Source organism: Neomonachus schauinslandi, chromosome 4 (assembly GCF_002201575.2).
Source record: "Neomonachus schauinslandi chromosome 4, ASM220157v2, whole genome shotgun sequence".
NCBI classification, from domain to species: Eukaryota; Metazoa; Chordata; class Mammalia; order Carnivora; family Phocidae; genus Neomonachus; species Neomonachus schauinslandi.
Window position 1 is genome coordinate 98,985,712 of NC_058406.1, and position 144,179 is coordinate 99,129,890.

At 45.3% G+C, this 144,179-nt stretch overlaps 1 protein-coding gene across 1 annotated transcript; it reads right to left on the minus strand.

The window, feature by feature from the left end:
- Nucleotides 1-8,160: 8,160 nt before the first annotated feature.
- Nucleotides 8,161-109,280, minus strand: TBX15 (T-box transcription factor 15). The gene is made up of 8 exons (XM_021690089.2): nucleotides 109,021-109,280; nucleotides 53,471-53,684; nucleotides 49,675-49,776; nucleotides 47,778-47,949; nucleotides 46,542-46,709; nucleotides 36,204-36,268; nucleotides 22,214-22,311; nucleotides 8,161-10,646 (listed from the first exon to the last, which is right to left on the minus strand). The coding sequence occupies exons 1-8, from the start codon at nucleotides 109,223-109,225 to the stop codon at nucleotides 9,862-9,864; spliced, it is 1,809 nt and encodes a 602-aa protein (XP_021545764.2). The 5' UTR covers nucleotides 109,226-109,280; the 3' UTR covers nucleotides 8,161-9,861.
- Between the last annotated feature and the right edge of the window lie 34,899 nt (nucleotides 109,281-144,179).

A 144,179-nucleotide genomic window follows, 5' to 3' on the forward strand; every position in this document is an offset into this window, starting at 1 on the left:
ATCAAACTGAGCTTCCACATATCCAGTGGTGCCTACTCCCTTGGACTCCAAATCTTAGACCATGTGTTGTCATTTTCTACCATTCCAGAGCCATTTCCTCTGATATGAAATTCCCCAGAATCCCACATGTATACTGTATCATGCAGCACTGGGCACCTGCATTTCCTTAGAACATTACTATAGGCCACCCTGATTACAATCATCAGTCCTCCACTTATCCTATGTGCTAAGCAGTCTTCCTTTTAACCACCCATTGTCATCTCCAAGAAGTCTTCCTCAAACTCTGGATTGACCCAACTGCTTCTCTTCTGTGCCCCCGTAGCATCCATGTTTATCTCTATCATAGCATTTCCTCACTACAACAATTGTTTCTGTTTATGGTCTGTCTCCACGCTGGGCTGTGAGCTCCTAAATTGTATGGACTAGCTCTTATTTATATATACATTACAAACACCTAGCACTCTGTCCTGCACAAAATAGTTGTTCATGTTGATGAACCATTGTCGAAGGTTTGATTGAATGAGTTTGGGTGAAGGTTATTTCCAGGCCTATGAATTAATTCTACTTCAGAAACTCTTTTTGTTGTATTACTTTGTCATGATACATTAAGTATGGCTTGTGTTGACATTCAAATAGAAGGACACACATCCAACTGAAGTTGTCACTACAGAAAAACTAGTTTAACACTCAAAGGGTAATTTGATTTATCAGGTCTTGTGGAGGGCCATGTTGAGGGAGATGGCTGAATTTCCCCATGCTTTCACCTTATAAGAGACAAGGAATTTAGCAGCCACTCTGGATTGTCCTTTAGTTTGGTCTATAGTTCAATAATCTCTGACAGTATCTTCCTTAAATCTTCCCAAAAGGCTCTGCTGATCTTCATAGACATTGTCAAACCAAAATGTCTGATGTGACTTATGGACCCTTAACCCTCTGTATCAACTTCCCAGCCACACTGCCACCACAAAAGCATGCTGCTGTCTTAGATACAGACTGGGAGCCCCAGAGAGAATCTTTGCCAATCTCAACAACTTCGGTTTGCTTGAGGATATCTCTGTTCAGCTACATAATAAAGGATGTCACTAAGTGTTTAAGTCTCAAGGAGTCTTACATCCTGATGCTTTGAGTAGAAGAATGAGTCTTTCCAATTCTGAATCCTCTGGCTTTCGCCCTGATTATTTTACTACAGCTTCAATCTCCTCTAATTCTGAATGGTTAAAGAAGCCTTTCCCTGGTCACGTTTCAGGAGAATGAGCCCAAGTTAGGGCAGGGTGTGGAGAGCTTAATAAGATGTATGTAAGTCCATATGGCAAAGAAACAAAACCAACATGTAAGAAAAAGACTTTATTGATGAAACATTAAATCCTCTGCACACCAGCATACTCTGATTATGGATATGGAACCTGTGACCATTTGCCTAGGTGTTTCTGGGAATCATTTCTGGATAATGGGATTGCTAAACTAGTTCTCCTCTGCAAAGAAAGCTGACTGGGGAAGGAACATGAGATGCTTGTTGGCTTGTGGTACTGGGTGCTTCCCTTTGTGAGCGTCCTTTCTGAGAAGCATCACCAGTAGCCTTCTGAGGCCAAAATCTGGTGCTGCCACAGGGTTAAACAAAGAATAGTTCCAGAAGCCTAGTTTGGAAACCATGTGGGAAGATTTTACTGGGTCTCTGGGAATACCACAGAACGTTACACGACAAGGCATTCCATGCTCCTACTTTGGGGTATGAAGACCTGCAAAACTACAAGCTGAGTAGAATGTGATCCTGACACTCTAGAGAGATGGCTTATATATCCATGTTCACTTTGTGTTGGTCTCAGACTATTGATAGTAATGCTAGGAATGATTGGGGCACTCACCTGAGCCCCTACCCCTCTTGGCCACCCCCCACAGACGTCTCCCTGATTGACTGGAGCCAATTTTGTGGCTGGACCAGCCCTTGTGATTCTTACTATGATTGCAAGGCACACCTCAGAAACAACCATCAGGGAACTTTGAAAAAACAAGGTTTTTTCACAGGTCCTGGAGAGTACATGCCATCCCCAGAGCCACACAATGAGGTCACGAGAGACATGGAGCTGACCTGGGGCTCTGCCTAGCTGGGGCTGCAGGTGGGGTGCCTCGGGTTTCTCGGGTTCACTCTTTATTGGTGAATTTAAAACATAAGAGCAGTAATTAGTGCACTGGAAAAGGAGAGCAGGGTCACTCAAGTGGGCTTTTCTAAAACAGGGGACTTCATGGGCAGGGTGGTCTTTATTTAGTTGTGTAATGGGCAATATGTTTGGAGATGGATGTCTTTGAAAAACAGCAATCAAAAGCTTACTGTTGGGCACTTATATTACAATTAAAAAAAACTAATCGTTAGGCACTTAACACTACAGTGTCATGTTTGGGATCTTTCTGGATGAAACCCAATTAAGAACTGATTCCTTCTATACTATAAGCTTTCTTGGTTCAAGGACAATGACTTATCAATAGCATTCTCAGCATTTTGCCCAAGGAAATATATATAAAAACAAGAAGCCAGCTCTAATTAACTAACTTATATTAATGAATAGTGCAAACTCTGAATGGGACTGCCTGAGTGTGACCTTGTGCAAGATTGTTGGCCTTTGTAATTTTTCTCTTACCTACGATATGGCCATAATAATAATATTGCTGGCATGTAACAAGCACTTGATAAACATTTCTTGTTTTGTAGTTAAATCCTCGAGATGTTTTAGGAGAATGGGAAGGAACTCCTACTGAAAGATACATCTTACTGAGGAACTGACCTCTAGTGGGGTAAATTCAACTGCTCCAGATAGTTTTGCCAAACATTCGAAAAGCTGGGACTGGAAGTTAGCCTTCCCTTTACCAGCTGGGTTTACAGGAAAGACAGATCTTAGAAAGTAAGTGTAGACTGGTTGCGGGGCTTGCAGGGACTCCCTGATGCCTACCCAATCTGTCTCCTTCTCTTCCTGGGCACTCACCTAGACTGTATATTTCCCAGCTTCTCCTGCAGGTAGGTGTGGCCATAGGAGTTCAAACTACAAAATCAGGAGGAAGTCATGTAACCAGTTCCAGGCCTGATTTATCTCCCAAGTTCAAGTTTCCACCTTTCTCCATCTGCTACCTGAACGGAGAGGTACCAAACGTTATGTGTTGAAGATAGCAGAACCTAAAAGGAGCCTGGTTCCTGGGATCACTGCTTGGAGGACAGCCACCTAACCAGGAAGCCTAGGTCGGATTGCAAGATGAGTGAGAAATTAACAGTAACATGTTACTATTTGAAGGTTTCTCTCTTACATTATCCAGAGACAACTTAGGAGGGGCTTTCCCTGCCCATGGGTGGAGGAAGGATGTGCAGTGTGGCAGGAAGGGGAAACTCCACAAATCCTCCTCGTGGAGTCCAGAAACTTCTAGAATGAGAACTGCTGGAGGGTTGACCTGGCCGTCCTCGGCAGTCCCCTTTGTCCGCTTCAGCTTCCCTGGGTGAAAATGCCAAAAAGGATTCAAAACCTCTTTGGTTTTCTGTGCCTCTGCAGGGCCCACAGTAAAGTCTCATAAAAGCTGAAAGTGTGAGTAGGAAGCATCTGAAGTGGGAAATGCCGTTAGGCTGGCCCATAAAAGATGAGTGCTATGAGCAGTAAAATGAGCTAAGAAGGAAAACATGATGAATGTTTTCTCGGCCTTAAACAGCAAGATCCCCTTTCACAGTCCCACGTGGCACTGCATGCCTGAGCTGGAGAAGCAAGGGGCTCTGTGCAGAGCCTGACTCAGGGACTGTGGCAGTGAGCCCGTGCCTAGGGGCCCCGGTGGGTTTGGGGGGATGGAGTCAACTCTTCCATCACCTCCCAGCCCCCACTGGCCCTTGCCTGGATGAAGGCTCCCACTGAGACACTGGAGGAAATCCTGAATTGCCCAAGTTACAGAGCTAGGACATCTCACGTGTGAAAATGAAATCCGGAGTCATGGTACCAGGAGCAGGAGGGAGAACATTTGACTTAAGGGATTTGAGATTTGACTTAAGAAAGTGAACATACTCCCCCCACTGCCCACTGCCATAACTCATTGCCCCATATAGAAAATATTTGTCTTTACTGTGCTGCTTCCCACACTCACACCCAGATACCGCTCTCTTCATTTTACGTGGTTTCCAGTTCTTCAAACAATTCAAATTCGACCTCCTCCATGAACACTTCTCTCTTTATTATAGTCCTTTTGAATCTCATTTTTAGAAAAACATAATCGTGGAAAGACCTGGGCTGGAGCCCTGTCTTTGTTACTTATAAGCTCTGTGATTTTGTGCACATTGCTCATCTCTGTGAGTTTCTATTTCCCCATCTATAAAATAGGGATTAAAATACAAATTCTGTAGGGTAGTTGCAAGGATTAAAGGATGAACTTGCATAATGTGTAACATATAATAAAAACTCAATAAAAATGTTTCCTTCTAACATTTTACAGAATATATGCTCATTACCACAAATGTAATACTTTTTACTGTTCACTGTTTCATATGCACATATCTTGACTTCTCAACCAAGCTGAAATCTTTTTTTTAAAGATTTTATTTATTTATTTATTTGACAGACAGGGAGAGCACAAGCAGGGAGAGTGGCAGGCAGAGGGAGAGGGAGAAGCAGATTCCCCGCTGAGCAGGGAGCCCAATGCAGGACTCTATCCCAGGACTCTGGGATCATGGCCCAAGCTGAAGGCAGACACTTAACCGAGTCACCCAGGCGCCCTTAAGCTGACATCTTCTTGACGGTAGGAAATTTTCTACATCTCCATATTACATAGAACAGTTCTGAGAAAATTATAGAATACCAAGACATATTTAGTACTTTTAAAATTAATTGTTGTTCATAATTTCTCTGATTACTATTAATTAATTGTTTGATCCTTAGTGTTAACCTTTTAACAAAGTCAGATAGAAGGGATGGATGACTCTCATCCTCGACCAAGGAAGTCATGAAAACAGGACTTTATTGGGGCCACAGAGAAGACAGATTCAGATTTGAGGAGTCTCTAAATGGCCCCAGTCCCAGAAGGCCAGCAGCCAGGTTTCAGCAAATAAGGATTAATGCTACAAAGCCCTTGGAAGAACAAAAATACCTGGCCCCAGCTGATGCAAGACCAACAGAGCACATCCTCCGGTGAGGATATGGCTGCCCTCGGTGTAAGTTGGAGTAAGCAAATTCTGAGATGATGTCCGCATGTGTCCTTGCTCAAGTGTCATCTCCTTAGAGCAGCCCTCTTAGAAAACCCTATTGAAATGAGTTCTCATTCTCATTCTCCAATCACTCTCTATCATTCTATTACTCACAATTCCCTTGAGATGATTCTTGCAATCTGAAGTTACATTATTCATTTGTTTGCTAGGGTATCCTGTAGCAGTCTCTCACCAGACCATGAACTCCTCAGAGACAGGAACGTGTCTAATTGTTCATCTCTATGTCCTCATGCCAAGGGCAGTGCTTGACCCAGAGTAGGCATGAGATACACGTTTATTGATATTGAACGAGATGAATGAATGAAGCCGGTCACAGGTATGGCCCTCTCTGGAAATCAGATCTCTGACCGACAACCATAAACACCATCGCTTTGTGAAAATTTATCTTTGTGGCTGGGTTTCCTTAGGAGGACAACTCTCCTTCAGTTTATTGCATGCAAATTAGTACAGCAGAGCTTCTCTGAAATCCTCCAAGTACTGAGCAATGAATCAAACATTTGGCATCAGCCAAGAAGCTCTGCCCTTCCATCTCTACCCTCTGTACACTCACTAATGATAAACTATTTCATAGAAAAGGATATTAGTCTATAGGCTACAAGAAGGTTCCGAACTCTTGTTTTATTAAATGACTACGCATGAATTGAGATGCTATCATTTTCCTCCAAAACTTATTTATTGATTGACTTTTAAGTTGTTATTTCATTCTTAACCCACCATTCCTTCTATAAAAATTCTGAGCATCATTCAAACTAAATCAAGTTCTACCCCCCAGTGAAAACAGTTCCAACCTCACCTTCTTACACTGAGCATCTCCTCTGAATTTTCAGTCTTTTATGTCATTTGCCCCACAGGCGCATGACTGCCTGAAAAGTAAACCTTTCAAGAGAGAAACTATCACACGCATTTTTTTTTAACCCTCCATTATGTATTAGGGGATCCTGGCAAGCTAGTATGTAAATTAAATTTACATGAATCTGACACGGAACACCATATGAAGGATAATCTTTCATTTGGGCCCATGAATTTGGAGTGAATGATAATTCAGCCATGCAACCATTTTGCGCTATCCTTGGAAAATGGGCTTGGTCGACAAATTCAGCAGTAAGAATGACTATGTATTAAGATTCTGTACTAGGCCACAAACTTTCCAAGGATGCAAAGAGGAATAAAACAGACTTTCCTCCAAGAACATGAGTAAGGGCAGAATAGCTTTCTTATAGCTCTTTGTATGTAGTCAGTGTGCCAATTATGAAGAATTTTCACGATTCCATTAAAGAGAATTAGGTAGAGCGTATTCTTGAAAATTTTTTATCCAGTTTGTTAAAATAAATATTTTTATTCCTTTCTCATTTATAGATAAAGACACGTGCCATAATTGAGATGTAATTGACTTGGACTGCTCTAATTAATCCAAATAACAGAAATTTTCTATACTTACCACTCATGAATGATTATTGAAATTCTTATCCTGTTAAGTGAAAATATGGAAATTTCTATGTGAAGTTTGCTCCCTGGCATATGATGATTATCTGTTACCTAAAACCTCAAACACTATCAGGCCAGTGCATAATATTTGGTATGCGGCTGAATCAGAAAGAAATAACTATAAGCTTTATATGTAGTTGTTTTCAGTCTGCCATTATGAAGCCAAAGGTTGACTGCAAGATTTCCACATAAATAGTGCCTTTTTAAGTCTTGAGACATGTCACACCTACAGTCCATGGAGATTCTCATCAGCTGTCGTCCCAGCTATTTCAGCAACCATGTGATAGCTGATGGAATTAGCAGCATTTCAGTCTTTGAAGTTATCTATAAAATCAATGCAATGATTAAAGTCTTTGCTCCTCCAAACCAAGCTCCATTTCCGGTGAATGAGTGTGGTAGTGGACAACCTGACCCCCCAAATCAAGCCCACGTGAAGTGGATCAGCGGGCTCCCAGTGTCACTGCCTACCGAGAAACAGTCCAGGATAGAGGTCGAGCGGGAGATTTCAAGTTCTGGCTCTGCTGCGGGAGATTTCAAGTTCTGGCTCTGCTCCTTCCCAGCCACTCTGAAGTACAGGCAGGTCACAGCCTTTAGAATCCTCGTCTCCCATTTGCAAACCAATACTTCCTACCCTGTCCATCACTCAGTGGTTACTGTGAGGCTCAAATGAGCAAATATGGGAGGAAACAAGAGAGAATATGAGAAAGTGCTTCTAAGTGGAACAGCCTGAGGCACTTTATTCGTCTAAGTCGTCATTTGGTACACGGCAATTCAAAATCACTCCTCTGGGGCTGTGGAGGCACATTTAAAGGGGAGGGTATAAATGTCTGATCAAACAGCCTCAGAAGTGTGCTCACCTCAGTCCCTTAGGATATAACTTCTTCCTGATTGTCCGAGTGCCTCACGGGACTGTGGGGACTGTGGGGGCTCCGGCAACGGGAGCCGATGTAACTGCACAGACCCGGAGCTCAAATGGCCAGCTCAATCCCTTGCTACCTGAGGGCCTGCATCACGTACTTACTTCTTTTTAAAGCTTGTTTCCAGATCTCCGAAACGATCAATATAACACCCATCTCACAGAATCGTGGGGGGCTGAGATGAGATACGCATATAAAGAATGGTATAAGGTGCTGGGCACGGGGCCGGGATGGGGATCGCTGTTGGACTCGCTGGATTCTGCAGCTAGCATGAAAGCGAACATCCCACTAGAGTCAGACCTGATTTCAAGTCCTCGTTCCCTCTCTGACCAGCTCTTCGATCCCAGAGAATCCACTCAACCTCTCTGGAGCTCAATTAATTACTAATCAAAATGAGGATGGAGAAATCTCCTTCACGAGGTCTACATAAAGATCATGCCAAGCAGCATAGACCAGAGCGCTGTGCTCATTGTAGAGCACAATGCAAATGCATACACTGCTATTTACTTTTTCCGTACAAACACGCTGTAATACAATTGCAAAGATTTTATTTAGCGGCTTTCTGTGCTTGGCACTTAGAAACAGAGTTCCGTGCATAAGGGCAAATTTTTTATACACCTTTACTTCATACATATTTTACATACCCTTTTTATTGCCCCCTTTTTTAATATTCATAATATTGGATTCCCCACTAGGCACATAAATACATTATCTACAACACCTCAAAACCAAAAATCTTAATAATATCTGTATTATTTTACTTGGTATTATTTGCATTTCCACACCACTTAAAAAGTTTAGCTTGCACCAAACTTCACTTGTTTTCTTAACATTAAAGGATTTGAAGGGGAAAGGAGAGATGAAGGAAAAAACCCAAAACTTCAAAATGCAATAAACTATTTGATAAAAATGGAGATCTAAGGGCAGGTGGAAGGATGGAGAAGGCCCATCTGCAATTCCCTGGGACGTGCCCGGATTTCTCATGCCACAGGGGCTAAGGGGTAGGTGATCCAGGTCAGGTGTCTGGGTCTGGCATGTGGAAGGCCAAGCCTCTATTTGTCGCCTCTGCTCTTGGTATCATCTGTCGGGATTGTAACACCCTTCCTTCTTCACACTCCTTCCGGTCCCCCTCCCCTGCCAGGCTGCATGCTCTGGAATCGGCACTGCGTACACAGGGCACCCCTCTTCTGGAGCACGGTGGTCAGAGCTGCGGGATCGAAGTGCATTCCTTGCCCGGGTCCCTGTCACCAGTGCCCTGACTCTGCACAGTGTCCCAGAGAGGTTTCCTCCTCGGTGATGCCACGATTCTTTCTAGAACCAGTAGGGGGGTGGGGGTGGAGAACCAAAACAAACCAATTTCCTCGGTGCATTACAACTCTCACCATTGCTCACACTTCCTTTCTCAGTCTCGCTCTCCGCCTCTCTCTTGCTCATTACTGCTTTCTTCCTTTCTCCTTCGGCTGCTCTTACTCCCTTTTCACAGGCACCCCCGGGAACATCAGCGATAGCACACCGAGTGAGGAGAGCCAAAGTTCAAAAGCAATCGTTCTCAGGAAGCCAAGTCCGGTTGTAGTGCTGATGTTTGTCTACCTTCATGGACTGGAAGGGGCTCCAGGATACACGGTTCATTCCAGAAACAGGGTAGGCTGCAGGGGAGAAATGTTGACCGCCACTGCTGGCCCAGTCCATCTAGTGTTGTACATAGACCCATTCTTGGTGAAAGCCCCCACCGGGGCCCCCCTCCACAGAGTTCACCCACTTCCAAGTCAGTGTGCATGTATGTCGGTGTGTGTAAGAGTTTGTGTGTGAATACATATGTGTGTATGCATGCATGCACGTATGTATGTATGTAGGTATGCATGTGTAAGTAGGTCTGTATTCGTGTGGGGGGTAACTTTTCATGGCTGCTACATGCTAGCATCTCCCTTAACATTATTATAAAATGATTATTCAGTTTCTTCAAAGGCCACTCTGGAGTAGACAATGCTTTATAAAACTAAGGTTTGGGAAGGCAGGAGAATGGCCACTGAGTCGGAGATGATTCTACCACAAGTATCCTTCAGTGGCTTAAATGTCTTTTGTTGTTCTTGGGTATGTGCTTTCCTCCTCCAGAAAAAAAAAAAATACACAGTTCCCATTTTTCAAAGGCTTGGGCTCCCAAAAAGGAGGATCTGCCCATGGAGGCGCTGGGGCCCTGTGGGTGTAGGGCAGTAGGCTCCGTGGTGTTTGGACCGGCCATTAAACCATGTGCACGGACATCTGGGAGGAGGAGCCTGGGACCGCCCCATACTGCCGACCGTCACAGGTGTTAGTCGCCTGCTGGTTATTGGGCGAAGGGCTAATCATGTGCATGCTGTGCTCCATCCCCGTGGGCAGGTACTGCCTCTCTCCAAAGGCCCCATTGGAAGGAGAAGAACAGAGTAAAGTGCTTTGAGAGGCGCTCAGTTTTTCTGGGCTTGCAGCTAGCCGAGGAGAAGTGGGGAAATTGTATCCATAGAGATTGTAAGGGTTGTGGAGAGAGAAGGCGTTGTAGGAGCTCTGCTGCATATGGCTGCCCCCAAACATATGTGGTGACGAGGAGCTGGAGGCTGCATTGCCTGCCTGCATGACATACTGGAACTGGGAAGCGGGGAAGGACCCCAGCTGGCCACCGTAGGCTTCCATCTTGCTGTTGCTAGGCAACGAGGGAGGAGTCGGTATTCCTGAGATCAGGGATGGAGTCCTCTGAGGCATGAAGGTTTCCGAGGGCTGAGTGGCTGAAGCAGTGCCACTCTGGAGCCTGTTGTAGCCACTGTCACTCAGCCCTGGGTAGCTCTGCAAGGCCGCCATGTTGCTTCGGGCACAGGGTGGATAATCGGAGAGGTTTAGATTGCACAGCTGGCTCTCTCGACAGCCCACATTGAAAGTGTTGGGCGCCAGATGAAATGTTGGAGGAGAACAGGATGGAGATAAAAGGTGAGAAGAAGCTGAAGGGGATGGTGTCCCAGTGCTGGAGGTGGTCGGGGAAGTGCCTGTGCTGCCCCCTGAAAAATAAAAGGTGAATACCATTGAGCCAGAGACCTTTTAAGAGAAGTCTGTGCAGGCCAGATGCAAGCCAGGCAGGAGGTGCCCTCAAATGTCCAAGATGGGCTGAGTTTTACAGAACCATCGCCTTCTCTTAACTCAGCAGACTCATGTTAAGTGATTCTACCTGTGCACGCACACACACACACACACACACTCCAAAAGAGAAGACAAAGAGGTGACACAAAAGAACACTAAACTCTTGTTTCTGTGTGTGTCTTCGAAGTCTTGTTTAAAAAGAAAAAATAAGCCCTCCAGTATTCACTTTGCCATTTCTCACCATCAAATTCACTTTCCAGTAAGACCTCTGATAATCAGATTTAAAATCCACCAGCTCAACTTCCCCCCATTGTCTGTGGAAATGCATCAGCTACGTGCTGTCACCTGGGACTATGGCTGACCTTGCCATATTTAGTCCTCCAGCTAAAAACACAGCATACCAAATCTCAGGCCCTCACCTGCAGAGGAAATGGGGTACTGGGGCAAGGTGCCAAATCAAGGTTAAGGCCTGGGAAGGCTGAGCAGGGGGGCCCAGGTAGTAGGGGGTCAGGTATGGGACTGAAGTTCTGTCATATGAAAGATACTATGAGCACAACCAGACGAGCTAGGTTAGCATAAAGCAAAGCTAACCTGTAACTAAATCATTATAATTCAGAGGCTCTGCTAATCTCCCTCTAGAAAAGCCTATTCTCTGTCTCAGCGATTGGAACAAAGACTGTAAATGTAGTCTGCAGATTTGGGATACTTGTGAGGGCAAGAGTCCAGACAGGTCACAAAGGCAGGAGATCTCGGTTCTCACAGCTCTGCCACACAAACCCCCCATGTGGTCCTGGGCACATCACTTATCTTTTCTGGGTTTGTTTCTTTATCCAGAAGATGAGAAATTGAATTGGATCAGTAGCTGTCAAGCTAGGAGAAGCTACAAGCTTTTAAGTTCCAGGATCCCAGCTCAGACCAACTAAATGAGAATCAAAGGATTCTAATGTGCAGCCAGGGTTGAAAACCAGTGATACCACCCAAATTCCTTATTTCAAAGCACCCAGCAGTTTAAGAAGAATCACTTCTTAAACTTTAGGGTACATGAGGATCACCTGGAGAGCTTGTTAAAACAGATTGCTGACTCTACCCCCAGAATTTCTGATTCTACACATCTGGGGCAGGGCCCGAGAGTTTGCATTTCTGAGACTGATGCTGCTTGATGGTCTGGAGACCACACTTGGGGTGAGAGGACCTCCAGGTCCCTTTCATCTCCTCAAGTTCCTGAAACTGTATTTGACAGAGTTGCTCCTCGGACGTGCGGATATTAGAACTGGATTGGGGGCTGATGCACCAACAGATGAAGGGCCAGTTCAACTCAACCTACTTCACATGTGTTCTCAGATAGTTTCAGAAGACAAAAATGACCCTTCCAAGCCTCTCCTTTCCCAGGGCTATGAAGGAGCTGGGCAGGACCCACTTTTTGCCTCGCCCACTGGCAGTTAAAGGCAGTGGTGAGTGCTTGGGCTGCCGGGCCTTTCATTTGAATTCCAGAATGGGAGGCTGCTCTGTCTTCCACAGGGACTCTCCCATGATGGAATTCCTCCTTTGGGGCAAGGTTGGGAGCTTCCCAGCGTTGTTGATGAGAGCCCTGATTCCCCCAAGGAGCATGGTACCCTTAGGTCATCCACAACTCTTGTAAGGATTCTTAGAACCTGAGCTGCCATAAAAGGATAAGGACATTTTAAGTGGAAAGGAGCAGGAATAAGGTTTTTATCAGTGAGAGAAATGTGAAGAAAACTGGCAGGCTTCCAGAGATATTGGGATACAGAAAAACCACCCACAGGGTGCCAGGGAGGAGGGTCCAAATGTGCAAATTGAGAGGCAGATAACTCAAAGAGAAACCCAAAGTTCATTTTTTGCCTCAGCCTACATCCACAAATATGGTAGTGGTACTGACTGTGGAATTTCAAATTTAGCTCGTTAATAGTTTCTTCCGAGTTGAGGTTTTATAAAACCCAGCTAATATCATCTCTTGCTTGGTCAAAAGAATTTCCCCAATGAACTTCCAAAATAGAACAATAAACAGTTGCTGATTTTAGAGTCATTTCAGGAAATTCTCCTTCCTGTTTCTTCTTCATGCCTTAAATTCCTTTAAGAGAGGTAAAAAGATTTCTATCCCACAAGTTGAGATAAGGCCAATATCATATATACCACCGAGAGAAGTAAGCCAGCAGCTGACCGTGGTAGGAAGAGCACCTAGACTAATTCTAGGTCCACTGGCCTCCATCCAGCTCATGATCACAGGTAATGTGGGCTACCTCTTCATTCTCCTCCTCTGTGAAAGAGGGTCTCAAATGACAGGCTTCTGTTTCTGTCCTTCTCAGAATTCTATTGGCGTCTGAGGATTAAATTTATGCTAAAGTGTGAATGGCCAATAGCAAGGACTTTTCAAGGAGCCATTTTAATATAAAGAAGGAGTCTGGAAGGGCACGGCTGAGAAGGATGAGGAAGAATATCTCCCACTACTTGTTTCTGGACTCCCGAGTGGCCTAGACTGCAGAGCCTTCCAGGAAATTCAGAGATTCATGCTCTGCAACTGGCACTCTACACATTTCCCTCCTCTTGCACCCTCAACGCTATGAGCTTCGGGGAAATAAGTGCTATGGCATAAATGGAGAAACCCGACTCCAGCTGTAAAGAGATCTGTGTTTTATGGGAGATGTATCTGATCTCCTCTCTTTGAAAGTCCGCCCTTGCTCCTCCCCCCCCAGATCTGGTGTTTATGTGGTCCCCAAAGAGACCCCCCCGTTCAGCACACTGCACTGTCCTGTTCTAGGGAGGCTCCCTCAGCCCTGGCCCCAGCCTTGCAGCAGGAAGTGCATGATGGAGCAGATGACTTTTTACAACTCTAAATGGTTTTCTCAGATGGCCCAAGATGGAACGAATGGTACTGATTTAAGGCCGCAATTGGTTTCACTACAAAAAAATAAGAAGGGAACTATTAACAAGTTACAGGGATTTCTGTTGAGCAGATGAGAGAGGTCCCATGTTAAAAAGTGTGTAGTCAGCTTGCTTTGGCTTTTAAATGACACTCACTGGAAATGAGACTTGGTGGCCTGCTGCGTTTCAGGGGGTGGGAGCCCCCACATGAACTAGCGTTTGAAGAAATGCTCTTATGCACTTTAAGCACTTGAGTCAAATAATAGCTATTTTTCAAGGTCCACATAGAAAGAGAAGACTATGGTACGCATTTTGCAAAGAAGCAAACCAAGATACTGAGAAGTCGTTACTCTCTTATGATCTCTCAGCTTGGCGGCTGTTAAACAAGAATGGGAGTACCAGCCAAGTGCTAAATAAGCCTAAGGAGGCAGGCTGCCCTCCCTGTGCTTTTCAACACTGGGCTGCCTTGAGGCCTCGCATCACAGAAGAGCTAGGGCAGAGTGGGAGGCCTGGCCACAGTGCTACAGAGGGGTCTGAGCTGCCTCTCAAAGGAAAAGCCTACCTCCCTTTTTTGCATAACATTCTCACCTCATCCCTTCTGTATTGCCAAGTTCTGAATGCTCTCAGGGTCTTGATTTAAACCTTAGATAGATGAGCACGGACTGTAGAGTTTGGATTCCCCGGCTCTCTTACTGAGTATAGGATCTTGCAAGTGAGCCTCTCTATGTAAGTAGAATTTTGAGTGTCTACCTTTGTAGGGATATTTTGAGAAACAGATGAAATAACATATAATACAAAGTGCACATAGGCATTAAATATTTGTCAATGTTAAATACATTGTAAATATTGTTTCCTCTTCTCTTCCCTTCTATAAGTGGAGAAGGAGGGAAGGAAGGAGAAAGGAATCCTAGGGCATTAGGGTTCTGATGGAGAGGCTCTCAGGTGTTGGCTTCTGTCCATGGAGCTGAGCATCTTGGCTTCCCCGCACACTGGTGAGCATATGTCACAGCTAGATGCCTGGATGTAACAGGCTGGAGGAGCCTCCATGGCTGTGAATGATAGAGCGCTGGGCCCTTGACCACTTATGGGCCCATTAAGCCCATCTTCCCAAAAGCTAAGCCAACTCTGTTTCCTCTCTGGACTATCTTTCCCTCTCCTCTCACCCTTGCCCAGAATGGAAATTCAATGCCCCATGTCTCTATCTCTTCTCAGACCAAGCAAGTGGAATTGAACACAAATAGGCAGGTTGGTGTCTTTCCCACTGTCCTCAGAGGTCTTAATCCACTTCTGAGAGGTGAGTTAAAATGTAATGCCCTAAGTGGCTGAAAACTCTCTGGTATTCCAGGACCAAGTCCCTGTCCACCCCACCTCCCTGTATCCTGTTTTACCCATGGACCCAAGTGAGGAGGTACTCATTGAAATTCATATTCAACATTAGCCTGTTCCAATATTCAAGGCTCACGGCCAAACTAACCAAAAAGAATACATGTTTAGCAGTGCTTCCATATGAGGACAATAACCTAGAATATACTTGTATACCATGAAGACAAGTTAAATGTGACCATGAAAATCCTGAATACCAAACCTGCAGACTTCCGCATCTTTAAATTGATCACTTCCAGACTGTAATATGAAGGCTTTCACATACAGTTTCCTTTTGGGTTTATTTTGTTGTGCTCTATTCCCCTCCCCCTCAAAATTGAAAAACAGTAAAAACAATACCCCATTTGGGCTAGTAAAGAATAAATTTCCATGTAATTACTTGGTTCCATCAGCCAGACTCTTCTCTCATATAACTTGGTGGCATGTGTCCCTGAAGAATATGGAATCACTGTGTCCCTGAGCAGCCTTCTTTGAGGCTTTCAAACAGATAAGAGGTAAAAATGTCAGCACCCTATGGACTCAACCCAGGGAACAAACCCAGAGGCCATAACATCAATGGTCATGATCACAGCCCTGTCCATCCCCACTAAGGAATTACCCTTAGTTGAAATGAGTACCCTTATCAAAATGCAGATGTGTAACATTGCAGTGCTAATGAGAATTGTGTGGTTTCAATCTTAGAAAGACTCCTAATGCATCCTTCTCCATAAAGTTTAAAGATATACATGGATCCTTTTAAAATAGATTTTAAGACTGTTGAATCTCAGATCTGTACCTCTGAAACAAATAATGCAATATATGTTAAGAAAAAAAAAGAAGAAGAAGAAGAAGAAGGTAGCGGGAGGGGAAGAATGAAGCGGGGGAAATCGGAGGGGTAGACGAACCATGAGAGACGATGCACTCTGAAAAACAAACTGAGGGTTCTAGAGGGGAGGGGGGTGGGAGGATGGGTTAGCCTGGTGGTGGGTATTGAGGAGGGCACATTCTGCATGGAGCACTGGGTGTTATGCACAAACAATGAATCATGGAACACTACATCTAAAACTAATGATGTAATGTATGGGGATTAACATAAGAATTTAAAAAATCAAATCAAATCAAATCAAATAAAAATAAAATAGCTTTTAATATATTCACCCAATTCTCATTTTTCACATTGGTCCTCTGGGACCAACAGAGGTTCTGAGCCTCTGTGCTTCCTGGATGGCCCTGTTTCACACCTGCCACACTGCCCCAGGTGGGCTAGCCCCATCTTTTCCCCTTTCATTAACTGGGTTGTTTTCTCTGCTACTTGCTTTACTGCCTGCCCTGCTGTCCTGTACACATCGGTTGTGATTGCCATTTAGGGCTGATCTGCCTCTCTCCTGACCACAGTACCCAACTTCCCACTGAGAAACCCCCTCCCCACTCTCAGGCCTTCGCCCCTACCACCAGGGAAGGCAGGTGACTAAGGGCTGAATGGTCCAAGCATCATATTTCCCGGGCCCTACCACAGTAATTGGTAACACAGAGTCAATGAGACTCAGGGAGATTTTGCTAGAAAACTTAAGAGGGGCACGTGACCCTTCCCATCAGATTTAAACTTAAGAAGATGGAGGTCTAGGGCTGTTGACAGCTATGTTACCACCATGGGGGCTGGGGGTGGGGCCTGAGAATGAAGTCAAGTGGGAGCCTGGAGCAGGGTTGTGGCAAGGGAGACTAGAGGTGTGGATGGATTCCAGAACTTGGTTGGCTATGGTGGGTAGGGAGGGAAGGAAACACCTAGGATGGTGAGTGGATAGTGGTGTCCTTCCCCCAGGAAAGGGCGCCAAGTCTGTGAGGTAAATCATGGACTCAACTTTGGACACACTGAGCATAAGGGACTTTGGGACAACATAGAATATGTCACCAATAACTGTTTGTTTTAGTGGACTGAATTGAGATGCCTTCCAGTCCCTGTCATGAGCTGCTCACGGGCATCATTCCAGATCTCAGTGATAAATGAGATCTGCTTAAGTGGCTATCTCTGAATTGTTTGAGTGATCAATAGTGAACAGTAGTTCAAAGACATGCTGTCCATTGAACTGTCCTCTTTCTCTATCTTTTACTGGTATGAATTTCTCAGCATCTAATCCCTTTCAAGGGCCAACTCTGTAAATTATAATTTGTAATTATTACAAATCAAACCTATAAAAGGCCCAACACTGACAGAGATGTCCATCATCCTTTTAACTGCCTGACAAACATTAAAAAGCCCCAGTGGTGTTGAAATCCCTCTAGTTTTGGCTGCTACCAGTTGAGGAGAAGGGAGGGTTTCTGTAAATGACAGGTCTCCTTACTTCTGTAGATGGAGATTTCCTGCCAGCTCTGGTGTCGCTGGTCCAGGATGGTTCCTTAGAGTACAACCATTGTCAGACCCTGTGGAGACGGATGGTGCTCACAGAAGCTCCCTCAGTTTGGGCCAAACAAGTAGCTCTACAGTATATACCATCAGAACAACAGAACTGCACTTGGCCATAACTGGCCTGGGCTCTTACTTCTTTTTTCTTCTCCATCTGTGTTGCCTCAGTCAACATCCCCCAAGCAGCACTTACGTGGTTAGTTCGTTTTGTCCCCGCCACTAGCAGTGTTCAGGCAGAAGCCACTCCGGAAACATAATCCCTATCTCCAGACTCTCCAAACGTATAAACTCCCTTGCCGATTCTCAATGAAGAGGTCTGAAGGTAAGACCAGACACTTGACTTGATAAAAATAAGATACTGACCTATTTAGAGTTAATGCTCAAGTTGTTGACAAGAAAATATCAAGTGTAAGAGTAAACTTAAAAAAAAATGTTGTGGCGAATTAAAGCTCTAGTAAGTAGGAATGAAGAAAGCAAATGTGGTCTGGGTGGAAAGGCAAGTGCCCCGTCAAGATGGAGATCCATTTGGGAATCCTCAACTCACTTCTGCCACTGCTTAGCTGCAGACATGTGAGTAGACCGCTCTGTACCTTGGTTTATTCTTGTGTAAAGGCAGAGGATGATGAATCCCATGCAATCTTCTCCATTGGAGAAAACAACCATACAGACTACCCATTCAATATAATTTCTAAAATAGAAAGATCTGGGGTTTGGCAAAACAGTGGCTAATTCAACTAAGAATTTCCTTGAAATTTTATCAACCAATGGGTCTTCATGAAAGAGAAATAAAAATGACAGCAAGGGCGGGATGAAAAAAGCAGCATCCTAACCTCACTCAGACATAAGAGTGGATCCAGCCTCCAGCAGGAGGACAAAACTGGCCCAGGGCTGCAGATGTGACATGCCAGATATTCATGTGTTTGAAGCAGTGAGGTTATATGGATCCTGGGTGAGTCAATCATGTGGAGCTTAAGTTTAGTGCCAATGGTCCCAATACTCTCTTCACCAAAAGGGAATTACTACAAAACTCAGTCAGCCACTGAAGTTTCCACTAGAAGTTCAACACTCTCTACTTCTTCTAAGACACAAAACAGAGATGGCTCTGTCTCTCTTCTTCATTTTATGAGTGATAGTGTCCAGAGTTACTGGAACTCTCAGTTCTTAAGGGAAGGGGGAGTGGATGTTGTTTCTTTTACATCCTTTGTTAACGTCAAGAAACCAAGCCACGTATTTTTTAATAATGAGAATCTGGATCAAGTTCAGTATATAGTTCAAAAATGTATTCCAATTAAACAATTTAATAGAATTTTGGCTTTTCCTCTAGCCCCAATCCCACTACCATATGTATCCAGTAATTCCAAGTTCATCCCCCCCCACACACTAAAATGGAGTCACTAAACAAGTGTGACATTTTGCTTCAAAAGTTCAGTTTCTCCAATCAACAAAACTAAAAGCCAGCCTATGGAATGGGAGAAGATACTTGGCAAATGACATATCTGATAAAGGGTTAGTATCCAAAATCCATAAAGAACTTACCAAACTCAACACCCCAAAAAACAAATAATGCAGTTAAGAAATGGGCAGAAGTCATGAATAGACAGTTTTCCAAAGAAGACATCCAGATGGTCAACAGACACATGAAAAGATGCTGAACATCACTCATCATCAGGGAAATAACAAATCAAAACCATGATGAGATACCACCTCATACCTGTCAGAATGGTTAAAATCAACAACACAAGAAACAACAAGTGTTGGTGAGGATGCAGAGAAAGCAGAACCCTCCTGCACTGTTGGTGGGAATGCAAACTGGTGCAGCCACTCTGGGGAACAGTTTGGAGGTTCCCTAAAATGTTACAAATAGAACTATCCTAAGACCCAGCAAATGCACTACTAGGCATTTACCCAGAGGATACAAAAATATAGATTTGAAGATGTACATGCACCCCAAAGTTTATAGCAGCATTATCAACAATAACCAAACTATGGAGAGTCCAAATGTCCATCGACTGATGACTGGATAAAGAAGATACTGTATACACACACACACACACACACACACACACACAGGAATATTACTCAGCCATCAAAAAGAATGAAATCTTGCCATTTGCAACGATGTGGATGGAGCTAGAAAGTATTATACTAAGTGAAATAAGTCAGTCAGAAAAAAAGACAAATACCATATGATCTCACTCATATGTGGAATTTAAGAAAGAAAACAGATGAACATATGGAAAGCAGAAAAAGAAAAAAAAAAAAAAAGGAGAGAGGGAAACAAACCATTAGAGACTCTTACCAATAGAGAATAAACTGAGGGTCGATGGAGGGAGATGGGTGGGGTGAAGGGCTAGGTAGGTGATGGGTATTAAGGAGGGCATTTGTTGTGATGAGCACAGGGTGTTGTATATAAGTGGTGAATCACTGAATTCTACCCCCAGAAACCAATATTGCACGGTATGCTCACTAACTAAAATTTAAATTAAAAAGAATTAAAAATAGGGGTGCCTTGGTGGCTCAGTCAGTCAGTTAAGCATCTGCCTTCAGCTCAGGTCATGATCCCAGAAAGCCCCTCGTTGAGCTCCTCTCTCAACAGGGAGTCTGCTTCTCCCTCTCCCCCTCTCTCTGCCCCTCCCCTGCTCGTGCTCTCTTTCTCTCTCTCTAAATAAATAAATAAAATCTTTTAAAAAATTAAAAACAAAAATAAAAAAAGAAATAATTTTAAAAATACAAGAAAAGAAATAAAAAATTTAAAAAAGAAAGCTCAGTTTCTCTTAAACCACTGTTTTCTAAGAGTCAACACTGGCTCAACCACCCCATATGCTGGTGAAATGCAGACTGTCAACCCCAATCATCATTCCACATCCATATCCACACACATACCAGGTGGTTGTGCTCCAGGCCCGTGTGTCAGTGACCCTGCCTACCTCCTTTCATTGGGTACTTCCTGGCTGCCAGGCCCAGGGACAGTTCTCGAGAGCACAGCAGTGAACACAATGTCACACCAGTGAACACAGTGAACACACCAGCCTCCATGATACAAAACGCCTGCTTAGCTAGAGCTTGGACAGTCAGTGAGTAAAGCAAGGGCAGAGAAGCAAGAAGCCACCTCAGAAATAAACAGGATCAAGTGTCTTTGCATGAAAATGACCCATTTTCATTTATGAAGCATGTTTATATACATGACTGCACGAAAAGTTACCCTTCTTTGGTAGGTGAGGAAACAGACTCACTAGAAGCCAAGGTTGTAGAGAGAGTTAGTGGCCATCAAAGATGAAGGCCCAGATCTCCCAACTGTCATAACACCTCTGCCTCTTAAGGGCCATGAGGGCCTCAGAGCAAAAGCAGCACCCTGAATATGTACTGAGCCTGCTTCTCTCACAGAATTATGAAGAGAAAGTTGGCTTCATACAGAGGGCTTCCATTTCTCGGCCATTTATTGAGAAAAAACAGAAGGAAATTCTGCATCACTTGTCTCACCAGATCCCTATGAAGATGAATGGTCTAATCATGCTTTAAATAGTTAATCATCAGAAAGGCAGTATCTCTTGTCCCTGAGGCATCTTCCTCTCAGGTATCCATGTACAGGGACATGAGTGAATGGAGATGGTGGTGGTCATGATGGTGATGACAATGATCATCACCGCCACCACGATTGCTAGCATGTAGTGCATGCCTACTCTGTTTTTAAATGCATTGTCTCATTTAATCCTCACAAGAATTCTACTATATTCTTCCATTCTGCAGATGAGAAAACTAAGTGTCAGAAAGGATGGGAGACTTGGCCAAGGTCACAAAGCTAGGAAGGAGCAGTGATAAGAGCCTAAACCAAGTGGTCTGCCCCCAGCCCCTATCCTTTTAATCGCCTTCTTCATCTTAAAACCTGAGAGACTTCAATAATTTAGATTACAAAACCTAATTTAGTGTGCAAACTGCTGGAAGCTCCTCTGGGAGGGGAACATAATATAATGTATTATCAAGTCCTAGAAGGGTTTCCCATATGGCAGAGCCACAATTTCAAAACTTAGGGTTCCATTAATGGCAGCTGTGTGACAGAACAGAGTAAGCTCTGTCTGTAATTTTGACCAGTGTCACTTTGGGGCGGGAGGAGGTTGGAGAGAGAGACTCATAAAGTGTCTGACACTCTAGGAAGCTTCCCGAGGCAAAGGGGTCCTGCCCTGGGAAGAGCCACTGACAGAGGAAAAGAGTTGAGGTTGGCCCACAAGCCATCTGTGCTAAGGCCACAGGCTTCCCACCCTGAGCTGCCAGAGAAGGGAGAAACTGGAAGTAAAGCACAAAGCAGTGCAAGGAAAATGTTCACCCGGCCCATCAACTTGAGATAGGTGTTGTGTCTGTCCAGGTGTTCAGCCAAAAAGGAGGGAGCCCAAGTTGCAAAATTCAGATGGGCTTGCAGCGGTCCCCTCCTCACTGTCAGATCTAAGCAATTCATTCCCATTGTTTGGACTGAGTTTTTTCTCCTCTACAAAACCAGAATAAGAAAACTGATAAGGCTGCCATAAGGAATAAATGAAATTATCATGAAGTAGTTCTTCGAATACCAAGGGCTATGTGAATGCTTAGGCATAGAAATAATAATTTCACCCCCATCATAATCATGAACATAACCTTGCTTTTTGGAAGGGGGAGAGGATGCTGCATCTGGAGCCAGCTTGTTTGCACAAGTGGTTATGCTTTGGTTATTTACAGAGCTACCAAGTACTCTTCGTTCGAGAAGAACTGGTGTAACCCATGGCTTGGCTTGGGGCCAGAGGTGCTGTATTCAGTTCCGCTCCCACTCTCTCCCCGGCACTATCACTAAGAAGAAGCCATGGCCCAGGATATTACCTTGCTGCTTTTGCATGGTGGTGAAATCCTCAAAGGTGAGTGTGCGCACAGGGGGTCTCCAGAACGCATAAGTCTCCATGATGGCTTCCAGCCCGGTTCTGCGGAGAGAAAAGCCAACAAAGGAAATTATAAATCATGCCAAGAAACGCACTGACTTTTTAAAGATCCTGCGGTGGTTTGTCTGACAAGTGGTATATACGTAGGATTGAGAGACATCACCCCCCTCACCGCCCGGGAAATTAGTCTAGAAGAGCACAAGGAACAGATGACACTGAAATGCATAAGGAAGAAGAAATGAACCCAATTCAGATTATGTGCAAGCAAGTGATAACTATGATGGAATTTTACTCTGAGCTTTCTTCAAAGGAGGTCTGGTCTGCATGAAAAGTCAGAAAAAAAACTATGCATTTTTAAAGGTCAAGGTCACTAATATCATGACCAGAGTTGAGCCGAGAGTGGCACTGACTATTTCTCGAGCACAGGACAATATCATCATCATTACCACAGTACATGGACACAGCCTGCCCCAGAGTCAACTCCACCAGTGGGGATGTGGAGTCCAGGGAACTGTCAAATCGCTTAAATCAACAGAGACAAGCAGGGCAATATAAACAAAAGGAGAAGTAAGCAAGCAAATACACTTGAGTTTCTGCCACAACAAAAAATGCCCACCTGAAGGCAAAGAAAGGGTTTTGTCCCAGAAATTATACCTCACACAAAAAGGCCAATACATTTCTCTAAATACTGATCTGTATTTTATAATCTAATAACCAAGCTGGTGTTTGAGGGTCACATACATGAGACCATTGGACCTCAGGAAACTTTCATCCAGTATTTTACAAATACATTAAGGCTTCTGTTTCATTGATACTGGAGGTTCCATTAATTAAAATATGCACACACTGCCTACCTTACCCTTCAATAAATTCTATCATATATATGAGGTACTGATGGACATCAATTCAACATAACTATCCAGGTTCTCTCGGTCATATTCTTGCTGATATTCCATGTCCTCAAAACAGAGTATTGTTTGGGGCTTCATTTAAAGCTTTGAACTTTTAACTTTGTTAAAGCTTCTGATTATTGACTTTTCTTTAAAACTAACTGCTTCACTTCTATCTAAGTGGAAGGAGCAGAAGTACAGGGACTATGGACAAGGAGGGTAGAGACGAGTAGGTGGCATTGTCCTTTCATTGCAAAGTCACTAGAAGGTAACATGGCGTCCCTTCCTGCAAAAGACAAGCATTCCCTCTTGAGATGAAACTTATGCTGCCTGTCTTCCTCCCTAGGCAATATATTTCCAGAGTTCTCTTCACTCCTGCAGACCAAGAATAAAGTGAGAAGCTGTATTTTAAGTGAGAACAAATATCTTTTCCTTACAAATGACTAGAAGATACCTTGAGGTTCTTCTCAGATGAGCAGCTGCTCTTTGTGTTGGAAAATTTCCTCTCTGAACAGGCTTTACTTGCACAGTTAACTTTCTAAAGTCTTCCCTGGAATCTTGGAGGCTTTAAATACACCAATGTTGGCAAATCAAACTCTGTATTTTTAGAAGAGGTTGAGAAGAGAGGGTGTTGCATGGTGTTTATTAGCTGTTAATCTGTTAAAAGTAGGAATAGAAGACATGTCCACATAGTCACCTACATTAATGCTGAATACAGTACATGGAACTATTTGTGGAGAGAAAGAGTCCAGGCAATTAGGGAGTTCAGAATAATAAGAGGATAGGCAGATAAAGCCATGCCGAGCTTTGATGCATATAAGAAAGAGACAGGTCAGGCATGGATCTCACTGCCTTGTTCTGGAATGTTGGCCACCCATCAGAACATCTTAGGATTCCCTGTAATGGCACGGGAGGCTCACTGCAGATGGCAAGACCTTTGTGGTTTCACCTTCTATTCCATTCTTCCCAGGAACATTGTACCAACGAGGGACAAAATATTAGCTCAAGGACAAAGAACAGTCCCTTCTCATTTCACAATAAAGTGACAGATGACTGTGAAGTAACAGTTACACACTGATATACTGCCCATGTCATATTTATACAGGAAATAGAAAAACTTTGATTTCATTTTCCTAACAGGCAAAAAGACTGTGGCAAAGGTATTCATAATTTTATTTAAGCCGCCAACGCTATATAGGACAGTGACCATTTACCCATCTGTCCAAATCTAAAATCCAACTGGAAGACTGAGTTGTAGAATCATAGATTTAAAAATTGGGACAGTTCTTGGGTATCACCTACTTCCTCTTCCTGGGATGCCATCTTGGATGGTTATCCAGCCCCTGCTGGGGTATTTCCCAAGGAAAACACTCAGTTTTCTAATAGATGTTAGGAAGTTCTTTCTGACCTTGGGCTGAAATCTCTGATGAAACTTGTACTCTCTGGTTCCATCACCAGTGAATAAATGCTGACAGTGACAGACACTTTCCACATCCTCATCAGGAAGACTTTCCTTAGCTGTTAAGAACGTCCTGTACAAGACACCACGTATGACACAGCTACTGTCCATCCAGTCCAGGGGTCTGTCAGAAGGTTCATTTTGGTGGTGGAGTTGTGGGGGAGGGGCCATGACTACTGAAAAATAATGACTGAGACCACACATCCCTCACCACGCTTTGCTGTGGATCCACCTCTCATAGATTTATCCCAGCTACTTCCCGAATCTATTTATATATTCAAAGCATATCTCTTTTTAGAAAAATTAATCCTATTTGTTTACGCTATGCCACATCTTATTTGTCCTCAAACTCCATTAAGCTTCATCGGACAGATCTAATTGTTAGAAAGTACTAGTGCTAGATATCAGGATTTGGTGGTGTGCCGTGACTCTCTTTGCCACTGGTGTGTCTACTTTGGATCCCATGTTTCTCTGTGTCCCGGTGCTTAAGGTCTGTTGCCTGTTGCATAGTCAGATCTCAATTTGTATGCACTGAATGAATAAATAAAGGAGTAAATTTTTGCCCTATGTTTTATTACTGCACCATTATTTCATGAATTTTAGCCAGCCTAAAACTGAGAAAAGCAACTTGATGTAAAATCAAGACTGCAGACAAAAGGAATCCTTTAGTACTGGAGAATTGGGAATTGTTTCTATAGCTGCTTGTGCCTTTCTTGACTCAGGTCTCAGAGGGGTTTCAGTTTTCCTTTGGTTTCTTCTGTTCTGGTCACGGAATTTCTGACCTGCAACAGTCTGAGTTCCCCTCTCAGGGGCCAGTCATTTCTACCCTCACCTTCTCTTACAAGAGTCTCTGCCAACTACCCATTAACACCTTCAGCCACTTGGATGTCTATTCAAAGTTTATTGTGAGCAATACATTGCTTATCTATCATCATGCTACTCTAGCTTTGTAAAATTTTATCGTAAGGTTCTTAAAAATGAATTCACTGTCTAACAGATTTAAAAAAAGCAGTCTTAGGTAACCTCGTGTCATTAACGTGTTCCACATGGTGGGCCTCTCCAGGTCTGCTGCACACCAGAGACCCGATATCTGAGGTTTCCAATCAGAGATGATCATATTGGCAAGTGTCTCCTCTCTTGCTTACTTTTCTCTGTTTGCTCCAGTGACAACAGAGGCCATATCCAAACCCTCTTTGTTCAGTCCTTTGGCTAGAATCACCTCTCTGATTTCCAAGCCTCTTCTCTTTAGACTTTTCAGTCTGCTCACTGGCCAAACCAACAGAACGTGTTGAAGAGGAGGGAGACAAGGAAGGAGAGGAAGCGAGCCAAAGATCTCTTTTGCCAATTGATGATACGTCAAGATCAACTGATTTGGAAAAATAGCCAGACTGTAAAGAATTTTTCTTCCAAATTTCTCATTAAAAAAAAAAAGTGGGACTAACCCCTTTGAAGTTCAGCAAATATTTTATAATGATAACAATTATGACTACCTTCATGAACCTATTAGATAGCACACTGCTGCATACTTTCTGTGTTTTATTTGTGTTGAGATAGAGAATTGCTTTTTATGTTTCTCCCATTTATTTTCTCTGTAGTTCTGACTTTTAACTCTTCCCCAAGCTATTGGCCGGTGATTCTGGTAACAAAAGGAACATACACTAGGGATTGGTGAGGCCATTGGTCATCTGTCAACAGAAGACAGTCAAGGGCTACAGAGATGGGGTTTTGAAATCATAAAGAAGTTTTCCAGCCAGTAAATGTGCTAGGTCCAGGAGATATAGTGACAAAAAAGGACACAGGGTCTTTACCCTAATTTAGGAGTGTCCTGTTCAACAAGAGGACAGCAATGTAAATGACTAATTCCTGAACAGTGTGATGAATGTTACACCAAAGATACATAGAAGAGGTCACGGAGCACTGAGCAAGAAGTACTTAATACACCTGGAAAGCTCCAGGAACACTCCATAAAAGGCCAGTTATTTCCGCTGAATATTAAAGGGTACTCAGCAGTTTTCCATATGGACAAGAGGCAGAAAGAACTTTCCCAGGAGAGTTCACAGTATATACAAAGACATGGAGGTATGGAAGAGAAGGCACGTTCTGGGAACTGAAAATAGTTCAGGGCGGCTGGAGCTCCAGGTGCAAGATGAGACAGTGGGGCGGATACCAGAGATATTTATTCCATGTTAGGGGCCTGGATTTTATCCCATGGGCGGTCCTGTACCTCTGATCTTCTTTCCTTTCTCTTCCTGTTCCAGCATTTGAAAAGACACAGAACCAGAATATACTGTTCTTTCAGATCTAATTACTATATCTCAACTTCCTAATCCTTTTTCTTAGTCTGTCCTTCATTCACCGAGGTGAGGTCAACCCTTCCACACATCCTTCTCCTTCCCTGGATCTGGAATTGTGTCCTATATATTGGTTATCCAGATATATTCTACAAGACCTCCCAACAGAGGTCTGCAAATGGGAAAAAAAAAAAAGCCATCATTCAAAACTTGGCTATAGATGGTACAGTAAGTATATCTGCATGATGAATTGACTGTCACTGATGTGCCTTACACTGGTTTGGAAGAACAGGTGTCCAACGGACAGATGCTTGGAGCTGAGTCAAAATTGTTCCTCACCCAGTGACTCCCAACTTGGGGACCCTGTCCCCACATGGAGTCTGAACAGGTAGCAATGGCAGTCCCCAAGGAGTTTTCATTGCCTCGAGAAAAATCGCTGACAACACAACGCAGGCTAACTAAGAGATTAGGTTTCTTTGCATTTGACTGGAATGATCTGACTTTAATCAGGAAATACCAAATCGCACAAGGGGCAGATTAGCACAGTGGTGAAGAAGAGCAAGAGCTCCGGAGCCGGACCGCCTGGGCTCATAGTGCAATCCTGCTGTCCCTCAACGTAATCTCAGCCAGGCTGTATCACCTTCTCATGCCTAAGTCTCCCTACCTATAAAACGGAGATAACACTACTCCCTCCTAGTTGTTACAGTAAATGCAGACTGATTAAAGATAAAATATATCAAAGAGAAAAAAAACAATGAAAGCTTGAGGACCACTGGTCTACCTCAAGCAAAAGAAACGCCACCACCGTTTGCCCAGGCTGTGACCTGTAACAGGAGAAAACATTCTTACTTCCCTGGAATCCAAACCTATGTCAGCCCTCCAGCTCCACACTGAATGTGGAGGGACCCGCATGTTACTTAATTCCATTTCTCATTCTCTCCTCAAAGAACCAAACATGTGTCCCTCAAGTCTCTGTAGGCCTCATTATCTTGCAGATATTCCAGGCTCCAATATGTTAGCCATTAAAAAGACGTCACTCTGTTAGATGACACCATCCCTGGGCAAGAGCCATTGATAATAAAACAACTGCCAACTTTTCCCTGGCAAACCCCACACAGCCAAGAGGACAATGGTGGAAAACGTTCAGGACCGAGGAGGGAGAAGAAATAACAAGGCAGAGAAAAATGTCAAGTATCAGTTGGAAGACCATAAGCCAGGGGATGTGATACACAGCCATGGCCTGGAAAAAGAGGGGTAATCTGGCAGGGATGCTGCCACCAGAGTCTAGTACGGGGCCAGCTACCTCGAACTGTAGATGCAGCGGTTCCTGAGAGGGAGCCCGGCGCTGATGACTTACTTTCGCTCTGCTCAACGGCCCCCCCGTGCCAGGGATAACATAGGAGTATGCAAAATCTACAGGGGCTAGTAGGATTGCCAGGAACAAGCAGGATGAGATTGGCTGGAAAAACACAGTCAGTGGCTCAAGGGAGAACAAATAAAAATATGAAAATTGAAAGTGAGGGAGACACTTGGAAGTCATGCTGGTTGAAAGAAGGCAAGGGGTTCGCTCACTGGCTCTCGGCTTGCTACATGAGACTGCAGGAGCAACGGGGACCTGGACAAGGGCGAGGGCAGGGCTGTCGGCTGACTGGTAAGCTGTGCCACACAGAGGGAGAGTGACATCACCCTCTGGATGCTGCCATTGGCTGGACTGGCAAATTCTGAAGGCTAGTATCTCACTCTACTCAGTTGTACCACCCATAAAATGGGAAACACTCTAACAATACCAATCAGCTTGGAGACAAAAAGGGACAACCTGGACTGCAGATACTGTGTGAAATGATTATTACTATTATTATTGTACACTTAGGATTTGAACTCCTAGAAACAAATATACAAGGTTGAACTGTATGAAATTGCTGATATTTTACCTCTTGGACCCACAAATCTAGTAATTTCCTATGTTCAGCTTAGGAGGTAGGTAAGGAGGTGGACAAGATTTGAGACACTTGGTTATAACAGAGAACCCTTCTAACAGACTTTAACTGAGACCCATCCTGCATATTTCTTCCCCAACTTACAAAGAAAAGTGGTTTCTTTCAGATCTAAGCACAGATAACCTGGCCCTGGGGCTGGGGGCTAGCTGACTCTTCTCTTTCTTCCTTCTCCCTTCCATTAACTGGAGGCACTCTGATTCCACACGGAGTTTTGAGAGAAGGAGCTGGGCCTTGACAGGGTTTCCAGTCTGTGTCCAAGGAGGTGGGTCTTCACTCTAGGAACGTGGCCTTGGGACAGCAGCTGCTTACAAGGGGGTCCCAGGAAAATCCTTGACCCCCTAAATATTTTCCCCCACATCAGTGGAAATGCCTTCCTTTGGGTTAAGTATCAGCCTCATTAATCATCGTCCTCCAGCAAGCAAATATATCTTATTCCCATAATGCAGTTAATGGCTCCATTTTTAGATCACTCTTCCCTGCAACATGTAAAGGGACACTAGGTACCAAGGAGGACTGCCGCCAGCCACATTCCCAGCAAACAGCAGGGCTGGCGGAGAATTAGCTCAGACTCACATGGCCTCATACACCTCATCCTGCAGGCCCTCTTGTTTTCTCAGTGAGGGGCAACCTATTAAAGCTAGTTACCCATGTGAACCAACCGCCGCATGATACAGGGCCTGCCACCAGCTCCTTTCTGTCAGCTCCTTAATGGTGGAACTTGAGTATCATGGCTAAGCCTCCAAGAGTGACCTCCATAGAGAAAAAGATCCCCTTCCAGAAAGCTCTGCAGAAGGGCCACTCGACCCTTGTGGAGAAGCAGGGGCTTCTGGGGCACCATGCCAGCTAGGAGCATCTGGAGGAAATACTGTCACATGGGATAGTCCCCCTTGCAGTTGCCTTAGACGCAATGGAGGCTGGGAGTAAGGGTAAAGCCCAAGGTCAAAGACAGGATGAAGGGTGCTGAGGGAACCCAGAGTCATGCATTCGATGGCACTCTTTAAAACAAGTACATAGAACCTTCACTCCCCAGACAGATCATAATTTTAATCCTCTCCTTTTTATGTATGTGTTTGCTTTGGAGGAAGTCCCTGGGAATTATATAAAATTTCCCAAGCCGACTTGGGCCTTCTGTAAAATCTTGGCAGCCACTCCCAGCAGAGACAAGGCTTTCACGTTAGATGTGGACTGAGAGACACACAGCATCCTCTTTCCTTCTGCTCCTCTGGCTATCCCTTTAAAGTGCAAGGTCTTTGCAGTTGTAATGCTCTGTCTAGCTGAGCACAGTGTGCTCGCCAGGCATGTGGACAGAGACCTCTCGAGGCTGCTTCTTGACCGTGGGACTCAATGCAAACACCCTTGCTTCTCTCCAGCTCCATGACCTTTGTCTTCTCTTTGGAATGTGCTGCCCACTGGGGTGGCCACCCATAACGATATAATTTTACCTCTCCGTTCCCCACTGAGTGACCTTTCTCAACTAAACCTCACTCTGCTTGGGCTCAGCCTCTGGGACCCCTTCTTTCCTGAGGCTCATGGACTCTAAAACTTGCTGGGAGTCCTCTTTTCTCCAGGCAGCTTTATAAACGTGTGCCCACTGTTCAAAGACAGCTCCAATGGCCTGAAGGGTGTGCATGCCTAATCTAGGATGAGGCTAAATCAGTATCCATAGCATCAGTCCATCCCAGATTTGAATCAAAATTGCCCTTAGTCTTCAAACTAAGCCTATTTATAGATTCACTCTTTCTTCCCTTCTTGGTTCGTGTCTAAAACTAGCTCCCCGCTGTTGCTACACCTGATTCACCGTTGGTTGGGGTAACGGAGTTCTGGTTTTTAATTTCTCTGCCACTCATCAACTCTGTTTGCTGTTTTATAACTAAGTAAACAATTATTATTTTACTCTGTGTACCTGGCACTGTAGGAAATAATCTAAGACTAGAAGCCTGAAAAAGGTACAGTCCCAGTCTTCAAGGAACTTAACATTCTAGCAGCAGGCAGAGCCCACGAACACCAACTGAGACATCAATTCATCGAGCTGAGGGGATCTGTTTTCCCTAGGAATAGGAAGGTGCTACTGTCTCCTCCTGGAAGGAGAAATCTCCCAGAGGTCACTCTGAATATTGTGCGCTGGGGCTAGACCTGATGAAAAGTAAACATACACAGGTCTACCCAAAGCCAGATTTGGGCCACATAATTTCTGAGAAATCTAGAAGGAGGGACAATTTAGAAGTAAACACAATTGCCCTTCCATTGCAGAGACAATGCTGGAAGCAAAATCTGACAGTGTCTCCATCCAAAAGGACCAGCTGTCTACCACTCTTTCCCTCAACATGCACACACACACACACACACACACACACACACACACACTTCTGGTGGAGACTTCTCATCAGGGACACAACTACATAGGAAGACAAAGTAACAACTCCCTAAGTACAGTTTGGAGAGTGGTGACCTTCTCACACCGAAGCATGTGAATGGCACCTCCTAAGGAAGCGGGGAAGACTGTGACAAGGTCTGGTGACGGTGACACCACAGGGCTGACACTGTGGACTCGCTGGGGCTTCTGCAGGGGTTCTGAAAGGCCCAATGAATGTCACTTCTTGTCCTCATTTGAAGTCAGAATAGAGTCTGAGAAAGCTGTAGGAGCCCAAAGCCACAGAGACCGAAATACCAGTTTCATTATTGATAAAGGTAAATGGATACCATGGCACAGGTGTGGAGGCTGAACGAGTGGGTCAGAGCTCCCCTGAAACAGGCCAGCCCCCCAGAATGGCAGGCTTCCTCTGCTGGACTCACCACACAGTGGCAAGAGCCCAGAATGTACACTGTGTGCGGGCAAGCAGGTCCTCAAGAGTTCCTTCTCCCAGACTCAGCAATCAGATGGGTCACTCTGGTGCCCAGTGAGGGGATGGAGACAGCGAGAGGGCTAGACACCAGAAGTATTCTCCATGGCTATCTCTTTACACGGAAATATGAGGAGTGGAAATAAGTATCCTCACCCCAGCCCCCCCGCCGAGTTCTTCTCTTTGCCCAGGACACGGCTGTCGCCTGGCTGGCCCCCCTCAGAGGACACCTCGCTGAGAGGCTGGTAGGACGGGAGAGACTCAGGAGAGGCATGGGAAGAGAGTGCAGTGGGTGCTGTGTCCTCCCCATCTTCCCTCCACACCCCTCCCTTCCTGAGCCTTTGGATTGCACTGGGATAGATTGAGATCGACAAACCTAAACGTGTTTTGGTTTGAGGTTTGGCAAATTCCGTAACTCCAAAGTATTCCACAAATGTTTTGTGTTCTGCAAAACCAAAAAATATTGGCCAAGCACTCCCCCCCTCCACTAATTTTTAAGTCCATGTGTTTTTAAAGGAAATGTAATCCGTATGTTTTGGGTACATTTATATGCAACTCTTCAAACCATGCTCGTACCCATGAGTCATTTGATGTCTAAAATGCATGGGGATGATCATAGATTTATAAGAACTCTGTTAACACAAGAAGGGCAACAGGTGACGCATTGGTTGGAAGGTAAGGAACTGGATTCTGGTGTTGGCACAGAACCACTAGATCCCAGAAGATTTACAAATAATCCCCTATATCCTCATCCATCAATCTTTCCCATCTGCAAAATGACATTAATAATTCTTGCCCTCATCAGATGCTGCAGGCAGGGAGTGAGATTTCAAGTCTGATTGTCAGGTCATTTTGAGCTTTTTAAAGACAAAATACAAGGGTCCCTATACCTGCCCCCCATGGGTCTATATTAATCTAGCTTCCCAGAGTGCTGGAGGACAAAAATGGCTTCTATATTCAATGATTCATCTTTGCCCTCTCATGAGACAGGGGACTTCAAGGCCATTATGTCATGGTTTCACCTGCTAGGGAAGTTCAGCCTGATTTCCTGTCCTCTACTAGGGAACCCCTTGTTTACGGGGAGTATAGAAAGTAGATGATAAAGCCATGGGGAAGGCTACAAAGACAGGTGGAGAATATACAGGTTGTTTTATTTGGAAAAGAGAAGATTCTGGGTACTTTAGTATCTTTAAGTAAATGAAGGGTTTTCAGAGGAGGAGATCTAGTCTCCATATCTGTTGAAGACAAAATAAGTCAAGTTTAAACTGTTAGCATGATAGAGCACAAAGTTCACAGGCTTTGAAGTCAGGCGAACCGGGAGTTATTCCATGCTCCAGCTTTGCTCTGTGACACTGGGAAGGCTGCTTAAGCTCTCAGAGGCTCAGTTTCTTCATTTGTAAAATATCTTAAAACATTTTAAAGATTAGAAGAAAAAAACCCTAAGTAAAAGGTCTGAACACAGTAAGTGTTCAATCACAGATAATTTCAGTAATTACTAATGTTACTTAAAGTAGCCTACAGCTTTAAATGGGGCATACGTCACAAAGAATCACCATGCTACCAGAAAAATTACAAATAAGGCACTGAAATGGGCCAATGAGTATCCATAGTTCTGCTTTCGTGGAGTCCTTACAAAGAAGAGTAACCCATGAGGCAGGACAAACAAATAACTGTCCTGAGCAGGAAGATATTCACCAGCCCCAGAGCTGGGCCAGGCCAGGGCCAAATGATGCATCAAGGTCCCTTCTAGCCCAGTGAGGGGACAGGAGGACCCCAGGACTTGCACCAAGATGTCATCACAACTTCCTAACCAGAGGCAAATGCTTCAAGATACATGGTCTTATTCCCCAGATTAAAGCGTGGTTCCAGTTCTCAGAGCAGAATTCTGATGCTGCTCAGTACAGCCTCTCTATTCCAATGTTCTGTTCTAGGTCATGCCTCTGAAAAACAAGGACTCCAGTGGAAGAAAAACTGCAAAGAAAAAATCAAAACAGGGCGCCTGGGTGGCTCAGTTGGTTAAGCGACTGCCTTCGGCTCAGGTCATGATCCTGGAGTCCCAGGATCGAGTCCTGCGTCGGGCTCCCTGCTCAGCAGGGGGTCTGCTTCTCCCTCTCCCGCTCCCCACTCTGGTGCTCTCTCTCTCTCTCAAAGAAATAAATAAAATCTTTAAAAAAAAAAGAAAAAATCAAAACAATCTTCCAAGTTCCAAGAAGAAAATAAGCAAGTACTAAATGTCACTGGAGATACAGAAGGAAAGAAAGAGAAGGTAGTTAAGTAACTAAAGTCATAGGGTTGACCCCTCACGGTGTCTAGGGCAGAAATTCTTAACTCTTGGTCATGGAACTTTTTGAAAATCTGAAGAAAGCCATAGATCTCTCCCCAGAAAAATGCACACCTGCTCATCCACACACCAATTTTCCTTACAATACCTGGGAACTCACAGAACCCTGGAAATCCATCCACGGACTCCAAGCTAACGATCGTAAATACCCTTGCGGCTTCTTTATGAAAGGCCAGCTTCTATTCTGAGCACATCATCACTAGCAAGGTCCTCAATAAGCCTAGAATGCAGAGCCCCAAAAAGGAAACAACAGGAAACAGTTCACAGGCAAGTTCTACGACCTGAACATGGAATATAAACTAACTGGCGGGAAGAGGACTGTCTCAAATGGAAGGAATAAGTATGCATTCCTCATTGGCTAAATTTTGAAGACAAAGGTCTTCGCTGAACAGGAAAGCATTTGGCCTGGAGTTCTTGTGCCTGTGGCCACACCACTAACTGCTTGCTTGATCTAGGACACATTACACAATTCCACCATCTTCAAACTAGAAGTTTAAGTGAATTTTTCTTCAGTAGATACAACACTAAGAAATTCTGAGGTAAATAAAATTTTATAGCAATCTAAATGTATTTTAAATATAAAATAAGAGTTTCACAAAGAAGTGCTTCCATAGGGGATTAAGGGTACACTTATTGTGATGAGCGCTGAGTAATATACAGAATTGTTGAATCACTATATTGTACACCTGCAACTAATATAACACTGTATGCTAACCATAATGGAATTTAAAAAACAAATAAATATTTTTTTAAAAAAAAGAAGTGCTTCGGGGGTCCTGGGTGGTGCAGTCAGTTAAGCACCTGACTCTTGGTTTCGGCTCAGGTCATGATCTCAGGGTGGTGAGACTGAACCCCACATCGGGCTCTGAGCTCAGCAAGGAGTCTGCTAAAATTTCTCTCTCCCTCTCCCTCTGCCCCTCCCTATCTTCACTCTCTCTTCCTCTCTCTCTCTCTAATAAATAAGTAAATCTTTTTAAAAAAAAAAAAAAGAAGTGCCTCCGTAAATAATTTTGTAAAGGAAATGATCACCACAGATGATTTTTAGCATAAATCTGGCTTCTAGTAGAATGTGCTATTATATAGTTCATGAAGTGATCTAAATATAATACTAGATAGTTTATCTGAAAACTCTTGCAGAGAAAATAGCAAAGGTAACTCCTGACGGTCTGTGTCATTCAGATGTAAAGAAATGCTCCCAAACGAGGAAAATGTCTGAACACTACATAAATGGTTATTGCAAAGCCTACACACTTTACAAGACACACGTGTCACATTTGTGGTTTCAGTATGGTTTATATAAAGTGAGCTTTTCTGACTGAATAACCTTAGATAGATCTGTGTTCCCTAGCAACTTCAGTTCTCCCCTAGCTCTCTGGATAACAGATTTTAATTTTATATAGGAAGGGTGGGAGAGAAAGGATTTAGAGAGAAGCAGAATTAACCAGAAAAATGCCACAGCCACTAAGACCACTTACAACAAGAGCAAATAGTCCTGTAAATGTCAGCAGCTCTTAAGAGTTTCCCTACATGATAACCTAGTCCTAATGATGATGCTGGGGCATCAAGAAAGGTCATGTTCTAGAAACTGTCTTTAAGGCATGCAACATCTAATATATTTTGGGAATATTTCTTAAGAGAAAAATGGCTAATTTTTTAACAGTTTTTAGCTAATCTTAAAGGTGATAATTTTCTGATAATTTTTATTTGTCCACAATTCCTTGTTTGATAATACAAAGTAAATGAGGTGTCACTGTAGGTACCGTAGCCACCTAGAGTACTTAGCAGAAAAAGGAGCAATCTTTTGATGATAATAAATCACCATAAAATTTGGTTTAAATGACTGGATTATCAAGCATGATGTAGGGAGAAAAACACAATGAGGCATCTGATCTGGTGATGTACAGAGTGTTAACAAAAATTGGAAAACTCAACCTTTTGGGGACAGCTTTTTGATTCTCAGATCAGCTATCCATCTCTCTTTGCCTGAGTCAGCACAGAGGCATAGTGTTCAAGTTTTCCCCAAAAAGCAGGAGCCAAAAGCCACCAATGGGGGGGGGGGGGAATAATGTCATGAAGAAAAGAAATGTCGGTGAGCGTCTTTCCCAATTATTCTTACCTGTTTCTTCCAGAATCTCTGAATCCTTTAGCAAAAGGGTTTCGATCAATTTTTAATCTGGTGATCTGGAAACAAACAAAGAACATAAATTGTATTTATATTAACTGATTTCTTTTTTGGTTGCTCCTGGAAAATTAACAGAAATCACTCTGTTGGTAACAGCTGTTGTTTTTATTTAGTTTCCTTTAAGTCTGAGATTTAAATGGAAGTTGATACAGGACATGGGCCTGGCACCCAGATGTCTGACCCACCTGACCCACTTCTCCCTAAAAACTGAGGTCCTCCCAGTATGTGACTATAAACTCTCTTCTGCTCACCTTTCTTGCCCCAGAAAAGGTGATAAATCACTTGCCTAGACACACAAAGGCATGGAAATAGAAAACTGGTCAATGGTCAAGTCCGTGGTACATGACACACAGGAAGTACTTGAACACCGTTTGTTGAGTGAATGAATGAGCGAGCAAGTGAGTGAATGATGGACAAATGGATTCAGTCAATCCAATCCAATGGAATCGGACCCCCAGACAACCCGCCTCAGCCTGAAAAGTCCATATAATTGACTGCATTTGCCATTTCACTTTAGTTGTCCCTTCCTTGCCCCTTGAGATGGTTCATTTAATGACCTAAAATGGTCTTGTAAAAGACATAAAAAGTAGCTACACTTTTATCAAGGTTGCATCCAAAGGAAAATCTATAAATGAGGGACCCGGTGGGGCAGGCTACATCCAGTCTCCAAGGCTTACAAGCAAATCAGAAGACATGAACAACTGTGTGACCCAGGTTGGATGGGTCCTCAGGAGCCATCTGGTTCAACCTCTACTCAGAGCATAAGCCCCTCTCTATCACATCTTACCTTAGCCCCTTCGAACTCAGCGAGGGTTGTACACACCACCCCCATGCCCCCAGACTAGACCAAGCCTGACCAACAAATTCCACATGTGTTCTTACGTTTCCACTTTCAGCCTTGGTCATGGGAGGCATTTTTGATATTTTTGTGTCTAAACCAGATGTCAATGACTCGCTATCTTCAAGCAACAGAGACTTTGGGGTGGGGGTGAGGAAGCTCAGGAAAGGAGGCAAGGCGCTTTCAATGGAAGGTGACTGTAGAAAGAAAGGAATCTCATTGAAGACCACCTTCCCCTTTCTGATCATTGCAGAACTTATTACCAGGATGGCTAAAGATTTTCTTACATTGAAAATCTTTTCCAAGTCCCTCTTCCATCTTACTTTGTCAGAGTGGAATTTCCCAAAGCTGCAATCTTTAAAGGTCTTTAAAATGCAATGTGAGATTCTGACCAACAGACTCTGACTTGAAAGTACCAAAGTTAATGTTTTTCCCTAAAACATTCCTTGCCTTGAGAATGGCACACTAATAATGCAGCACTAATAATGTAGCAAAAGCAATTTTACATCTATTTTTATAGACCAGAGCAGGAGCCTGAAGCTTTGGCTCTCTAAAGTCGAGTGTCTGCCCTGTGAATATTGTATTGAGTTTAAAGACTGTCACTGCTTTTCTGTTTTTGACTTAAAATCCATTCTTTCTTCCTTCGTAATCCACAGCAATAAACCGCACACCATATTTTCTTTTCAAGTTGGGGTTATAATATTTTATTTTCTCTTTCAAGTTGGCTTATCCTATCCGGCTCATTTATGATAGGGGTTTCTGATATATGATTGTGCTGCCATGTTTGGGGGGCCTCCACAGACTCCTGTAAATAAAATGACATTCTATTTCATGGGCCTGGGAGAAAAGGTTGAAAAGCCGCTTCCCACAGCACATTCTATCTCAGGCCAAGAGGTCTGCATGGAGATTTAACAGAAAAGTGCCACCAAATGTTAGGAAAAACAGCACCTCTTTACATGTTTGGAAGCTTTTAATGTGAGATTTAGAGAGCTTTATGTAGTGTGGTTGCGTACTCATTATTTATTTGTCAAGTACCTTTGTGTGCAAAGCAAGGTGACAGGAGGCACAGGTGACAGTGATATACAGTCCATATATGGCTGCGTATTGTCTGGTGCCCCCCGGCCCAGAAGCTTATAATCTAGAAGAAAAAAGCAGACATATACACTAACACATAGACACTAACACAACACGGGAATGGGTAAGGTTTGCAATGAAGGCAAACGAGAGCCTCAGAGGGAGTAGCGAGAGTCCCAAGTTGAAGGTGAAACCTCAGACACAGCACATGAGCCAGGCCTCGAAGGATGTGTAGGACTTTAATGAAAAGTGCAAAAAGAGGAGAAAGGAACAAGGGAAGCATTGCATAAGACATGGACTATGGAAGCCAGAGCCCTGAAGTAGAAAAGCATGAAAGAATGAAGCACACGCGAGAAGCACCGAGAAGTCCAATTTGGCCAGAGCACAGCGTATGGGAAGACGGGCAGCGAGAGACAGCATGAGAGGCTGCCCTGAGGCCATATCACAGAATGCTTTATTGCCCTGCTTAGGCACCTACATACCCTCTAGGCAGAAGAGAGCAACTTCAGCAATATAAACCGAACTGTGACCCCAGTTGATGCTCGTGCTGACAACTTTGGCGATGTCTACTAATCCTCAGGGTAACAAGGACAATAATTTGGAGGAATAAACCAATGTATTCTCAATCTCAATAATCCATAGTCCCGTGGTTCCCATATGAAGAGCCAGCCTGCTGGCATCTGCGCCTTCGAGTATCTCATATAGCATAGAAAGGGGATGCAAATGACAGCTGGGCCACAAAGCCCGCTGTCCTGTGGAAGACAAGGATGTGACATCAGGTGAATTCTTATCAAGGGGGGAAAGAAGTAAGAGATCTTCTGCTCCCACCTCAGGGGAGTATGAAAAAAGAGGAAACAGACGAAAGACAAGCAAGTAGGTGGACTTACACGTGTCTTAGCTCCCTACTCAAACCAAAATCCAGGGGTGCAGGTGGGGAGCTTCAGAGGAAAACTGGCAGGGCAACCTACACACACACACACACACAGGGCCGGCTGCATCAAAGTAAAAATGCCGCCCAGTCTAAAGAATCAGGAAGAGGACAAGTCAGCATCTCCACGCCTCCTATCACCCTTTCCATGGTGAGTCAGGGACTTAGAGGTTCTCACATGCCATGACAGGGAAGGGAGGGTGACCCTAACACAGAGGTGCCATAGCCTAGGCAGGAGCCCAGCGGAGGACCCAGATGAGCCCTGAGGTGAGGCTGAGCCAGCCAGGGAGGCCCAGGAGGTCCAAGTGAAGCAAAAACATGACAGCACAAGCTCAGCAGTCTCCTATCAGTAGAGCATGTCCACACAAGGGACCCAAGGCCCAGACTAGACATGACGGTCACCAAGAGAGTCCAGTGAGGCCCTCTGCCCTGAGCACACACCACACATCTAGAGGCCATCTGGAGTAGTGTGGGAGACTCATTTGAATAGTTAATTTTCAACCCTACTCCAAAGTTACGTTTATCAATTAGACCCAAATATGGCTGTCAGTCTCCATCTCCCCACCTTCAACCAGAACACAGTCATCTTTTCATTAAACTACTCTATATAACCTTGGGACTAATCTCTCTTCTTCCACCCTCGTCCCTGTCCGGTCTCTTCTCTACAAAGCAACCAAAGTGATCTTTGTTAACAGATACGTGAACCACGTCATTCTCATCAGTGGCTACCACTCTACTCAAAACTCAACCCAAACTCCTTGGCTGGCCTTGCAGGGCCCCTGCCTAGCTCTCCATCCCCACCCATGCTCCGCTACACCTGGGCCACAGGCTCCCGCCAAACTCAGCTGCTCTCAGTGCTGAGTGTGTCAAGCTCTTTCCCTCCTCAGGCCCCTCACACTCACTCTACCTCCAGTCAAAAAAATGTTCTTTTCTGTGCTCTTCACATAGCTGATGCCTCGTCCTAAGTCTCAGTGTAAATGTTACCTCCTGAGAGAGATGGTCCTTGATCATCCCTCCAAAATAGGATGCTTTCAGGTAAGAACCATGCCTATTTTCTACACCATTTTATTAAGAACCTAACATGACATGCTCTTTGGGCTCAATGAATATTTGTTCAGTGAGTGAATGAGTGAGTGAGCGCATGAATGAATAATGTGGGAAAGAGGGATTACCAGCCCCAAAGCCATAACAAGCCTTAGAGAATACAGACCAGACAACTCCCTCGATCCTATCTGCTTTCACTGGAGCACCACAGACGGAAGTCTCAAATGTCCTCCTGGGCAGAATGAGGTCTATTAGTAACTGTCTGCGCAGCTAAAACTATTCTGCAGCAGTCGTGTTCAAACCTGCTCAAAGTGATAATGAGAAGACATGGAAAGTCAGAGGTTGGGGAAGCATTTTTCTTCCCCGATTTGATTTCCATTATCCTGATTTTATAGTCTGCGTCATCGAAGACCATAGCACAGGAAGAGGTGGTTGCTGGCTTACCACCTTTGGTTTTAATCATTTTCACTGACTTTTTGCCTAGAAACGTCCAGGCAGTTAATAAATGAGGTACACCTCACAGTGCATGGTGCAGACATAAATCACACAACCTACAAAGAAAATGAAACTTCAATATCCTGAGTATGATTTTACAATACCAAGGCTGAAAAGGCCTTCCCTTATTAACACTCTCTAAGTTATTCTTTTTTTTTCTACCATATTGCTTTGAAAGGTGTTCATCAGGGAAGAAAAAAAAAAAAACTCAGCCCATATGAAAAATAAAAAATAAAAAACCTCTGCACTGATTTGATTGAAAAGTTAGAGCACAACGGGCTCGATAGTTTAGGATATAATGAGTGGCTCAGAGCTCCTATTGGATTTGCTTACGCAAACCTGGCTGTGGTTCCAGACTTCCTATCTGGTTCATGTAGCCAATTCTCATCAAGAAATAAGACTGTGTTACCTGAGGAGAACAGGGCTGTGTCTTTTTGAAATCTAGTTTCCTGTTTGGGGGAAAAAAAAAATATATCAAGGTTCAGCCATCTTTTCCCCTTAGAGAAGACAAAGACTCTGCAACGGAAACTTCCTGCTAATTCCATGAGGACATGTTGGCGTCAGCTTCTTCCAAGAAAAAGCGTTCAGTGTAGAGTCACCTTTATTCCCACTTCTACCACTTTATTCTCCACGATGAGATTCTGGGCATGGTGTACCTTCCTCTCTGCCTTAGGCCTGCCAAGTTGGCACTCCAAGAGCAAATAATAGTAATAATAACTTCAGTATGCTAGAGGCCCTGGGAGTCTTTGGGTCAGTCAGCAAGGGTGAGAGGAAGGAATGGGAAGGGGGGAAAGAAAAGCATAAAATATTTCATGAAAATAGAAACTCTTTCTTCACATTTCACGACTACTTATACCCAAAAAAGCAGGACCACAGCTATGTAAGGAAACTGGTAGTGGAGGTGTGTTGGCTAATTATTCATTCAGTCCTTTTCCAAGCACATATTCAGTGCTGTGCACCACCGGACAGACACAAATGCCTTAGAGTTACGCAGATGGAAGGGTCCTTCTTCTTAATTAGTGGTTTCTGGGCTTCAGGACAATTCTAATTCTCTCCCTCCAGCATTTAAGGGGTCAACATTGATATTCCATATTTATTCTGTCAAACTAAAAGAATTACATCAATCCACGATCTCCTGCCATCATTATTTCATAAATTAAATGACATTTTAGTATCAAAAAAGGTTAAAAGGACAAAATAAAATACAGCCTATTTAAATGAACGTTTACAGGTATAAACTGCCCCTATCCTGCCTTTATTTTTCTCATCTTTTGGTGGACTATAAAAAACGTCTCCATAGACTGGTACCTGAGAAGCAAACCACCGATTTGCAAATGAGGATTCGGAGGTGAAGCAATTTGTCAGAAGCAGTAGAGTCTGTCAGCTGCAGAGTTGAGTCTAGAACCTGAGTCCCCTAACTCCCGACCTGCTGTTTTCTACACCGGGTTTTGTAGAGGCACGATGTTTGGTTCTCAAAAAGCTCAAAATATTGAGAGGAAGACTGGTCACACGCACAGCTTAGAATGTGACAGGGTCACGAGAGAGGTACGGTGCACTAACAGTTCGATGAGGGAAAGCTCATTCAAAGCCGAAAAATGTAAGGAACGTTGTAGGGGGAAATGTCAGGAAGGTTTGTGTTTGTACTGAACTCGAAGAGTAGAAGGAAGCTAGACAGATAAAGGTGAACAGAAAGGTCATTCCTGGAAAGACAACAGCACAAGCAAAAGCAAAGCTGCTACCAAGTGCAAGCAACAGTAAAACTCCAACTAGATTGCTGAACTCCTGTGGATGCATGATGATGATTAGTGGGAAATGAGCCTAGAAATATAGCTGGTAACTAGCTACAGAGGACCTTAATGGAAAGACTTGGGATCTCGGACTATATACACTCCCTTCCGGCACTGAGGAGTCAACAGTTTTTGACAGAGAAATGATGCAATCTGAGCTATGTTTTAGGAAGCCCCATCCCTCAGTGAATATATGTGATGGCTCATGAGACATTAACCATGCAGTCCAGGTGACTCGGCTGGAAGCTGTCACAACAGCCTAAGGTGGAAGGAGGGCGGGTCCAGAACAAGGGTAGAAGCAGTAAGATGAGAAAGAAGAAAATATTCCATCAGTAGAAGCAACATAGTTTAGTGGCAGATTGGATGTGTGGAGAGTCAGGTGTCCCGCCAGCCTCAGTGGCAAGATGGAAGCCAATAGGAAATACAGGCTTTAAAAATGGAGAGGACTGGCAGGGGTGACAAAGGCATAGTATAGCTTGGAATATTTTGTTTACGAGCAACAAAACACCTTTCCCACCTTTCAGGTGCGGACTTGCTACAACTCTATTGGTCTCACCTGTTGTGGGGGTTAAAAAAGAGTTGACACACATGAACATTCGAATAATTTTCAATACTTGTGTGTGTTGACTGCCTCTGCTTGAAAACAATAAATTGTTCCCCACCTCAACTAAAAACATGCAGGAAAAAAAAGAGGGAGAAATTATGATTTCAGAGCTAATAGAGAACTTAGAAAACAGAGGCCAACTGGTCATTTTCTTGAAGAAGAAATCAAAACCCCAAAAGAAAATACCTTGCTCAGAATGACATAGGTAGCTAGTAGTTCATTTAGGATGAAAACCCAGGTCTCCAAACTACTAGCCCACTGCCTTTCCTTAGGAAGACTGGATAACATTTCACTTCAATTCCATTCCTCACACTGTCCTTCCTTCATTGTGTTCCTGAGAACAACGAGGACTCCCCCCCTCCACTGACTTTTCCTCTTTACTCTCTCATGCCTCCTAGCCATTCCTTTAAAAAGAAATACATGAAGTAAATAATTTTGTCATAAAATAGTAATCTTTCTCATTCAAGACAGTTGAGGGAAATAAAAACACAGTAGTAGGTGATCTAGCTCACAGAAGAGAATGGTTTATGCTACCCGGCATCTCTGTGACAAGTGTGAAAATGATTGCTAGGTAACAGGATGCAGACCTCCAGATTCCTGGGGGAAAGACCCGAGGTTAGTTTGCTTTACTAGAAGACACTGTGTTATATGAAATCATATCTACACAGCCAAAAAGAATGTTAAATAATTGTGCTTGTTGATGTATCTGGGGAATGAAGCCTTGTTAAACGGGCAAAAGCTGTTACCTTGATTTCAAACCGGGCAGAAGTGAGTATGCGTGACTCATCTATTTTGAATGTTAGCACATCATGAATTCACCAACATGACATTACAACAGAAAGATCAAACTGGTTACCTATTGGTTATAACACCTTCAAGAGCCAATGCAGGTCCTCTAATTCCCAACGATCCACTTTCTCCTTAATAAGCAATTTATGCTGTATAATTGCCTCTACTCCCCACTCCCCTTCATGCTTGTGCAGACCCAGCCGTTGACCAATGTAGGCTTCTACTAGTGACTTTACGCGTGTTCCCTCATCTAGTCCTCATCACTAATTCGATGAGGCCAGGACATTTTCAGGCCAGGAAATACTGATGAAGGGAGTTAAGAAACTTGCTCAAGGTCATACAATCCATCCGTGGAAAGGTCAGAAATCAAACCAGGTATGGCTGCTACCAAATCCCATGAACTTAATCATGGTGCCCCACCCCCAACAAACCACCACTGCTCCCACCTCAGTCCAGATGAAGACAAAATATTCATATGAGTAGAATGTCCTCAGACACAGGAATGCTGTGAGAGAAGGTAGAAGTGAGAGGGATTTCAGGCAGCCATGTTTGGTCTTCTTTCATTGACATTGTCACAGTGAGTTGTGGCTTTTTAATTTCAGCTTGGGTGACAGTACTGAGCCTCATGGCCTCTATAACTGATCACGGTGAGGCAGCAGAATATTCATTCACCAGTGTTCTGGTTTGCCCAACAAGCTAAATTCTAAAGTTGTAATATTTGTTGCCACATCTCTGCCTTCATGAGAAACTAATGATTAATATGGTGGCTGGCTGTCTTGGGAAAAAGTCCCATCAGTTATTCAAAGAATTTAGACTTGTGCTCCCCTCCTCTCCTGAACCACAATTAATCCCAAGGTTCCAATCACTCCAAAGGGCATTATCTATATTGCTGCACTATCTTGTTTCAGAGCTTGAAAAATCTTGATATTAAAGATTCCTGTAAGGACCCTCCATGGCTTCTGTTTACTACCTAAGGAGTTTGAAAGGGTTCAATAGTTTTTTAATAACATCCAAAGCAAACTAAAACTCTTCCTCTACTATAGATCAAATGTGGCAACCACAAGGAAAATCTGAAATTGGGAATGCTTTACAGCTGCTGAGAAAGCCCAACAAGCGTATAGTACTTGTCTACCAGACTGAAGGGTTTTTGTATATCAAATTCCTCTGGAGGCAAAGAATATCTAAGGAGTCTTAGGCAAATGCACTATGAAAGACCAAAATACTCTTTCTATATAAACCAAAGATTATATCACTCACCTTCACTTGCCTGGCACATAGTAAGCACTCAATAAATACTTAATAAATGAGTATTTTTCCTCTATTTCTTTCTTTGTCAGAGCACTAAGCATAGCATCCAACACAAAAGGTATTGAGTATTGTGGTATAAGTTCATTTTGCTCCAAGCAGGTCCAAAATAAAAGTACACAGACTTTCAAGCAAAATAAACAAGCAGAAACTCTTATTTTCAGAAAAGGATTCACCTCAGGATCCTATTAATTAAACAAATTGTCAAAAGATGCAATACAGTCTAATTTGCAAAAAATGAGACTCTCATGCAATTTTCAGGGAATTGCATAAAGTGAGATCACTTATAAATCCATCTACTCACCCTCCTCAAAAAAAGAACATTGTCTAGAATGCCCACAGTTCCAGACTTGGCGTCTCTCTCCCTCTCCCCATACACCACTCCCCTGCCATACTTCCCCCATTAGTCTGGCCAATTCTTTTTTTTTTTTTAAGACTTTATTTATTTTTTGAGAGAGAGAGAGAGCATGCGCACACAAGCAGAGGTGGGCAAAGGAAGAAGCAGACTCCCCACTGAGCAGGGAGCCCAACGTGGGGCTCGATCCCAGGACCCCGAGATCACGACCTGAGCTGAAGGCAGATGCTTAACTGACTGAGCCACCCAGGTGCCCCAATCTGGCCAATTCTTATGTGTGTCTCATCATCAGAGAAAGCATTAGCTCCTCCAGGAAAACTTCCTTCATTCCCCAGACGCAAGAACACCCTGTCCACATCTCTGTCATTAAATTATTTCACTGCTTTATCATTATGTATTTACATGTCTTTCACTCACCTAAAATTCTTCTTTGCTTATGGAGAAATAAGTCCTAATCTGCTCAATTTCTCTACTAAGGTTAGACTATTGTAAGTTCTCAAGATCTCAAACATTTATGGAATAAATGAACATATTGCTGACATAAAAACACAGATGTTAGGGTGTGGCTGGTGATCACACAGAGGTAAATTTAGTCTGATAGTGTAAATGGAAGCAGTGGGTCTTCAACGGGGTTTGAGAGGCTTGATGACTTTGATGTAGCCGCTGCAGGGATACACGGAAAATTGCAGAGAAGAGGGAAGGAATGAATCAAACCTCGGTACTTGCAAAGGAATTGCAAATGATGAGGAACATTTGCCAAGATGCAGGAGAGACCATGAACACGGGTACAAGTACAGAGAGACATGAAAATGACTTAGGAGATTCGGTCCTCCTGGTCAAAGATTTTGTCTTTGATCTAAATCTAGATTATACCAGCTGCTACTAGGCATCACGGCCTTGTCATCACCAACATGGTGTTTGCACAGCAAGCCTGGCATCTCTCATTCCAGTTCTTCGGTGTCATGTAGAAGGACTAAGTATTTCTTACCAAAGGCATGAATAAGCTCCTTGAACAGCAGATACAGCAGGAGCCTCTCAAAGGCAGCCTCTTACCTGCTGGTTCTGGTAGGCTGTGACTGTGGTAAACACAGTCTCAGGGAAGTTGAATGTTTTCACTCCATCCCCAACAGGGACAGGTTTGGTGGGCGAAAGGTCACTGCTGAAATCCTTGCGGATCACGTGAACTCGAGGCTGGTATTTGTGCATAGAGTGCAGAATGATCTGAAATGAGAAGGGGCCACATTATGCCAGAGTGGCTCAAAGGTCCTTACATCTTTTCAAGCTCTCATGCAAATATAACCATAGGATAGAAGCATTATAGGAAAAACACAGATGGGAGTTGGGTGGGGGGAGATGTATAAGAAACTGGAAGCCAGTGTACTTGCCTATGGCAGGAAGGACTAAGTGACTGGATAGCATTACATGGACCCATACAGCAAAGTATCCCAATCATGGGTGGTGGATGCAGTATGCTTGCCTTAACTGAACAATACTGAACAACTGTCCCAACACCAGAAAACAACACTCTGCTGTAATGTCTCAGAACCTCTGCTATGGGACAGTTGCTCCTTCCTGCTTCAAAGTTTCATCACGGGCTCATGCTGTCTTTAAATTCTGTAAGCTGTCATTTGCACTTTGTTACCAAATTTATGACCACTCACTATGAGAGTGAATGTATATGTGCATTCTCCCTTCCTTCAAAAAATGTCATTCCCTTAAAGATAAGACCCATGGTTTTAGTTCTTCAATCTTCCTATAGCACCCAATCTGGACCCTCGCATTCAGTGAAAGTTCTATGTATGTCTTGCCACTAAAGATAAATTAATAACATCAAGTGCTCTAATTATACCTGGAAAGTCTTAAAACCTATTCTTCTCTTAAAAATGCATGAATTTCTCAACAAATCAGCCCAAACTGTCACTTAATTGTTTCTCTGAGTTTATTGCCCTGTGAGTTATTCCACTGACTTTTGTGACTTCTTTCACCGTTTTTAAACTTGTCCTGTGTTTCTGTCTTCAAACTAACCCCTGACTAGACTGTGGGTTCCCAGAACATGAGAACTCTTGTCTGATAAACACAATCTGATGCACAGCAGACGTTTGCTAAATGTTAGATTTGTAATAAATGAAATTTCATGGGAAGAAAAAAAGGAACTTGTATGCCTAGTTACTTAAAATGACTCCAAATGGCATAGAGCTTCTTATTTTACCTGTTTGAAAAAGCCTAGGGCTAATCAGCTCTAGAGCCAAAAGGGAGGAAGAGGGAGATGGATGGGATTCTTTGACTCACATGTCCTTGATCATCCAACTCATTGTTGGTCAGCTTGAGTTTGTCGAAACTGACCACCTGTCTCATCCAAGTATCTCCAGAAGCTAGAGAATCAGGGTGTATATAAACTCTTGGGGGCACAGGGGAGTCCGCGTTGCCAGCCACCATCCACTTGGAGCTGTGGTACACATATCTGAGGTGGAGAGGGAGAGAGGCGAAATCAGAGACAGATACAGAGAGGGAAGAGAGGCCCAAGAAAGCCAGTAGAGACAGGAGACGGGAGAGACAGAGAGATGACAAGATGGAAAATAGTAGGGATTAAACAGAGAATACAACAGAGAAAAGGAGTAGGGTAGAGAACCAGGGACAATCAAAATAGAGATGAAAATGGAGAAAGAGGTGGGTTGGGGGAGGGCAGCAAAGGGTTGTGGTTAATGATCAAAGCTACAGCCCTCACAAGGAAAACATTCTCACAGTCCTTTTTCTTTCTTTTCCCTCTCCTTGCCTTCCACCCCTGTGTGCACACAGGCATCCTGAGCCCATGTGTCTAGCTATGGAAAAGGTATTTTACTGCAACCTTTCACCTTTCAAATTCAAACCATATAATCCGTTGGCCACTTGTTCAGGATTTGGTTCCTTATTAAAAACATCTTCCATATTGTCCTATAAAACACAGCCATGTGCAGAGACCCTCCAAGCCTCTTACTTATTAACCATTTCTTTGCTGAGAATCTGAATTTTGAGGCATTTCTATGAAAATGGAGGGTTTTTGCCTCAGTGCAACCATTCCCAGAAACACCACCAAGTCTTCCCAGTTAGTGTTTTAGTGTTTCTTTGATGAATCCAGTTTTGAATATCATCATCATCGACATTATTTTCCCACAAAGGCACTGGAAGTGAGATGTTGTTTAGTAGCAAAGGAGGTCAGTTTTCCAGTTTGCCAATTGCCCTGTACTTCTGAAGAGAGTTCTCTACGGATTTGGCACCTCCCTGCTTCTCACTTATAAAGGACCACACAGGACCTGGATGCTAGCAAACAGAGGCACTCAGTCCAAATCACAAGATCCTCTAAAACAGATTGGAAACATCTCCTGTGCTAAGTCCTGCATCCAGATAACTTCTCTCTTGGGCAGCTCTCTCCCTCTACCATACTAGGCTGGTCTTTCCCATTCATTCATCTCTCCCCTCCTACTTCATAGGTTTGGAGCCAAGTTCTCAAACATTTCAAAAATGAGCCATGATTCACTGACCTGATTGACATCTCAAGAGATTGATTAAGGCACAGTTTGTGTCTGGCAAGAACTATGTGTAAGCCATCCAAGAAACAAAGACATCGTGTTGGACTGTAATGACTTTGAAGGAAAGTTACTTAACAAACTCGCTCACAACCCATATTGATAAACAATAATTCTCCTTTACTAAATGTTGTTCTTGAAATCTTACCCAATTCTCCTCTTCTTCCCCTCCATCATCCACAGGATAATCCATCAGACATATGATTGAATATACTGCACTGGTCCACTTCTCCTCCACCTCTCCAAAATAAATCATCTCAACTCATTTAGTATTTCATAAACCAAATCATTCAATATGTTAATCACTTTCAATGTTAACTGAATTAATTTTAGACCTAATATTCATTTGATTTTTGTAACCCTGGCAGACACTATACAGTCCCGTTCTCTCCAGAGACACAGGGAGGATTCCAGACAAAATCATTACTAAGTCCTGATTTCCAACCACGAGTGACTACTTCCTGCATGGTGCTTTGCTACAGGTTATTGGCATATCCTCCATTCTTGTTCCCTATAGTGCATTGTACAGTGCACTGTGAAAATGCTTCATCTAATGATTTAAAGAACTGTCTTGGAATGCTGGTGATGTCAACAATTCCACACCCCAGAGTCATCATCATTACCTGTATCTTTTATTGTCCACAGGCACAATGTCCATTGCTATGTAATACTGCTGGTGTGGGTCCAGGCCAGTGATTTTCACTCTCATGGCAGGAAACATCCTCCTATGAAGGGGAATAGGCAGTAAGCTCAACAGTCAGAGGGAGAGAAGTAGCAGGAATAAAAGCTTAGAGAATCTCCTCTTATGAAGAACGCTAAACACACCAAAGTCCAATTCCTCTAATTCCCAAATTGGCTGCTTTTTTTACACTTTGGAAATTATTACTATAAAATATGCTGAGGACTCATTGCTGAAATAGCACCATTTCTTAACTTAGATTGACCTATTTGATGACTCATACACTCCAAGAGTTCATACCATACCCTGATTTCTATTATTAATATTTAATGTGATTAGATAGATAAGCAGATAGATAATGTGTATGTATCCACACATACATTTCCTATCAGACTATAACATTCTTGAAAATACTTACACTTAACATACTTGAATAACTTAATGCTTTTATTACTCAAGTAGCTTATCACAGTTGATTGTAGGTGATAATGAAATATTTTTTGATTGATTGAGTCTATTTAAAAGTAATCTCTAAAAAAAGAAGAAAAAAGGAAGAGGCTACCAGTCCCCAAACAAAGGGCCAACAAAGCTGAGGGTTTTTTAATGCATAAAACTGTAGAAAAATTTCTGCAAGTTCTCAGGCTGTCAACATGTGTGTCAGAAGGAGGACCCTGTGGAATCTGGAGCAAATAACAAATGAATTCTAGTGGCCTCTGGGCAATACCTTCTTTCTACCACAATGGCTTGTTAAACTTGCCAAAGCAAGCGAGGTCAGGATATGGCACTTTACAACTACTCTCATAATTGAAGAGGAGGAGAGGGAGCAGCCCAGAAGAGTATTGAGTTTCAAGGGTCTAGAATAAAATTCTCCATTCTTCTTTAACCATAAGAAAGAAGAAAAACATCAAACTCTTCTGTATGTCATTTACTTAGGAGTCAGACATAAAAAGTGCTCAGTTCAAAAATTTGGATTGCCTGAATGTGCTCTAGGGTACTTGTACACAAAATGCTGCATTAAGCTTAACCATCTGGGGCCAGTTAGTTGAGCTGGGCAGAGCACGGTGCTAATGAGGTCAAGGTCACAGGCTTGATCCGCATACAGCCTAATTGGCTTTGCTCCATTTCATGGCCATAGACCATACCCTGACCCCAGACAGCCATCTTGCTTACATGCCCTAGTTGTTTACATGAGGGGCTTTCTGTTCTAGTCACATACTGCACTGCTCACCAGAAGCAACTCAAAATGCAAATGTCCTGTGGTAGTAGGTCAATGACATCATAATCATATTGGGGAGAAGGCATAAGAGGGACCACAGACCTTTAATAGGAATGATGGCTAATGCTTTTTTTTTTAAAGATTTTATTTATTTATTTTGAGAGAGAGAGAATGAGAGACAGAGACCATGAGAGGGAGGAGGGTCAGAGGGAGAAGCAGACTCCCTGCCGAGCAGGGAGCCCGATGCGGGACTCGATCCCGGGACTCCAGGATCATGACCTGAGCTGAAGGCAGTCGCTTAACCAACTGAGCCACCCAGGCGCCCGGAATGATGGCTAATTCTTAAATATTTACAAAGAATAATACACAACCATTCCTTCTTTCCTACTTTATGACTCTTCAGAAGCTTCTATTGATACATTGTTCTGGATTTACTACCTCTAGCCTCACAAGTTTAATTAGAAAGCCTTATATTTTGGTCTTATGGTGAGCTAATGAAACCCAGTGGTGGACTTCTCATAATGACTAAATCTAGCATTAACTATAGGTTAGGCACTTTGATCCACACTAATTCTCTCCAAAAACTTGGGAAAGTTGATCTATATACATTTACATTTAAACCAGTAATTACCTTCTTAATAACAATGACTTATGATTGCCTTGTATTTATAAATGGTTGGAGAAGACCTTGCCAGGGATGGAGAGAAAGTCCTCTCACTTGCTATCTGAGGTAAGATAATGTGGTTCCTCTCAGCCATCTACAGAGGCTGTGTTACACTGCAAGAGATTAATGTCTTCTCTTTATGACTCCAAGAAAAAGAGTTAGATGTTTTTAAATTCAATACCTGTTTTGTCTAGCACACTCATATGACCTTGAGTGGAGAAGCTAGCAGTTTCTTACCTATATCCAAGTCCTAAATGAATGAGATGTGTGACTTTGGAAAAGTTATTTAACCTTATCACCTATAAAACAAAGAAAAGAGACTATATAATCTCTAAAGTGCCCTCCTGCTTTAAAATTCCATGACTGGGGCGCCTGGGTGGCTCAGTCATTAAGCGTCTGCCTTCAGCTCAGGTCATGATCCCAGGGCGCCAGGATTGAGCCCCCATCAGGCTCCCTACTCCGCAGGAAGCCTGCTTCTCCCTTTCCCACTCCCCCTGCTTGTGTTCCCTCTCTCACTGTGTCTCTCTCTGTCAAATAAATAAACAAAATCTTTGAAAATATATATAACTAAATAAAAAATAAAATTCTATGACTGCATTTGAATTGTCTTCTTAAAAACTTACCAAAAGTTGCTTTTTCTTTTTGCCAGTATTTTAGCACAGAATATCAAGTGAAGTCATAACACCCTAGGGAAAAATTAATCTTTCATATTCACAAAGTGAGATGCGTTTGGTTTTAATTTTATGGTTAAATTTAGGCCAATTCTTGTGTCTTCCAAACCCATTAATCCCTACAAGCACCTCTGTCCATGGTGCTGATTCTACAGATACGTTGGTACATTCAAAGATTGAGGGCTCTGCAGACTGCAGTAGTTCTGAATCAACAGGATTACAGTTTGGGGAGTGAGAAGAAGTAGATGGTGACTAAAATCTGAGCAGGAAAAAGGAACAGAGAGTCATACAAAACTAATGTAACTGAGAAAATGAAAATTGAGATTAAAATTGGAAAGGACACTACAAAGGAAGGAAAATGAAGTGAAAAGGAAGAAACAGACTTGAGGAATCGGGAGGAGGTGAAGAAAAGTCAGAGCAGAGAAAGCTTTCTTTGTATGTTTTTGAGTTGTTCCAGAATTACTTGAAGAGTTACATGGAACAACAGCAAAGGCTGAGGCAATCCAATAAAGAAACAATGAATAATGGATCTTAACCTAAACAAAGGGATATGACTAAAGAACAAACTGTATATGTTTGTACTGGGAATATCTGGGTATATCCAGGTATCAAGTGAATTTGTGAAGGCAGAGATGTGGAAATTAAAACACTGCAGAACAAATCATGAAATGAGGTCACAGGAGAGCTGTGAAAAAAGGTGTTTGGGTGAACTGAATTCACTGAAGTGCAGGGAACGACGGAATGATATCGGAGATGAAAATGACCGGAATGCACAAAATCCACAGTACTGAGTGAAAACCCAAAATAAGAAACTGGATAAAAACTTTTTCCTTGAATTGCTGTTTCCTTCTAAGCCATAACATCTCAAAATGTAGAACAGAAGTCGACTGAAACCCAAGCAACAAAAAAGAGATGGTATTGGAAATAATTCCCCTTCAGAGTTGCTCCTCCTAAGAAGCCTTTTAATGATCTTATTCACCACCAAAACTTCGAGAAGGAAGAAGGTTCCAAAGGAGAAATAAAATGAATAAGATTTCAGGTTCATTTTGACCTCATGTTTTTGTGAGCACAGGCTGCTTTGGCATAACCAATGCTACCTACCACAAGTAAGTGAAAAAAATGTATGTAATAGCTCCTACTTTTGTTCTCCATTCTTGGAATCTGGCCATTCAAAGGAACCTGTCCTTACCTGCCTGCTTTGGTGATGATCATCTCAGTTCCAATGTCATGGAACCTCTTCCAGAGGTCAGCACATTGCAGCTCTACCTGAATCTCTTCCATGGAAGACATGGCAGCAGGCACAGGGCCTGCAGCACCAGGGCCCAGGTCAGCGTGAGTGTCAAAGGAGCAGGAAGTCCGCTCAGTGAGCACCTCAGAGTCTGAACCCGTGCTTTGCTCAGAATCTGCAAAATAAACAATCAAGTCTTAGGTGAGAAACTGCCGAACTGCCCCCACCCCTCACTGACCTAAAAGATGGGAGGCTGGGTGAGGGGCATGGTGGAGTAGGGAGAGTAGTGAACAAAAGGAGACTTAAAGCTGGGAAGCTCCAGAGCACAGCATTCAGGGTATTTTATTATTTTTTTTATGGTTTGTTTTTGTGATTTACGACCATCTTTCAGGTTTTGCATTTCCAACATGACATCTGGCATTTTAGCAACAGCTGAAGAAAACTGGTCCACAACAGGCAGTATTAGGAGTACTAATGTCACCACGGTGAAGGGAAGAAGCCAAACAGGAACAATAAAGTAAGTGCCAAATTTTAAAAAATAATAATAATTACAGACCACAGCTCCAAATCTAGACAATTTCACTGGGGGCTGGGTGTTGGGGGGGTTCAGTGCTAATAATAATATATTCTTTAATGTCCTACTACTCAGCATCATTGCCCATCAGCCAGTAATTTTTAAACAAAGCAATTTTTCCTCTATTTATATATCTTGGTCATCAAAAGTAATGAAAAGTTGTTTGGGATCTTTAGAAGCACTTTGTCATGTATTTGAGTAAATGGCTTTTCCTAAGAGTCCAATCAGACCATTTTGGATGAAAAAAGAAAAAAAAAAAATGTCTGTTGTAAGGCAAGGATGTAAGCATATGGAAAAAGTTACCCAAGAAGGCGGTTGAAACAAAGGGAATAAATGAGTTCAGGAGACACCTTGATTGGTTTCTGAAGTATGAGCAGAGGGGAGGGGTGATCCAAACAGGAAGGTAGGATTGAGAGCAACCAAATAAAAAGCTGGCGTGCTGTGCCAGATGGTCCTTTCTTCCTGTGTCTTCTGTACTCATGAAGGTGTTTGGGGGGGGGAGGCGCATGCAGAGTGATAGAGAAGGCTGGAGTCAGATTTACCAGGGAATTTACTGTAATTTTCAAAGCTTTTTACTCTTAGAGGCCCAATGCCAAGAATCTTATCTCCTAAGATTTTCCAAACTCAGATTAGCTGATACAATCTCCTTAGGTCAAATGATACTGCAAGCTAAGCCTGAGAACCTATTTCTGCAACCCTCCCCTGACATCTAGGATTCTGATTGCTTCCCCTGTTAAATAAATACATAGACGAATATGTATTGCTGCCATGCTCACTTAACTGCAGCAGGTTTCTAGGCCTGTGAAAACCCATCCCACAAGACCTTCCCTTTCCTTCCTCCTAGCCCTGATGTGTTCCTCTCTCAAACCCAGGCAGCATTGCCGGCAAGTCTTCCACAACGCTGCCAGTGCCCACAGGGAGCACAGTGACATTTCTCTCCTCCCCAGTTCCCCACCCTTCACTTCTGAAGATATTCAGGGTACTGCAGAACTGAACCAAGCTCCGAAATGACAGGCAAGTCTCTGCCCCAAATCTAGTTTATCCACGATCACTAGTCCAGTCACCATCTTCACACACACAAATATATATATATATATATACACACATATGTACATATGTATATATATAGGTTTTACGTGTCTAAGCATATAATTTTAGACTTGGAGCTAAACAGGGACTAACTTCGGTCTCCTTCAAGCACAGAAAAGTGGAGCTGCTTATCTAAGATGAGAGCTGATGCTTCTGAGTGACAAATCTCCATCCTGGCCTGATTCTATATGCCTTTCTGCTGCAGAGCCATTATATCACTATCACACACTCTGCCAAACACAGTAATTCTGATCCTCGGAGACATGATTCCCAAATCCCATTGTTTCTGTGATATGCCAAGAGCTCCTCACTTATCACAAGTATTGTGAACTTTTCGAAAACTTCTCAAAGCAAGAGTTTTAAAAAATAGTCTTGTCCTACCTTTGGGAGCAAAGTGATGTGAAATCCACTTACCATAATGTGCTGCAGTTATGAAAAAGTTGGAAATTTGGCACATACGATTTCTCCAATGAGTGTTTAGGAAGAGGGAGGGAAGGGAAAGATATCACTATGCTAAGTGGTAACTTTTTAATGGTGGCCAAACTGGGTTGGGATTAGAATGGTGACTATGGCTGGAGAATTAGGAAACCAGACTCTACTCTTAACTCACCGTGTCATCTGAAATAAAATGGGAGCTCAAAGTGTGACGTTAAATGGACTATTAGTCCATTTAATAATGAATCACTTGGACAGGTCACTTAACTATAATGGACCTATTTCCTTATCATGCATTTAGAAGGACTGAGCTGAAAACTTTTATAATCTCTTCCACCTCTAAGGACTTGAAGAGTGTCGATGCATACTTTCTAATGAAACTTTCAGTGATAACCCAGGAAACCTCAATTAGAAGCATCAAATTAAAACTGCTTGGGCAAGACAAGTTAAATGAGGAAAAAGACTGGGGGCTCAGATTCACGTTATCATAGAAGTTAAAGAAATCAGCGGGTATTCTGTTTATAGTTTCAATCAAATCAATCAATAAGCACCTGTCAGCATGTGGCCCTATATGAGGTACCATTGTAGATAATTTGAAACAGAATCCCAGACCTTGAGAACTTTCCCAGTTAGTGCTGATTAATTATGTGTTTATTGGGTGCTTACTATGTGCCCAGCACTGTGCTAGATGCTGAGAAATACCGAAGTACAGAGCGAGGCTCCACCTAAAGGAATTTACAATACAAATGGAAGCTGAGTGCATTCACAAATAGAGACCAAGACAAATGCTACCACACAGTTTCCCACACCACTACATATTGCCTTTGCACGTCTCACAGGAATCCAGCAAAGAGAGGGATCTGAGAGGACTGGAACAGTCCTGGCGAACTCATGCTTACTAGAAAAGAAGCGTACAAGACGTGGAGATATAGGCAGCATTTGTCCATGAAGAGGATTTTCAGACACAGTTATTTGTTCCCCTGGAAGTACTCTCTGCTCCTGGATTCTCATTCCCTCACAAAATAGAGCCCCAGTGACTTCTACATAAAGAATACAGGCACCAGCCCACATTTTCAATAACATAAATTAAGCTACCTTATAATATCCTTAAAATAGGGTTAAGATCAACACCTTAGGTAAAAATAAAATTGAATCCTTTGTAAAATGCGTTTGTAAATCATAGTTAGATAAAATATTTAGGTTAACCAGATCATTTATTTTAGCTATTAATCAGAATGCATAATCCAGTTAACTATGTCATTAATATAAGAAATGCAGAACAGGTTATTTCAATCAAATGGGTCCGTCCATTCAGAAATCAACCAGTCCCTTGAATATCAGAAAACACCTCTGTGTTTTCAAGTTTTTTTCTTTTTTCTTGGCAATCTGTGACTTCCTGCCTTCAAAAAACTAACCGTTAGGAACTCATTTGAATGACCTGGAAAGACTTCTTGGCTGTCAGATGTCTCTTGTGGACAGCATTTGAACAAGGGAAATTTTAGCAAATCAGGAACATAAATGATAAAGTTATATATAACTAAGGAAGTTAAAGAAAACTTTGCGAACTTGCACGGATCCAGTTACAAGTCACTGGAGAACATCGTCTGACTCATATAGTCAAACCAACATATCTATTACCATCCAAAAAAATCCCAACAAGAGATTCTAACCATCAGCTAATAGTGTTACTTGTTTTCTATCTCTGACCTATTTCGTGTTGATAAAATGGACACAGTAACACTAAGTTCCCATAGAAAGTTGAGTTTAGCTTAACAGCAAGTTCAATTCTCAATTTATGCAAAATAATAGCAATAAGAAAATAGTTTCTTCTTTTACATTTTACACACTATTTAATTTATCTTTCCATTTGATGAGGTAGAAGCAGCATATTTTTAGGTCCATTATATAGATGAGGAAATTGAGACTAAGAAAATTAAAAACAACATGGCCTAGAAGGTAGGTCTTCTGTCTCCTGACCCAATGATCAGGTCTCTCCCAAGATCATATCAGGTTCAACCCCGGCCAAAAGAGCCAGCAATCTGTAATAACTCTCAACTATTGTAACCATCCTTACAAATGAAATGGCTTAATATGTTTGGTCCTGGCCAAGTCACATAACTATTCTGGCCCTCATTTTCCTTAATCATTTTAGCACAGCATATGCACATTTAATTAGAGGTGCTCTAAAGTCCCTTTAAGTCTAATGTTTACTGGATGGATTAGTAGTGCAGCTTAAAGACCACCAATTCTAACAACAGCAACTCAACCATGATAAGTTGAGTTGGTTGGCATGCACAGAAAATGCCTAATTTATATGTATTTTGACTTAATATCAAAACCAGACACTGTTAAAACAGATTTCACAGTCTTCCAGGCAATTTTCATCTCCACTTAACTAATAATTTTGAGGAGTAATTCATTACTACAGTGAACAGAGAACATTTACGCCTGGGGCTCTGCTCTTCACCATGAGTGGGGTGTTGGAGAGTCACTTCATTTCACAGAGCCTCAGTTTCCGTATCTTAACTATTTCCTTAGCATATCTATTACTATTTCCTTATCTTTACTATTAGGGACTGGGGGAAGATACCTTCTTGCACAGAAAATTGTATTTATAGCTTTATGATAAAATATAAATTAATGATTCTGTTGATAACAATGCTAGTGACTTTGGACTGTGAGATGAATATAAGCCCACAAGAACTATCCCAACCAAAGGGTTAATGGTCAACATCTATTGAACACCTACTAAGTATCTGATGCTCTGCTAAGACCTTATATATATATATATATAAATGTTATATATATATAACATTATTTAATAAAACAAATCTAAGAGCTATCATTATTACCTCCATTTTATATATTATTGACACCAAAATCCAGATTACATCAGCTCTACCTCCTGAGGATTACAGGCATGTGAGACTATATTTAATTCCACTTCTATTTCACCAAACATTTCTGCTTTGTATAGATATAGATTAGTAATAGACCAAGACAGATAAAATAGGTTCTTGCTCCGAAGGAGCTCACAATCCAATTTCATGGGAAAGGACACACAAACTATTAAAGAAGACTGGCTATGATAGGTGTTCCAATAGATATGGGAGCAAAGTATTAAGGAGCTTTGAAGAACAAGCAAGCCAGTGATTTGGGATCAAGAAGACTTCACAAGGTGACATTTGAGGATGGACTTGAAATACAAGTTCAATATGAGCAAACAAAGAATTTATGGGAATGGAACTAAAGGTAGTGGGAATAGCATCAGTAAGGACTTGCCATTTTTAGAGAATTACAAGCACACTGATATGGCCATAGCTTAAAATACATAAGGGAACAGGGGAGGTGAGATAAGAGATAAAGGTGGAAAGTCAGGTTCAACTCAAACTCAACTAAATGACTATTTATTTAACATTTACTACGTGCCAGTCACTCTTCTAGATCCTTGAGACATCAGGGGAAAAAAAATCTCTGGCCACATGGAGTTTATATTCCAGGAAGAACTTGGCTGTCATAATATGGAGTTTACACTTGGTTTTCTTTATACCAAAGGTTTTTTTTAAGTGGAAGTGATGATAGTTCTGTCTTCCCTTCTAAACTATGAATTCCACAAGCTGAATCTAATGCTTTGTCACATCTTCTATATGAATGATGTACAATAGCCTGGTTTCATTGTGGGAGATGGGTCATAGAATACTACTATAGTCAGATAAGAGATGCAGGATTTTCTGAATTAGATGTACAGTGCCACTTCCATAAGCCTGGACTTCAGCTATCATATTTTACTCTAAGGCAGAAAACAGTTTGAAACAAAGGCGAAAGACACAACCCAGATGATAATCAAACAATCCTTTTTTTTCTACCAATAACTGGAACATAACTATATTGAGTGGTACTTCCTATCTGATATGAGTGGGGCAGCTACTCCGTGGTCTATTTCTTAAGTCCTGAAGTCTCCAAAACCAAGACTCCCACAGCCATCTAAGGGCTCCCATTCACACCAGGGCAGACATCAGAAGCTTATAACCCAGGCAGCACTCTCTGTACCAGGCTCAAGTAAACTCCTATTTCTAGAGGATTTCTGCAGTGGAAATTGGTTCTGGGATGTCAGATTTTATCAGGTAGCTTAGCAAAATCTGGTGATGAAACTTTTCATAGACTAATTCTAAATATGGCAGAAGCAGAGCACTTGGCACTGACCTGAGGACGGACTGAGCCCAAATTTGATACCCAGTCCAGAGCTTCAAGGGAATGAACTATAACCCAGGTTGGATTAAAGTAAAATTATGATGATAGCAAACACTCAACAAGCCTGTTACATGACTTTAGTGATGGAATGAGGTCTCTGAGCTCTCCATGCCCTCCAAGTTCTATTTGGGAAAAGGGGGGAGGTAACCTGAAGCCTGCAATTCCCATGCCAATAAGCCAATTAAGGAGACCAAAAGCACGTATCTCTCAGCTGCCTAAAGCACTCTCCATCTGACAACCAGCATCTCTCTCAGTGATACACAGAACCAGATGCAAGGACCCAAAGTCATCCCTGAGAACTCAGCCTTTTAAAGAGGCTTTGCAAAGAAGTGGCAGCAGTAATTTTTATATATACTTCTTGTTGATCAAACAAAGGCTCAGTGTCATGAAAGGTTCAGCCTCTAACGCTCCAGCATACTTTGCAAGTGGAAGCAAAAAGGAAGAGCAGTTATGAGCACTACACTAGATATTCCATATACATTATCTCATGCATTTTTCACAGAAAACCCTATGAAGTAGGCACTACTGTTGCCATTTTATAAAGGAGGAAACTGGGGCTTGGTGAGACTGAGAGGCTTCCTCACATTATATAACTAGTCATAGTGGGATTTGAGTCCTCCTGACGCTAGAGTTGATGTTCTTTCCACTATACACTATTTCCCCATTTTCAGAACGAGACCTGCAGAGCTGGGTGCTTCCCACAGTGAACTTGGAAATGCAGAGCTAACATTCAGGCAGTTCAGGCAGAAGACAGCTCTATGGAGACTAAGACATTGTCAGTTCTTTGGGGAGAGGAGAAAATTCAAGCCAAAGTCAGACAGGAATTTTACTTTCTCAGTAGCTGGGCAGTTGTGTTCAGGAATATTTGAGATATCTTCAGCAACTTAATATTATTTAATAAGTAAGCACAAGTACCAAAAAAAAAAAAACAAAAAACAAACAACACCTTTTGTACTATCTCACTTCCTGTCCCCAGTCTCCCTTGGGTAAAACATCTAAAAGTGACAGGTCACTGAAGATCACCGTCAATGTCAAGCCACTCTTTCACTCTAGCCTAGACCATAAGCAAAACAACATTAGAAGGTACTCAGAAAATGTTTGGACTTAGAGAAATGTGTAATGACACCATTGAAAGATAAGAAAAGGCAGCTGAGGTAGTTCCTACTTACACAGAATTTGGTTTATTTAGGCTTAACTCAGGTCACAGTTCATGGCCCAAGAGTTTTTGATAGTCTTAAATGGATATCTATATTTGAGGAGAATTCATCTGACAACAATGTATGTGAAAACATTTATAAACAATAAAATATCAAATTAACATGTAAGATTACATGCCAATGATAAAGTTAATCAGGAAGACCAAGAAAAAATAAAGACAAATATGGGTCTTGGGTTTCCTAGAACAGTCCTAATTCCAAATATTTTATTTCATTCTTCCTATAAAATTAAAATTTTTGAGATTGACTTTCAGTTCAGAAAATATTCCTGATGGAAAGCACAGAAAATGCATAAATAGAATCATAAAAAATTGGTCACAAGCCACATGGCAATATTCGATCTAAATACCTCTTACACCAGAGGTCCTCCAAAAGTTGATCCTAATTGACTGGGTGGTCTTCAAGATTTACCAGTCAGTCTTAAGCCAGCAGCTGTCAACACAGGCCCCTCCTTGAGGCTCTTGGCATATTTTCTGGGTAAAGTGACACATTAGTTCATCCCCAAGCCAGTGCTTGTTTGCTCTTTGCAACCACAACGACTTCTAACCTCCCACTACCACTCCGGCCACTGTTATAGCACCATCAGTCATCTGCCATAGTGTCTTTAATTTCCATGAAGTGAGAAGGAGCCCTTCTCCCAAGGGCCCTAGAAGAACTTGCCTTATACCTTGTTAGGATATTCTCACTGAGCACCAATAAATAAACAAATTCATGCTAATACACTAAAGGGGAAGAAGTAAACAGCCAATTTTCAAGCAATAAGTATAATTTAACTTCCAGAGACAGTGCCCTTGGAGATGGCAGTCTCAAACATGTAAGTAGAATAGACATTTGAGTAAAACCAGGAACATGAAATTCCCTTCAAATTATATGCAAGAGACCACCAGCTACACTAAGTTTAAAACCCAATGTATCATGCCAAACATAGACAGCCATCCTGTTTAAGGACTATAAGAGAGCTACATGGCTGGCAACTATGTAACAACCTCTCCAATAATCTAAATCCATTCATTTGATAAATCATTTATTTATTCAGCAAATAATTACTGATGAACTCACTTAGACCTAGCAATGTGCTAGGGACTATGAGGGGCACAACAGTGAACAAGATATGATCTATGCTCTCAGGAACTTACAAAATCACTTAGGAGACAGGATAGGTCAATAAATAATCTAATAAAAATAGAATAGTCAAAATCCAACATGGCACATAGCACACTGGGGACTGGAATTTGGAATTCAAAAGACCAAGTTCTAAAGTTTACCTCTTCCTTTCCAACTGTCGAATCTTGAACAAGTCACTTAACCTCTTGAAGCCTTAGTTTTATCATTTGTAAAATGAGGATATCATTAGTACCTACTGTGTGAATCACTAACACAGCATGTATGTATGTTTATGTGAATACCTTATCAACAGTAAAAGGGATAGATAAACGCTAATTTTCATGTTCTTCTAAGAGAAATAGCAACAAAATGATATGGAAGTTTAGAGATAAGAAGAATCTCTTCCAGCCCAGTGGTCTTTTCTGGGCCTAGTGAAGAGATGTCTGCAATAAAAAGGCAGAAATGGGGGAAAGGAGAAGGATCTTCCAGGAAAGGGGAACTTTATGGCAGAGGTATGGCAGTAAAGTCTACCAGACAGGTTTAGAGAACAGCAAGTAATTCAGAAACACATCTGCATTAGTCCTCTTATATCCTCAGCACCTGGGACAGTGCCTGGCACCTACTATGCACTCAATTAAATGTTGGTTTTGATGAATAAATGAATGAATGAAATGTTGTCTGTTTAGCAAGGAAGGAGAAGAGATGTGACCAAAGTGTAGACTGAAGCCAGATGAGTGTAGACTGAAGCCGCGGGAGTGTAGACTGAAGCCAGATGAAGAATCTTGAATGCTATTCACCTTCTTTCTGATCTTCTTCCAGAGACCAATATACCTCTGGTAATGAGGTATCTTCATTGAATGCCATGTTCCCAGTGAAATCCCAAGAGGGTCACCTCCACATATAACCTAAATTATTGGAATCCTACCCACTTTTCCTTCCACGACTGTGAGCTGTGTTAAGCTGATTGGCAAGGTCTGACCTGAAGTTTTTCACAGGCTCCAAATGAGTTCAGTGAATTCAATCACTTCTGTGAGTAGCGCTCCCAGCCAAGCATCTGGAAAATTCTCAGATATTATTTCTCTTCCACGGCAGCTCAAGAGGAGAAGGTGCCAGTGGTCATGAGGATAAAAAAGGGGGAAAGAGTAAGGTCTTTAACCGCTAGAGCTAGTGATGCTGAGGGAGAAGAAGGAGGGCACGCAAGCCCTCTCCTTCAGAAACAGTGATTCCTGCCCCCCTCCACATCCCCATTCAGCTAGGGTCTGTGCTGTCTACAGTAAAGCAGGGTTTTCAGAGATGCATCCAGGAAGGGGATAATGCACAGTCCTTCTTTAGAATTACACAGACCCAGAGGTATGACTTTGAGCAAGCAACTTAACCTTTCTAGGCCAATATCCTCATCTAAAATAGAGATGCCAATAACTCTCAGTAAAGCCCCTGGCACACAGCAGGAGTATATTAAATGCTAGTTCCTTCCATCATGTGGAAAGGGGAGTGACCACAAGGGTTAGATCTTTTCCCAATCACTTCCCTGTGCATATCTGAGAGAGAGAAAGAAGGTTTGTGTTCTTTCAAATAGAGAAAAGAAGATGTAAAGAATTCCTAATAAAGAAAATTCTAATAAAAAAAATGTAAAATGTAGAACAGGAAAAGATCACATGGTGAGAAAATAATTCAGGGCCTGGAGCAGAAATCATCAAAACTGAATGGTGTTAGAAGAAATGGTGGAAAGGTAGAAGGAAGGAAAGCAAAGAAATAGTGAAAATGTCAGCTAAGAAAGCCTCCTTTTGTGTGGGCCTGCCTACGTGATGCTCCCCTAGTCGACAATGGCTGAAATCTGAAAGAAGAGACAACAGGGAATACCACTGGGCAAAGATGTATGTTGGACCTTCAGTAAGGAAATGGGGCTGGGGAAACAAAGTCGAACCTTGACTTTGGTCAGCCTTGGCTGGAGAAGCAGTCCAAGGGCACTGTTCCATGAAAAAGGGGGACACAGGAAAGAGTTGGGAGGCCGCAGCCTGACTCCAAATTGACACCCTTGTCAAAGCACTCACCCTCTGGCTCAGACTAAGGAAAATACACACTGAGGAGGCAGCTTAAGGGAGTCTCCCAGGGAGAATGGGGATGAGGTCTGAGAGTTGTTCATTATAACCCTATCGCTGAGACTTAGCCAAGGTGACCTGCCCAGTGCCACCCACCCAGAAGTACCACAGAGAAGCAAAGGACCTGGGTCTTGCTCCAAAGCTTGAATTCATCCACTGTGCCATACTTCCTTCAGAAATCCTAAAGCCAAACGCTTTGATAAGGGAACAGAATCCAGTTTTGGGGTATAGGGCAAGCATTGAGAGTGAAATGCACGCCCTGGATTAATCATATTCATGGCAGTGTCTTTAAATTTACAATTCACTGACCCCAGCTGGACATGCTTACCGAACTTGGAATCCCATCCTCACATCCCAAGTCCCCAGAACCCTCCAGGAAAAGCCCCCCTCCTGTCTTCTCTGGTCTTCTTTCTTCCCTCTAAAGCCCTCCCCAGAAGAGAATGAGTTGTCAAAGGATGCTCACCTTAGGGCAGATTTTTGGTGATGGCCAAGAAGAGGGTGGGGCAAGGCAAAGGATTACCTAACACTGTCCTCTGCGTAAAGGCTGACTTGGGAATCCCAAAGTCAACATGTTATTCCTAACTCCATTCCTGCCTCCCTGAGTAATCCTGCCTAGATCACTTAACTCCACTCGTTTCTCTGCCAACACCTTGGCTACAGCATGCCTCTGTGTTCCCCCAGGCCTACCTACCTTGGTCAGAATGACTCTTGAAGAGACAGTGTCCTCCAAGTGTGTCAGCAATTCAGACCCTGACAGCTTCTAAAATAGCTGGTGGGTTGTTGCTGGGTGTCTGTTGCTCTCCAAACGAGCGGTGGTGTCACTGAGGCAGCAGGATTTCCTTGCCAAAGTTGCTCCTCCCCTCCTCCCCATAAGGCTCTGCACTGCCTCTCCCTGGCCTGGCCCAGGAAGACTCGGAGGCCAGGGGCCGTGGCATTTAAGCACTGTCAGAGTTCCCACTTCAGTCCCCATCATGGTGCCAGTTCGGCATCTGTCATGATGACCCAGCCTGAACTGTATTTAGAAGCTTCGGACATGGCACGGTGTCCTGACCCATCTCAAGGTGACAGGAGATTTCCTGACCACCTGGGCTTGTGATTCACTCCAGAGAATGGGGGGGGGTCAAAAGGACTTTATGTTTCCTTCTCAGGAGGGTCCCCATCTGCTACAGGCCTCTCTCGAAGACTCAATCTCCATCAATGCTATCATATCAAGCTATTGTAAAAATCCAGACTTTTTATAAAGCTTATAAGACATGTTAGAGGAAAGAGAGAATCATGGGAAAATCTATCAGAAAATGGGTTTAACGGTCTGTCCATGGACTATTCTTACAAACATAAATTTCCCTAGAATTATATCCTGGCAGTGGACAGAATCTACCAGATATTGCCAGTGAACAGAGAGAGCCTGCCTAGGACTCTTAACTTCTTGGGGGACAGTACATAATATTTCACTTCATCTTCTTGGCAGACTCTATGCCCATCTTGAAAGTAGCTTACCGGAGTCCAAAAAAAAAAAAAAAAAAAAATGTGAGTTATTCCTGGTTACTGGTTTAAAAAAAAACAAAAAAACAAAAACCTTTTTTATTTACACTTGAATGTAATCTCCACCCAGACAGGCAGACTGATAATTGTATAACACTAATTGGGTGGGCTGTCTGTTTTGAGGGTTACTGCACATGGAGTGGGTCTAGTCCTCAACTCTGCTAGAGCATAAGGGAAAGAAAGGCTTCTTCCCCACTGACCCTCAATCAGTGTCCCTGACCAGAGTCCCATGGAGATAGCCTGTCATTTAAAAGGCATCAGTGTTTGGTCTCTCCCCATTTCTGGGCAAGGACTCAACACTCAGAGAATGTGGTTTTAGGATCATGGCATCTAATCCATTCAAGGATTATTTGCCCCCCCTATTGCTCAGATGGGTGTGTTAATCATCACCTCCCTTTGTTCTGTAATAAATTCAGCCCTGGCTAATTCCGAGCCTCTATGCATCACTGGAATTTAAAGATGGCGTTTTGACAGGTCAGATATTTAGAATCAATAGACCACCAACCAGTCAAAAATCTTAAGTAGTTTTAGGAACATGTGGAAGTAATTTTTTCCCAGAATTCACAAGTCTGAAGGATGAGATCTTATTGATGGCATGTGGGCTGTTGTATATATTAAAATATTATTTTTTTTTTATTTTAAAGATTTTATTTATTTGAGAGAGAGAATGAGAGAGAGAGAGAGAGCACATGAGAGGGGGGAGGGTCAGAGGGAGAAGCAGACTCCCTGCCGAGCAGGGAGCCCGATGCGGGACTCGATCCTGGGACTCCAGGATCATAATCTGTGCTGAAGGCAGTCGCTTAACCAACTGAGCCACCCAGACGCCCCAAAATATTATTTTATATACCATATTCTATGTGTAATCAAAACTGATTTAACAGTGAAGGCTGATTTTCCTTATTATGCCAAATATCACATGTTATCAGATAGAAATTACAATGGAGTAGACACTACACAGCATCTTTAAAAGAACCAATAAAAAGGTAAGATAAAATTATAAGTGAATGTGGGGGCCCCTGGCTGGCTCAGTCGGTGGAGCATGTGACTCTTGATCTCAGGGTCGTGAGTTCGAGCCCCACGTTGAGCGAAGAGCTTACTTAAAAAAATATATACATATAAGTGAATGTGCAGTGACTAGTGATATAAAATACAAATGTTATAGGCTACGGCACTTCACAGAAATCAGAATATTTTGTGTGACGCTGGATGTATACCTACATTTTAATTATAACCATCTCAATTGCATGCAGTCAATCTTTTTGTAAGGGAAAAACTGTTTCATAAAATATTAATTTTGAATTTTTTCAATGAAGAGTTATTAACCTAACGTCAGTGGATGGGCTTTGGGGGTTTATATGACCTAAAGTCATAAGTTAAATTTGTAAGGGCTTGCATTTCTCGGGGAAGAGAATGTATGGTATTTATGGGATTCTCAAAGCAATCCATGACTTTAAAAGGATGAGGACTACTGGTTTGAAAGACTTCCTCCAAGTGGGGAAAATGGCTAATTTCTAAGTTCTTCTGCTGTAATGTAAAGCATTTTCCCTTCGCCAGATATTTTCAACAAGAAAAATATTCAAAATACGACACAGAATACTCGTGGTGCATCCTCACAAAAATGTGTTGTCTCCCTTATAAAGTCAAAGTGGTTGTGTTTCTCTGCCAGTGTTAAACTTTCTCTGTATGGTTCCTAATTCCTCATTTATCTGTATTTTAACCACATATACATGTATGTATAAATGTTTTTTTTTAATCGTTTGGAGAGGTAGGGGGAATTAAAAACTATCTTTAAGTGAACGAAAATGGGGCTTTTTCTTCAGCCTTGCTGCTTTTACTCATTCATACTCCATCGCTCTCCTTACCCCTGCCTCTCAGAAAATCCTCAGTTGGCAAAGGAAGCCCAGGCTCACCAGGCCGTTTCTCCTTCTGTGTGCCAAAACCACAGTAAGCTTGCTACTGTGGGACAAACAGTCTGGCCCCCTCACCAGGGACGGGCTCCAGGTTGGTGGTTCCCATACCTCAGAAGAAACCCTCCTCTCAGGCCCTACCCCCCAACCCCACCCCCGCCCTGTGTCCTCCAGGGCAGTGCCTGCAAGAGGCAGCTCCTCAGGGAAGGCTGGGCACAGCCAGTAGGTGACATTGCCCGCTGCAGGACTGCCAAGGCTTTCCTAAAGGCCACGGCAACCGAGCCTGCCCACGAGAACATTTTGGTGAGCTCAGTTTGTTTGCTACTGAGAACCTCCTTGCCCTCACAGTCTATTTTTACCGTGCTGTGACGCAGAAGACTCCACTGTCACAAAGGTGAATGATAAATAGAATAAACTCTCCATTATCTATCGTTCTGTGGTGAAAGGAACCCTGGGTTCAGAACCAGAAGGCAGGAGTTTGAGCCCTGGTTCTGACCTTGATATGACCTCGAGGAAGCCACTGCATCCCGCTGAGTGTCAGCTGAGGCATCTGTAGAAAGTGGATAAGGAATCCCACGGCTTACCCCACTCGATGAGTCCTCGGCAGGGTGAAATCATGCCGATGAAAGCACTTTATCAACTACAATGTGCCTTCAAAATATAAGTAATCAGTACTACATTTCATCGTTTAACCCGCAGAGATTTCTCCCTGTGCTCGGAACACCGTGCTAAACTCACCCTGATGGGTCCACGCCCATTAAAGACAGGAAACTGAGGCTCAGAAGCAAGTGGTGACATGAGGTCTGCTGGCTGGGAGCCCGCACTCTCTCTTCTCACTCCCCCACGTTGTGCACTTGACTTACTCTTGCTGAGCAACTACTGCCTCGCTTTAAAATCCCTAGCTCCTTGAGGCAAAGATCTAGACACAATGCCCTCCCCAGCATCTCATCCCATGACCTATGGTTCTGCTAGATCTGAGCAAGGTCTCAGGGTACCTAATTGCGGGGTGGGGACTAGCGCCCAGGTCTACTGACCAATGGATCCCACCATATCATTGCCGCCAGGGCCCCTGAGCTACAACACCTGGCCATCGCCCCCGTGATGACCTTGCGGCATGACAAGATCCTGAACTATCAGGATTAGAGGCTCTCCCATGCTATGTGTGCCTTTTACTATATTCTGATTCTCTGTTAACCAAAGTGGGTAGCGTCTCTTCACTGGTCAAGAAAAATAGCCCATCCCCTAATGGGGACAGGCAGATAGTTGTCTTTAAATGATCAGATTACATTATATACTCCAGGAGATCTGTTCCACCACAAACCCCTTCATATGGAGATCCCTAGGCTGTAGGACAGTTATTATAGCCAAACTGCTTTGTCATTTGCAGTGACAGGAGGCTTTGTTCATTCCAATGGCAAAATGTTTTGTGGATAGGCCCATGGGATTCGCAGACCTGCAGCAGAACTGGCCTTCTGCTCCCTTAGTGTGAAATGAAAGACAGTCCCAGTGAAACTGCAACTTTTCCATAAAGTGACTCAGCTTCTCCAGGGTCTAACATTCCTGTCTCTCTTCTCTCTGGACTTCAGTGTAGTTCTTCTCTTAAAGTGTGCCTCACTTCTTTGCCCCACTGACTCACTATTGTGGCGGGATTCAACAATGCTTACAAACTCTGCGAGGAAATGCGTAACGAAAGAGGCTGCTGCTGATTCTCATTCCTCAAAAGAACTTTCCAGAGCATGCTGCTTGTTGCCAGAGAGGAAGTGACATCTCTTCCCTCCAGAAAGACCCTCCTATGATTCGAGTTGGGATTACGCAACTGGATTCAGTTCTCACAAAACTATTTTTCTGTGGAGATGGATGTTCCGCTAACTCAGCCTTTAGAAGAAAGGATGTGACATGTTTCTTGTCCTGCTCTTATCTTAAACTAAACTACCTGTGAAAGACTTCCTTCTCGTCATTATTTATAATTTAATTACAAACCATTGTGGTCCACGAAAAATGCATCCCCTTAAGCGAGGAGAGAAAATGAGTTTTAACACATATGTCAACTCTGGTCATTTGATGGTGGCAGTCAGGAGCACAAAACTGAGGCGTATGAGGCCCAATCCAAGCTCAAAAGGAAGAGCACCAGATTGATGAGCGATGTCTGCCAAGGGCACAGAAGTAGGGGATAGCAGTCTACGTGTGACATATTCACTATTATATTTGTTCCAAGGCTTCTACTAAAATGCTATCATGCACGCATCAGCACACTGTCCCTCTTACCTGCTTTACGGGAATAAAGGCGAACGTGCTATTGTTTGTATTTTGTGCCACTATTTCCAAGCAGACCAGGTTTTCTGAAGGCAGCAGATAGGCCACGAATCTCTCTCCTCTAGTGATAAGGTCCTCGTGTTAGCAAACGTCCTCTGCTCTGACACAGTTGTGGTTTTAATGGAGAACTAATGTCTTCATCAGTATCTGTGCTATTTCACACTTCATTTCCTTCCCCAGCTCTTGGATGAAAACCATTCGGTCCTGGTGATTTACTTTGTGGGAGCTTCTTTCAAGTTAAGTTTCCTTCTCTAGGGATGCCACGCAAGCATTTCTCAGGGCTCCAGCGGGGGAGCACCCAGCCTTGAAACATCAGTGTGTGATCAAGTCATTCAAGAAAGCCAAAAGGCCTTGGCAGGCACCTAGCAGCGAGGTCCTTGGCCTCGGCCTTTGAGGCTGAAGGCAACAGAAGCAGCTGCTACTTTTTCTGCCTCTCAGGGAGCACTGGTTCAGCGGGGCAAGGTGGTCTAGATTGCCAGGACCCCGAGGAACACACAGATGCTTTGAAACTGAAACAGTTCAGGCCTCTCCGTATATCACAGTGAGTTTCACAAAATCTCCAAACAACCTCAAGGCAAAATCTTAAACTTCTTTTCTATGCCCTATGGTTGTAGCAACCCCCCAGCCCAGATTCTCTAAGACAGTCCTAATTTCAAATATTCCATTCTGTGGCTCTTGAAATAAATTTCCATTTAAAATATACAGATAAAAGATAACATCCTAATATCTGGGTTGAAAAACCATCCTTTAGCATAAGTACACAATAAAATACTTAACTTTTAATTTGGCACATTCTGGCCAAATGGTCCAACTGTCAGGAGTCGGTAAGGAGGGTAAAGGAAAAAGTGGCACAACGTCAAAAAAAACTTTAAAGGACAGAAACAGAAAGTACCTACCCCCCGGCTGTAACAGTCATGCAGCCTTGGGGGCTGGGCATATGGGGCTGGTGAAGGACAGATTCCTCTGCAGCTCCTTCAGGCAAGACCACACCTGACTTGTTCTCCACTGGGAGGCGACAAAAAAGGATTGAGGATAAAGGACCCAAGACGAAGCTGCCCAATGCAGAGCCAAGACACACTAGCATGCAGAGAACCTCTCACTGCATGCATCCTGGGGGCAGAAGCCCACATGACGTGGTCTCGTTTTTGGCCTTAAACAGAGTTTAAGGAGGCCAGAGCCGTGTTGGACCATTGAAGAATCTGCCAGTTTCTGCAGAAGATACATAAGCACCTTCCCTCAAAGCAAACTCCACATATAGAGCCAGGCCTGAGGCCTCCCCAGAGAAGCCTGTTTAAGTGGCCTGGGCCTGAGCCACACAGCCTCTGCTGTGGTTCTGCTGCTACTGTTTTGTTTTTTAGAAGAATATCTGATAATCATATCTTGATAACTACGAGCCTGCCCTTCACCCTCTGACAGGTAAGCTTTAATCAGAATACCACACGGAGTTCAAACACTATTTAACACCAAAAAGAGTAAGAAAGGACAGCTTCAATTTCTCAACACTTGCTGGTATGAAAGCACGGTGTATGCCATATTTCTCACTGGAGGACCAGGTGGGTCATTCTCAACATCAGCATGTGTGACCTTGGGTCTTTGCCAAATGAGGCAGTCAAAACAGGAAAGCCCAGCATGTCACAGGGGTGGTCTGAATGAGTGCGAGCATTTATGCCACCCAAAAAAGTAGCACCCGTGAGCAATGTTCATACTATAGCAAATGTAAATTTTTAAGAACAGATAAAATCATTACACTGTTCAGATGTCATCTAGCTATATACAATAAGAATTGGAATATTCCAGAAAGCAAATGACTAGGAAAAAAAACTATATCCCTAATGTCATAAAACACCTAGCTTGGAATAAATTTCCTTGACAGTGGAGAAATGAATCTTCTCACCCAAAGGCTAGAAATGTCCAAATTCCAGCTGTCAGAGGATAACAAAATCATGGGGAGGGAGTTTATGTCTCCACTGTAGGAGATGCTGTCCCTGCTTGACTTGGCATTCTAAGGTCTTTGTAGACCCCTACATTGACTTTAGTGGAGTCCCACACACTGCTCACATGCAGTCCCCCAGAATAAGAATCAGGGAGGTCTCTCTGCTAAGAAATAGGAGTAACCTGGGCCACTCCTCCTTCTCCCAGCTGAAGAAAGGCCACTGGAGGAGTTTTGAGTAACAAGAATACCAGTCATTGGCTCCAAGCCTGGGGCAGGAGATCTGTGGAATCCCAGGCCCTGGTCCTCCCCCTTTGGCTGGCAGGGTCTCCAAATGGCTCTTGAGCTCTCCTTGGCAGTCATTAAAATTCACCTGCTGCAACCACAGGTGCCATTCTCTGCTCCACCTCATGGCCTTGGTTGCAACACCCCATTGTTCCTGATCCCAGGGGGGGAGCCTGAAGGTCACCATTGGCCTGGGCCAAAACTGCTTCCTGCTCCCATCCCTGCCAATTTGCACCACACACTCCAAAGGTCACCAGCTTGATGTCAATGCTTCCTATCCCTACATGGGCCTTGCTGCTTCTCCAGACCTACAGCCCCTACTAGGGCCATCCCTGCTGCACATGGGAGAGGAGCCCGTCCCTAGCAGTGTCAGATATCTGAATGGGACTCTCGAGCAGTGCCTTCAGCTCCTAGGAACGTAGGGCTGCGGTGACAGATCATGTAAGTGTACTACCAGGAGCACAGTTCCTCTGTGCTTAAAACCAACCAGGTCTTCTGGCTGAAATGAAGACTCTCAGATCTCAGATGGGCCCTTACAGAGAGGCAAACTTGTTCGGCACTCTCTTTTTATAAGCCTTGTCACAATCCTGGAGCCAACCAGCAGTGCCAGCTGTTGAACCCCTCTGTCTCCCTGGCAGCCCTGAACATAGCCCTGAACACCTACAAATGTCCAGACTGGGTGCCCACATGAAGTATGGCTGAACTTCCCAGCTGGGCTAGCCAAAAGAGGCTCCATAGACAGGATCATAGTTACTGTTTGGCTCTGGGAAGGCTGACAAAGACTTTTTTCTTGCCCAAGAACCTGCTCTAGAGCCCACAGAAAACAGAAATCAAGAACTTTCTTTACCTGAAATTCTTTGTCTCAGAACACCAAGCACAGGACACCACCAGGAAAAGGCTCTTAGCAATTTAAGGAATGGTACAACCCCCAGCTATTTAGATCCACCCTCAGCTCAAGCATCTTAGAGCAGTAGAGAAACAGAGAAAGCAGCGCCAAAAGGAGGTTGGAAGAAAAGGAGGCATCTCATTTTTTTTTTTTTTTAAGTTTATAAACCCAGTCCTGTCATTTTTCCACATTGCCAGTGACTGGTTTCCAGCTTGTTCTCTTTAAGACTGAGACTGTTCTCTTGAAGACTTGATTTTGTGACAAAATTCATCAAGCCCCCTGCTTCTAATTATAAAACACATTTTAAAATGCAGTTTCATTATTTCCTAGTTCACACAATAAGACTTCAGATGGGAACAGAAGATGCATGAGAAAAGCCGTGTGCCCGTAATATGTATGATGTTACACATATGGGAATTGCCTGAAACCCATGTCTTCCTAACTCAGCACTAATATTTTACACACAAGGCTGTTTCAAGTTGTTCTTTCTTTTTTTCTTTCCTATTGGCCTTCATGCTCAAGTAAGTCAACAATTGTCTCCATGAAATTTTTTCAATAAAAATTGGTGAATATTTTCTTGCCCCCTTCAAAGGAAGACATTATTTTAGCAAATTTAAATTCATTCTAAGCAAACACTCTAAAATTAAAAAGGCCAAGGAGTGGTCTGTATTTGGACTGGGAGTGGCCCTAATATGAACACAGTAGGCTATAACGGCTTTGCCCACCTTTCCAAGTCTCATAACCAGGAAGCCCAAACAAAGCCCAATGTCTTATCCCTCAAGAGTTGTCACATGATGACAGCTAGGCAATGACTGGGGGGAATACTAATCTTCATGTGGACACTTGGAAAAGCCTCAGTCTAATCAGCTACTTTCTAGCAGACTGTCAAAGCCTTCTTTTTCTCCAACCTGCAATCAAATCAAACTGTAACTTGAAGACTAAATGTCACAAATGGACACAGTCAGATGAACCTTTGGGGACCAAGACGTTCCCCTACTTGGCTTGCCAAAGCCAGGATCAAAGGAAGCTTGGAGTGGGTGCAATACCACAGCCCTGGAACAGAGGTCAGGTATTTGGCCTTTTCCCAGCTTCCAATGATATTGAATACAACAGATAAATTAAGATCAAGGCACACGGCAGTTCTAAAAGCACCAGCCTGTCCCCAGGAGATCCCAGGGGAGAGCCATCATCCACTGCAAGCCAGATCTTGTCGTCACTTGGAGGAATGCCTGTTAACATGGGGATGTATTACAAACAACAATGTCTAATCAAAAGCCCTATAACATGATCACAGAAGGGGGCAAACTCATCAAGAGCCCTCACTTGGCCAAGGAAGGGATCCTAATGCAGCACAGGACAAAGTCGGTGAAACTCCCTATGCTCCAGCTCCTGATTAAGCATATGTGTGTGGAGAGGTGATTACCCAAAATAGCAAGAGAGCTCAAGTGCTTACGGGAAAATCTGACCCTTTCACTTAAGGCAAGCATGGCCTACCAGCAAATCTCAAAGACAGGAAATATTTCTGGGCTTAATAACTCAAGCCGATATTCATTTCAGGTTGGGGGATTTCCTTTATCCAACTGCTGGTTTCCAAAGTTGATGCACATGGGCATCCCAGCTGTGAGTGCTGCATGATTTGATAGTTCCTTATTCAGTAGAGCCTTGGAGTTCTACCAGAACCTACCCCTACCCCTTAGAAGGCAGAATCCCAAGTGCCTCCTTGGCTGGAAGAATTATAAGATACCAAGCTTCAGGCTTCACTGGACCCAAGAGTAAGGCCCAAGAAGGGAGCATAAAGAATGTAAACCATCTCTCCAGGATCCATCTTCATGGTAGCAAAGGAGTCATCTACATGCTTTCATCTTAGGATTGCCAGGAAGGCCCCTCTTGTTCTAAGTTCACCTATAGTTCAACACTGAAGATCATCAAGGTCATAGTTTTATTTTTATTTAAAAGAGACTTTTCAATATATAGGAGCCCCTTTCTTTTAAAAGGCCATCCGCTTTTTAAATAAGGAACGATGTGGTAAAAAAAAAAAAATTTTTTTTAGGAGAAGTGAGGTCTGGAACTGCTATAGTGATTTTGCTTCTACAAGGGAAAGCCTAGAGCCACTCCAGGGTCACAAGGCTAACCTAACACACACACACTAAAAAGCTTTAAATTTACACAACTCAACAAATCTCATCTCTGTATCTCCCATGTCACACATCCCAAGGCAGTTGCAGTTGTTTCAGAAAAAGTCAATCAATGAATAACTCCTATGCACATACAATGGGAGATGCCAATACGGATAATGCAGGGCCCTGCCCGCAAGGCATTTACAACCTAGAGTGTAGACAGAATGGAGATATAAAATTATTGGGCCTGAAAAAAACCTTGGCATGCTTTTCTGCTAGGTAAATCCTTTCTGCAAGAGTCTAGCAACATCACTCACAAGAGCAATTTTACAAAGACTCAGAGCTCCCTGCTCTAGGATAATCGGGAGTTGAATAAAGGCAGAGAATGTCATAAGGTCGTGCTTTCCTACTTTAACTCCATTACCCTGCTCTAGGTTCCAAGGAATGCTTCTGTGTGGAAATTCAGTGAGACCCAAGACTTAGTTACAGCTGCCCACTCTTCCCTATGTGCGTCCCACTGAGATTTATAGCCCAGGTTTAAAAGGTCATCTATGAAACAGTTCATCTTTCTAGGCAAGGCAAATGTGCAGAGTTCATCCTACGTCTACAAAGACTTCCTGTCCTAATGGTTATGAGCTGTGGGGTCTTGCTTGCCTTCTCCAATCTCATCCATAAGAGTTGGTACAGACTTACTGTTGGCACCCAGATAATGCAGTGATGATTTATACACCTTCATGTGGCATTTGCCATGGCTTAATGTAGGCTCTTCTTCCCTTCCCTACTAGAATATAAACTATTTGGGAGCAAGAACCATATTTTATGCTCTAGAGAATCTAACAAGGACTAAGCACAGAACCAACCGTCACTAGATACATTGAGTTAACTGGGGGGTTTTAATCGCAGTTCTTAACAAACACACTCAAATAAAGCAATTACCTAAATCAAAATGATACATCAGTGCACCTGTGCAAATTATACCCAGACCTGAAATGCTAAACCAAAGCAGAACAATGGATTCAAAGACTAACTGATCACACCTTTTCATTGGAAATGTTGATGACGTCACATACACAATATGGTGTGTAGTACAATGAACATAACAAATAACATGGAATCCAAACTCTATCTTCAGCTAGAATAACCTCTCCAAAAAAGAAAGTAGTTAATGTATTACAATTTAATTATATTGTTCTAGGGCTGGGGCAGGAAAAGTGCAAGACAAGCCTGGAACATCTTGTTGCATCAGAAAGTAAGAAAGTGCTCAAAGAAAACTGGGAACATGTCAAAGCATACAAGAGCTAATTGGAAAAGACTTCCACTGGCCAAGTCAGGAGTGATCTGAGTATCAAAATAAATAAGAACAGGTTATAATCCATTAAATGATATAGGAACCTGTAAGTCCATGAGTCCATTTAAATAAATGCATAAATACATAAATATTTTACTTAATTAACTAATAAAAAAGAAAAGCTCTTCCTTGCACTAGAAGGTCAACTAATAAATGCAGAAGGAATGATAGAGATAAAAATATCATCATCTTCGGGGCGCCTGGGTGGCTCAGTCGGTTAAGCGGCTGCCTTTGGCTCAGGTCATGATCTCAGGGTCCTGGGATCGAGCCCCACGTTGGGCTCCCTGCTCAGAGGGGAGCCTGCTTCTCCCTCTCCCTCTGCCTGCCACTCTGCCTGTCTGTGCACTCTCTGTCTCTGTCAAATAAATAAATAAATAAATCTTTAAAATATACATATATATATATATATATCATCATCAATGGACTTCCCGTTTCTGGTTCCAGCATGTAAGGAGCTTAGAAGTCATCACTCCATCTTAACAACAACTAAAAACCTGAACAAACTTGGATGTGTCAGAGAAATGAGGTCACAGGGTAAACTACTCCCCGTCCCCAGAACTGAAGAGACAGGCAGATACTGAGACTCATAACTTACTGGAGCAGAAACCCATGAGCACAAACCCCTGCAGGAATGGTGCCAGGGGTCAGAAAACCTGATTATAATTGACAAATTGCTAGAGGCTCAATCTGGACAAGTATGAGAGTTAGAAACTCCAGGGGGACTCGGTCCTAGGGGGCTCCCACACTTGGGTGACTTTTACCTCCAGGAGCTCTACAAGGAGCTCTTCATAGCAACTAGCAGAGAAAAATCCCCTCGTGTTTCCAGTCTGGGGAGCAAACAAGGAACCATTCTGAAATATGCCACAACATTCTCTTCTCAACAAGGCCCGCCCTCAGAAGAAACTATTTTCCAGAGCCTAACCTACCTGGGGAAGGGAACTACCCAGCTCTGGCCCCACTCCAGCCATCCTGTCCCAACCACGTGGGAGGGAGGAGGAACCCGAGAGGAACTGGTGAAGTTCATGGTCCAAGAACACAGGCTCACCTGTGCCCCCATCACAGGGCACTCCAGAATACTCCCCTCCCCCGACAGTGTCTGCTCACACACCACAATGGGACTAAACTAAAAATCAATAACAGAAAGAGAGCTGGAAAATCCCCAAATCCTTGGGAAGTAAACAACACACTTCCAAACAACACATAAATCAAAGAAGAAATCTCAGGAGAATTTTTTTAATACTGTGAACTAAATGAAAACGGAAAACAATCATCAATGGATGCTTAAACAAGTGGGTGAAAGTTTGATTAGGAACAAAACACACAGTCTCAAAATAACTCTCTATAAATTATTAATTTCAAAGGAGAACAAACTAACTTTACGGTGGAGAGAACTATCTGGTGCTACCTTAACCAAGTGACCGAAGGGACTATCACCAAGATGGTGCAACTAACCCTATTGTGGCAATTATTTCACAATATAGTCATATATCAAATTATCACATTGTACACCTAAAATGTACACAATGTTATATGTCAATGAAATCTCAATACAAGTGGGAGAAAAAAAAACAGGAGAGAAAAAAAAGCAGCTGGGTGATGTCTTCTCAAAAAAAAAAAAAAAAAGGAAGTCAACATCACCAAAATTGGGATAAACCACTATCATGGGCTTTTGAGATGGTAAACCGAGGATACATCACCCTGTGGTATTCCTGTCAAAGATGCATAACCTGAATCTAAACATGAGAAAACATCAGACAAACCAAATTTAGGAACAGGCTATAAAATAACTGTGCTCTTCAAAAACTAACAAGGTCAAGAAAGACAAGGAAAGGCTGAGGAACTGTTCCAGATTAAAGGAGATTAAAGGAATTTGACAACCAAATGTGATGCATGATCTTGGATTAGATCCAAGGAAAAAGGAATAGCTGTAACGAACATTAGGACAAATGGTGAAAATTGAATATGGACTGTGGGTTATATAACAGATTATATCAACGACGAGGTCTCCAATTTACTAACAAGTGTTTCAGAAAACAATTATATATTTATATGTATGCATGTGCGTATATATATATACATACGTACATGTATGTGTATGCATGTGCTTGTATGTATTATGTGTTCATATATGTGTGTCCATACGTGTGTTCATACATGTGTGTGCTCATGTGTGTGTTCATACATATATGTGTGTGTGCATGTATACACAAAGAGAGAAAGAGAAAACAAATGAGGCAAAATATAAACAATCAGTGAAACTGAGTAAAGGGTATACGGACAGAAATCTTTTGTATAGTTCCTATAACATTCCTGTAAATTTGATATTGTATCAAAATCAAAAGTTAAAAATATTTAATTTGGAGAAACGATCAAAAAGACTTTGGAAAAAGTCACATTATCTGAGAGCTAAAAAGACACTGATAGTCTTTAAAATTAGATTAAAGCTGCAGACATACCAAAATTACAGAAGTTACAGCAAAGGTTTGCCTAATAAAGCTAAAGATTCAAGAATGGGTTCTCTGGTTCCTCACTACCTCCATTCATATGAGAAATTTTTAAAATTAGATTTGACTGGGGCACCTGGGTGGCTCAGTTGGTTAAGCCTCTGCCTTTGGCTCAGGTCCTGAACTCAGGGTCCTGGGATCCAGCTCTGCATTGGGCTCCCTGATCAGCAGGGAGTCTGCTTGTCCCTCTCCCTCTACAACCCCCACTCATGCTCTCTTTCTCTCAAATAAATAAATAAAATCTTTAAAAAATTAGATTTGATTATGGAACATTATATTTAACTAATTATTGCAGTATTGGATGAAATGAAAGTCCTGTGGAACAATAGAAATAATTAAGTGTTGAAAATGCAACCTTCCCCTTGGCACTAATCAAGGAAGAAAAAGGAAATGAAGAATTTGGTCAGCATTGGACCAATCCAATGAGTGATCGACCTTTAGCTCAGGGTGATGCCTTGACTCAGTGCCCCTTCCCCAGATCCAGGAGTTGGAGTTTCCCTAGAGCAGGGCCAGGACAAGGATGAGGTGAGTAAGGCAACATTGAAGGCAGCACCGAAAACTTCAGTAATCAAAATACATAATATTTTAATGCAATATTTTTAAAAATAAAAATTAATACAAAACTCAGTGATGAACAAAATACCAAACTATTAAATAAAGACAGTGTTACGGACTGAATGTTTGTGTCCCCCTACAATTTGTATGCTAAAGCTTTAACCCCCAATGTGATGGTATTTGGAAATGGGACTTGGAGAAATAATTAGAGCTAAAGGAGGTCATGAGGATGGGGCCCTCATAATGGGATTAGTGCCCTTTTAGGAAGGGACACCAGAGTGCACTCTCTCACTGGTGTGCATGCTCTCTGTCTCTGTCTCTCTCCCTCTCTTTCCACCATATGAGAGCAGCTATCTGCAAGCCAGGAAAAGAGCTCTCACCAGAAACTGACTCTGCTGGACCTTAATATTGGACTTTCAGCCTCCCAAGCTGACAGAAATAAATGTCTGTTGTTTAAGCCGCCCAATCTGTACTCTGTTGTGGCGGCCCACGTTGACTAAGACAGACAAGATCAGTATTACTGTCACCTCAATATTTTGATACTTAACTCACTGTGGATTTTTTTCATATTAAATTTGATTAGTTTAATATTGCACTAAAACATTACTTACCTTGATAGCGAGGTAAGCGTTGCCTCACCCGAGGGCTGGCCCTGCCCTGGGAAACACAGTCTAGGGCTGAACCCTGCTCCCCCCACAACATCCTCACCTTTCACCAGCAGCCTGCCCTCCCGCAGCAAAGTAGCCAAATGCCTGTGGTTCCTGGCCTGGGTTCTGCCAATGTCTTGCCTTGTTAGGCAATGTTGAGGTGCTCACCAACTCCCTGCCAACTCCACCTGGCCAGCCCTGCCTCGTCTGGTTCCAAAGAAGGAAAATATTAAACAGATGTCTCGCCCCAAGATAGAGGTTGGAACAGTAAGTGAGATGGCAAGTTGATGTGGGGGAGGGGGAGTGGAAGACAAGGATTAGTGGCCCCAGTATTACTTATACGACTTAACAGGGAAGCTCCCTCAGAGAGAAGTCCTACCAGTCATCAAAGAGTAGAACGTCTTCCCTTCTACATATACACATAATGGGAAAGTAAACACAGGTTCTGGTAACTTCCCTGGAGGGGGTAAGGTAGGAATGAAGAGGAGCTGGTTGGAACGGAGGAAGGAAGGCTGACGATGAAGCACGTCTGCTCCCCACCAGGAGCTGGGCTAGGGGCTTCCCATATTTACCTTGCTGAGTCCTCCCGCCTCGGAGTGCTGGGCCGGGAAGGTATCACTCTCCCGGCTGCCAGAAAGCTTTCAGGCACATAAGAGCGAGTATTTATAGAACATCTGTGCAAGAAACCATCAGCTCTCCCTGCTGGAAGGCAGAAAGCTGTGGTCTGCCAGGTGCGCTCCTGCATCCGAACATGAAATGTATGAGGTGTCTCGGGCTGGTGCCTGAGAGATCATGGTCCTTGATATTTCCAGAACCTGACCTCTGTCAGCACCGCGGGGGCTCCAGTCTCTGGAGCTGGAAAAGACACGCCATCGCTGCCAAGCTGGGCCGAGCCCTTCCTGGAGTTACGGTGGCAGCAGCACCTGTTTCCATTGCTATGTGTTTTAGCCATCTCCTAAAATCGCCCTGCCACTCTGAGCACCAGCAAAAGGCCGAGCTGTGCTCTGCAGAACGGTGTCAGTCCATCACCAGGCTCCTAATTCATCATTCTCCAGTAGAGAATGAACTCAGTTCAGTGTGCGACGAGAGCTACCTACAGCCCAAGTGAGAAAGAGATGAAATCTGACTTCAAAACCGGAATAAGCACAAATATCTTCAACAAATTCAACATTTCCAAAAACACCCTGAATAAAACTTGAGTTAGGAGCCAGTTTCTCCTCCTTGTAGAAGAAACACCTGGATTATATTGCCTCCGGGTGGAACAGAGAGGCATGTTTCCTGTGGCTTCCCAGAGAGGAGAAATCCTTGGAGGAGACCAGCTTTCTCTGCAACTCTCCCGCACTCCAAAAAAAGACCCAGCAACTCCAAGATTATCAAGCCAACTGCAGCCCTGCAAGCCAGCTGAGGAGTCCCTGGAGCAAAACAAAACTTGGAGAGAGAAAGAAAAACGAAGAAGAGAAAGAGGAGAGGCAGAGCGAGGGAGGGAAAGGTCTGGCAGGAGCTGGTGGGTTTGAGTAAGGCGGGATGGGGGGGACCCCCTCCGCTATTTCGGCCTCTGCTTTTGGCGGCCTCTCCATCTTGCCGTTGATGGGCCTGACGTGACTTTCCACCCAAGTACACTCCATAGGCCTGCACTGGAAAACCTACCACCTTCCACACAGTCCTGGTTCCATCTGATTCACACCAGGAAACTCTGGTTTCCGGAGCCCAGTGCATTTTTGCAACTGGATGGAAATAACGATGCAAATCAGATGCAGAGAACATCTGTAGCTCCTCACCACACTTGCCACCAACCAGCTCCCTCATCCAGCCTTCGAGGTGACCGACGTGGGTGACCAGATACAGTGACGGAGCTCCTCCAGGCTTTGGTGTCCGCAGCTACCAGCACCCCAGGACCCCCAAAAGAGGGAGCCAGTTCCAAAAAACACCAAAGTTTGCACAACAGCACCAGATGACCAGGAGCCCAAATTGGAGAATGAAGGCAAGGACCGCGGGAACGCAGGCCAGGGCAGGACGTACAGGCTCGTAATTTACGGGACGTGACACAGCCTCCCAAACAGGCTAGCGTGTGAGCCGGCAGCTTCCCTCAGGATCAGGCCTTTGTGTTCCAAAGCTGAGCAGGCGTGAGGAAACAGGGACAAGTGGCCACCCTGACTCAATCAAATGTTTGCTACTCATGGCTTTGAAGGGGGGAGGGCCGGCTGGAACCGAGGTCTGGTCCACACAGCGGTGGCTCGAAGGGCAATTTAATCATCCTGGGCTTGGGCCAACCTATCCTGTCAGTGTGAGGGAGGAACAATTTGTTACCGCTGCTGTCATGGGCACTGGGCAGCCTTAGCCAGAGACCTGCAGGCAGCAGTCCCCGCAGAGGCTAGAGCAGAAGAAGTGGGGTGGCAGTGGCGTGGACTGGGCGGGCAGCTCGGGAGAGGGGTAGCTCCACAAGCACAGGGAATTCACGCATCCTTCATCCAGGCTCTGCGTCTGGGACACCTGGAGGGAATCGAGAAACTACGAACAACCTCTCGGCTCCCTCCCAGCCCAGGGAGTCAGGTGCCCTTGCTCCGTGCTCCCACAGACTCTGCACACGCTCCATGGGAGTACTCGTCACCTGTGTTACATTTCTCTGTTGACGCATCTGTCTTCTTGAGAGCAGGCACTGTGTTTATCCGCCTTTCTGCCTCCCAGCACCTAGTAGCCTGTCTGCGAGGTTCATGCTTGAGTGAATGAACTACCGCTATGACAAGAGTGTGATCCGTCCCCTCTGCTGACCTTGGTGGGGGGGGGGTGCTTTTGTGCTGTAGAGCAGTCCAGACGTTTGCACGAGTTGGGACGAGGCAGCCATGTTTGCTAGGACAAAGGAGCGTGACTCAGGGTTTGTCTGTCACTGCCGCGCAGACTGACCTGTCCTGACTCAACTCTGATCTCCCCATCCTTCTCTTTCCCCAGCCCACACTTCATCATCTTATTTGCTACAGTCACATGAATCTTCCTAAGGCACAGTCCTGATGATGTGCTAACATGAACTGATCACTAACTACGGACGACTTTATGTAATTCTTCAACCTTTATAAGTAAGGACATTGAAGTAAGAAGAAGTTAAGCCACCTGCCTGGAGTGTGCAGAGCCAGTAAAAGACAGAGTCACAACTGAAACCCAGTCTAAGCTCATCACTGTGCTCCTCAAAAATCTTGCTGGAATTCCAAATACCTAGTCATTTATTCCTTGTGCCTAAATTTTAAAGTCCTTAGGGCAAGGACTGTTCCTTACTCATCTGCACGCTGTAAGTGTTCAATAAATACTTGTTAAATTTAGTTGAATGGACTATTTGTCTTAGGGCTCTTGTAAAAACAACCTGAAGAGCTAGTGCATGGGTCAAAGAAAGCACAGCACAGGGATTGAATAAGCACCATGGATCATGACTGCTCGCAGCCATTCTTTGGGCAAAGGGGGATAGTGGTGTAGGAATCTTGCCCTTGGTCCCCCTCCAGGCTTTTCCAGGGGTCCCAATTCTTTCCTACTACAGGAAGGGATAAACACCCTTCATATATTTCCTCTCACTCCCAACTGCAAGGAAAACAGTAACACTAATTAGTTGTAACAGGGTGTTCATTTCACACAGTTCTCAGCAGGCTGCCCTGCTGTTCTTTGAAATGGTCTGGAAACAGCCTTGATTTTAAACATCTGAAGATAATTGAACCAAAGTTGCACCCAGAAACCCTGAGTGACGTGCCTTTTATTCTCTCCCTCACTAACAAGAAATGTTTGCTGCCATTTCTTATTTACTCAACACCTTGAAAGCCTCCGGCACTGACGACTTGCACCCCAGGATCCTAAAAGAATAAGTTAAAGTAATGATTGGTAGTAAATGGAGGAGCAGGGAAGCCTGAGAGATTAAACAAAACCCTATGCCTGTTTAAAGGGAAGAAGGAATTGCCCTATAGACCTATAAACTTAAGCTCTGTACCTGGAAAAAATTGGGAAGTCGGGGGGGGGGGGCGGTGGGCAGAGCTGAAGAGAATTTATGACAATATCAATTTGCAAACATTTTTCAAAGACAAGGATATTAGTTAGTGAAGATGGAAACATTTTCTAATATATTGTTGGCAAGCGGGTGGGAAAATAGGCTATCATACCCAGTGGGTGGAAGCGTAAATTGCACCTTTTGGGGAGGGCAATTTTGGAACACCTATCAAAATGTTAAATGCTGTAACTTCAACTATACAACTCTACTCCTAGAATTTATTCTATAAATGCTATCGCAAGGGTGACCCAAAATAATTATGGAGCTATATTTATAGAAGCAAATGACTGAAAACAACCTAAAAGTCCATTAACATAAGTTCAATAAAACCTATGATAGACCCACACAGTGGAATACTATGTGTCCTTTAAACAGCAGGGAGGGGAACTCCTAGGTATGCCCATTTAATGCTCACTAGTATAACAATTCAAAACTAAAGTCATAAAGTCCAAAGTTATGTGCACTATGCCACAATTAGTGTTTTAATTTTAAAGGTTTGCATATTTGCATATGTACGTACTTATATATAATGATTTATACATACCATTCATAAAATGACTTGTATGCATCCTGCATCTATCTGAAATGATGCAAAAGACACTGGTAATGGCGACAGATCCTGGGATCATAAACTAGGGGACCAGGGATGGGAGATAACTTTTCACTTTATGCTTTTCAGTAATTACTTTTTGTGCTATGTATGTACAAATTATCTGAGCATTTTTTTTTTAATTTATAAATAAAAGAGGAGAGTAAGTCACAACTGTCACAGCCTATTAGAGAATGGAATCTTGTAGGTCAGCATGATCAGACCCAGATACTGGTACTTTAAGGGGAAAAGAAGAATAGAACCTATCCCGTGATTCTCAGACTTTGATTTCAAGTCTTTCGGGGGAACAGCTACAAACACACTTGAAAAGCAGACAGAGAGTCAACATGTCTAGAGGTAACCAGAGGCCCATCCCCAGAAGGAGGTACCTGATGATCTCCGTCCTTCAGCAGGGATTTAACAAATAGTGCAGGTGCTCCTGGGCCTACAGGGCAGCAGCTGAGGAAACATACAGGTAGACATTTTGGTCCAGAAACACTGGCTCCTCAAAAAGAGGGAAGGAAACCCTCCACATCACTACCACCTGCCCTTAGCCAGCTGCCTATAGAACTAGAGGAAACCCCGCTGCACACTCAGAGGCCCTCACAGTGTAAAACAATATTCTGCCTGCCTCCAGAACACCCTCTCCGGCATAAGGGAAGCACGGTGGACTGAGGCTGGTGGGGGACAATGTTCACAGGAAATCCAGAGGCCTATCCCAGAGCTCTACTCATCTTTGGCTATGATTTGGGGCAACGTGTCTTCATCTGCTTTCCCACCCCTAAAAGAAGATAACTGGTGGCTCCATTCTGTGTGGTTTTGAGAGAATCAAGAGATTATCATGAATTTTCGTACTAGGACGGACAATGCTTTGAGAAAATAAACTTCTATACACATGTAAAATATTAGCAGTATTCCACAAGTGATGTTTTTGGTGAAAAGCCAGCAATTTGACTACATTGTGCAGTCTGTTGGTTCAGTCAAAGCAGTCAGTCATACTCACAAAACCCACAAAATGAATGATTTCATTCATTAATTGCCACACACATAAATTGAGCACTTATTGAAAGGCAGGGTGGTGTGAGGACTGGATCTACAGAGCCAGAGAAGCCAGACTCCTGACTTATAGAAGATGCCAAGATTAGTCAAGGAAATACATGAACAAATGATTGTACCCCCATATCATCACTACTATATTTTATTAGAGGTACAAGCACAGTGCCAAAGGAGAAAAACAAAAAGGTTGACCTTGTGATACTCACAGTATCAACCTTCAAATACAGACAAACCAAATACCAAGGTATATGGACTAATGACAACTACTCACTACACTGCACATGTATTTGGTAAGGAACCCAACAGAGATTAGCAATAATCTTTGTAACAGAATATTAACCAACATATTTCTTTAGTATCATTCTGATTTAGTCAAGGCTCTCCTCGAACAATCACAAAACTAAAGGACCAAAAATGACCCTATCACAGGTGGTCATTTCAGATTTCACAGTCATAGGAACACTGGGTAAAAATTTTAAAAATTTAAAAAATCACCACCTGAGTGGCTCAGTCAGTTAAGAGTCTGACTTTGGCTCAGGTCATGATCCCAGGGTCCTGGGATGGAGCCCCACGTCAGGCTCCCTGCTCAGCGGGGAGCCTGCTTCTTCCTCTCCCTCTGCCCCTCCTCCCCCATGCTCCCGAGCTCTGTCTCTCTCAAATAAATAAAATCTTTTTTAAAAAAGAAAGAAATGACTGCAAGGAGCAGCATTACTAGGCAATATTTTAATCAAGATAACTTCAAATAATAAGTTCACCACCAAGTTCAGGTTTTATGTTCTCCATGTGCCTGAAAAACATAGCTATAATCCTCCTGCTAACTCGGTGGATCCCATGCATCAGTTAAGAGAAGCAGACTGAGAAGTAGAAGATAAAACACACCAAGCAGTTTTCTAGAGCCGTGTAGACAAAAGGAAAGGTTAACCAAATGTTTCACTTTTAAACTTGTGTTTTATTCAACCTGGTGTTCCATTCGGGACTAAATTTCATTCTAAGAGTTGCAAATATTGGGCTGAGCTCCCTGAATTAACCTGCATAAAATTAAATTTAATTCTAATTTAATTCCCTTCCAGAATGATACTCTACTGCCAATATGAAAACCCTGAAGGAGTTTCATTTTCCATGACCTCTATAAAACAACAAGTTGTATTTGCCACAACCAGAAAAACATCCTGAGCCTTATTTGCCTAGGGAGCCTGTAATCAGATATTACTTACAGGTCCATATTATTTCAATAGCCACTCGTCACTCCTATTAAAACAAAAAGTGATTTTCTGATGTTATTACAGTAACAGGTGTTCTCAGATATGACATTTATTTGGGTGCTAGTAGAACAATAGTCTTAAAAATATAGATTCCAGAAAATTCTTGTCATATGTCAAATGTGCACTGACCAGTCCGTCATCTCCTGGGCATTCCTAAGGAAAACATAGTGGTAGAGAACAGTGGTTTCCAAACCTGGTTGCCCATCAAAATCATCTGAAGACTTTTCCAAAACACAGACTTCACCACCTCCTCCTGGTTCAGATCTCCTAAAAGAAGTCAACCATGAAATTTGAGAAACAAGACAGGATCATAGGGGAAGGGAGGGAAAAATGAAACAAGACAAAACCAGAGAGGGAGACAAACCATAAGAGACTCTTAATCTCAGGAAACAAACTGAGGGTTGCTGGATTGGAGGGGGTGAGAGGGATGGGGTGGCTGGGTGATGGACATTAGGGAGGGTATGTGCTATGGTGAGCGCTGTGAATTGTGTAAGACTGTTGAATCACAGACCTGTACCTCTGAAACAAATAATACATTATATGTTAAAAAAAAAAAAAAGTCAGCCATGCTGGGGCCTCAGAATCCGTCCTAGAAATGCACCCTTCAGATATATCGGGCAGTCAGCCTAGTACAGACTTTTGTTTGGTGTGTGGCATCCTTAGAAAAAAAGCAAAACAGGTGGGCAAAATCAGGGGAGAAAAGTTGGCCCTGAGGGCTTAACAGTTTTTGAACAAATCAAGGAAATTTGAGTGGATTGACTAAGATGATATCAAGGAATCAGTATTGATCGTATTATGTGATGATGTCATTTTATCTAGGTCAGCAGATGACCCTTTTTGCAGGTCTACTCAAGTACTAAAGTACTTTGGTAAAATGCCAGAAAGCCTGAGGTTTGCTTTAAAATGCTCCACCCAGGGGCACCTGGGGGTGGCTCAGTTGGTGAAACATCTGCCTTCGGCTCAGGTCATGATCCCAGGGTCATGAGATTGAGCCCCACATCGGTCTCCCTGCTCAGTGGAGAGTCGGCTTCTCCCTTTCTCTCTCCCTCTGCCTCTCGCCCTGCTTGTGCTTGTTCTCTCTCGCTCGCTCTCTCTCTCTAATAAATAAATAAAATCTTTTAATGAATGAATGAATAAATTAAGTAAAATGCTCCAGCAAAAAAGAGAAAAGAGATAGTGGACAAGTACAGCAAGAACAGTGATCAAGGTGAAGGAGGGCTCGGGAGGACTCCATGTTGAGAAAGTTTCCTAATAAAATGTTTAGTTGTCTGAAAGAGAACGATAATAGTAACCAGAGCCTGTTTCTGCCAGATGAAGCTATTTTCCACTACCTCTGAAAGACAGCTGGGTGCCACGCCGTCTTCTCCCCCATTTGCGGGGAGAAGTAAGGGTGTGGAGAGGGCAGATGATTTACCTGGACTGCCAGTTGCCCGCCACTAGGAGGTGCCTGACATTTTTCCCTTGTAAGAAGACTTTCCGAAATTGAGGGTTGCTGGAGGGATCGGGAGTGGAGGGATGGGGTCACTGGGGGATGGGCATGAAGGAAGGCACGTGATGTGATGAGCACCCGGTGTTATATGCAACTAATGAAGCACTGAACTCTACCTCTGAAAATAATGACGTTCTATATGTTGGCTAATTGAATTTAAATGTTTAAAAAAAGACTCCATTCAGTATCCTAACCCGAAAATGGAATTAGGGCCCATTCCCTAAGCATAACGTAAGCAATGTTTTTGAAATTCACCCTTGTGAAGTATTTTGAATTTTTCTTTAAGAAATTCCCTGAAGGCGCCTGGGTGGCTCAGTTGGTTAAGCCACTGCCTTCAGCTCAGGTCATGATCCTAGAGTCCCAGGATCGAGTGCCACATCGGGCTCCACGCTCAGTGGGGAGTCTGCTTCTCCCTCTGACCCTCTCCCCTCTCATACTCTCTCTCACTCTCTCTCTCTCAAATAAATAAATAAAATCTTAAAAAAAAAAAAAAAAGAAATCCCCTGAAACAGGACCCTTTCATTTTCAAGCAGTAATACATGGAATCTGTGAGCTTGGCCAATGCAGGAGGTGAAATCCAAGTCATCAAATATACAAAATGGGTCCATTTTCCAGCCCCAACAAAAATATAGAATCTGTTACAGGAAGATAAGACTTACTTTTAACAAATTTGATACATGAAAACCTGGTATTACTGACGTGATAGGAATTTGCCTTCACTTTATCAATGGATTTTTTTGTTGTTGTTCTGCATAGCATTTCACTCTAGAATACTAAAAAGAGCAAACAACCTTTGTACCTTGAAAAGTAAGTTTATCATCCAGAAATTCTATTACCCACTTGGCAAAAATTCACATACTCCAGAGTAAGGTATAGCAGCACCTAATTATAAATCCCACTGGTTAAAGTTAAGTAGAAATTTATTTACAGGGTTTACTCAGATATCAGAAGAATTGGTGTGATACTATTTTGCACTCATAGGTAAACAGGCTGTTTTGTTGACGCTGCTACATGAGGAAGGAAAGACCCAGAAGCTCTAAGCATAGCAACTAGTTTGAGGGGCTGGTGGCTCTGGTTTGGGCTTCTGAAAAAGGGTGTTGGGGCCACACTTCCCATCTAAAGAGAATGTATGATGTGGATGTTGGATTCAGGTTTGCAATGAACACAGCCCCTGAGTCAGGCACAGGGAGCTTCTCTGTTTGTCCAGAGCCCCTTCCAGACAAAGATACCAGGCCTCAAACTCTATCTTGAGTACCAGGCACTTCAGGGTTGGTTGGTTGGTTTGTTTTACATATAAAGACAGAATTTCCCTAAGACAGAATAGCCCAGGTATAATAACCACTGCATCACCTACCAGGGACTGTTAACAAGATCTGGGTTAAAGAGAAGCTTTGCAAGTCATGAAAGGCAACTGGCACAATGGTCAGAGCGTCTCTTTCCCCAGGGTATCTGTACTAAGTTCTTTAGCATCCTGGACAAAGGTGCTCACTCCCTCTCGAAGGAGAGGTCTTTCCCCTCATCTTACAGCTCAAGATCCTATCATCCTCTCCTCCACCCCACATCTTGGTGAAATAGAAAAGAAAGGAAATCAATCTGTGTGATTATCACAAGGACTACAAGGCAGTGACCTTCTGGAGTTACTATCTGTGGTTAATTGCTCCTGATCGTCTAGACCATGAGAGATCTTAAGGTTTAGTTAAGAATCAGGATGCCAGGAGTGCCTGGATGGCTCAGTCATTAAGCATCTGCCTTCGGCTCAGGTCATGATCCCAGGGTCCTGGGATCGAGCCCCACATCAGGCTCCCTGCTCAGCGGGAAGCCTGCTTCTCCCTCTCCCACTCCCCCTGCTTATGTTCCCTCTCTCGCTCTCTCTCTGTCAAATAAATAAATAAATCTTAAAAAAATAAAAAGAATCAGGATGCCATTAAGGAGGGTACGTGTTGTGATGAGCACTGGGTGTTACATGCAACTAGTATATCATTGAACATTTTATCAAAAACCAATGATGTACTATATGTTGGCTAATTGAATTTTTTTTAATTTTTTTTATTCTTATGTTAATCCCCATACATTACATCATTAGTTTTAGATGAAGTGTTCCATGATTCATTGTTTGTGCATAACACCCAGTGCTGCATGCAGAATGTGCCCTCCTCAATACCCACCACCAGGCTAACCCATCCTCCCACCCCCCTCCCCTCTAGAACCCGCAGTTTGTTTTTCAGAGTCCATCGTCTCTCCTGGTTCGTCTACCCCTCCGATTTCCCCCGCTTCATTCTTCCCCTCCCGCTACCTTCTTCTTCTTCTTTTTTTTTTCTTAACATATATTGCTGGCTCATTGAATTTTTAAAAAAAGAATCAGGATGCCAGTGCAAGAATAATGAACTTCTATTTTTTTTTATTTTATTTATTTATTTGACAGAAAGAGAGAGAGAGAGCATAAGCAGGGGGAGCAGCAGAGGGAGAGAGAGAAGCAGACTCCCTGCTGAGCAGGGAGCCCAATGTGGGACTCCATCCCAGGACCCCGGGATCATGACCCAAGGTGAAGACAGATGCCCAACAGACTGAGCCACTCAGGCGCCCCATGAATAATGAACTTTTAAACCTCTTATGGACAATATATACTCCACAGGATGCACTACAACACCTGAAGAGCCCTGTTGTCCTTCAGAGGTGTGCCAATAGGGTCCTTCATAACCTACAATAGATCTTGGTGTGTTGTCACGTGCCCCATTCCCAAGTTTGAGTTTCTGAAACATATTCTCTTTCTAAAGAGGATCTAGAATAAACACTATGTTGGAATGCTGAACTCCCGGAAGACACCAAGACATTGAACAATTCCCAGAGTCTGCTGGCAATTAACATTTAGGGGCCCACAGGCTCATCTTGAAGAAGTATCCTCATGATTCAGGATCAAAGATATTCAAACAGAGAAAGACAGACTCAGAATGATCCTACTTGCTTATATATAAAGTGCAGAGAAGCTCTCTTTACCCACAACTTGGAGCTTCAGGTCTGTTGACTTCCATGGAAGTTTGCCTCCACTTTGCTGTATTCAGAATGTAATAATGGCTTTAAAGCCATGAGCCCTGGGAAACCCATAATGACACCAGGTTGGTCCCAATGATCGGCCGCCACTGCGGGCACGACAGCTGAGAGCCCAAAGAAAGACAAGTCTGGAGAGCCTTTTCCTCTAAAGCAGGTTCCAGCTGAGGCATAAAGGTGGAAGGGAAATAGCAAACTGTGGCTGTTTTTCCCCATGATGATCTGAGTCAGACCCAGGACAGTACTAAGGATCTTCTATGTAATTGACAGTTCCCCAAAAGTACTTGGCACTTTGTACGTCTCGGTCCCTGACTATTCTTTATGAGCGTGCTGGTTCCAAAATGCATTCTCACAGATCTCCCTTACATCCCTTAGGCCCCTACCCTGCTCAAAACTTACCTTAAGGTTCAGAGGATTTTCTCCTTTCTCCTCCTGACAATTAGCCTTTTCCCACATCCTGGGTCCGAGCCCTGAGCTGGGACCTCCTGTCAGTTCACTCACATCTTCCTACTGCTCGTGGGAAGGAACCACCAAAAGAATTTCTGTCATTCTGCTTCAGCTCAATGTAACTCTATGCTGCTTTGTTGGGCAACCTCATGCAATCTGTCTTTCATTTGGAGATATTTTTGCACTTCAGTTTAGCACTGGGGATTTTCAGATTGCCTTTTATTCCATTTCTTTTTCTCCCGTGCTGGGCAGAAAACAGAGGCCGCCATGGACATAAGGCCTGAAAAAAACAGGGTAGGATGGGGCAGAGGTACTCCCACAAACTAATCGTGCTTCTAAATGCTAATGCCTCACCAGGACAGAGCTTCCAAAATAGGCTCCATACAGAAAGCATTCAGCAATCAGCTACAAAAATGCCTTGTTAATAGTACAATGAGATATCCTCTCCTTCTTACTAAAATCCAGTGGCCTTATCTCCATTAGAGATAGAGAGACTCCAGAATATAGAGACATCAATTGACACGTCCAAGATCACACCTACAGGCAACTGGCAGACACCTCATGCTGGGCGTCTAGGACCATCATGAAGCCAAATCATCTGCAAAGTGGCTATAACAGTTACAAAATCCATCACTAAAGTTTGACAACTACCGATTCCATTTTACAAATGTTCAGAGAGAGCTAACAGGGATTCAGAGATGAGTAAAACACAGTGGTCCCAGGGTTTTCCACTCTAGTCCATTTATAAAACAAATATGCTCTCCAAAAAGTTATCATTCAAGGCAAAATGTGTTAAGTGTCATAAGAAAAGTACAAAGCATTAAGTTTTATAGGCTTCTACTTTACCCCTTCTTCAGTGACCAGTTTTAAAATGTAGAAAAGCACAAGCGAAAGCACTAGGTGAGTGTGTGCGTGCACACACATACATGCAAAGATAGCCACAGAACAAAGAGAGATGGTTAGGCACTGTCTCCTTAGCTATGGGTATCAGTTGCTCAAGAATCGAAAAGTACGTACCAATCTACAAGGACAATAAGAAGATAACAGGCATATATCCTGCCAAGGAAAGAAAGACTAAATTCAAACTACTGGCCTGTTGGTAAGCCTGCAGCCTTCCATTCTACGAAGCCAAAAGCAGGACAGAAGCCTTGCTCAGAAATGGTCTAATCAGATTACTTGGTGAAGACCTCCTCTCAAGAGGAGCTTGCTGACTATGGCAGCCAACAAGGGACCCCTGTATGTTTACCATCTTGGCTACTCCTTTGAGAGCCAAATATCATCTAACTGAGACTCCTTTGTGACTATAAAATGAAAGAAAGGCACTGGCGCCATTTTGAAAGGAAACCATAAAGAGACCCCTGAAAGGGGAGCTCTCTAGAGCAGACTCCAAGTGGAAATAAAGCTAGTGGCATTCCAGAACTTTCTTCCATTAGCACAATACCCAAATCGTATGTGAGCTCTGCATGTTTGAATCTGTGCATCATGTCAATTCACATTTGTATCAAATTGCCCTTTTTCATCTGGGAATATTTCCGTCATACTAAGTGCTTAAGATGGATCTTGAAAGCAGGATAAGCTCTCTTCAGAAGGAATTTTAGGAGAGGAGAAGGAAGACAGTGTTCCAAACAGAAGGAGGAGCAGGAGAAACTCATGGAGGATAATGAAAAAGCCTGTGTACAAAGGAAATGAAAGCAGGATCTCAAAAAAAGATATGTGCACTTCTATGTTCGCTGTAGCATTATTCACAATAGCTAAGATATGAAAACAAGCGTCCATTCAATGGGTGAATAAAGAAGATGTTAGACAGACAGCCAGATAGAGTGGAGTATTACTCAGAGAAAGAAGGAAATCCTCCCATTTGCCACAGTATGAATGGACGTTGAGCGCATTATGCTGAGTGAAATAAGTCAGACAAAGACAAATCCTGTATGATCTCACTTCTATGTGGAATCTAAAAAAGCTGCATTCATAGAAACAGAGTAGAATGGTGGTTACCAGGGGCTGGGAGGGGGGAGGGGGAGGGGGAATCAAGGAGATATCAGTCAAAGAAAACAAAACTTGCAGTGAGAAGATAAATACTAAAGATCTAATGCAAAGCACTGTGATTGACAACATAGTTGACAACACTGTATTATATACTTGAAAGTTGCTAAGAGACTACATCTTAAATTTCTGCACCACAAAGGGTGGTAATCATATTGCAATGTATATGTATATAATGTATATATAATGTATATGTCAATTATGTGTCCACTGAAAATATTAGTCAGCCTATATGAAGGGTTGTGCTCTGAATGGGGCAGCAGTGGAAATCAGCTAAGAAGAGTAGTTTGGGACAATCCTGTGTCTGACACTCACCAAAAAGTTTCTCATAAGAATACTGAAGAGCTTCTGCATTTTCTCAATTTACTAAAAGGATAAGTATGATCAAGGGAGAAAGATGCTAATACTGGGTACTTTCTATGCGCCTGGCACTGTGCCAAGTGCCTGGCATTTGCTGTCTCACTGATTTCCCACAGCAGCCCTGCAGCGGGTAATGGTACCCTCGGCATCCATGTACTCAACTGAGGCAGAGTGAAGTCACTTGCCCAAAGCCACACGGCCAGAACCATGCGCCCTGACGGACCCACACCCCAAGCTCTCAGCTGTGTTCTGCTGCCTCCTTGGCCTCCATCTACTGTCTCCCACACCAGCCAGTTCCTTCTGCTTCTGGGATATGAAGGACCATCTGCTTTCCAAAACATTTCATAACTGATCTCCAATAGAGGTCATCCAATGCAATACAGGATTGGTACTAAGCTGACAAGATGATGCCCCCCCAAAAAAATCCCTCAAAATTTATGAAAGATGCTGGACAAGTTTACCTATACACGTGCCCCCAAATTGCCCTTGCAATAAAGCCAGATCTGTCCTTCTAAACACTCACCAGCAATGAGCCACACAGCTGCGGAGGCCTAACAGCTTGGGCAGGAAAACAGACAGGCAAAGAAAAAGAAAAATGTAGGCAAGCCCCAAGGAAAAAAATGTTAACATCCGGAACCAATTCACCCACACAGGCTGGGGGAACCGTTCCTCCCAGCTCTCCATAACACCCCTCGGCACCCCTGCCAACCCTCCCCTACACACACACACACACACACACACACACGCATGCACACTCTCGCCAGGGCTTCGTTCACTGTTTGCTCATTCCTACAGCTGTCAAATTGTCCTGTGTCTGTAGGGAGCGCCTCCTGCAGTACCTACCACCCAGTCAGAATATCACAGAGATGCCTTAAATCTCTGTGATGTCACAGTCTAATCTGGGTAATGCACCAAATGGGATCTAACGTTCCCAGGATTAATACTGGCCATGCAACCGGGGCTCTGGATGCTGGAGGAAAAATGAAATGGCCAAGGCCTGGCTGGTTTCAGATCTTGCGGTATCTACCTTTCTAATTGAACAGATCTCTTGAGTGAGCTCCAGCACACCATCCAAGATTGCAGCATTCATCCCCACCTCTGCCACACTCTATATTTCAAGAGTCTGGCTCCACATTGGTTCCTTGGGAAAGGAAATGGGCCCAGAGATTCATATGCTTCTGTTGATGCAAGAGCATATTGAATCCCATCAATCGTTGCCTGCACGGAGTGGGGTGGGCTGTCGGAAAAAGCAAAGCTTTAAAACAGAGACAGACTTTACATCTTTCTCTTTTTAGTTTCTAAAAGCCACTTTTCTAACACTGGGCACCACAAACAGGAATTTGATAGACCTTACAGTTACACGGCCAAGAAACACATTAATGTACAGTCCACACACTGAAATCAGGGGGTGTAGTTTTTCTCCAAATCCCTGTTAGAGACATCAGACTTCCTAAGAGAGGAAGGTTACTTGGAGGGGGAGAAAAGTGGTGGAAAGACAGCGAACAGGTGGACCAGAAACCCTGAAGCCCATTACTAAGCTCCCTGAAACTCACTGCTGGGGGCACATCCACGTAGAACGTGCTAGAAGAATGAAGGAGCACAGGGTGTAAGTGTGTCTAGGGATGAGAGATCTCTGCAAATAACTGATCCCATACCAAACGAGGCTGCTCTAAATAGAGCTGTTACAAAATAAATGAATCAGAGCAGTCACTCAGAGGTTAAAGTTAAAGCCGCGACTCTGAGAGCGGGTGTACTTGCTGTGGGTCCTCAAGGCGGTTACCTAATCCTCGGGCATTAAAAAGAAGCCACTGTGGAAATCAGAATCTTTTCCTTTGTAAATTCAATCCATGGCAAAGGGATTTCAGCTGCGATTGCTGAGTTTGAAAAAATCAACAGTACTTAGAAATGCACAAATTGCTCCTCACTGCAACTGATACGTTTCTAAGCTGTTCCATTTTGAATCAATTACCAATATGATTCCACCCATCCCGTTGTGAATGGAGAAGGGAATGGGTAAAACAGGGCAGTTAAAGTTTCCCCTGAATTTCACTGCATGAGGGGATTTAGGTTGAGGAGGTTTTTGATCAAATTCAATATGTAGCCCCCACGTTTCAGACACTGAGATTTCTGTGCATGAAAGTCAAAGAAAAGCAAGTCAGGTTGGCACTACTGCACATGCCCTATTCCAAAGACCGTGGCTCAGAAACTCCGCCCTGTATCACTGTCACACAGAGACTTCCTCCAGCCTGTAGGGAGAAGGCACCTTAAGACAGAGACCCCGAAACTGTAAATGAGCTCTCTCTCATTTATGAGTTAATAATTTCTATTTGGGGGAACAGCACAGGCAGCAAGCACAGATTTCCATCTACAAAATTTAAAGTTCTCTCTAGAGCACTAAAGAGCCATCTACAGGGAGAGGCAATATCGTGTAGTGGTTAAGGACACCGGCAAGTTTTAATTTAATCTCTTTGGGCCTCAATTTCTTCATCCATAAAATGGGGAAACAATTACCTCCTTCCAGGACTATTGGGTGAATGCAATGAGACAATGTGAATGAAACCATGAGCAGAGTGCCTGGTACAGAGTGTGCCCTCAATCCAGAAGAGTTCTTAGTGGTCAGCACCGTGGGCACTTTGAGAGAAGAGGATGTTTGTAAGATTGGGGAAGTAAAGAAGCAGCTGTCTTGGAGATAAAATGTGGTGCACGGATCTGTTTGGAAGACCAAACCCTGAATTCCAGCCAGGGAAGGGCAGCTCCCTCCTCCGGATAGTCAGGGAGGGCCTGCGTACTGCTGCTGAAGGGTGCTGGGCTCCATGAAGGAGGCCTTGGGAGGGATCGTCTCTGTTCCTCTTCCCCTGGGAATGCATTTTCCCCCTCTGCTACCAGGAAACAATATAAACAAAGTTTGGGGTGTAACTAGTTTTGAAAAAAAACAAAATAGTAAATGATCAAATTCAGGCTTCTGTTTGCTGGAAGGAAGAAAACTGCAAAATTGTGCAGCCAGATGTAAGTTCTAACGCAACGGCCGGGGCCTCTGCTGCTTTCCCTAAAAAAAGACTTCCCAGTCTCTTCTTCCTGACAGTCAACTTAGTTATCGATTTTCCTTAAACTTAATCCCTTTACTCTTTTTTTTGTTTTAACTCAACTAAGCAACACCTACAAATCCTTTACTGCGGCTTCAATAAATGGATGCAACTGGTTCATTTTGCCCAACCTTGGGGGCCATCAAAACACAGGTTTACAAACAAAGGCCTTATGAAAGTGAATCTTCCTTATTGCCCATAGGATAAAACCTGACCATGTGGGGATTTCTGGGCTCCAGGTCGAAATATCAGAAACTAACCAGAGAAACATGCTTGTGTTCTTCCACTTTCCCACATCTGGAAAGGCCCCTCTGTCCTCTGCCAGAGCCTAGTTCCTGGGGAGCTGGTAAAGCTGAGGCTCCCTGCCCCACCCTCCACCTACCCTCTCTTCATACTGCATGCCAGACAGCTGGTCCTCACCCTTGAAGCCCTCTCTCCCTCCCTCAGATGCTTACTCGGAGGCCAGCTTTCTGCCTCAGCGGAACCCTGAATAGCAACAGCCCACCAAGTCCTATTTGACTTCCTTAGCCAGCCATCCGTACTCAGATTCTCTACTCTGTTTCTAACCATAGGCTATATACCAAGTACCAACCGATAGCCCTCCAAGTCCCAAACATCCCATTTAACACAAAAGACGGAGGGGGGGTGGGGGGGAGCGGGCAGCAGTGGTGCCTGCCAGATTTACAATTTGCAACAACTTCTTATCAAGCTGGTCACCGAAGTGAATAATCACTATCAATTCAATTGACAGGAATCACAGACACGGCTAAATCCTTTGTTCCTCTATGGGCACTAACTTAATCCTCACACCCACCTTTTGATGAATATGTTTATAATTACAATTTCCTAGGTGCAGAAACTGGGGTTGGGAGAGATTAAGGAACTTGCCCAAGGTCATACAACTAGCAAGTGTTGGAACCAGGGCTCAGAAACAAGCAGTCTAAGCTCAAAACCTGAGCTTTTAACCACTATATTGTATCACTCATTCATTCATTGCACCAAATACAAATGATAAGATAATAGTAAGAGTATTACTATTTCATACCAATGCTTTGGAATGTGTGTGTGTATACTATGTATATTCTATATGCACACACATACACACACATATATACATTCCATATATATAGCTGTATATTATTTGTAATATACATGATTATCATACTGTGATTTGGAATACATACATTATATTACATATTATATAATAATATAACATAATTATACTATATACTTTAATATGTATTATATACAACTACATATTATATTATATTATATTATGTCACTGTGATACATAATACACAACTTAGCACAGTGGCTGGTACATAGTGTTCAACAAATGTTGCTATTTATTATCATTATATATTAAGTGTTAATCTGTGCCAGCCACTTGTGCTAGGCTCTGGAGATACAAAAGCAGTGAATACAAGGTCCCTGCCCTATACCAGTTTATAGGGTGGTAGTGAAAGAGGATGACAGTAAATCCATAAGCTCCTTGAAGACACAAATCTACACAGGGGCTGGGGCTGTAGAGAATGGGGGCATCAAATACAAGTGGGGAGTTGTCACTGGCCCAGCTGTATAAGTCTGTAAGGAGAGATAGAAACATGAGAACCCTTCCTAGGTGTGTGCTGGGCCCAGTTTTTTGTCTGACCCTGCCCTCAAGTTCAGCAGCTATGAATAGAGGTCTTGAATGCTAAGCTGTCTTCTGATCTATCTTGTTGACAAGCGTTTTGCCTGTTACTAAGTCATCCTTTTAGCATTCTCACATCTCTGCCAGATCAAGACCTCGGCTTAGCAGACTAGACATGGAAAATAGTTACTAGTGCTTTCCATCAGGCTCAGAGAGTAATGAGGGGCAACTGATTTTCTTGGGAGGAAGGGAGGTCCCATCAATTCAATTTACTAATGATGAAGTTGTTTTTCTCAGTCTTCATTTTTCAAATGCATAGTTTTTCCAGATATTTCTGAGAATGGCACAGAAAATGTCCAAAGCATAGATAAATTGTATTTCCTTTAAATTCACTAATGCCATAGAATTCTCCCAGCAGGAGGGTCCTGGGTAGTCACACAAGCAACAATAGGTTACATCAAACAGAAAGGACTAGATCCAGAATTTCTGAACATGTGATATTAATCTAAAAACTTTTCAAGGGCTTTATGGAAGCTCTTAATTCTAGCAGTAAAAAATCTTTTTTTCTTTTTTGGGGTTTTTTTTACCTTGAATTGCTATTACTGTTACTATCTACAATTGCAGTTAAAACTCCCCTTGTTCCAACAAAGGGATGAGTCAAGTGATGGCCAAGGTACCTTAGGAGAAAATGTTAGTATTTTTTAAAAAGTTAACAAGATCACAGAATCCTATAGCTAGAGAGGCCTCAGGTGTCGTTTGAATCTCTCTCCCTCATTTCACAAACCAGGAACTGAGGCTATGAAACAACTTTAAAACATTTTTTTTTCAACGTTTATATGTCTGCCTTTAGAACAAATATCCCTGGTTCCAAAATTAATGATAAATCTAGCGCTAGACTCTAAATCTAGTTTAAGCTAGTCAAGCCCTCTTCCTTGAGCCCTCTATAATACATGGATATAATCTAGAATATGAGGACCTGTGTTGAAAGCTTTGTAGTATAATGAAGACTCAAAAACGTCCACATAAGCAATTAAGTTTCCTGAAATGTTTTTACAATTCAGTATTCTTCTGCAAGCTTGCTCATAGGATCAATTTTCTCATAAACCCTCTTTTTGCCTAAATAGTGCATAGGTATATAACCCCTCCCCCAGCTCTGCTGCAAATCAATCAATCAATCAAAGTATAAGGCTACTAAATGCAGGAAGCTTTCTCAAACCCAGGGAAAGCACTGCTGTGCTCACAATCACTTACTGGCACTAACACCTGCCCCTCCCTACGGTGAAAATCAAGTATATATTTTTCAGGAGCAAGAACACAAGCCCGGCACCACCCAAGTTCCCTAAGCCCTGGGTTACAATTCTGGGCCCTGAGGCCTGGTGTGACTGATACTTTGGAACCTCCAGGGAAGAGTCCCCTCTGAGCTAATGTGGAGCTTAGCAGGGAACCCATTCCTGCTTGTTACAAAATGTAGTAGTCAATCACTAGTAGTCAATTCTATGGGTGGTTTCTTTTTTTTTTTTTAGGAGAAGAATTATTTCACTGCTTTTAATCTCCAAGAATAGCGTGAAGGCCAATTGCTTGCTGTCCCTTTGTCTCGGTTGAGCAATGCCGGGATTCTAAGAAGGCAGGGGGCAGCTCTACCATCATGAACCCTCTGAGGCACCCGGGAATCCTCTGCTTCTCGAAGAACCCACAGAACGACTTTCCTTTTTAACAGACTGGCTAGGATATTTACTGACCCTAGAATTACCCATTTGGAAATGGTTAGGGATTAAAAGTTCTTAGGGCAAAGGATTCTCGGTTTCTAATTGCTAATGTTTGAAGTCAGTTTGATTCCTTGGATATTTGTTCAGCCTGATGAAAGCAAAAGCTCAAACTCCCCTCAGGGCGCGAGGTGTAAGATCCTCGGGTTCCGTTTGGGGGGTTTTGGGGGAGGGTTGTTTGTTTTTGTTTGGGTTTGGGGTTTTGTTGTTGTTGTTTTGGGTTTTTTGTTTGTTTGGATTTTTTTCCTTGATTTTTTGCGGGGAGAAGGGGGGGGTCTTTTACCAAGGCCTTCCCGATTACCCCTGACTGCCCGCATTTCTCCAGGCTGTAACGGGAGCTGAGAAGGGCACCGACCATCCTTCGGGATTGCTCACTCCCTGGTTTCCCGCAGCGGCGCGGACCCGCCGGCGGGGACCGAGCCCCGAGCGCCAGAGCAGAAGCCCGGGCCGTGGCGCACCCGCGACCCGGCCCGGGCGCTCCTGACCCGTCTGCCGCTCCGGCCCCAAGGCGCCGCCGAGGCCCGGGCGAGCGGCCGGAGAAGCGCAGACGCGGCTGCGGCCCAATTCTCTAACTTGGGAAGGTCACTCGAGCCGTCCTATTTCACGGGAAGAGGTGCAATCCCAAATCCTTCCCCGATGAAACTTCATCTGATTTTTTCTTTTTTTTTTTTTGAGAGAGGAAAAATATGGGCGTTTCACCGTGCGTATAGGAAGTGGAGGGAGGGGAACAGGATGTGGGGGGAGGTGAAAGAGGGGAGGGAGCGTAAGGTGGGCTTACTGCTTTCCGAGCCCCCGTCTGGGGTTTCGACGAGATTTTCGGGGCCGTGGGAGAGCACACAAGGCAACGGGTGTTGGGAGTAAGAATTTCGGTTCACCCCGCTGAGAACTAGGCGCTAAAACTCCAAGGCTCGCGACTAGGTACATAATAATGACCCCTAATGATCCCTTTCAAGGGATCTACTGGTATCTCTAGTATTCCGATTTTTAAAATAAGGCTGTATTAGGATATTACGCTTGCAATCCAGACTTGGGGGGGGGGGGTTGTTGCTGTTAATCTTCTAGAGTGTGTGGCAATTTGGAAACAGCTCATTTAGCCTCCGCAACTATACTGAAGAAAATACAAGAAGACAAATAGGGAGAAGATTTTTGCACATATTTCTATGTTGTTAAATTATTATCCCCAAATCACAGTTTCTCTCGTTATTTCTATTAACAGATTTCCCTTAGTGATCCCGTTAACTCTCTGCATGGAAGAACATGAAATTCTTCTTCAATACAAGCCAGCATCCTGCCCATCCGAAATGAAGGTGGCATTATTCACAAAATCAAATGCCAAATTTAGTTAGAAAAAAATTCCACTCTTCCTGCTCTTTTAAATTGCATCTGTACAGTCTCGTTTTCTGGTGTTTTCTCTTAGGCTTTGGTCAAAATCTTCAATTAATTTGACACTTAACTGAAAATGCCAATACCTAGAAGTTTCAATTTGGGATTCCCTTGAATTGTCAAGTGATACCTAGAGATGACAAAATTTCTGCCCCACCCGCATATTGTAGGTGTTCCCCGTGTGTTAACTGGCTCCACAAATAAGGGGGGCAGTTTATTTTCTCTAATATTTTTCTGATATTTCCTGAGATATTATATATGTCTCATTCAGAGTGGTAGAGTTCACACATAAATTTGTATGTAAACACAGTTGTTTATATACTCTTTAATACATTTTACACACTTATATCTAAAGGGCATAGCTGAACACTGGCTGGTAAAAAGAGTACAGAATCGAGTATCAAATGCAAGGCCTATTTTCACTTCTGGTATCAAAAGCTCATCATCAGTTTGTAGTCAGCAGAATGTCCTGCCTCAAAGTGGAACTGCATAAATGTTGATTTGTCCTCACCAGAGGCTTAATTCCCTACCTCTTCCCATTTCACCTCCTGTCCTCCCTACTGAGTCTCATTTTCCATCCTGACACTTGGAACAAGGGCCTCACTTAAATTAAGTAATGATTATCCTCACCCAAAGACATGTGAACGGACCCTAATTTACAAATTGGCTAATTGCTGTTCCCAGTGCAGACCCCTGTATCTCAGTCATACACATATAAAGTGCAGGGCTCACTGGAAACCAGAAAAGGCAAGGCAAAAATAAACCACATGGAGGAGAGAAAGAAGGGGGAAAGAGTCCACATTCCACCAGTTCCCTACTTTTCCCTGTGGAAAACTATCCCAAAAGGTCAAAACTAGAAAACCGCTTAGATATTCTCTCCTGCTGCAATACTTTGTCTTTATCTTTTGGGAGTAAGAAAGCAATAACCAGCTACACCCCCCCCCATAAAAATCATTAGATGGATTTCTGCATTTCCAGAAAGGAAAGTGAAATGCCAATCTGCTCTCTGCTCTTTATCCCTGTGGAATCTGCTCACTTCTGTCTTGTTTTTGTTTTTAACTCTACAGTCACCTAGAGAAGGAACTGACAGATTTAAGAAGTAATCATTTTACTCCTGGATGTGAGAAATAAACTTCTAACCCAGTCCATAATAGGGATCTCAAAAACATCCCCTCATCTTATTAATATATTTTTGGCAATACAGAGAACCATTGTGACAGACCCGGAATATTTCACTCTTTGATACTAGCAGTGCCCTCGAGAAGCTTGGATGAACAAAATGTTTCGGGTCTTCTGAGCCAAAACGTATTTGTCCCTCTCCCCTTGTGGCCCAACATGAAGGATTAATGGTGAGGGACTTGCTTCCATTAAACTCATGTCTGCACACACAAAGGAAATTATACAAATAAATGGGGGAACGCAAACCACCAATACCCGATCATCTTAGGTTTGGCCCCCAGGTTAGGCGTTTCACACCATTCTGCAGTCGCTCCTCGCGTGCTGGGTGTATTAATCAGATTTTTAACTAATTTTCTTTAATATTTAAAAGATGCTCATGATACCATTTGAAGTCATGGGGGGGAAGGAAACCGGCAGCGGGTATATGTCAATATAATTTCAGTACGAACTCCACTATTAAAAATTTAATTCCCCCTTCCCCCTTCATGAACGTCACCCCGCGAACTTTTCTTCCTGGGAGTTTAACCTATAAAATCAGGAAGCCTAAGGTGGCTAGCTCTGAACCCAAATAAATAAAGTGTTCAATAAGAAATGGTGTTGGGTGGGGCGTGGAAGACGCGAATTCAGAAGCGCTGCGCACCTAGGCTGTGAGCTGATCTGTCCAGGAAAAGCTTCTCCCGGCGCGGCGGACCAGTCTCGGAGGGGCAGAGGCGAGCGGCGGAGCCGGGCGAGGGGCCTTGCACCGCCCAGCCGCGAAGGGAGAGAACCCGCACGCTCGCCTGTTACTCCAGCGCCTTCTCCACGCCTCACAAGGGCCTGTGAAGCGCGCGGGGGACGGTGGATGACGGTGCAAAACACAGCACACTCCGCCTCCCTTCCATCACATTCCAAACGCTGGGCATTAGGGTTTTCCCAATTCCCTGTCCTCCTCACTGCCTTCAGCAGTTCGCTCCATCTACGGGATGGAGGGGGTTAGAATTGTTTCCTTTTTCCTGGGGGCTTCTATTGTGCCACCGCGCCAGGGCCAGCGTAAAACACAGAACATCTTCATAACCCTGACCACCTCCCGGGAGCCACTGCTACGCGCTCTCCCAGCCCCGCGCATCCGCAGGGCGTCCGATTTAGCCACCGTCCGACCTGAGCGACAAAAGGGCTTTTGGCAGCCGAGCACAACCATCCTCGCCAGCCTATGACGAATTCAGATCTAGCCTACCCCCTCACTCCCCTTCACACAAGGTCACTCACCAAAGACGCGGCCACCGCGGAAGGTCGTTTTGACTTGGCAGGCGAGAGCGTTGCGCATGTCCAGCAGGCACCACACTTGGCTCATCCTCGGGGTCCCGGCCTGGCACCTTCGAGGCCTGCGCTGGCGAAGGGGCGCACGTACCACTGAGGAACGGTGTTCCTCGCCCCGGACTCTACCTCAGGCATACACTTTGGCTTCTCGCCCAGCGCACCCCACACCCTTGCCGGGCAGTCCAAGCTCCGGCCTGCGCCCTGGCTGGTTCTTGCCCCGCGCAAGCACAGTCTCCCCACTGGCTTCAAACTCATCGCTTTTTCTCCATTACTTAAACGTTTGTCAGTGAAGAGTCACTTCCTCCGTTTTGACCCTGTGTTTCCCTATTGGGGATTGGAGGTGGGTGGAGGGGTGATGTCAGGATTAAAATCTTGGGAGTCTTAGCCTGAGCACACAAGCCATAAACTGGCAGATTAATTCGCGTGAACAGTTGATCTCGGTAATTCGGAAGAAGAAAGTGCCCTGGGGGCACTGCACGGGCTTTGCCTGTCTCATTTAACTAGGGATTGCGCAGATAGGTGCACGGGACGCGCGAGCCTGACATATGTGCACGTGTGCGCGGAGTACAGATCTGCCCGCATGTTCGTTAGTGTGCCTGCTTTGTGTGCCCACCCGCGTACGCCGCCACCTTCTTAGGCCTCTGAGCGCCGCGGCTGCAAGCCTCAGGGCCTCAGGCCCTGGAGGGGGAAATCCTTCCGCAGAAGGTTTGAATTATTTCGCTCCGCGGGAGACCGGACCTCGGCCGCGCTCGGCTGTGGATTTGGGCGGGAAAGGCCCAAACTCCAAACCCGAGCTGGGGAAGCCGGGTGGAGCCGGGGCTGGGGTCCGAGCGCAGATGGCGCCGCCGCGTGCCTGAAATATACTTCCAAAGCCGCAGCCGGAGCAGCTGTTCCGGGCGATCTTGGCTCAAAAGTGTTCCTGTTGCTGCTTGGTGAGAGGCGGGGGCAAGCAGGCCCGAGAGTCAGGCTCCTCAGAGACCCTCCCGAGCCCGCGGCGGCTGCGTCCTGGCGGCTTCTCCAAAAGACGCGGAGTTCTGGCAATAATGAGGGCACCTCACAGGCCCTTCTCCAAGGCCTTTTGGGCCTCGGGGTTTTTCGGGACCAGCAGGCTCGGTGGAAAATTTTGAAATACATACTGTGTGTCCTCTGATGTGTGAGTTCCTACAGCGCGCAGGCTGGGCTGATCCCCCGCTGCTGCAGGTTGACGCCCCAGGCTGCGGGCGCCCGGCGCCAACTAAAGCCAGCTCTGTCCGGACGCGGAAAGAAAAACGGACTGTGAAAAAGCAAAAGGCCACGTCTTTGAATAAAAGTTAAACATTAAAATCTAACCCTTGGGTTGTCTCAGAATCCTGGGATTTTAAGGCACGGACAGGGAGGGCTGGAAACGGAGGTACCAGTCAGGGAGGGAATGGTGAAAATGATAAACACAGTTGCTTTACGCGGGTGTCCTGTGTCTGTTTGCGTGTTTGTTTAATCCTTCCCCAAGCTCCGTGGCAATTTTGTTTCTGTTGTCGTTCCCCCGCCCCCCATTCCTGACTTCTTATCATCGGCCTAGAGCAGGCGAGCCACGCGGCGGGTCCAGCCTGCTCTCGATCCTAATCCGGGAAGAGAGTTTAAACAATTTGAGGCCAAGGACGGCAGAGACCTGGCCCCGGGCACAATGGAGTCGCCCGTGCCCCTCCCCGACCTCCACCACCATATACACACCTTTAAAGATGTGTGTTCATTAAGGCGCCGAATTAGAGGAAAAAGAAAGGCCTACAGGGAACCCCAATCCCTGGACTCGCCTACCGCAGAGCCGGCAGCTCCGCCTCCTCCACTCTGGGGACTGCGGAGGCTCCACGCCACCAAGCAGTTTTTCTGAAAGCTCTTTTCTCTTTCTATGTCCGGTTCGTAAGAAAGCTTTGGCCACTGCGGGGGCTCCAACTTGGAGATCCCCTCGGTGCACGACGCAGCCAGCCCGGGCTGCTAGTCCGGCCCCGCAGAAGGCCCGCGAGTACTCTTGGCTTTCAGCTTCTTCCTCCTCCCGGCCTCAACCCCACAAACATACTTCGTTTTCTCCAATCCAAACGCCCATCTTTTTCTTAAAAAAAAAAAAAATTTAAAAATGATGAAATGGGAAGGGGTCAACTGAACTCTGTGTGACATAAAGTCCTATGTTAGGTCCTCACCTCCTACCCCCATACTGTGGGAGCAAGAGAACAGCATTTTGGACAACAGGTCCTCGCGTTTATGTCTCTGGAATGGTCTCTTCTTGCCCCAACCATTTCTCTCCTCACTATGGCTGATGTAAACGCCGGAAAGAGAAAACTGCAAGCTGAGTCTCTGATCATGACCCCACGTATTGGTCCTTTTGAACAAGCGACCCTAGACCAGCTCCGGCGGACCTGGACCCCTCCCTAGAGAAAAGTACCCGCGGACAGGATGTCTGCCACGCGCAGTTAAGCAACTTCTGTCTTTTCCACTGTCGGGAAAGTAAAATAACCTCCCAAACCATGAGTTGTCATGAGGCCTGAAAGAACTCCCACTAAACCGTGTGAAGGCACAAGTGAGATTTCCACAACATATAAATGCGGTGAGGAAACAGGATCTGGCCAGAGATGGGAAACACACATTAGCCATGCGTTCCTTTCTGGATTGCCCACACAGGGGTCCGCGTGGACAGGCACCCGCATCCAAATACAGGGAAAGATTTGAGCGGACGAAATAAATCTCCTTTTAATTTTCTTTTCATCGACTAATAAAAATAATTCCCCAGCACTAAACTCAAATACCGTAACGGGCCACAAGAACACGGAGAATTCATAAAACTCTGTCTCTGCAAGTCACCCGCTAATCGCGTTATTATTAGCCTCAGGAGCATGGAAATTGAACTGTCACTGCCGAAAGAGAAAATGTAAGCGACAGCTGTCCCTCCCTGGGTCGGCCAGTTCTCCAGCCCCCAAGCCCCTGGGCCCCAAGCTCAGTCCCCAAGTTCTTCCGCCCGTGGCCGCCCCCATCCCTTTGCGGGCCGCCGCCACCACCCTGGCTTTCCGCTCCTGGCGCGCTGACCCAGGTTTACTCCCTAACCCTAGCTGGTCAGCAGGAGCACCTCCAGAATGGCAGCAGAAGTCCTGGCTGGAAAGTTTCTGAAACCGCTAAACCAAGCCGCGACCGTGCATGCGTGTGTGTGTGTGTGTGTGTGTGTGTGTACGCGCGCGCCCGCGCGCGCGCAAGATTCTTCCGACAACAGCTGTTCCCCCGGGCTGTTTTGCACAGTTGAAATCTTGGCACTTAATATAAAACGTTAAGTTGTCCCCCCCCTTCAACTACCCTCCCAGGTTTCTGCTAAAATACAGACACCAACATCCGCTCTGTGTTTTACGTGTTGTGTGCATATAATGTGCATAGATCTGAGACACAAATTAATCGCTCCGCTCCCCTCCAGTACACAGAGATGTGGGCCCTGAAGAGTGACCCAGGGCGCAGGGTAAGGGGTCTAACATACAACTTTTTTCCATAAACGCCAACGAAGCAGAAATATAATTATGCTCCGTCGTCCCCGGCGTAGGGGAAACACAAGAACTTGAGTCCCAGAAAAGTTGGTGGGGGAAGGGCGAGGACCGAGGTCGAAGGCTAAATGGGACAAACTGGGCATTTCCCGAGACTGGGTGTCGAGCCCGAGAATTCCGCGCCAGTCCTCTGGAGCTCTCAGAAGCGAATCCCAGTCCCTCTCCGCTCCTGCGGTCGCCTTCGATCTGCGCCCCTCCTTAACCCCAGGGGCCTGTGGCCGCACAGCTGTGGACACCAGAACAGTGCGCTCCGCTCCCAGAAGAAAAAGGGATGCAAGCGAGGCCTCCTTGCCTGAGGTTGGCGACGAAAATGCAAGGCTCAGTTCCCCTCAAATTGTTTGCCGCGAATTTGGGGAAGGCTCAAGATATTTGCGCCAAGAAAAGGAAACCCGCGTTGGAGCAAGGCAGGGCGTCAGCGAGCAGGGCCTCCTTCCACACCACTCCGCCCGCGGGCTGGCCGCCCGGTGTCCCCTCTCCGCCCGCCTCCCTCGGTCTGGTCCTGCGCACTCACCCGGGTGAGGCTCCAGGCCCTGTGCGGCCGCGTCCTCCGTGTCTCCGAGTGGGCCCGCGGGGCTCAGCGCCTCCATGGACAGGTCCAACCCCTTCTCCTCCCAGTCTCGCAGTTTCCGCTTTTTATTTGAGCCGATCAAGGCTTCAACGGAGAAGGCATGTGCTCGCGAGCTCAGGGCGACTGCAGATCTTCTCCTTTCACTCATCTTAGCCGCCCGCACCCCGGCCTCCGCTCGCCCCCGCTACTGAGGGAGCAGCCCGCGCCCTCACGCTCGGAGCGCCCTCCGGGCCGGGCCCGGGAGAGGCGGCGGCGCGGCGGCCGAGACAGGCGGCGGCGCTGCAGGTCCTCTGCACCCTCCCCCTGCGTCCTCCCCCGCCCTCCGCAGCCGGCTCCAACCGGCGCCCCTAGCTGCCCCAGCCGCTAGGAACGAGCGCCCGGAGCGCCGCCCGCTCGCTGCATGAGCGCCCGAGTCCTGCTTCCCACCCACCGGGGCAGGCGCTCACAGGCTGTGCAGACTGGACTTCATCTTTTTTTTATTCTCTCTCCTCCCTCTCCCTTTCTCTCCTCCCTCTCCCTCTTCCTCTCTTGGTCTTCCCGTCCTTCCTCTGATCCAAACTTCTGGGAAACTTTTTTTCTAAATTCCTCCCTTCCCGAGGAGCTGGGGGCAGGCGGTGCGCTCCTGTGCGTGGGGTGAGGGAGAGGGAGGGGGAGGAAGAGAAAGACTGAGGGGAAAAAAAGCCAGCCCCCGACCAATGGCGAGGAGGGAACAGGAGAAACCCTGAGAGCGCGGGCCAATGAGAGGAGGGGAGAGACCGAGGCTCGGGCCAAGGCTCCGCGCGGGTAGTCCGCGGGATGCTCCTGGGCCGACTTTAACCCCTGGCTTCCCGGTTCCCCACGGGTTCTTCATGGGGGAGGGAGGAGGGCCGAAAGTCGAGGTCTGATCTTCGCCGTTCCAAACTCCTGCCGGTCCCAAATCCGTACCTTTCCCTTCCAAATCTGCTAAGTCTCATAGACGCAGCAAGCCCAGTCATTTTAATTACCGATCTGGAGTCTGGGGGCTCTCAACCTCCCCAAAAACGCCCGAAAACGACTCCGATAATCTCGCGCCTGCCCCCAGACGCTATTAGCTCTTCTGGTTCCGCCGGGATTTCGCCACACAGGTTACTTTCCTGTGGTACGATGTCTAAGCAACTCTGGCTAAGGCAAAACGAAAGAAATAAACAAAGACGCCCGGTTACTATCCAGGGTCTTGTAATTGTAAATCTAATGATCGCTTCCTCCTTCCAGTTCTACCTGGTGGAGGAAACGCAGGCTCGGCTCCCTCAAAGCAAGAGGCCGGCGGTGGGGCGCCCGGCTTACCGCGCGCTCCGCAGACTTCTTCCGTCTGCGCCCGCACGCAGCAAACGCTCGCCTTCCCTTCCGCGTGGATGCTGATCTGAGCGTTGCCTGCTCGGGGCGCCTGTTCTGGAGAACCCACAGAGAAAGGGTGGGCAAGGGCAGCCAGTAACTCTGACAGCGGAAGAACTTTTTCAGAATGCCCTTCAAATCTGATCACCTGGGGAACCCGGCTCTCCCCACTCGCTGATCCTCCTTCCACTCTTAAAAAAAAAAAATCTTTTAGGACAGAGCGGTCGTCAGGGATTTCTCTGGAACTTACAATCCCGCACTCTGGCCATTCTCATTTCCCACACCCCCTCCTGGGTCACGCTACTGGTCACGGGCCGCAGGAGACCGCGACCGCAGCCCAACGCAGAGCCAGTTCAGAGGGGTCGAGAAGTTGATCCTGCGAAGCAGGAAAAAAAAGGTCCCGGATTTCGCGGACGACGGCCTAACCACAACCTGATCTTCCCATCCCAAAGCCCTGGTCGACACTCTTCCATCCCCGCGCGAAGAGGCAGGAAAGAGCCAGCTCCCCGGGTGCCACGGACAGACAGAGAAGCTCGGCAGACACGTCTCGCCGACAGCCAGGCCCTGAACAGGGTCAGTAAGCCTAGGGCAGACGGGCCCACGGCCAGTCACAGGCCCCCCAAGAACAAGCGCCCATCTGCCCTTCCACCCTGTTGGGCCTCTGAAAGGCCACATTCGCCTCCCAACCGCAGGGTAAATCTAGTCCTTGATATTATAGTTGGAAGTTCTCCGGTGCTGGAGGCAACCGCTGAGTGTCATGAATGCACCTAGGGCCTCTTCGGAAGAAAGCAAAAAAAGAACACTTTTGGAGCCCCCTCACATTGGGCATCAGCCAGACAGCAGGAAGCTAGTGGCGCAGCAAATGCAGAAAGAGTGATGGAAGCCACGGGTTGAGTGCGAGTCAGCCAGGCCTCTCTCAGGCTTGGAGATCCCGGAGCAGCACTCCAAGCACCCTGGGACCTAGAAGTCGGCAACAAAGCCCCTCTGCGTCTCCCGCCTGGCTGCAGGGCAAACTCCAGGAGCCTGGGTGGCAAGGCGCACGGTTTCCCACCTCAGTCACCGCTTGGCGTGGCTGCCAGGAGCCGCGGCAGAAAGAGACAGCGCAATCACCACAATGGGGCCTCAGCAAAAGAGTTGGAGACAAGGGCAGGCCAGGAGCACCCAGTCACCTTCTCCTGCAGCTTAGATCTCTTTCGGCTCCTGATTCTGGTGTCACTGCCCAGAACTGGGGCCTGTTGGGACCAGACCAAGTGGGATAGCAGTGATGGGGCCAGCCTCTCTTCCTTACCAACATTTTCCTCCTCCCCATTGCCTGTATCTCCCATCTCCCTCTGGTAGCCTCTTGCCTTGGCCTTCCTTCACAGACCTAGTTGGGATTGCAAGTAGATGCATCATAGGACATACACCCTCCCTAGGGCTGTGAAAGTTTCTCAAAAAGAGAACTTTTGGTTTACCCACATACCAAGATGCAGGTCCAGAAAGCCCGCACAATGTAGGTGACCATACACACAGGTTGGAGAGACATGCATAGAAAAGATAGCCCTGCCTTCAACAGCATGCATCTGCACCTCACCCCCAAACATACACACTGCATAGAGTTCTCAGAGGAGCTCCTACACCCTTCCTTCAGTTCACACATAAGTTGCCCCCACCTCCATCCCATATACACATATATCTTAGAATTGTGGATTAGGCCATTAAACAAATCAGAGGGTCATGAAGCCAGGTTGCTTTGGATCAGTCATGAAAATAGGAGTTTTCCTCTAGGTAAATGGGAGGGCCAGGGATTTTTCTTTTTGTGACTGTAGGGGTCAATCTAAATTTCCCCCACCCCCAGGGGCCTGCATTCCTTGGTTCGTGACCCTATACTGATGGGAAGGGAGGTCTGGAGAAAGATTAAGCAGGATGGTTTAATGGCTGTGACTTAAGTGTATAATTCTATGTGATTGGGAGAAGAAGAAAAATGGGACTGGGGGATTCAATGTAGAAATCTGGGAGTGTGCTATGCATTTTCCTCCACTCATATCAAAGAGTTTTCAAAATCTCATGACCCAGTTTCTCTTTCCTTTAACCTTTAGGAATAAAAGTGGGATGCCCAATGCATGAAGCTAATTCCTGAGGCAATCCCCAGATCTCCCAGCCACCAACCTTAGGTCTTGGATGGAGTCTAAGGCCTGACTCCACCTCAGGCCTGACACTGATGGGAAAGGAACAAGCTGGAGCCAGACCTCCCCCCCACATCCCGCCATGCCCCCCTGCAGGGTCCCAGAAAGGAAGAGAAGGTTATTAAGCACCTGAGAAGTCAGAAGGGATCAGGGGCAAGTGGAAGAGAGGACCCCACTGACTACCTGTAGGGACCTATGGAAAACGGATGACCAGTCCTAACCTTGACAGGAGGAACGCCCAGAAGCAAAGAGCAGCATAATGACTACTCACCTAAAACTGGCCATGTCCAAATATTTTGATTTTTCAAAGGAACAACAGAGTTCTGCAGCGTAAGGACGAAAGTCCTGGAAACACAAGCCCCTACATCCCCCACATACCAGTCTTCCTTCTGTTTCTCCACACTAAATACCACCCCCACTGCTAATGCCTCAATACAAGGTGATCTACCAGATGCTGGGACTTTGCAGTTTTGAGTAATTGAAAACAAAGTTAAAAATCGTTGCCAGCAGGACACGTTAGTCTGCCCTTAAACACGTGGGCAGGACACCAGGTGGGGGTGAGGCAATTACAACGAATTTAGCCTGTCTAGGCATTAGATATAAAACATTATGAGGCGACTATGGGGTGGGAGGTAACCCTCTGGACTCCAAGGCAGGTGAAGCCTAGCGAACAGGTCCCCTTCAGCCTTTAACTGTGTGACCTTAGGCAAGTCAGTGCGTGGCCTGTGCCTCAGTCTCCCCTCCGGCAGAGCGAAGGAGCCCTAAATACTTTACAACTAAGCAAAGCAGGCAAGATAATGGGTCGGAGGTGGAACAGACCTTAGGCTTTATTGTTGCTGTGATCGAATCTTCTGGGAATATGAGGCCAGGGTACCCACTTTTCACTTCTTCTTCCACATTGGCGCCCAGTTATGGGGTGGCAAAACTGGCCTGGAGCCCTCGGGTGGGCGTGGGAGGGAGCCGATTTCTGGAAACGCCCGCCCGATGCCAGCCCCGCGGAGACTGCGCAGGCCCACTCTGGCAGCCCGCATCTCGAGTCTCCGGGTTGGTTCAGGTTGCTGGGCGCTTCGCGATGGCGTGCGTCGTTGACTGTTCAACCACCCCCTCACACTTTTTAAAATAAATGTCCGTGGGGGCAAAAGGGTCTTTAATGATGTTTTTTTGTTTTCGCGAAATAAAATCTTTTGTTTTTATTTTAAACCAGCAGCGTGCCCACCTCTTGGTCCTTCCAGATGTTTGCAATAAAATCGCAGGTTTTGCCTTTGGGACTGGAAATAAAATTTAACGGCCTTCACCCTGTAATTATTCTCTTAGCTCGCCCTTCATAAATTTATCTGCTTTCTATCGGCGTTGGGGTAGGGGGCGAGCGAAAAGGGAGAAAGCCCCGATTTTATATTTGTGACTATAAAAAAGCGCCACCCGGTTGCTTCGCCTTCGGCGGCCGGGGTGTAACCCGGAGAGCCTGGCCCGGCGGGCGGCAACATTGCGCTATTGTTCGCTGCCCTCGTTCTGCGCGGGAGCTGGGCCCCTCCACAAAGGGGGCCTTGTGCGGCCGTGCCCGGAGCGGCCGCGCCCAGGAGACGAGGAAATCCTGTCCCCCCAGGCCCAGCGCCTCTTTTCCCTGAGCGTATCGTGCAAGCCGGCTGCCGGACCTTGGCCTTCAGTTTGCGCCCGCCGTGCACGCCGCCAGTTCCTACCCTGCCAGCTTTCGCAGGAAGCGAAACCTCGAGCCTGCGCGGAGCCCACGGAGGGGGAGGGAGGAGCCTGCCTCTGCATACCCAGGAGCTAGAAAGGCGGGCACGAGGGCGTCAGGCTAGGGGGCTTTCTGCAAGGCCCTCCAGCCCCTTTCCTTCGCCTTGCTTGGCCTGGGCTGGAAGGTAAAATTCCGGCACCTTCCTGAGCTCAGGGTTGCTGGGCAACCCTAGGCAACCCAACCCAAAGTCAGCAGATTTTGAGGACACCAGCGTGCACCCCCAAATAAACGTGGCTACATCAGTAACTACTATGTACTTGTATAGGCAGCTTGTAAGTAAAAGGTTCATGCACCTATTTTGCATGACTATACAAAGCCATGGTTGTATCTGTCTGGCAGTATACAGATGCATGCACACACCAAGTGCAGCTACATGCGTGTATGCACATGCCTTTCTAGAATCAAACATGCGTGTAGAAACAACCCAGGGTTGGGTACAAAGCATCAGGCACAGCCATATGGGGGAAGCATTCCCGTGGCACACTCAGCTAGCCCCAAAGTCTGCAGAAATCTACCGGAATTCCGCACGTTGCATCTCTCCCCCAACTCCACAGTTCTCTTGGGCTCTCCCTGGCCTCCAGAAGCTTAATCCATGTGGCTGTCCCACGACCTCCTCCTTCATCTGCGTGGAGCTTCATCCGTGGGCAAGGTCTCTTAGGTGACAAAAGAAGGGGGAAATGAAGAGCACCAACCCTTGAGGCTTTGTCCCTTGGGAGAGCTACCGTGCCTGGGTGAGACCAGGGCATTCTCCAAAGCCCTGGAGACCCAGCAGGGACTGAAAGACTGGGCAGTAAGAAATGACACCAAGCGGGAGCAGCAGGGTTTTGTCCTGTTCAGTTTTTAATCGCATGCAGCCCCTTCCACCCTCTGGCCAGCCTGCCTTGGGCCAGAATGCCAAACTCCAGGAGCCAGACAGAGCAGAGCATTCTTTTGAGTTCTTTCTGCCCCGCGGACTCACAGCTTTTCCAGGTTTGCCCCTAAATGTGACTCCATCTCTCTTTTCCTGCTGGTTTTTGCAGGTGCTTGGTTAAGCGAGGTTAAGAGTTCCCTTTGGTTTTTCCACTGAGAGGAAGGATTATCTAAAGCTAATGGGGGTGAAGAAGGGGAGAAGTCCCAGGCTCCACAGTCTAACACAATGGGCCAAAGTCCTGGGACCTAAAGAGGATACTCAGGGGTTCCTGGGGCTTGGATGGGAGACTGAGGCTGGCAGCAGTGAGGCAGGGGAAGAGGGTACCTAGGGCACCGAAATGGGGCCGCCCGCGAAGACCAGCAGCTAAAAGCAAATGATTTGGCGCATTAGGGCCTTGATGTGATGGCTTTTTTGCCAGAATATTTGGATTTCACTTGTCACTAATAAAAATCGGCCACCCAAGAGCAAAATGTCCTCGGTAGAACTAGGAGAGCTGGCTGGGCCTGAGCCGGCCACTGGCAAAAGCCGACCAAGTAGATTTTTACAGCCTCCTTATGGATCAATCTCTCCCTCTTCAGGAGTGAAGAACGAATTGTCCATTATACAAAGAGAGTGGAAAAACAGCTCTCTGACTGCACAGCTCCAAGGAGGGGCTGGGGAATTAAATCCTCGGGTGTTCGGAGGGGAGAGATAGCTAGAGGGGGCAGACCTGTGCTTGCTTCTGCTCTCCACCTGGGGAAGGAGGAGCTGGGAAGAGGCGTGCGAGCTAGGTCACAGAAGGCTTTTCGTCAACTTTGGTCCATAATTCATAAGCCACTTCTTCCACCCTTCTTGAGCGAAACCAAATCAGTAGGGGTGGGAAAATATCCAGAACTCTCCGGTGATAGGCATCACATCCCCGGTGACAAGGAAATTAGCGGGCATAGGGATATATTACCACAGAGGGACCCTTGCCGTCCTGGCAAATGAGCCCTCGAAATGTTTATATATAAAAAATATTATTATACACATAAAACATACACCTATAATATAAAACCAATTACATATATGCATATCTGTAGTTGTTTTCCAACACGGTGGGTGTTGGTGGAGAGGCTGACGTTGCCAGAGTTACAGGGCCTGCCGCTGGGAATGGGGGTGGCAGTCCCACGCTGGTGGGGCTCAAACAGCAGCGGGGAGGGGGGCATCGCACGTACCCCAAGTACCCCAGGAAGCCAGGGGCAAAGAAAGCTATCTGTCCCTAAGCAAGAAAAGTATTCACTTAACTTTACATACTTTCCAGAGACTTCATAGGACAGTCAACAAATCCAGGCAAATGAAGGCATTCCCAGGGCAGAACAATCAATGCGTCCATAGTCTCCCAATCCTCAATGGCGTCTGAAGCCCCAGAGGCCCAGGATGCTTGAGAATTCTGTGGGCCAAGAGCAATGGCACCAGGGTGGGCCACTGCACCACCAACACCTGCCCCCAGTATTGCTCTCCTTGATTGCTTTCATGGGAAATTAGAATTTCTGACCCAGCTCGGAAAAAGAGCAGAGGCATTACCACCCAGAGGCCCCGCTTCTAGGAAAATCAGAGAGGAAAGTTAAGAAGCATGTATTTCCACAGCCTGTCTCTCATGCGGCCAAATCTCATTCCAGATCTCCTCTCTTTCTAGTCTGCACCACTAATGAAGAGCTCATATTCATTCAGCCTTTTACTTTGTGCCAGGCCCTGTACTAAGTGCTTTGTGTAAACTGACTCATCCACCCACTTCAAGGTCTGTGAACCAAGAACCATTGCTACCAGCCCCATTTTACAGAGGAGATAACTGAAGTACCAAGGGGTTATGTAACTTGGCATGGGTCTCAAAGCTTTTAGTGCAGGCATTATAGCTCTACAACCAGAATTCTTATTCCCCATACCCGCAGCCTCTCTGGGTGCAAATGCACTAACATGTAATTTACACACCTAGGTTGTCTCTGCCTTAAAGTGATTCCAGCAAAGGGGGCGGGCTGGGGAGGAACTGATGGAATTGTCTCACACAGGCTGAAAAAAGCCCACCCCATCTGAAATACACCCCGAAGGTCTTCCCTGAGTGAGGGAGGAGATAAAAGGGCAGGAGCTCCTTCCCATCTTTCCTCAGGGTGGAGCCCCACAGGTGCTGAACAGAAAAGATAGACCACCACCAGCCACAGGGGAAGGGAACCGAGGGTGGAGGGGGGGCTGCCATCTCTGGCGGGGCTCAGTCAACTGAGATCAAGCTGCTAAGCTCTGGATGTCTCCCATGGCTCTTCCCCGGTACTGGCCTCAAGCTGGCCTCTACCCGCAGACTTGCCAGCCCAGGATCTTCCCTCCTGGCCCAGCGGTCCAGGGGGCCAGGGCTGCTCTGCTTCAGAAGCATGGGCTTTACATGGCTCAGATCTTTATTGATTCAACCCCAAAACCACCTATTCCCTGAGGCTTCTTGTCTGTACATCACCCATCCCCTCCCCCAGGCACAGATCTTCCCCAAAACACTTCCAGGCTGGTAACTGAGCAATTAGGAGGCAGCTGAGCCCCACCCCACCCCAGCTCAGTTCAAAGCACCTGTCCAGCCCCAGTGGCATTTGTCCACCCCGTGGTGGATGGTAGCCAGTGGGAGGCAGACCACCACCTCTGCCCTCAGATTGGGAGTTTCCTGAGAACAGAGCCTGTTGATCTAATGAAGAGCTCATATTCATTCAGCCTTTTACTTTGGAGGTGAAGCAGTCCTGTCTTAACTCCAAGGTCACTAGGGAGATGCTGCTCCCTATGGTGGACCCTCAAATGTTTTTAAAGTGAGTTCTCCTCCTGCCTCCTTTTTCCTCCCACCTCCTTCCCCCTCCCAACTGTACACATATTCACAGGGCTCAACTTTGAGGTCCATAGTATATTTTAGTCCTCATTCCTCCAGCTCAGATCTGTTTGAAATGCAAATAAGGAACAGGTCTTGTGGCCCCAGCACTGATCTGTATCAGCGGTTTATTCCTCAAAATAGCTGAGGCCCCAGATACCAGATTTGTCGCATAAAAAGGAACAGAGAGGGAAAACTCCTAGGGCTTTGGGGCCCAGCATAAGGGAGAACTTTGGAGTTTGGAAGAAATACCTTGGCTTGGGAGGAATAGCTTTTTGGTTTAATTTGGTGGGAAAGGAGAGAAAAGCAGTGGTCCCTGGTGCCCAAGGAGGTCTCACTGTGGAGCCACAGACCAGCCAGGCTTGGGCAAGAGACAGACTCATCATCGGAGTCCTCATCCCTCAAAGGTGCACCTCAGCAGGGATGCCCCGAAGTCCCAGGAAACCTTCAGGCTCTGTGGGACTCAAACAGAGTCCAGTCATGTTGCATGCCCAGGGGACTGCAGCCTCCTCCCTTCACCCAAGTCGCAGGCCTAGTTCTTTCCTCCTACACCCAGTGAAGGCGGGCAGGCGTGGGGAGTTGGGGCTGTGGGTGTGAAGGGAACTTTTCAGATGGAGAACAGTCCCTGGGATGGCCCCGGGCACTGGCCCCAGCCAGGCACTTCCTGCAGGATCCAGAAAGAGGGAAGAGGGTGAAACTCAAGCAGACCATCCCTTCTCTTTTTTCCCTTTTCCCGACTTTGGTTTCTTGGTGGAATGTTGGCAGCCTCTCTTCTTGGGCTATTTTTTCTCTCCCCCTGATGGCAAATCCAGTCTCCCTGGCTGACTTGCTCTGAGCAAACACTGCGTGAAAACTCCTGTCAAGGCCATGTAGTGATGTGCCAGAGTCCTTGGGGTGGCTGTTTCCCCAGGCGGGAGCTCCGTGCTGCTCTCCAGCCTCCCTTGTGCTCTCACTGGTAATATCTGCCCCTGTCTCTCTGGCCAGGGAGCTTCCCTCAGTGCCACAGATGCATTTTTCCACCCAACCAGCTGACCCAGTCCACTTTTCTACCTGCCCGGGACTCCCACTTGTCTCCTTTCCATCTATTTTTCCTGAATTTTTACATTGAAACTGGAAGCGGAGCTCACACGTGTCCTGTGGGGTGGAGAGCGAGGTGAGTGCGGGTGTTAGGGCAAAGGAGAGGAAAAGAATGTGCAGGGGGAGCCAGTCGCTGTCCTGGGCCTTCACCTCAGGCCCTGAGAGGCCCTTGACCACTCTAAGACGGTCAGCTTCTGTTTTGCTGCCAGTTCCCCAGGCTTCCCATAGGTTCTATCTCAGATCTAGTAGTGCTGATGGGCAGTGACAGTGGCCTCCTCAGAGCCTGAGAAACATGATTGGGACTTTTAGGGCTGAGGCTACAGAAAATAAAAGCCAGAGAAACCTAAGAGGGAAAGGAAGGATCCAAGGACAAGACAAAACTTAAGGAAGAAAGAAAGAAAGAAGAGAAAAGGAAAGAAGAGGAAAAAAGAAAAAGAGAAAAATTGAAGGAAAGAAGACAGGACTGCTTCACCTCCTAAAACCTTAACCCTGGCCTGGGCATAAAATCAGGGTCCCCCACTCTGATCCATCTTCCCAAAGTAGGATTTAGGGTGAGTCAGGACAGAGGATTGGGGACCGGGCCTGGAATGGGTCTTCGTCAGGCAGAGCAGAGAGAGCCCCTGTAGCCAACCGCCTAGCCTAGGGTTCTTAGTACAAACCAGACTCCTACAGAGACCCCAGTGGCCTAGTAAGACCCGCCTGCAGACTGAAGATGGGCGAGGCTCCAGCACGGCTTCCTCAAGCTGTGACTTGCTGGATACACAGTCCCCAGGTCTCAGAGAGAGAAGAGATTTGAATTAGACAATAGAAAGTTAATGGGGCGAAAGGGCTGGCGGGCTGAAGACCCCAGGGAATCCAAGACTCCAAGCGGGCTCTGGAACAGTGGGAGTTCGGCGGGGTCGGCCTCCTCAGAAAAGGGAGGGCCTCTCCGCTGGGTGTGCGGGTGGGAGAAGTCGGTGTTTGGAGCTGTACGGAGTTTAATATTCTCGAGAACCTAATCCAGTTTGAGGCTATTAGGCAAAGTGCCAGAAAAGGTTGCACGTCGGTTTTATTTCAGTAAATCCCTTTGGCGGGAAAGACCGATAGAACAGGTTGATACTGGACCTCCACCCACCGAATCTGCAGCTGCCCCATTCCCGGCGAGGAATACGGTGGCGGGTACCGAGTTTGTCGCAGGAAGGCGGGAGGGTCTTTTACTCTCTGAGCTCCTCCACCCCTCTCTTCCAATTCAATTCACAAAACGTGAAGCCAGAGTCGGAGCTCTTCCTACCGCACCTTCCCCTCCGCCCCACCCCCCGGGCCCCGCCTGGCCAACCTCTCCACACCTCTCCTAGCATCTCTAAGTCAAAGACAAATAAAGCACAGCTTCCTGCCTGGGGTGAATCACGCGGTCGGGTCCGCTGGGAAGGAAGAAGAAAAAACCCTGGCGAAGAGGAATGCGCTGCAAACCCGGGCCGAACAGATGTGCCTGGCATCCTGGGCCCAGCCCTGGTCCGGCCCAGAAAGCCGCTTCTCAGCCCCGCGCCCATGGAATTGCATTATGTTCTCCCCGGCCCAATCATCTTTTTACAGAAAAAAAATTTTTTTTAAGAAATAGAAATTACTGCTTTGCAAAATCAAAGTGCCGCTTTCTGGTGCATCTGGCTGAGCGGGGAGATGGGGGAGACGGGGGAGGGAGTGGGGCAGAGTGGCGCAGTCCTAGTTACCTAGCTTCAAAGTGTTCTCAAGAATGAATTTTGGCTAGTGTATTTTAAATTTTCTTTCTCCTCCAACTTCGCCGGGTGCGCAGCGGGGAAGCGCGTAACTGCGCTGGTTCTGGGCGCGTGGAGAAACTGCCTGCACCAACTCCACTCGCACTAGATTCAGAGCCCTGAGGCTCCAGCCAAAAACACTGACTCCGGGACTGCGCAGGGGCGTGGTGAGCTGGAGGGCGAGGGTGGCTAATCACGGACCATGGGGTCACCAAATACCCAAATAAACCGCGGAGACGCCACCAAATCGCCAAGTTCCTACCAGGTAACTGCCAGGGGATCCTTGTCAGCCTCCTCTGCGCTCCGGCAGGCAAGTCACTTTTGCTCTGCCGGAAGAACTGGGGAGAACTAGGTTAGGATTCGAATTATTCGGGGGGGACTCGGGCCAGTCCCAGGCTTTCCAGGCAGAAGGTAGCGAAGATCTTGATTGTGGACTTGTTTCTACATGACAGGTCAACTATTCAGACAGGGCGACTATTCAGGCCTGGTCAATTAGGCCAGAGCTCCCCTGAACCCCCTCCCGCTTTCCAAGCGCAGGGCTTGGCATCTGCCACGCCAAAATCTCGCAAGGGTGGTCGGGGTGCCAGCGGCGGAAGCCGCGAGAGGTGCGCGGCGAGTTCGCAGGGCTTGGGAATTTTTGCGGCCAAAGGCTGAATCCAGGTTGGGTTGAATCCCGGGGAGGGGCCGGCCGCCTCTTGGCGTTCGCCGCCAGGTTATCGCGGAGCCAGGCGGCAGAGATGAGGGCTTTTTCTCGCGCGTCTGCTGAACCCACCTCCCGAGCAAGGCGCGGAGGAGGACCACCATGTCCCCACTGGGCTCCCCAAGCCCTTCGGGGCCGGCCCGGGGGCAAGCCGGAAGACTCGGCTGCTCCCAAACCGCGGCGGTCTTTCCTTTCCTCGAAAGACCAAGTGCGCAATAGCACCTCGATTGTACTTGATCTGCGTTATCCCTGCGTGGCCGTTTCTGATGTTTTAAATTTCAGATTTTCCTGCCAGAGCAGAATGGGTTAAAACCATGGAGAGCGCGGCTGCTTTTTTTCCTGCCCTGGGTTCCGCTTCTCCCCAGCCGCCTGGGGACTGCATCTCGGACTGGAGAGCTGTCACTCCCCTGGGGCGTGGGGACAGCATGCTGTTGTTATTCTCGATTCTAGATAAGAGAACTAGAATCTCTAGATAAGAGATTCTAGATAAGGTCCCTAAAACTTCGTTGACTGCTCCGAAATTATTGTGAGGCAAAATTACGTAGGACCTTTCACCCAGGTCGCCTAAAAATTCTTATTCTTCCCACTCCCTGAGGGGTGATTCCCCCCGCTTCGCACTCCCTTCTCCCGCCCATCACTCGAGGACGTCGCCGCGGCCGCTCGGGCAGCTGGGCGCGGGCCTGTGCGCACCGCCCTCAACGCGCGCGCCGGGCATCTCACCTCAGCCAGGCAGGTGCAGAGGTGGCGGGCGCGGCAGCCGTGGGTCGTCCGGCCGAAGGGCAGGAGAAGGCTGGCCGCCTCCTTCTGCTGCCCGGTGGCTGAGGGGGCAGGGCGGGGGGGGGGGAACGGGGCTGGGGAAACCGCCGTCAGCGGGTCCCGGCCCCGCCTCCCGAACACAACATCCAGGAAACCTCGTAACTTTCCATTGTCTTAGGAGCTTCACTGAACAAATTGTCTCTATAGCTCTGGAGGTACTTAGGCGAGCGGCTAACTGGGGGATCGAGTTGAAGAGCCGGCCCGGGCAGGCCAGGGAGGAGCCCCGTGCCCGCAGCCTGCCCGCCGGGGAGTGTGACCACCGGAAGCCCTCAACCGCCCGGGCACCGCGAGGAGGGAAGAGCACAGCGCCTGTGCTTCCCGGCGCCTCAGTCTGGGAGCTGCGCTGCGGGCGTCTAGGCCCCAGGAGGAAGGGGTGCCCAGGCCTGGACTCCTGGGTTCCGGATGTGCAAGGGGCTGGCTCCTGGGAGAGTGCTTGTTCCTTGGAACACCTGGTGCCAGAATACCGAGCCCAAGGGTCAGGTTTCCCGGATGTTGAATTTGTAGCGATCCCCACCCTAGATGGTGGCGGGTGGTGAAGCTCCCGCTTCCTTGTCTGCACAGAAGTTACACCCCCCCACCCCCAGACATTGCCTTCCTGTCTCTGCAATGCACGCGCCTTCCTGCTACGTGCACTACCCTCAACCCCACCCCGCCCTCAGAGGTGGATTCCCAGGAGGCCCAGGGACTCTCTGAACGCCAATCCCCAGTTCTTCTCACTGCATGGGGTAAAAAAAATCGGCTGCCCTTTCTTGGGAAGTAGATGCGTGTGGGCGTGGACCCGACTCCCTGGGCCACCGAGTCGCGAACTAACCTTGCACAAGTCTCTTGATCACCAAGCTCACATTTATTTGTCAAATCAGGGCGATTAAAGCAGCCGAAACGGGCTTTACCGTTCCTGGGGACCGTCAACTGTGGCACGGATTCCAAGTACATCGGACACGTGTGCACAACTACATTGGAATCCCTCCACCTGAGACCCTCAAACACCAGTGCACAGACCTGCACTGTCTTTCTGTCCCTCTAGCCACTTTTCCTGCTTGCTGGACTGGTTTCTGCTGGGTGATTAACGACCCCAGATAGTGTAAGGAATTCGGCTTCTCAAGCTCAGCATTTTCAAATTCTTTAATTTGTCCCTTGGTGACCATTAGCGATCACGGCTGTAGATCCCATCGGGGGCGGGTCAGGTAGAGCGAGCAGCTGATTCAACACTGTTGAGTTGGATTTGATTTCGTTTTTTAAAGGCGACTCAGAAAGCAGCCCCCGGAGAACTTCAAGAAGGCAGCAGGCGGCAAGCTGCCCAGGTCCCTGAGCTAGACTAGCCTTTTGGGTTGTCACCGCTCTCATTCTTTATAAACTGTAAAGCGCTAGCAAATCCCAAAGCCCCTCTGGGCCTTAGCCTCTGACGTGGGTGGGGCAGACAGGTAAGGAAACAGAGGATCACAAGTGTCCTGACCCAAATCCAAAGCCTCACTGGGAGAACTATGCTCTGGGTCAGGCCTGTTTCTGGAACCTGCTCACCACCGGGCAGCTCCAGAGGCAACCACGGCTTGACATTTTTCTAGCTGTTCCAGTTAGAAACAAGTTGCACTCCCCCCACCTCCACAGTCTGTTTGCCAGGGAGACCCCTTTTCCCCAACCCCTGAGTCCTGATCACTGTTCATTCATTTAAAGAGGAGATATTAGGGGCGCCTGGGTGGCTCAGTTGGTTAAGCGACTGCCTTCAGCTCAGGTCATGATCCTGGAGTCCCGGGATCAAGTCCCGCATCGGGCTCCCTGCTCGGCAGGGAGGCTGCTTCTCCCTCTGACCCTCCCCTCTCTCATGTGCTCTCTGTCTCTCTCATTCTCTCTGTCTCAAATAAATAAATAAAATCTTTAAAAAAAAAAAAAAGAGGAGATATTATCCTTCCTGTGGGGCTGGCGGTGCCGTCTGAAACATTCTAGGTTGTCCTCCAAAGAGCTGCCACTGGTTTTTTGTTTGTGTTTTGTTATTTTTTTCCGTTTGGCTTTAGTGGAGTTTTCACATACTCCCTTCTTGCCCCTGCCCCCACTCTCCTCCCTGATGAAGGAGGCAGCAACCCTGGGGGCAGAGCCTTTGGAGACAGCTCCCCTCCTGGACCTCCTGGACTTCCAAATGCTAGGGGGCCTATGAGGGAAGAGATGAGAGGTGAGGAAGGGGAGAGCAGAGGCTCTTGTTTTCCTGGGCCTCTCAAACTCAGGCAGACTCTGTTCAGAGAGAACAGAAATTAGCCAGGCTCCTGCCCTGTGGTGACTAGGACACTGGTTTGGCTGCTCCTTCCAGCTTGCTCCTCTTCGGAAAGGGTATGGAGGCAACAGGAGGAAGAAGGTACCTCATCCTCTAGGTGGCAGCAGGATGGCTGGGGCACAGAAGAGGATCTTCTCACTCCCTCAGAGGAATGATGACTTGGGGTCTACCGGATAGTAGTAGTGAGACCCACTGGGCTCAAAGGTCCTGGCACTGCACTCTCTGAAGCACCAGGTTTGTAATTTCTACACACAGAATTGTGATTAAATGCACATTTTTGTAATACAAACCTAGAGCATGAGACTAGTCTCAGCCAGATTGGGAACCATGGCTTCTATCCTTCCCGGAACTGGCAATCCTTTCCCATATTAAGACTCAAAGCTTCCTGGGAACTTTGGCCACTCTATGAAAATGCTGACTGAGGCTGGGTCTGTTAACAGAGGCGACCTGCCTGTTCCCAGGCCAGGCCTGTGAAACCCAAGCACTGTACCACCTATAGAGAGTATAAAGGAATGTGGGGGTGTGCAGGATGAAATTAGCCGAAGAACCTTTATAGAAACATGAGTGTGATCTGTGAGGGAAGTAAGGACGTGACCAAAGCAATGCATTTGCTTTTACTGGCTGACTGACAGCCTTTGGTGGGGGACGGATAAGTTTACCAACTAGTTGCAGAGACCTGTGCCTCTGGCAGGGATTTAGGGGAGGGGATTGCTGGGGGGTGGGGGCTGGAAAGCAAAAAGGGACAGATACAAAAATTCCCCTATATTCTGGGCACACAATTCTTTGTTACATAGATGTTACATATGCATATGCAAGCTTATTTAGTTTAAAAATTGCCTTGGAAAGAATAAATATACATGAGTTCATTCATTCACTCAACAAATAATCATTTATTGAATGTCTACCACGTGTAGGGCATTTTACTAAGCTCTCCTTTGTAAAAATGTGTGTGTGCGTGTCTGAGTACAAATTCATCCAGCAAGCTCTGATTTGGCTTCATGGCAGGTTTGTGAGACTTGCAGCTCTGAACCATCAGAGCGATGGGGCTCAGATACACACACACTTTGGGTCATTGCCAGAGGTGGTAACGAGTCTGCTGGAGCCCTAGGAGTTCACACTTTTCCTCCTGTGCCATTGTGGAAGTGGGGGAAGGAAAGCCTTGAGCTCCAACTTCCAGTCCTACTACCTTTGGGGGAAATGCTGAGAAGCAGAGTGTGCTAAATCCCTTTTAAATAATGCTTTCCATTCCTAAAGCCTGTTCCCCTTCCAGGAGCAGTCTAAGGAGGTTGGGAACCATAAAGCCTGCAACCAAAGAATTTCTTTTCAATGTATATGCCAGAGAGAAGGAGAGACAGGTTTAGGGCAATTTCCATAGGTGCGCACTTCAATATCACCCTCTCACACACAAACGTATGTGCACACAAATACATACATTGTAACATTACTGTACAGTGTCATTTGCACACAGTGTAATCACACCTACAAAAAAAGCAGAATGGGAGAAGAGTTTTTCCTACTTTCCAAATTCAGAAGCTCTGCAAGTAAGCTCAAAATACCACTTAGTTGTTTTTTGTTGTTGTTGTTTTGGGGTTTTTTGCAATCATTTTCTTGCATCTTTACTAACTTATCTGCTTTATCAGTGCGTGACCTATCCTGGACCTGAAGCAGCAAATGAACCAATGGCCTGTGGCTTCGGTTAAAATCCAATCTGCTCTCCCTGGTGTTGAATGCTCAGACCCTCTGAGAGGTATGAGAGCCTGAACAAGGCTCAGCAGGCTTGGGGTAGGCATTTGCATGTACAAGCATATTCCTGGGTAGTGACTTCGAATTCTACAATTTAGGCCAAGCAAAGAGGTACTAATATGGGCATTCGGTCTGGAAGTGCCCCCTCCTTTGTTTTTGGTCAACTAGGGTAGGGTGTGACAAAGGAGTAGGGAGGAAGGTAAAACGTCCCAAAAGACAGAAAAGCCGACCACAAAATGCCACGGAAAATAATGCCGCTGGAGCGACGGGGGGCAAAGGCAGGGGTGGGGGTTGAACGTCAGCCGAACTCGTCCAGATGTGGCTGCGCTCAAGCACACCCTACGCCAACGGCCGAGGCGGGTACAATTCTCTCAACGCGAAGGCAGTGACGAGAGGGCACTGCGAACGGGGAGCCTTTCCTTGTACGGATTCAGAGGAAGTGTAAACTTCACGCGACCTCCCTAATTGCCCATTCGCCTTAGCTATATCTAGTGAAGCAGACAACAGAGAAAATCATCCAGCTGTATCAAGCTGCAAACATTTTCACTTTCACCTTAAACAAGTGAAGCAAACGGCTTTTCCTTTTCTGAACATCGCTCTTATTTCTGCAACTAGTTTTTGGAAATGTAGCCTCGGACTTAAACGCGCGCAGTCATTTTCACTGCACCTGCACAGGTCAGAGACGCTCACACCCCTGCGGCGTTGGATCGCTAAATTACAAAGCCAGGCGGCTACCACCCAGGGGTGGCCGCGAGCTTCCCTCCCCGGCCCGGGTTCTTCGGCAGGGCCCAAAGTGGTGCGGGCCGGTGGGAGACGCAGCGAGGCTGCTTGAGGACCCCAGCCGCCCACCGGCGCTGCAGCTTGGCTGGAAAACGGAGTCCGGCCGCCGGCCGCTCTAGTGCAGGAAGCGGACCGTGCCAAACGCACCCTTCGCACCTCCGCGCTTTCCACTCATCGGGGAGGAGAGCAGAGGCTTCTAGGTCAGGCTCGGTCCCCAACCTGCGCAGCGCAGGAGCTCCTTGTGCGACTCGGGCACGTCCACGATATTCAGACGGAGACCTGGCCGCTACGCCTGCCTTTGTCCCAGGCGGGAAGCGCCGTGCGGAGCTCGGGTGGGGCTGCAAGAGGCAAAAAAGGAAAAGGGTGGGGGAGCCGGGAGCGGCGCGGCCGAGCGCCTGGCCAGGGCCCTCTAGGAAGCCAGCTCTGCGTCCAAATACGCGGATTTCACACCCACAGGGACACCCAAGAGCCTTCGACCCCGGCTCCCCGGCGCCCCGTGCCTCCTCGCGAGGTTTCCGAGCAGAGGCTCTTTCCCACGCAACCCACAGCGCTAATGCCCCACGTGGGTGGGCCGCGCGGGCGGCTACGGCAGCGGCGAGGGGGCAAAAAGGCGCCCTCGCCTTATTTCTAAGGGCTCGAGATGAAGAAGGACTGAGGCGCCTTGTTCACCCTAACCCAGAGATACCTCTTCCATGTCTTTTGGGGGGTGGGGGGAGCCGTCTTGAGTTTTCACTTTTTTTTTTTTTTTTTTTTAGATTTTGAAAAGCTACGGCCTCGCCCTCCTTGCCACTAAGGGCCTACCCCTCTGGGCACAACTTCCGGAGAAATGGGTCCGCGCCGCGAGCTCCGTGGAGCCTGCGGGCTGTGCCCTGGGGCTCGGATCGCCCCCTCGCGCCGCGCAAACCGGCGTGTGGTCCTGGGCCCGAGGAGGCCTCCGGAGCTGGCTCCAGGTTAAAGCGGAGGCCAAGTCCTCCAGGAAGCTTCCCCTCTTCCTGACTTTAGCGGGTGCCCCCTTCTTCTGCCTGCACGGTGGGCCCTTGGGGAGAGGTAAAGCCTTGAGGAAGTCCTCCCTCATAAACCCAGGCTCCCCGCCGCTGTTTTGTCGAGCGAGGATCTGGCTTTGTTTCGGGCTCGGGGCTCTTAGGTTTTGCTCTACACTCTCACGGCTCGCACGCCCGACTGCACGGGCGCTCAGCCGCCTCCCAGGCTGCACCAACACATGCACGCCGAGGGACAGAACCGTCTAGGCCCCGGGCTCCCGCCTGCCGGCTGGCTGAGGCTGCGGTCCGCTTCCCTTGCACCGACTTTAGCTTCTAGTACAGGAAGGCCTTAGGAGCTCTTAATTAATGCCAAGACATGATCGCCGTCGGAAACAGCACGCAGGGCTCGGACAGTCTCGCGCCCTGACTGCCAAGGGTGCGGCCAGTAAGCCCCAATCGCGCCTCGCCGCAACGCGTCTCCCCGGCGGGCCGTGGAGGGAGGCGGGCGGCCTGGGCCAGCTCTGCGCCCTGGGGGTGGGCTGTGGGTGCCCGGGCGCGGGCCGGGAAGCTCCTGCGGAGCGGACCGAGGAGCGCACTAGCTTGTGAGAGAGGGATTGTAACACTTGCGGCGGCCGCCAGATAGGGGCAGCAGGCCTGGCTGCCGCCGCCAGAGTGTCCACGTTGGCCAGTGAGCACCCCGCGGGGTCCACGCCCCCCTCCTCCCTTTGCTAACTAGTCCCCACGCGGTCGTGGGCTGGAGCCAGGGCGTCTCCGAACCCGCGGGGCAGGCCCGGCGCGGTGGGGTAAGGAGGCGGGGACGTGTGTGTGTGTGTGTGTGTACGTGTGTGCGTGTGTGTGTGTGTCCGGGTCGGGGTTGGGGGTCTCCGTAAATTCCCGGAATCTCGGGAATCCCGGGCCTCTGGCTCTTGCTATCCGCGCCGAGGTCGTTAGTATCCCAGGACCCGCTGTCTGCGGGCCCCCACCCCGCCGCCTCCTAGGCTTCTGAAGCTTTCCATTTCAAAGACCCAAAGGAAAACCTTTGTGACTGTTCACAACCTCTGGCACAGTCCCGTGCTATCGCCTCCCGCCGGACTGAGAAGGGCGTGAGGCTTAGTTCCTGAGCGTCCTTCCCCTTTGCCCTTTTTTTTTCTCACTCCTCAACCTCAGATAAAGAAGCTGAGCCCATCGAGAAAAAAAGTAGTGAAATCCGTGCGAGAACGAGGCCGAGGAAACTTAACAGTCACAAGACTGCCCCCCGGTGATGGTTTACAGCAATAACTTTTCTGGGTAACTTCAGGTCGCTTTATCTCTCTTTTGAACTAATGTCATCTGTGGTAGAAAAGTTACTGAATCCAAACGTTTACGTTAATCCCCCAAGAAAAGGAGAAATGGCCTTGAGAAACCTCCTTTCCACAGACGCTGAGAAATTGTTCAATTTGTCTTTCTAGCCTCACTACATTAACATTTGATAACGGCACCTTCTAAATCAAACTCTCCCCGCCTGGAGGGGCAGACCTGCTCCCACCCATCCCCTTTTCTCCCTCCCCTTCCTCCTTGTTTTCTCTTTCTGAAACAATAGTCCTCCAGGCTGCTGGAGTCAGTCTGATGATATAATCCTTAAGGCATTCATGGGCAGACCAAGGGCCAAGCTATCAAAGGGTTCAGCTTCTTCTTTTTTTAAGCTGTTTACTATTCAGGAAATTTGGTAATTATTTTTTTTCTCCATGTAGTGGTATTACCCTCTTCCTTTTGATATTAGATCCTCTATGGGCCCCTAGCTTCATGCTGTAGAGAAAGGAGAAAGATGAAGGGGCTGAATTCTGCATCAGAATGTAATTTTCCTTTATGTCATCATTGCTGCTAAAGACCAGCTGAGGGCTTCCAAAAGAACAGGAACCCCCAGAGCAGGCAAAGTCCTCATGTTTCTAAGAGCAAAAGGGAGTGCCAGTTTCATTTATTCTTTTACACCGCAAACTTGTTTTTTTTCGTACTTCACTGCACCAAAATATTTTCAGTACTTTTATAGTAGGATTGAAAGGGTACATCGGGAGGTGCAAGGGAAGATAATAACCAAATTGTATTTATTTTTTTTTAAAGATTTTTTATTTATTTATGAGAGAGAGAGGAAGAACACACGCTAGAGAGAGCACAAGTAGGGGGAGCTGCAGAGGGAGAGGGAGAAGCAGGCTCCCTGTTGCACAGGGAGCCAGGAAGCGGGGGCTGGATCCCAGGACCCGGGGATCACAACCTGAGCCGAAGGCACTTAACTGACTGAGCCACCAGGTGCCCTGATAAGAACCATATTTTAAAAAATCATTTGTTTAGAGTGCTTCACAGTGAATCATTTTTAGGGGGTTTTATTGATCAGTGTTAATATCCTTGATACGTTATCAAGGTTTTCTCTGTGCCCAGCATAGTGCCTTGCTCATAACAGGAGGCATTCAGTAAGTATTTGTTGAATGAATGGACAAACTGAGAAGTATAAAACAAAAGGGATTAGATATTTAGCTACATTCGGTTAAAAACTCCTCCAAGACACATTACTTGTGTCATACAAAGCAAAACCAATTTTGCTAGATTGTCAGGGACTGACCATGTTTAATGGGTTTACTTTTTTTTTGGTCTGCCAGACTGTAACATACTGAGATGAGAGACTCAAAGTTAATACTTTGATTAAATACAACATCTTATATCTTGCTGGGTATACTGGTTAATTATCTTAGAGTAAGGTGAAGGAGGAAGACTCAGTTATTTAAGATGGAAAATGTTAAGAGACATTTAATGTTCAGACATCCCTTTAGGCAGTGTCAGGTATCCTGAGGGACAATATACCAATATACAGTAGTCCAGGGGTATTGAAGTTTCTATTCAGATTTCTCCTTTAATTGGGTCAGATCTCTTCCTGCCCCAGTTCTCTCCAGAACCAACATCCTCTCCTTCCTTATCTTCCCACATTAGGCTATGAAACACAGAGAAGGGGATGAGTTAAGCTGAAGATGACTCTTCTGTGTTATTTCCTCCAATCGCCCAGCCATAACTTTTTTTTGGTTCCACCATTGTAAGCTGTGATGACTGGTAAGTGGTTGTGTGGGTACTAATGAGGTCATCCCAAAGGTTCCATCCACTTGGGCATTAGTTGATTTGGTCCTATTCCAAGTATGTTCTTTTTTTTTTTTTTAAGATTTTATTTATTCATTTGAGGCACAGAGATCGAGAGAGAGCATGAGCAGGGGGAGAGACAGAGGGAGAGGGAGAAGCAGGTTTCCCGCTGGGCCAAGAGCCCTATGTGGGGCTCGATCCAGGACCCTGGGATCACGACCTGAGCCAAAGGCAGACGCTTAACCATCTGAGCCACCCAGGTGCCCCCCAAGTATGTCCTTGATAGCCTTTTCTGTAAATGTGTGCTGTCTGGCTAAAGGGAACTGGGAAAGAGCCACGCTTAATATATCCTCAAGGGAGGTTATATTTTTGGAAAAGGTGTACCAATCAATTGGATTTACCAAGGGAGCCAACTTATCACATAGGCTTAGGTGCTGTGTCAGACTATGTAATAAAAAAAGATGTAAAACCCACTTTCAAGGAGCTTTCTGTTTTCCACCTCTTTTTGTATTTTTCATTTAAAATTTCCCTATGGCAAACATAGGCACTCAAGGTCAAATTGTTGGTCATTCCTTGCGGCTTTCCAAATAGAAAGACTTTCTGCTTTCTTAAGGAGTCATCTCATTAATACCCTGTACCTAGATGTAAAGCATAAGGCACAGATGGCCTTCCTAATAATGAATAGCTCCTTCTTTGATTCCTCACTATGTTTCTGCCTTAGCATGTTCAAAAGTCTCAAATATTTGAATTGGATGTTGGCTAAATTAGAAAGTGAACAGTGTTGAGTTTGATCCTAACTCCACCAAATCAGAAGTATTTTCTATCTCAGCCACACATCCTGCCTGTTATGATGGTGAAGAGCAACTGTCACTAAGGACTCTTTCCTTTGATCAGTTAAATTTTTAAAAAAGGATTAAAGGATGGAAAGCTGACTAGAAAGCAATGGGGCTGATAGATATTTTTAAACACCAGAATTTATTTATTCAAATTGGAGTTGTCCTTCAAAGAAGATACCCTGGGATTCTCTTATCTTATTCAAATGCTTGTTCAAAACATTTTTGGAATGCTTCTTTTGGAAATGTCTTTAAGAATAGCTTACCAGCCACATGAAAGACTGCATCATCACTGACTCCAGCATTCTCTTCCTCTTAGCCAGCTAATTTGGGTACACGTCTAGAAATCAAAGCTGTTCATACTGAGGCAGTAACTCTAAAAACTAGGAGTGTCAGGTGCAAAGCAACATCTTTGCCCAGAGAAAGTATGTCACCTCAATGGTGTCCCTGTGACGGAACACTTAGCAACCAATGCAGTGCCCTAGAACAACCGTGCATCAGTCCCACCTTCATCCAGGGGCTCCAGAGCTCCAGAACAAAGCAGCCCCAGGTAATCAGAGCAGATTCCTAGAGAGGGTGTGCCTGCCTGGAGAGTCCCGGGTATTCTGAGTCTCTTTATTCGAGAGAGGGCTTGTTCCAGGAAAGCCTCCCTATGTGGAAGTGTCTGAGATATTGTAAAACAGTCTCAGAGGAGGGGTGTCTGGGTGGCTCAGTTGGTGAAGCAGCTCAAGTCATGATCTCACTGTTGTGAGATCGAGTGCCGTGTAGGGCTCTGCGCTGGGCGTGGAGCCTGCTCAAGATTCTCTCTCTCCATCTCTGTCTCCCCCCACCCCACACTTGCCTTTCTCTCCCCATTTAAAAAAAAAAAAAAAGAGAGAGAGAAAGAAAAGAAAAGAAAGGTCTCAGAGGAATTGGATAATTTAGCTGCCAGGCCCCTCACCTTCCTAACCCCTCTAAACAAAATAAACAAAACAATAAAAACAAGTGCTTTAGACTAAGAGTCAGACTAGCAGGGCCAAACAGTGAAATTATAAAAGTTTGCCGATGGCTTAACTGATGATGGATCATCTATAAGTTAAGAAATAACAACCCAATGGCCAACCGCATGTTTCTCATGCCCTCCCCACCCTGTAATCTTCCAAAGTGCAGACCAAGGAAAAACTACCTTGCTCACTACCCATGGTCACTACCCAGCCCAAGCCTGCTACCAGGGGATGCTGGAAATGTGGGGGATCTCATGCTCTAGCCTATACATAATACTGGCAGCTGGAGGTGGAGGATGTGTCCCTTTTGCTCCTCATTGTTATTTCCAGATCATTATCCCTCATTCCTCCCTAAAACCCCTGGCTTGGGAACTTGGGCCATCAGCCTACAGCCTCCCAAGACCACTCCCCTTCATTTCTTGAAGATTTTCTTCCTGGCCCTCTCTCACTGTCTCCAGCGCCTCTCTGGGCAAAGTCTTTGTGGTTGCACATTGAAGTCAATGATCTTTACAATACCCTAGCTTCTTTGACTTTCTCTTCTCCTGAGATCATCCTTTCCAACCCATATATCCAATCATTCCTCAGGCCATCCCTCACACTTGATTATCAGTACCGAGCATTACCTGCCCATAAGCTTGAATTCTCAGATTGACATCTCCTTCAATTCTTGGACACCTCTGGGACCTTCAATCAACTGATCTTGCCATCCTTCACTGTTTCCCCACCCCTCAGAGCCTCACTTCCCCCCTCGCCTGGTTTGGATGCCATGGCCCATTGTTAAACCCACTTAGATCCTTTGCCCACTTTCACCTTTTGTTGCAATTACCCAGTAAAGCCCAGCTCTAGGTTAAATCCAACTCTTAACTACAGGAACAAACTGAGGGTTGCTGGAGGGGAGGCAGGTGAGGGGATAGAGGGATGGGCATGAAGGAGGGCACTTGATATAATGAGTACTGGGCGTTGTATGCAACTGATGAATCACTGAATTCTCCCTCTAAAACTAATAATACAGTATATTAATTAAATTGAATTTAAATAAAAAATTTTAAAAAGAAAATCCAACTTTTCCTGTACTTGTGCCTATACTCACACAGTGCAATGTGGCTGGGCAAAATAATCAACTGCTTTGATTGCCCTCATAAATTCATGTTCCGTAGCCTCAAGAGAGCCCGTAAATGCTGCCTGTCAGTACCATTTCATTTCCCTGGTACATTCCCTTTCCTTTTCCCCACGACTGTCCCCTCCTCCTCAAACCTCCATGTCCTTCCTTGTCTTAATTCTCTGCCGTGGACCTTGATTCCTATTTCACTAGGAAAATTAAGGCAACGAAGAGACTTTCTACCACTTGCTTTTCTACCACATGTAAAAATCCATCTGCATCTGCGTCCATCGACTCTTCCTCCTCTTCTGTGCTCTCCCATCTAACGCCACCCTGTTCGCAGGTGCTCTGGATCCTATCCCTTCTTACTCAAGAACGTTCCTTCAGCAATTGTCCTCTCTCTCTCCCCTGCATCACCACATTTTCATTCTCTACAGGATTATTCTCATCAGCATACAAACATGCAATTATCCGTCCCCCCTCTTGATTCCATATCACTATACTCCTGTCCCATTTCTCTGCTTCTCTTTACAGCATTACTCCTGCAAGGGTTGTCAAGGTCACTGTCTTTCATTTCCCTTTTCCCATTTCCTCTTAAACGTATTCAACTTTTGACCCTTCCATCCACCCGAACTGCTTTGATCAAGGTCACCAATGACCCCCACGTCACTAAATCCAATGGTCCTTTTCAGCCTTCACTTTACTTGACACAGATTTGTCCCTTTCTGGGAAACAGCTTTTTCATGTCTTCCAGGGTAACACTCTCTTCTGGTTTTTCTTCTGTCATATTGGCCTTTCTTTCTCAGGCTCCTTGCTGCATATTTTCTCATTTCCTTCTACCTTGAAATAGGATCAGTCCTTGGACCTCCTCTTTTCTCTGTCCACACTCATACATGCAGAGATTTCTTCAAGACTCCTGGCTTTAAGTGCTGTCTCTATCTTGATGACTCCCAAATTAATATCTCTAGCCTGGACCTCTCCCTGACCTCTAATTTTAAATATCCAACTGCCCGCTAAACATCTCCACATGTCAAAACCAAACTCCCGAACTTTCCAGATTTACTTCCCCTACAGTCTTTCCCATTTCAGTAAACAGCTACTCCATGCTTCTAATTTCTCAGGTCAAAAACCTTGAAGATAGAACCTTGACTTCTTTTTTTCTCTCAAATATCACAACCAATCTATCAGCAAACCCCATTAGCTCTCCTTTCACAAATGTATCCCAAATTTGACCACGTCTTACCACTTCCATCACTGTGATCCTACTCCAAGGCTTCCCTCTTCTATGGATGATTAAAATAATCCCCTAACTAGTCTTCCCACGTCCACGTCTGACCTCTATAATCTATTTCCCAACATAATAGCCAGCATGAACCTTGTCTAACTTAAGCCTACAATGGCCTTCCAGTTCCATTGCCCTAAAGTAAAAGCCAGTATCCTACAATGACCTGTCAGGCCCTGGCTGCACTAGATTTCCATCCTCATCTTACACTTCCCTTCTCATTCACCCGACTCTACCCCCAAAGGTTTTCTTGCTGCTCTTTCAACAAGTCATGCACACTCCTGCTTTTGCGTTTGATGTCTTCTCCGGACTGGTCTCACCCCAGATGTTACCTTGCTGTCTTCCTCACCTCATTCAGTTTTCTGCTTAAATTTAACCTCAGCAAAACCATCCTTTATAAGCCTATTTAAAACAAGCACTCTGTATGAGTTGGGTAGGGCTTCCATAACAAGATGCTGCCAACTATTAGACAGGAAAACGTGTGGAGGTTGGAAGTCCTAGATCAAGATGTCAGCCTCTTTGGTTTCTTCTGAGGCCTCTCTCCTTGGCCTGCAGATGGCCACCTTCTTGTTATGTCTTCACACGGTCCTTTCTCTGGCAAGAGCACCTCTGATGTCTTTCTGGATGTCCTAATCTCTTCTTATAAAGATACCAGTCAGATTGCACTAGGGCCCACTCTAGCTGCTCATTTTAAGTTAATTACCCTTTTAAAGGCCCTGTCTCCCAATAAAGGCACATTCCCAGGGTGCTGGGGGTTGGGGGCTCAACATATGAATTTTCGGGGGTGGGAGGAACCACAATTCAGTTCACAGCACACTCTATCCCATTTTCTTTGTATTTCTACATCACTCATCACCTTATGCCTAACCATTTACTTTCCTAGTTCATTTATTGTCTGTCTCTCTCCACTACAATATCAATTCAAAGAGGGCAGGGATTTTTGTCTTTTTTTTTTTTTAAGATTTTATTTATTTATTTGACAGAGAGAGACACAGCGAGAGAGGGAACACAGCAGGGGGAGTGGGAGAGGGAGAAGCAGGCTTCCCGCTGAGCAGGGAGCCTGATGCGGGGCTTGATCCCAGGACCCTGGGATCATGACCTGAGCCGAAGGCAGACGCTCAACGACCGAGCCACCCAGGTGCCCTTGTCTGTTTTGTTCACCACGGTATCCCTGGTGTCTAGAGCAGTGCCTGGCACATAATAAGTGCTGAATAAATATCTGTGAAGTTATTTAATGAATTCACATAGTTACCTGTCTTGTGAAGCCATTGGAATTTGCAATGCCCTCAAAGGCACTTACAAACACGTACACACACAATAAATGAATAGTAATTTATGGTGCAAATTTCAAGGGCAGTAAATAGGTTAATGAGTGCCAAAGTACACATGGAATACTTAACTGTAAAATGGGGATAACAATTCCTATGCTCTATACGGGTTCGTGAAGATGTAACATGGTTATTGTTTGCCAAATATTTCTCCGTGTGTTAAATTAGGAAAAGATTAGAAAGTCACAAGAAGAAAGACAGAGACTTCTGGGGGCCAGATAAGCTCTCTCATGGAAGGTTCTTGAAGATTGACAGGAGTTAACCTGCCTGGAACACCCAGGGGCCTGTTAGGCCTGGTCAGCCAACATAAGCAGATCACAATGATGTAATCCTTGTAACATGAATCCTTGCTGGGGTGCAATGGTGGGGCATGCTGGAGCCTCACAGAGGGGTCCCTCTCTAGCCTGCCCACACAGTTCAATTTGCTCCCAATAAAAATGCAATAAAAAGCTCACTTGCCTCCAGACTGTTGAATGCTTTTGATTCCAAATTATTTGGAATAGAAATGCTGACTGAGAGTATTTTGGGGAAGACGATGGATGAAATATCCTTAAAGGGAAAATGAGGGAAAGAAGGAAAGAAATTGGTTGTATCTTACCAAACTGGACGATAGTTTCAAGACCCTGCAAGATTTTAAAAACATGTAAGCCAGGGCTGAAGTGATTTCTAGCAGCAAATGACCTTGTTCCTAACAGTGGGGTGGGGAAATTAAACCCTTTCTTCTAAAGATGCTCAGAGCTTTGAGCAACACTGACTGCTACCTCTTCATCATCACAAAGAGTCTAGCATTCCTAAGTTTGGCTAAGTGTACTAACACTTATTTTAAATTTAAAAAAAAAGACTGTATTTATTTATTTGAGGTAGAGAGAGCAAGCAAGCAAGAGGCAGAGGGAGAGGGAGAAGCAGACTCCAAGATGATCAGGGAGCCTGATGTGGGGCTCGATGTGGGGCTCAGTCCCAGGACCCTGGGATCATGACCTGAGCCGAAGGCAGACGCTTAACTGACTGAGCCAGCCAGGCGCCCCTAACACTTATTTTATATGTTAGCACTATCTAAAGTGTTTAACTCTGATGCCAAAGGCATAAGAACAGTTTGCTATGTTTAGTAATAATATTTTATGTAGCTTTTAGATTTTCTACAGATTTCAATGATCTGAATCATCTCTTCTCTTATTAAGAAGAAGAATGGCAAACTGATTTTAATCTGAAATAACAAATTCTTTTATAAATTGCATCCATTGTCTCCTTTATTTCCTCTACCTTTACTTAAGCCCATTAAATCTGAAGGGTGTACAGGTTTTATACAAAACACACCAAGTCCAAGAGTCTTTATTCTTGGGCATTCTCCTTTCTAGCCCATCACCGATACCACATTGGTCTAGCCCAGTCTAGCCTAGAATTCTGAACACTGAAGATTATGATGATAAGGGTGGTGACAGCAAGGACGATACTTACCTTTTATGATACTGATGTCAGATACTTTCAGAATAACTTGAACGTTCCTAACTTGTGTTTAATGTAATTTTATGACTTTCTCACCCATGACTTTAATCCATGCTCAACTGTTTTTATTTCTAGACCATATAATCCTTTATAGGGTAATAAGTACTGTACTTTTACTACCCACGGTATAAAATAACTCCCTCTGCTTATTTGTCTTTCTTGGCTTCAGGAGATGCTCATCAATTCTAATATTGATGATCAAATCTGTTTATCCTATTACAAATGTAGCTTTAGTTATTTCCCCCTTTAGGATTTGCATAGACCCACATGACCTAAATTTTTAGGCTGTCTTTAAACACATTTGTAAACAAAAACAATCTAAGCTATATTCTTTTGAGTTAATCTGATGAAAAAAGAGAAGCAGACAGGAAAATAGACAGTCAAGGCAATAATTATGTTTTTATGACTGACTACCTATTTGCACCCTTTTCCCTCAAATGTAAATTCCTTGATAGAAGCCCATTTTTATTCCTTTTTTTATCCCCCAGTACAGTGGCTCTAAAGCATTAACATTCATCCAGATCACCTGAAGGGCTTGTTAAACCCAACTGCTGAGCTCTACCCCAGAGTTTCTCATTCAGTAAGTCTGGAGTAGACAGTTTGTGGATTTTCATACCTAACAAGTCCCCAGGTGAGGATGATGCCCCTGGTCTGGGACCCATAATTTGAAAAACAATGCCTCACCACATAGAAGGTTCTCACAAAATGTTGGTTGGATTGAACTGAAATAACCCAACTGGAAGGAAGACATCAGACAAAGAGTCTAGTAAGATTTGTGTATTGGTTGGGATAATAGCTAAGGTACTGTAACAAAGAGATCTCAAGATAAAGTGGCTTAAATATAATAAAAGTTTATTTTTCACAGAACAGTCTGGAGTTAAGTAGGGCAATCCAGGGCAAAAAGATAGCATTGCTTACTGAGCCCAGGGGACCCAGGCTGAGGGGTTGAGTGCCCCCATCTTTCTCTTGTGGCTTCCATCAATGGGCCCAACAGGCTGTTCCAGTAAGGGTGTGTGTGTGTGTGTGTGTGTGTGTAAGCAACTTCCTTTAAAAGGATGTGTCTCGGAAATCACCTATCACTTTTGCCCATATCCCATTGGCTAGAACAAATTCACAGAACCATCCGTTGCTGAAGGGTAGGCTTGCAAATGTGGTCCCTACCTGGCACTATGTTCTCTGCTAAAACTAAGGAAGAAGATTCCATCACTAAAAAGGAAGGAGAGATGACATACTGGGGCATGGTGAGGAGTCTCTGCCACAGCAGCTTGATGGCAAGTGATGTAAAATCTGAACCACAAGTACAGTAAGGGTTCTTTGTGTATCTGTACATATTGTTTTCTGGGGGTGGGGATGGGAGGTGGGGAAGCATTTATGCTTAATACAGAGGTTGTTACTTTGGGATTTAGATGGATCAAGAGGCAAAAACTCTTCTGTATACCTTGACATGTTCACATGCCAGGACATCAAAGGGGCATCAGAATGTGCTCTCCTCAAAAGAACATGAAGCCATAGAGGGCGTGAGAATGGCATGGAAGTGATGTGGCTGATGCAGGAAGGACAATGCAAGAACCAGCAACTTGCAAGAACCAGAGGACAATGCAAGAACCAGAACTTCGGGAAGTCCATTATTTGTTAATTCCCAGGAGGAGAATCCATCATAAAACAATTCTGTGGCTCTGAATTCCCATGAGGTCTCAACTCTCCTTCTAGTATAAGAACTTTCTTCTGGAATCCTGCTAAGGAATAACACCCTTCTTGCTCACTGGCTCTCTGGCTCTAGGTGAGAACACCTCTCCCCAGGTCTGGTTCCTGTGGTCGTGTCTGAACTAGCCACACAGTGTTTGGTTTTTTAAAAAATTATTATAGGAGGGGCGCCTGGGTGGTTCAGTTGGTTAAGTGTCTGCCTTTGGCTCTGGTCATGATCCTGGGGTCCTGGGATCCAGCCCCACATCTGGCTTCCCGCTCAGTGGGGAGTCTGCTTCTCCCTCTGCCCCCCAACCCCTGGCTTGTGCTCTCTCTCTCGCTCACTTTCTCTCTCAAATGAATAAATAAAATCTTTAAAAAAATTATTATAGGAGTTCTTTTTTGGGGAGGGAGGTGGGAAGGCTGCTACAAACTGAGGGAACTCTCCGGATAATCTATTTATTTGAACTGACAGTTGCTCCCAGTGGGATTCTCTGTGGACAGGCTAGCATGGGGTGATCTGGTGGTAAATGCCAGGCACACATACTTCTTCATCCTGCATTCACAGATAAAAGAGGGGATGTGGCTTCCTTCCCAGGAAGCCTGTATTGTAAAATCTTATTTGAAAAAGGGATTAAGTGGATGGAACTGGAGGGTGTTATGCTGAGCGAAATAAGTCAATCAGAGAAAGACAGGTATCATATGACCTCACTGATATGAGGAATTCTTAATCTCAGGAAACAAAGTGAGGGTTGCTGGAGTGGTGTGGGGTGGGAGGGATGGGGTGGCTGGTGAGCGCTGTGAAATGTGCAAGACTGTTGAATCACAGACCTGTACCTCTGAAACAAATAATACATTATATGTTAAAAAAAAAAAAAGAAGAAGAAGAAGAAGAACATAGCAGGAGGGGAAGAACGAAGGGGGGAAATCGGAGGGGGAGACGAACCATGAGAGACGATGGACTCTGAAAAACAAACTGAGGGTTCTAGAGGGAAGGGGGTGGGGGGATGGGTTAGCCTGGTGATGGGTATTGAGGAGGGCACACTCTGCATGGAGCACTGGGTGTTATATGCAAACAATGAATCATGGAACACTACATCAAAAACTAATGATGTAATGTATGGTGATTAACATAACATAATAAAAAAATGAAAAAGGGATTAAGGTGGCTATGATAAGACAGTGACTATGTAAAATCACATCAGTTTATTCTAAATAGAGTCATTTAAAGTCACATCATGTGCTTTTCAGAAACTTTAGGAAATGATGACTGTCAGCCTGGTTTACCATGTGTCTGTGTGGGTAGGGATGGGGAAGGGGCATAAAAAAAAAAAAGAATTTGCATTCCATAGAGCCAACATGGCTATATCAAATACTAATTATTCTGTTCCTTTCAGAGCCACTAAGCAAGTGTGACATTCAGAAGCCATATTTCAAATAAACAAGAGCTAATGCCATAATCAATGGCATGTATCCGAGAGAGGTACAAGACCCAGAAGACTTTGCTTCTAGTTCCTATTCTACCTCTCACTGGCTTTCCATGTGCATCTCCAACAGACATCTCTTGAGACTGTGTCTCATTTCTAATTCTTGGTGTTTTGATGGTACCTGTAAGACAAGAGCTTGACAAAATGCTTGTTCGTTGGATAGATCAGGTTGATCCACACTGAACTACCAGGAAGTTATTTTTTTGGAAAAAAAATAACAATCAAATATTGACAATTTCAACCTAGTATTTCCATTCTCGTTTTGCCACCTACTGTGTGGATTGGCTCTTCCCTAAATGCTTTCATGCCCCTGTGTCCTAGTTTCTTACTGGAAAGTCCTTTCTCCCATCATGTATCTATTTTATTCCTTCCCTAAACATCTTGGATGATCTTTTGTTGCCATGCTCACTCAGCATGTGCCACCTAGTACCTCTGTGTGTCCTCCTCTAACCTACTGGCATATCGTCTTTCCCCTGTACCTTCCACAAAGGAGGCCCTATATAGACATTTGTCACAATGCTGAATTACGTATCTGAGGATAAGTCACCAGCCCGCTGAACCGGTTTCCTTCCTGGAGAAAGAACAGAATCCCTGCCTAGCCAATGGAACAGAATTACTGGAAATGAACATCTGAGAACTTAAAATGATTAACAGTAAAGCCTCCGGGTCATTCGGCCAATGGAGGTACTTGGAAAAATGACATGAGAGTCAGGGGCATTCTGTTTTCAAGCTCAATTTCAGGGAGGAATGGTCTCTTCCCAGCCAAAGAAATTTCAAAAGACCCCCTCAGGTTGACAGTGAAAAGGGAATGTTGATCACACAGGGAGAACACAGAGTCAATGAGAACAGAGTTGTCATTTTTTAAAAAAGATTTTATTTATTTGTCAGAGAGAGAGAGAGCATAAGTAGGGGGGAGCTGCAGGCAGAGGGAGAAGCAGGCTTCCCGCTGAGCAGGGAGCCCGATGCGGGGCTCCATCCCAGGATCCTGGGATCATGACCTGAGCCAGAGGCAGACACTTAACCGACTGAGCCACCCAGGCGCCCCAGAATTGTCATGTTAAAGAGAAAGAGACCAAGAGCCACCACAGGCTAAGGTCACGGGACACACAGGAGAGGCTCACAAGTGCTGAGAGAAGAATCTAGACTGGTCAAGAAGGGGCAGACCATTCCCTTGGGCACACCAGTTAAGGGCTATCAGTGGGTTCCTAACTCGGAGATACTAGAGAGGAATAATCAATGTGTGACTTTATGCAAGTGGCCGAATCTTGTTTATTTACCTGAAAGAGCAGCACTAATCGTTCCTATGTTATAGCCTGACAGAAATATGAAATGAGATAGCACATATAAACACACAAAGTGCCCCACAGAGAGCAAGTGCTGAGTAGGATCTGACCTATGTGTGTTTGAGCTACTACAAGCAAAATCAGCAAGCTGAATGTTTTCACCCGGCAGTGTCCAATGGATGTTTCTGTGATGATGGAAATATTCTCTAGCCACGCTGTCCAACATGCTAGCCATTAGTCCCTGAGGCTAGTGAGCATGTACTGAGCACTCCCGTGCCTCGGTCTCGTTCTTAGTAATACAAGACTGATACTAGGATGGGGTTTTGAGAATTAAATGAGAGAATACATATAAAGCAGTGGTTCTCGAAGTTAATTATGATCCGAATCACCTGGAAGGTTGTTAAAACACAGATTGCTGGGTTCATCCCCCACATTTCTGATTCAGTAGGTCTGGGGTAGAGCCAGGGAAGTTGCCCAGTCGTGTTCATGCCGCAGGGCAGGGAACCACATGTGGGAAACGTGGTTCTAAGACATTCGGTAGGGTGCCCGATACATGTTACAACTCAATAGCGTTATTTAGTGTTTGAGGATCAGCATCTCTAAGGTTTCTGAAAAAAGCAAGCAACCCACACTTTAATAGAAACCTCTAGCCCATTTTCGGACACTATTTTGAGAAACATTTATGAGGTACCTACATAGGACAAGATACCCCCATGTGTTCCAAGTTACAGTCTGTCAAACTGGGTTTGAAATGGGGTTTGTCAGAACACCAAGTTACCTGCCCATTGTTACTGCCATGTGAAATGTCTTTCATCATTTTAACTCTCTACAAAACATATGGGAAATGACAATTAAAATCACCTTTTGAGGTGGGCCACAAGTTAGATGTCTCTCTGATTCTTCATCTCCATGAAAAGATTGTGCTGAGGCCTGTAAATGGTAGGTGGAAAGGAGGGAAAAGACGTCTATGTTCTCAACTTGGCTCATTTATCAACTTCCTGAGATCATTGGCACGTCTCTCAGCCATGGCTGCAGATTTTGGACTTGATGAGTCCTCAGGTCACTTGCAAAGGTAACCAGAGCAGGATGGTCACAAGCCCACCCTCACCTGTGAGGTGAGGTGGTCACCACCCACCCACTTGCTCCTTGGAAGTTATCACAAGTCCCCTAGTTTTTCTCCTCAGAGATTCTTTCCATGGCACCTTTAGTTATGTGAATGAAAGGTGTGGCAAGCGGATTAAAAAAAAAAAAAACAGATACAAACAATTGGTTTGATAGATCCACCTTTAATTTTGTTATTTTCTAGTATTCATACTTTGGTTTCTTTTAAAGGAAAAAAAAAAAAAAAAGAGCCTTGGAGGAAAATGCCCGAAGAGGCTC

What these genes read in the sequence shown, in the direction of transcription:
- TBX15 (XM_021690089.2), bottom strand. Translation starts at nt 109,225, where the DNA reads ATGAGTGAAAGGAGAAGATCTGCAGTCGCCCTGAGCTCGCGAGCACAT. An exon ending in AGTTGGATGATCAAGGACAT is followed by an intron (nt 46,710 to 47,777) that starts GTGAGTCAAAGA and finishes TTCTCATTTCAG; the next exon opens with ATCATTCTGCACTCTATGCA. An exon ending in AGAGATTCTGGAAGAAACAG is followed by an intron (nt 22,312 to 36,203) that starts GTAAGAATAATT and finishes TTCTCTCCGCAG; the next exon opens with AACCGGGCTGGAAGCCATCA.